The sequence below is a fragment of the Pyrus communis genome, chromosome 9 (genome assembly GCF_041283825.1).
Source record: "Pyrus communis isolate YQ-2024b chromosome 9, ASM4128382v1, whole genome shotgun sequence".
Lineage (NCBI taxonomy): Eukaryota > Viridiplantae > Streptophyta > Magnoliopsida > Rosales > Rosaceae > Pyrus > Pyrus communis.
The window spans coordinates 3,751,535-3,892,621 of NC_142573.1; the positions used below are offsets into that span (position 1 = coordinate 3,751,535).

The 141,087-nt window shown below is 36.4% G+C and overlaps 15 protein-coding genes, 1 non-coding gene and 1 pseudogene across 29 annotated transcripts in view; 11 read left to right on the forward strand and 6 right to left on the reverse strand.

Moving 5' to 3' along the window:
* Positions 1–186: 186 nt before the first annotated feature.
* On the reverse strand, positions 187–3,275 carry LOC137739300 (uncharacterized). The gene is made up of 6 exons (XM_068478853.2): positions 2,896–3,275; positions 2,139–2,520; positions 1,850–2,046; positions 1,038–1,182; positions 765–918; positions 187–521 (listed from the first exon to the last, which is right to left on the reverse strand). The coding sequence occupies exons 1-6, from the start codon at positions 2,934–2,936 to the stop codon at positions 496–498; spliced, it is 945 nt and encodes a 314-aa protein (XP_068334954.2). The 5' UTR covers positions 2,937–3,275; the 3' UTR covers positions 187–495.
* Positions 3,276–6,080: 2,805 nt separating this feature from the next.
* On the forward strand, positions 6,081–9,245 carry LOC137739298 (COBRA-like protein 1). Its single transcript, XM_068478851.2, has 6 exons — positions 6,081–6,384; positions 6,807–6,886; positions 7,430–7,886; positions 7,967–8,126; positions 8,223–8,500; positions 8,664–9,245. The coding sequence occupies exons 1-6, from the start codon at positions 6,279–6,281 to the stop codon at positions 8,951–8,953; spliced, it is 1,371 nt and encodes a 456-aa protein (XP_068334952.2). The 5' UTR covers positions 6,081–6,278; the 3' UTR covers positions 8,954–9,245.
* A 94-nt stretch (positions 9,246–9,339) lies between these two features.
* LOC137739299 (COBRA-like protein 4) lies at positions 9,340–12,374 on the reverse strand. 2 transcript variants are annotated; one of them, XM_088700349.1, is made up of 5 exons: positions 12,300–12,374; positions 11,656–12,112; positions 11,040–11,187; positions 10,669–10,949; positions 9,341–9,812 (listed from the first exon to the last, which is right to left on the reverse strand). In XM_088700349.1, exons 2-5 carry the CDS (start codon positions 12,098–12,100, stop codon positions 9,529–9,531), a joined length of 1,158 nt encoding a protein of 385 aa, XP_088556475.1. In that variant the 5' UTR covers positions 12,101–12,112; positions 12,300–12,374; the 3' UTR covers positions 9,341–9,528. The 2 variants fall into 2 exon arrangements, with proteins under 2 accessions (XP_088556474.1, XP_088556475.1); XM_088700348.1 differs by lacking the exon at positions 12,300–12,374 and having other exon boundaries at positions 9,340–9,812; positions 11,656–12,147.
* Positions 12,375–26,943: 14,569 nt separating this feature from the next.
* On the forward strand, positions 26,944–27,933 carry LOC137738833 (uncharacterized). Of its 2 annotated transcripts, none has more exons than XM_068478306.2 (3): positions 26,944–27,100; positions 27,383–27,471; positions 27,587–27,933. In XM_068478306.2, exons 1-3 carry the CDS (start codon positions 27,077–27,079, stop codon positions 27,732–27,734), a joined length of 261 nt encoding a protein of 86 aa, XP_068334407.1. In that variant the 5' UTR covers positions 26,944–27,076; the 3' UTR covers positions 27,735–27,933. The 2 variants fall into 2 exon arrangements, with proteins under 2 accessions (XP_068334407.1, XP_088556609.1); XM_088700483.1 differs by having other exon boundaries at positions 27,087–27,220.
* Positions 27,934–28,978: 1,045 nt separating this feature from the next.
* On the forward strand, positions 28,979–39,489 carry LOC137740938 (PI-PLC X domain-containing protein At5g67130). The gene is made up of 13 exons (XM_068480743.2): positions 28,979–29,224; positions 29,326–29,393; positions 29,531–29,585; positions 30,194–30,252; positions 31,050–31,120; positions 35,580–36,022; positions 36,120–36,242; positions 37,686–37,823; positions 38,017–38,115; positions 38,228–38,531; positions 38,801–39,021; positions 39,129–39,215; positions 39,332–39,489. The coding sequence occupies exons 6-13, from the start codon at positions 35,891–35,893 to the stop codon at positions 39,362–39,364; spliced, it is 1,137 nt and encodes a 378-aa protein (XP_068336844.2). The 5' UTR covers positions 28,979–29,224; positions 29,326–29,393; positions 29,531–29,585; positions 30,194–30,252; positions 31,050–31,120; positions 35,580–35,890; the 3' UTR covers positions 39,365–39,489.
* An 11,940-nt stretch (positions 39,490–51,429) lies between these two features.
* LOC137739718 (cytochrome P450 85A) lies at positions 51,430–55,330 on the forward strand. Its single transcript, XM_068479399.2, has 9 exons — positions 51,430–52,717; positions 53,046–53,367; positions 53,635–53,784; positions 53,881–54,126; positions 54,224–54,310; positions 54,410–54,488; positions 54,592–54,698; positions 54,813–54,937; positions 55,124–55,330. The coding sequence occupies exons 1-9, from the start codon at positions 52,527–52,529 to the stop codon at positions 55,209–55,211; spliced, it is 1,395 nt and encodes a 464-aa protein (XP_068335500.2). The 5' UTR covers positions 51,430–52,526; the 3' UTR covers positions 55,212–55,330.
* A 3,432-nt stretch (positions 55,331–58,762) lies between these two features.
* Positions 58,763–61,394, forward strand: LOC137741141 (UDP-arabinopyranose mutase 3). Its single transcript, XM_068480945.2, has 4 exons — positions 58,763–59,127; positions 60,111–60,361; positions 60,449–60,617; positions 60,800–61,394. Exons 1-4 carry the CDS (start codon positions 58,816–58,818, stop codon positions 61,136–61,138), a joined length of 1,071 nt encoding a protein of 356 aa, XP_068337046.1. The 5' UTR covers positions 58,763–58,815; the 3' UTR covers positions 61,139–61,394.
* Positions 61,395–61,777: 383 nt separating this feature from the next.
* Positions 61,778–67,239, reverse strand: LOC137739796 (tRNA (guanine(26)-N(2))-dimethyltransferase 2). The gene is made up of 12 exons (XM_068479508.2): positions 66,736–67,239; positions 65,755–66,057; positions 65,557–65,644; positions 65,179–65,300; positions 64,778–64,917; positions 64,614–64,686; positions 64,149–64,237; positions 63,954–64,059; positions 63,123–63,335; positions 62,842–63,036; positions 62,515–62,592; positions 61,778–62,327 (listed from the first exon to the last, which is right to left on the reverse strand). The coding sequence occupies exons 1-12, from the start codon at positions 66,829–66,831 to the stop codon at positions 62,091–62,093; spliced, it is 1,740 nt and encodes a 579-aa protein (XP_068335609.2). The 5' UTR covers positions 66,832–67,239; the 3' UTR covers positions 61,778–62,090.
* Positions 67,240–70,199: 2,960 nt separating this feature from the next.
* LOC137739385 (transcription factor MYB59-like) lies at positions 70,200–70,875 on the forward strand (annotated as a pseudogene).
* Positions 70,876–72,435: 1,560 nt separating this feature from the next.
* On the reverse strand, positions 72,436–72,509 carry TRNAI-AAU (transfer RNA isoleucine (anticodon AAU)). The gene has a single exon. It is a non-coding gene; the product is annotated as a tRNA-Ile (tRNA).
* Positions 72,510–72,594: 85 nt separating this feature from the next.
* On the forward strand, positions 72,595–73,560 carry LOC137740972 (chaperone). The gene is made up of 2 exons (XM_068480777.2): positions 72,595–72,756; positions 73,127–73,560. Exons 1-2 carry the CDS (start codon positions 72,644–72,646, stop codon positions 73,353–73,355), a joined length of 342 nt encoding a protein of 113 aa, XP_068336878.1. The 5' UTR covers positions 72,595–72,643; the 3' UTR covers positions 73,356–73,560.
* Positions 73,561–83,757: 10,197 nt separating this feature from the next.
* LOC137741191 (agamous-like MADS-box protein MADS2) lies at positions 83,758–89,368 on the forward strand. The gene is made up of 8 exons (XM_068481001.2): positions 83,758–84,512; positions 87,605–87,686; positions 87,789–87,850; positions 87,978–88,077; positions 88,444–88,485; positions 88,573–88,614; positions 88,783–88,925; positions 89,028–89,368. Exons 1-8 carry the CDS (start codon positions 84,328–84,330, stop codon positions 89,110–89,112), a joined length of 741 nt encoding a protein of 246 aa, XP_068337102.2. The 5' UTR covers positions 83,758–84,327; the 3' UTR covers positions 89,113–89,368.
* Positions 89,369–99,900: 10,532 nt separating this feature from the next.
* Positions 99,901–107,888, forward strand: LOC137741190 (agamous-like MADS-box protein FUL-L). 5 transcript variants are annotated; one of them, XM_068480999.2, is made up of 8 exons: positions 99,901–100,420; positions 105,402–105,480; positions 106,021–106,085; positions 106,431–106,530; positions 106,672–106,713; positions 106,962–107,003; positions 107,146–107,318; positions 107,438–107,888. In XM_068480999.2, the coding sequence occupies exons 1-8, from the start codon at positions 100,236–100,238 to the stop codon at positions 107,574–107,576; spliced, it is 825 nt and encodes a 274-aa protein (XP_068337100.2). In that variant the 5' UTR covers positions 99,901–100,235; the 3' UTR covers positions 107,577–107,888. The 5 variants fall into 5 exon arrangements, with proteins under 5 accessions (XP_068337100.2, XP_088555896.1, XP_088555897.1 ...); XM_088699770.1 differs by having other exon boundaries at positions 107,152–107,318; positions 107,438–107,806; XM_088699771.1 differs by having other exon boundaries at positions 107,152–107,318; positions 107,450–107,806.
* A 1,370-nt stretch (positions 107,889–109,258) lies between these two features.
* Positions 109,259–113,299, reverse strand: LOC137740975 (ultraviolet-B receptor UVR8). The gene is made up of 9 exons (XM_068480782.2): positions 113,148–113,299; positions 112,781–113,046; positions 112,135–112,328; positions 111,994–112,041; positions 111,523–111,595; positions 111,197–111,368; positions 110,234–110,665; positions 109,960–110,151; positions 109,259–109,566 (listed from the first exon to the last, which is right to left on the reverse strand). Exons 2-9 carry the CDS (start codon positions 113,037–113,039, stop codon positions 109,521–109,523), a joined length of 1,416 nt encoding a protein of 471 aa, XP_068336883.2. The 5' UTR covers positions 113,040–113,046; positions 113,148–113,299; the 3' UTR covers positions 109,259–109,520.
* A 2,960-nt stretch (positions 113,300–116,259) lies between these two features.
* LOC137739687 (oxidoreductase bty37) lies at positions 116,260–118,483 on the forward strand. 5 transcript variants are annotated; one of them, XM_068479347.2, is made up of 8 exons: positions 116,260–116,396; positions 116,577–116,712; positions 117,015–117,137; positions 117,242–117,285; positions 117,449–117,574; positions 117,787–117,871; positions 118,061–118,117; positions 118,195–118,483. In XM_068479347.2, exons 2-8 carry the CDS (start codon positions 116,587–116,589, stop codon positions 118,273–118,275), a joined length of 642 nt encoding a protein of 213 aa, XP_068335448.1. In that variant the 5' UTR covers positions 116,260–116,396; positions 116,577–116,586; the 3' UTR covers positions 118,276–118,483. The 5 variants fall into 5 exon arrangements, with proteins under 5 accessions (XP_068335448.1, XP_068335450.1, XP_068335449.1 ...); XM_068479349.2 differs by having other exon boundaries at positions 116,583–116,712; XM_068479348.2 differs by having other exon boundaries at positions 116,263–116,396; positions 116,580–116,712.
* A 2,054-nt stretch (positions 118,484–120,537) lies between these two features.
* Positions 120,538–123,811, reverse strand: LOC137740803 (E3 ubiquitin-protein ligase At3g02290). 2 transcript variants are annotated; one of them, XM_068480605.2, is made up of 5 exons: positions 123,675–123,811; positions 122,530–122,893; positions 121,776–122,202; positions 121,187–121,296; positions 120,538–120,746 (listed from the first exon to the last, which is right to left on the reverse strand). In XM_068480605.2, the coding sequence occupies exons 2-5, from the start codon at positions 122,647–122,649 to the stop codon at positions 120,720–120,722; spliced, it is 684 nt and encodes a 227-aa protein (XP_068336706.2). In that variant the 5' UTR covers positions 122,650–122,893; positions 123,675–123,811; the 3' UTR covers positions 120,538–120,719. The 2 variants fall into 2 exon arrangements, with proteins under 2 accessions (XP_068336706.2, XP_068336705.2); XM_068480604.2 differs by lacking the exon at positions 120,538–120,746 and having other exon boundaries at positions 121,042–121,296.
* Positions 123,812–126,275: 2,464 nt separating this feature from the next.
* Positions 126,276–141,087, forward strand: part of LOC137738875 (AUGMIN subunit 5) — a 23,245-nt gene continuing 8,433 nt past the window's right edge. For all 3 annotated transcript variants that reach the window (XR_015966251.1, XM_088699550.1, XM_088699551.1), the window contains exons 1-3: positions 126,276–127,110; positions 127,473–128,015; positions 128,326–128,415. Coding sequence is in view for 2 of the 3 variants with exons in the window: in XM_088699550.1 (XP_088555676.1) it covers positions 126,584–127,110; positions 127,473–128,015; positions 128,326–128,415 (1,160 nt within the window). In the remaining variant the exon portion in view is untranslated. The remainder of the gene's footprint in view (positions 127,111–127,472; positions 128,016–128,325; positions 128,416–141,087) is intronic.

Genomic DNA, 141,087 nt, shown 5'->3' on the forward strand with positions numbered 1-141,087 from the left:
AAGACTGCTAAGCTTGGAGATGAGCTTTTCTTCTCAGCTGTTTTGGAGAAGCCAATCAGAGGTTAATTATTGTCGTTAACGAGTAAATTTCTCAATATCTTCATGTTTAAACGAGTAATAATTGTCGTTAGTTCAATCGGGCGAATGAATTTGATGTTCTAAAGAGAAGAATATAGAAGAACGAAATTATTAAATGAACTTTTGTATTAATAAGTTGAAATTCCCTGCTCAGGGTAAAGGTACACTTGCTACAATTCAAAGGAATTCAATTCAATTTTTATAGAAACGATATCACAACTATCTATCAGAAAAATTCTTGAAAGAATTCTGAGGACCTTTCCAAAGGTTAGTAACTAATGCATTTTAAGATGTCTCGGGATCAAATTTCCCAATCGAAAATGTCCGGTACCAGTTTGTTTCATAACCAAATTTTCCGTCTTTGCACAGTCGCTCCACGGCAAGAAGAAAAGGTTTTGGCTGCACAAGGAATGGCACCTATTCATCTTTTGCACACAAGCGCTCTGAAAGTACAAGGAAACAACAAAATAGAAATCAGTTATTAATTTCGGGTATTCGCAAGTCCGATGATTATTGCTTGAGAAGTTGAACAGCAGGAATTTATTATTTCTGTATCTATGGATTTTGAGATAGGACTTTAAAAGTAGATTGAACCTCGAAGTTGGGTAAACATGAGGCGACAGAAATATCAAGAGAAGAGGACCCAAAATATATAACAAAGAAGCGTAATGGGTAAGAGTTCGTACTCAGATATTCATAAGCCAATATCATCGAAGTTCCCCAGGCAGACATGCTGAAGAATCTTGGACCCAGCCCTCTGTAGAAACCTTGCCAGCCATCATCTCTAATCAAGTTCTTAACAACTTCTCTTGCAGTAGGTCTCTTGTCATGTCCCATCGTCTACATTGCAGCGACAAAGTTTTATTAAAAACACGGATTATCAATAACTTGGTCAAATGAAGATGAGCAAGCTGCAAGCCAGCAAAGTAACCAGGTACATGAACTGGTTATATGAATACCTGCAGTCGTGTCTTGATGGTATCCAATGGGGTTGTTATGCAGGATGCTGTTGCACCGGCAATAATTCCTCCAGCAGCTTGAACCAACACTATATTCCCCACACTTGGAACAGCTTCTTCAGAGCCAATTCCATGGCCTAAGAAACTGCTTAATAAACAAACATAATATAAGAGAGAGAGAGAGAGAGAGAGAGAGAGAGAGAGAGATATTGTCACGCAATAAAGATAAACTGTTGACAAAAGGGTATTTTAATCACCTAAACTCCTTCACCTTATAACTTTATCTAAGCGGAACAAAGTTCATTAACCTAATTATAGATATTCATTGGCTTGATGGACTTTAGAATTGCTAAACAACCTAACAATTGACAAAGTCGCAGTATTGTTATTACATCCAACAACTCATTACTTCTTTTTGACAGAAGTGATAAGGGTTTTCATTACCAAGAACAACAAGTACAACAGGTACCAGATGGGTACCTATTCTCCAATAACCAATTTCTTGATCTGGAGATAATTCGCACAAAACAAAAATGAATCTAAACCATTACTTCTTAACATAACTAATATGTTCCACTAACACACTCAAACCAGAGACCATCTAAAATCAATATTAAACTGATACACCTCCCAACTTTTCATGCCCATGTAAAAAGAAAAATCGAATGTTCAACCAAAAATCTTAAAGTTATGTATTGCTGACATTCATTTGAAAGATATAAAATTTACTGATTAAAGAATTATCAGTTAGGTGACCTAGTTTAAGAATAAGCACAACCAGAGTTAATAGACAACAAATTACCATTTCTCACCTCCAGATTAAGCGCTGGCTTGAACCATAACTAGCCCACCATACAGCGCTAGATGGAGAGTAAGTCATAACAGAAAGTCCCAACCCTCTATAAAGTCCGCGTATGCCATCCGACTTGATCACCTTACGAGCAACATCCAGCCCTCCGGTGTACTTTGAATGGCCCGAATAACCTTGCACCATCAGCCTTTGACTAATCTAAAGAAAATCCATTACTCAAAATTACCATCTCAAACCCCTAACTACAAAAGTACTCAAATGAAACTGATAGATCCTATAAAATAATTTACCACGTCAATGGGCACAAAGACAGACTGAGCGAAAAGCGAGGCAGTCATTCCGGCTACTCCATTAGCAAAAGCTGCCTCTGTAGCCTCAGATAACTTTAAGGGTTGAACCATCTTGAAAGCAGCCACCTTGGTGGCCTCTAAAGCACTGAGAAATATAATCCGGGCAGGAACTGCGCCGGTAATCATGGTGCCAAACCCTCTGTACAAACCAGGAATACCATCTGCTTTCCAAATGCCTTTGGCCACAGACAATGCATCTCTCTCTAGAGCATCTATGGAAGCAACTTGTAGGCGGGTTTTCACCACGGAAACTGGGTACAGTGCCACTGTGACCCCTGTAAACAAGCCAGCTCCAACCACATAAAATTTAGTCTTATCAAGCCTGCATAAAATCCAATAAACCACAAAATTCACTCATTTGAGCACTCAACCAACACACACACACACACACACACATATATATATATAAATTACGGGTTTCGGATTTGGTTTCGAATTCTTTAACTAATTGAAGACTTCATGGCATTATTGTCAAAATTCAATGAAGCACAAAAATTCAATAGTTTGAGCACTCAACCATTACATATAAATTATGGGTTTCGGATTGGGTTTCGAATTCTTTAACTAATTGAATTTCATAGCATTATTAAAGGAAGCATAAAATTCAATAATTTGCGTTCATAAACGAAACGATAACAAATGGGATATTTCTCAACTAATGAACAAAAATTGAAATTGATCGAAGTAAATAACATACTTGTCCCAATTAATCTCGGTGTTGCCAATGGAAACGGCCATGGACGTCGCTCAAAATCGAAGAGAGAAAGGAGGAAGGCGGCGACTGGCGAATCAAGAACGCATCTTGTTTCCGAATCCGAAAAGGGCCCCAAAATTCTGGGAAGCGGGATGCGTTTTGCAAAACGGGTACCGAGTTTTGTTGGAGCGATTAGCGCGTGGAAATGGAAGGAGTTTTCTTCTCGAATTTGGAATTTGGATTTGGGAGAATTTGAATGCTTGGAGTTGCAGGAGGAGGAATTGGAGCAAAGTCAACCGGCTTACTCTTCTTCTGTTTACGTCGGCTCAACGCGGGTCAGGAGCTTGTTTTTGACCAAAATCAAAATGAAAGGTTAAGAAGACTCTTCTTTTTTCGGCCCTTCGGATACTTAAGAGTGGTAATATTCGCATTCATATTTGATTTTTAATTTAATTTAAACTGTCGGATCGAATGAATGGAAAATATAAATACACAATTATAGAAAAAAAGTATGTAAATATCATTACTCTTTAATTATTCCAACTAACAATTAACTATAGGATCTTCATCTAGACCTGTAAATGGGTCGATTTAGATTTAGGTCAATTTGAACCGATCTATCAAGTAAACAAATCATTTAAACTCGATTGTTAATTTAAGGATCATTAAATCTAGCCTCATAGGTCATCCGTTTTAATCGTATGCAACGGATTTATAATTTCGGATTTTATAATTTCATGAATTGCAATCTAGAATTCAAAGACTAAATCTTTTTAAGAATTAAAGACCAATTCATCTCCACAATTTGTGCACAAAATCATTGCATGCAACCAATTGAGGGTCAATAACAATAACCGGAGGTCTCAGGTTCAAAACCCGATGCTGGTGTGAAAATCAGATTTGTGATCAGGAGATCCTAAAATGCTTCTATAAATTTTTAGCCCTTGGAAATGATGGATAATCGTGTGGAAACCAGTTGTTCTCCTTAAAAAAAAAAAAAAAAAAATTCCTTTAAATTTGTTGGCTCAAAAATTTGAGATGTCTTGTCAGCATTGATCAGCCTTACTAATTCAAGTGCGGCGCGTAACAATGACTCCGCGTGCACCCGTTGGATCAGAATGGATCCTTCATCGTGACCGTTTGTTTGTGAGAGTGCATATTTCTTCATGTACCGCGTGGCGCTGGACCAGCTCTCGTCAATGGGCTGCATGTAAATAGGGCCGGCAATAATTTGGTCCGGGCTTGGTTTGCTACAATTGAACAGCCAGATAACCCAGTTGGGTTGATTCCATTGGGCCTTAACATAATAAGCGAGCCCATGCATGCATGCAGCGGAAGCCAACTGCGTTTTGGATATGAAGTCTCGTACGAAGCTTTAGACAAAGGTGCTTTTGAGATATTGAGCCCTTACGACATCTCGTGCGCATTCCGACAATTGATCGAGCGAATAAGCCAACTTCAAAGTAGATTTGTTTTGTGACGAGTGCATTATGACTCGTGAAATTTCAATTAGGTTTGATTGCAACCTTCATATTTTATCTTTTAATCTATTTGTTTGATCATTAAGTGATGATCTCACTAGCTTGGAACCCACATTAATGTTGACGGGGATGTCAGAACTTTTCCACATAAGGAAAAAAAAAAAAAGTAGAATTCAGTTCTCACTAGTGTAATTTTATGACAAACAGAATATATGGGGCTGGAGACGAGGACGGTGGCAGGGTTGGGAGTGGGCTGGCGGCGGTTGGTTGCGGGGGAGGTTAGGCTGGGAAAGGAGGTGCCAGCGAGGCCATGGTTATGGGCGTGTGGTGGGACTGAGGGGGGTGGGGCCTAATTTTTATATTTTTATTTTAAAATTAGTTTTAAGAACTCGGGTAGGTTGGGCAGTAGAGAGAAAATATGTAGCCGAACTATATTGGTTGACTACGACCACGTCAATAAATTACAAATATATACGTTGAAAACTGGATTTTAGGAATGTCTATTGGCATCTACGCGTGGCATATGAGCTGGTTGTTTCCTGTATTTTATTCTCGATAATGTTAGGTAGACCATAATTTTAAATTAAATTTGTAAATTAAATGATGTTTTACTGCTAAGAATAAACAAATTAATCGACACTTAAGTAACAATTTAATCATCAACAATCACATTATTTAATTTCCAAAGTTCAATTTAAAAATTTAGCTGCCTTAGCATTACCCTTCTTCTAATACCATACACAAATAAAAAGAAAAATGGTGCTATTTGGACAAGGTGTTTGTAAATGTTGGAATAAAAATAATAAACCTTGGGACTTGACTTTATCCCCCTAACTTATTACCCACAGAAATATTTTATTAAAACCATAAAATAAGAATGCATGAATCCAACCTTTTGCCCTTAATATTTCAATAAGGTCTATTACTATCATACAATTTTTTTCAAAGATGACCAATTAGTGGCTTCATTATGACAGTTCATTTTTATGGGTCGAGAAGATTTGCAGAGATGTTTTAGCTTTTTCTGGTCATTATTGTGTGATGCACCAGTGCTATGAATTAAATTTAAGACGCGTCATTTAAAATAAGGTCCTGAAATTCGTTCCAAATCATAGTAACCACTAGAAGTCTACTAAAATCTGACAAAACAAAATTGTACAAAATACTAAGTTCCAAACCAAGTAACTACTAGAAGTCTAAGAAGCTGCCGATTTCATATTTTTTGCTGGAGAAGATGCCAAATACGAATAGCCAGACCTTTGATTTTGATTTGTGATCATCACAACTGTCAACCACTTAATTTACTTTGAAACAGTCAATTAATCTTTTTTAACCCATTCTATAAAATAATTATTAGCATAAAACAACCCACAAATTAATAATTATTGTAAAATGAATTCTTAGGCTCTCAGCATAACACATAGTTTTTGAAATTTTTTATCATGTCTAGTATGTGATATATGCTGAATAAATGAGGATAACGATTCGACAATAAGAATTTAATCGTTGAAATTTTGTATTTATTTTACACTGATAGATACTAAATTATCAAATAAGCTGAGTTAATTTATATATTGAATTAACTATGATAATTTAATTAGGAACCCATCATACACCAGAATAAAACTAGTTAGTTAAGAAACCGAAGACTTCCAAATTAGAATAAAATTAGTTAATTAAAAATTTACTCTTTTAAACTGTCTTAGCAGACTTGCAAAGTGGTCAGTATCGCACACGCTACCGCGTTCTCCCCCCTCTCTCTCTCTCCCTCCTCACTCCTTATTTTCTCTGCTTCGAAAACGAAACCTGTGCCACCACCTCTGACCAAACCGCAAGAAACTTTGCGGCACCCAAGACAAATTAGAACGCAAACATTCTGATCAGAACAAAATCTAATTGCCGGAAATGGGGTTTCTCTTCCTGCCCATGATTCGATCAGTCCCGAAATTCGTCAGTTTCGCCACCTTGCTCGTCTTTGTGCTTTCTTGCACAAGCACCTTCATTGCTACAGGTATATATATGCTCGGACTCGGTCTTTTTTTTTTTTTTTTCGAAGTTTGAATTTTTTAAGCTGGTGATTTGTGATTTCTTCAAAGTTTGAATCTTTAATTTGCTTGGTGGGTTTTCTTGGCCTAATGTGTCTTATTTCTTCATTTTTTGTGAGGTTTTGGCAGCTTTGGGGTTTTGGGTTTTCACTGTTACATACGAGGATGATTTTTTATTTATTTTTAATTTAATTTGTTTTATCAGATGGGTTTTTTTATGGAAAAATTGTATTTCGTTATGAAGTTCTTGTGTTTCGGGATGAATTCGAACTTTTTGAATTTTAACAGAAGAAACTGTGGCAAACAAGGCTCTGAAATTATTGTTTTACATGGTTTTTTATTGATTCGAATCATCACATTGTTCATTGTTTTGCTTGTGTATTGCCAGAAGCGTATGATCCACTCGACCCGAACGGAAATATCACCATCAAATGGGATATCTTAAGCTGGACTACTGATGGCTATGTTGTAAGTATTATCTGAGAAGTGTTTGTTTTTTACATTAGTTGCACGGAATGTGTAAAATCATTGCGTACGAAGAAATATACGTGCAATGAATTTCTGAGGAATAACAAGAGCTGCTTGTCGAAGTTCTTTAAGCATCGATCAGTAGCCTGACACTGAACATCATCTTTACTTCATGCTTCCATTTGGATTTTTGATTGCACAAACTACATAGTCTGTATAGTGACTCTAGTTCAGTTATTTTTCGTAGTCTGGTATTGAGGTCCTTTGGTACTTTCTGTCACTCGCAATGTCATTCCTACTCCGAGATCTTCAGGAATGAAACTATGGAACTTAGTCACTAGTATGAGTATCAAGTCTTGGTCCCCTCAAGATTAAAAACTGAATCACAAGTTGCACTCAAATTTAGACGTTCCACTTTTGCTTTAGTGAAACAAATCTCGATTAGCTGTTGACAGCAGCATATAACATGGGTTTGTTTTACCTTTCCCCAACAGTTGAATTGAGTGAATATCTAATCAGTGTTCTCTTTGAATGAATACACAGGCCTCTGTTACACTTTTTAACTTCCAAAAGTATCGGCACATTCAGGCACCAGGATGGTTGCTAGGGTGGACATGGGCAAAGAAGGAGATTATATGGAACATGGTGGGAGGAGAAGCCACAGATCAAGGGGATTGTTCAAAATTCAGAACAACAATTCCCTACTGTTGTGAGAAGACTCCTACTATTGTTGATCTATTGCCCGGAACTCCTTACAATCAACAATACACAAATTGTTGCAAAGGAGGAGTACTTAGTTCATGGGTGCAAGATCCAGTAAATGCTGCAGCTTCTTTTCAAATAAGTGTTGGTCAAGCAGGAACCACGAACAAGACCATCAGACTTCCTAAAAACTTCACCCTTAACACACCCGGTCCTGGGTATACTTGTGGTCCGGCCAATGTTGTCAAACCAACTCAATTTATCAGTCCAGACAAAAGGAGAGTCACTCAAGCTATGAGTAAGTGTTATGAATCCTTTCAAACATAAATGTTTGCGCTAATAAATTTGTCAGTCGTTCTTACCCTTTGTTCGTGACAGTGACATGGAATGTGACGTGCATATATTCGCAATTCCTGGCTCAGGCAGCTCCTACATGTTGTGTCTCTCTTTCATCCTTCTACAATGAAAACGTAGTGCCCTGCACAACATGCTCATGTGGCTGCCAAAGTAACGCAACTCATCCAGGAAGCTGTGTAGAGTGAGCTCTCTTCCGGAATCAGTTTCTTTTAACTTCTTTTAGCTTTTACTTTTAATTTTTTTCATTAAGACATTTATGTTCTCTGTGAATTTGCAGATCAGATTCGCCCCATTTGGCTTCAGCTGTCTCAGCCTCCAACAAGAATAGCTACACGCCTCTAGTTAGATGCACTAATCACATGTGCCCAATCCGAGTTCATTGGCATGTCAAGGAAAACTACGTACAATACTGGCGAGTGAAGATTACAGTTACAAACTTCAATTACAGGATGAATTATTCGGATTGGAACCTGGTTGTCCAACACCCAAACCTTGACAATCTGACCCAGATTTTCAGCTACAACTACAAGTCGATGACTCCTTATGGAAGAATTAGTATGTTAAACCTTACTTCTTATTACTTTTCATATGTTCTTTGCTCACATGATTTGACTAGAACTTGAAGTTTTGTATGGTTTTCTAAAATACATGCGTATGTTATTTATCCTTTATAACATTGAAAAGTTACGAATCTCTGATCTGGATTTCTTTCAAACAGATGATACTGCCATGTTATGGGGAATTACGTTCTACAATGATATTCTGATGCAATCTGGGCCTCTTGGTAATGTACAGTCAGAACTGCTTTTCCAAAAGGGTGAAGCATTCACATTTGATAAGGGTTGGGCGTTCCCTCGAAGGGTCTATTTCAATGGTGATAACTGTGTGATGCCACCTCCGGATGCCTATCCACGGTTGCCAAATTCTGGTTTCCAGCAGCATGTCTCTCTACTTACTCTAATCATGACATTTCTATCGACCATTGCAGTCATGTATGCTTATGCTTAACCTGAGCTCGAAAATGTTCCAATCTATGATTTTCAAAGGGTATAGTACTATAGTTTAGAAGGGAATTTTTGGAAGCCACTCGATGTTCTGATGCGTATTGGTGAAGTGCTTCTGACGCAAAATTTGATGTCGTCAAATGTGCTGTTGATGTCGTCAAATGGGCTGCTTCTGGCTGTTGTGTTGTATGAATATTCATGTAGCCAGACCCTCTTGGTTGTAGAGTTTACCAGATGATGTAGTCATGATTGTAAATCCGAAACGAGCAATTGAATCTGATCAGAGTATTGTTATCTGTTGTTACTGTTTACCTAATCTGTCGTATGATCGCATAGATTTAACCAAATCATGGCATTTCTGCGTTAACTTAAAGATTTCATTTGCCAATCATGTACTTATCATTTATATGGACAGAGAAATTCATATACCAGACTCATTCAGTCTCTCTGTTCACAGGATACACATACAAGTAAGTTAAGTTTGCTTCTTCAAAGAATGCTTCAAATTTAAGTACCCGTGCTCCAATTCTCTCTGCAAAATATCATTCGTACCACGATTCTGGAATCTACGGAACCAAATCACCAAAGAGCTGTGAACACGAAAGTGAATGACGAAATCAACGTTGAGAAGGAAAGTAGAATTTCATGGGCAGAATTGGGAAGAAACGGGTAGACATCAGGTGGAGGCAACTGGCACTCATCGCCATTGAAGTAAACTTTGCGAGGAAATGCCCACCCCTCCCTCAAAGTGAAGGTGCTCTTGTCCTTTTTAAGCAGCATCTCCGACTGAACGTGCCCAAATTTCCCGGCTTCCATTAAGTGGTCATTGAAGAACTTCAAGCCATAAAACATGCCAGTGTCATCTGCATATAACATGACAGCTACGTTAGGTTGTGACTACAATATGTTGAATAGTGGCCAAATTAATGGCCAACTTGGCATCCACTCTCGGTTAGTAAACAAAGGAAAAGAAAAAAGGTGGACATCATTCCTTGTTTTGGGGAAGAAAAAAGGGAAAAGGAAACTTTAGTTTTGGTCCCTTATGTTTTGGTGGTTGCTTTTATGATTATGGCAGCAATTATGATGTTGGGGAAGAAAAGGTGAGTGGCCTTGGGTTGATGTGTTCGGCCGAAAGAAAGGAGAGTTGAGAGAGCAGAATAAAGGGAGCTCATTTTATGTTTTGAGTGGAATACAGAGAGCAAAGAGAGGAGAGAAAGAAGGCGGGGCCTTTTGTTTATATTAAGGCATTTGGTTATGCCTTTGGTTGTGGGGGAGCGGCAGATGAGAGAAACCAGGGAGAGCATTCGGCTCTCCCATTTGAATATGAGCTGCTCCTTCCCACCATTTGTAATAATCTCATTTTGTTAGTAATCACTCAATCAAAGATGTTGGTGCTACTTGTGTAGCTTTTGGGAGAGAAGGATTTTGATATGTGTTTCTTCTTCTCCATTTGTTTCTTAGTTTGAGCGAGAGCTATTGGTTGTTTGTGGGATTTGGGTTTGAGAGTTAAAACTCTATTTGTAATCTCCTTTTGATATTAGTGGAATTTCCTCGCCGTCTCGAAACTGGATGTAGGCTTACGCCGAACCAGTATAAATCCTTGTGTCTTTTGGATTATTTGTCTTGTAATATTTTGCCGTATTAGCTTTGGTTTCATATTTGAAGCTTCCGCTCAACAGAATAATTATAATGTGGAGGAGGAAATCGATTGGAACTCACTTATGGAGTCGTAAGCAATGAGAGGCTTGTAATCGAAGCTGAAAACTTGTGTGACATTGTTGAAGTTAGGATGCTGAATAACCAGAGTCCAAAGCGTGTAGTTCATCCGATAGTTGAAGTTTGTAATCGACACCTTCACACGCCAATAGTCCTTGTAATTCAGCATCACTTGCCAGTGCACTCTCACCGGACACATGTGGCGAGTGCACTGCAGTAGTGGCTGCACATTGCCTTTCTTCGTAGCGTCATCTTCCACCATGCTAAGAATTTTGGAACCACTTCTGCAACACAATCAACATTTTTGACATGTGATTTATGTATATATCTTTGCACAGATTATGCAATATATCATCACTTGTTCAAGGACTTACTGGACGCAATTGCTCTTGTCGTGGCAACCACAAGTGCAAGAAGGGCAAGGAACGGCTGTGGAATTGTAAAAAGACGAGAGAGACACACAACAGCTTGGGTACTTTTTGGCCAGAAGTTGTGAATATGTGCAAGTCACGTTCCATGTCACTGCATAAAATATGATAGCCGATATGCATTTGACATGTCACATACTAATCAAAATGAACCAATAATCTAAAATGTGTTGCAAAATTATGAGAATGAATGCCCAGTAGTGTAATTATTGTTATGTGATGTTTTCAAAAGGGCAACAGTAGTATAATTGTTGTTATGTGAAGCTTTCAAAAAGAGCAATTTTTTCACTTTTTGGTTTGTCACAGATGTGGCTCTATATAAAAAGCATTCTGTGTGTGATTACAATACACAGCAAAGAAAAGAAATGAAAGCAATAATATCAGTATCCCTCCCTCCTCGCTTTCTTGCAATTTTTTGTGTTATAGTTACTAAACTAAACAATGTGATATTTTACACTCATTTCTCTTCTGTCCCTAGCAAAAGATTATCTCTCTAACTTTTGCCTATTTATAACAAAATGTTGCGCAAAGTAATTGAGTCATGTGACACAGAGGAACTTACTCAAAGCTTGAGTCCTGCGGCGTCGGTCAGGTGACAAAAATATTGTGGAAGGCACAACTCTTGCCCTGCCACAGGTGTACCCTGGTCCGGGGCCTAGCAGCGTGAAGTTCTTAGGAAGTCTGACTGTCCGGTTTGTAGTGCCGGCTGATCCAACACTGAGCTGGAAGGATGAGACCGCGGTCGATGGATCTTGGCCCCACGCAGACACCACGCCACCTTTGCAGCAATTTGTGAATTGCTGGTTGTAAGGAGCACCAGGAAGCAAGCCCACAATGGTGGGGGTTTTCTTGCAACAATGAGGTATGTTCCCCTTGAACCAGGAGCAGTCACCTTGCTCCGTGGCTTCAGCTCCCACCGCCGCCCATATCACTTCTTTTCTAGCCCACATCCATCCTAACGTCCACCCTGGGCTCATGATGTGGCGGTACATTTGGAAATTGTTCATGGTAACAACCGCCTGTAACAAATTCATTAGAGGCGTAATCGATCATTGTTGATGCATTTTGTATGCACCCTCTAAATCTTCTTAGAACAATTTTCTTAGACAACTGATGAAGGTAAAATTCGTTCAACTAATGAGATCGAGTAAGGGATATCGAGTACGTGAGAAATCAAGTTAATTATAGGAAAAAAGTGATACTCACCACATAACCATCTGGTGTCCAAGACAAGATATCCCATTTTACTGTTATGTTTCCTTTCGGATCCAACGGATCATATGCAGCTTCATCAAATCAGAAAACATCAAATAAGTGATTATTTTTCTTTCTTCAATCCAATGTGTAGTAGTCTAAGGAGTTAGAGTTTTACCAGCACATGAAACATGGCAAGAAAGAAGAGAACTGATACCAAACTTCTCATCTTCACGGTCCGAAACCCTAATTATCAACTTTGCGGTGATTGAGTTTGGATTGTAAGCTTAAGCCATGAGCAGGAGCATTTAGTGGGAAATGGAAGTGTATGCATTTAAGGAAGACAGAGATTGTGCAAAGGAAAATTTTGTTAGCTTTGTGAACAGATGGATTACCTAATGGTTGTTGCATACTTAGAACTACATGTTCAATTCTCTCAGTCTCTCTCATCTCTCGAGACTTCTGTTTGGCTTTCCAAGTCCTAAAAGCAACTGCTTTAGCTCGCTAGGCATTCCAAATATATTTGCAGTGAGCACATCATTTCAACGGTCCCTGATTTACAGCTGAAGTTGACAGGTAATGAGAGTAGAAGTTCAAGCTAAGAGAAATTCTATAAAGTCTTTAAGGAAAGAGATCCCTATTTCTTGAAAAAAATCGAAATTAGTCACATAGGACTCGTAGGCTTGTAACTCAAGTGATTATGAGTCACAACTAAATTCCTAGTGGCCATGGCCACCACCCCAACTTTTTTCTAACCTTTTGACATGCAAAGTTATTTACAATATGGTAGGAGATTTTTAGTGAAAGAGTAGATGGTGGCTCTGATGCGAAATATATTAAGCACACAAATTAAACCCTCTTCTGACAATTGTAGCAAAGTATGTAAGTAGGGATCGTTCAAAACCGGGGATTAGGAGGGATTGCTAAACTCTTGAAAACTGACCTAAGAACTCCAAAACAAAGTTAAAAACACTAATTTGGACTCAAAGAATGAAAAACCAAAGTTAAAACACTAAAACAAAACAAAAACTCAAAACAGCAACTAGAAGACTCAAAACTGCCTAAAAAAACACTTTCTGGGCAGTTTTGAGCACCTACACTAATTTGGACGAAATTGGTTGAAAACTTGACTCAAAACACTTAAAAACATGAACCAAAACAATTTCTAACTAAATTGAGACTTCAAAGTAAAGGGGGATTTGATTTGGACGAAATTAAAGTTGAGAAAACAGATTGCAAAGTAAAACTGATTTTGAAACGTTTTTGGGGTTTTTAATGGATGATGAACTAGTTAGGGGTTCTTTCTCCACACATGACAAGTATGCAAATGACTCGATTTCCAGTTATTCCTTCATAGAATTATGAATGACAATGCCCCAAATTAACTGTGACATCACTAGTTAATTCTCAAGTTTTCCTTGTGTTATTGAATTGGATGACATCATACGACAACCCAAAGCATTCTTCAAAAGTTCCTTACATGACATCATAATAAAGATACAATCAAAGATCATTACGTTCAATGAAAACTATAAGCATTGACAAAGCACTTGTGACTATGACATCATGACACTTATGCTAGGAATTGAACTTAACGCGATTGTGACTAGCAACCTTCACTACTTGTGAATATAAGTGTGTGACAATTATGTGAAACAAACTTATATTCTAGCATCATATTCATGCAAGCCAATTAAGTGTCGACCCCTAATTAACAAACACAAATACGTTATTACTCGCACAGTTAAGCCAATTGCATTCACGATTCAAGAACTCATAACTGGAATTTATCAAATCAACTTGCACACATAGTTATGGCTTCGAAATCACCCCTAACCAATAAGGGTTTAGCCACTCATGTTCATAGCAAAATGAAAGGAAAATAAATTAAACATTGAAATCATAAAACGAATTACACCTAGAATGCACCAACGACGAAGCTTGAGCATCCAAGAGTCTTTCCTTCTTTCTCCTTGCTACGGCATAAAGGTGGATGGGATGGTTGGGATGTGTTTTAGGATCAGGGATTATGGAATTGGATGGAGGATAGATGAATGGACGAAAATTGAATGAATGAGTGATCCCCTTAGTGCCTTGTTGCAAAGCCTTATTTATAGGGCTAGGAAATGTTTAGAACTTAGTTGAAACCAAAAGGTTTTGTACCAGAAATTCTATACATGAAACACTTAAAGGATATATGTGTGTAGCTTGGACAAGGTAGGAGACAAGATAGGACGGCTAGGAGACAAGGTAGGACGGCTAGTGACAAGCTAGGAGACAAGGTAGGACGGCTAGTGACAAGCTAGGACGGCTAGTGACAAGCTAGGAGACAAGGTAGGACGGCTAGGAGATAAGGTAGGACGGCTAGTGACAAGCTAGGACGACTAGTGACAAGCTAGGACGGCTAGGAGACAAGCTAGGACGGCTAGTGACAAGCTAGGACGGCTAGTTCTTCCAATACAGAAATTAGGCACCATGTGTGAATAGATAAAGCCTTCTAGAAATAAGGTTTTTAGGCCCCCTTGCAGCTCCCTAACTGAATTCAAGCCTTCAAATTCGTCCATCCTCATGCCTCCATACTTGCACTATCCAATCTTGGCCCAAAAATGCTCTAGAATGCTCCAAATTGCTTCTTTTTGCATAGTTTGACACTAAAACCTGAAATTGCACGAAAATGACTTTAAACACTAAACTAACTAAGGAAAAACAACATAAATGCATGAGAACAAGCCAATTAAGTCGCATAAAAATGCTCCTATCAAATTCCCCCACACTTAGCTTTTGCTAGTCCTCGAGCAAAACAAAGAAATAAAACAAGACAAAACAAACAAACATAATCTAAACCTTCCAACGTTTGCCTCAGGGATTTCCAATGCACATGACATGTTAAAGATTATCATTCCCACAGATTTGAGTCAATTTAACACTTAAGCACATGCTTAATCATAGTCACTACTTACTAGTTCACAATTAACCAATTAAAACAATGTTTTGAATGTAGTAACATGCCTTAGAGAATTCCCTCAATCCTTAATAGATTTGCACTCTATTTTCACTCAGATTTTCTAACTACACACCCTATACTAGCTATATGTGAGAGAATTGATGTAGATATAAAACGAATGCTCACATATATGTATCACAAAGAACGCAATTTCCGGAGTTAATAGGCATGTTTAGATATGATCTCATGAATGGAATGCTACTACTTAGATGCGAGAACCAGTGACACCATATGCTCATACCAAATTCAAACTCAACAAATTGAAACACATAACACTCAAGATAGAAGTTTAAGGGTTGCAACGGGGCTTGGGGTATTGGTTAACAAAGAAAGGATAGGGAAAACAAACGTTACTTCAAGCATTAGTAAGCAAAGTAATGAAATTAAGACTTAGAATTCACTTAGTTTGCAGAAATTAACTTAAAAACACAAGGGGAAGACTTTAAACAACTTCTTGGGGCCGAATTCAACTTTTTGGACCCTTTCTTCAACAAACAACACCTTGGAACTCTTTTTCTCATGTTGTTCAACTCTTTTCATACTTTTTTTTTTTTTTTTTTTTTTTTTTTTTTTTTTTTTACGAATTTTTCTTTTCTTTTCTTTCTACTTCCCCCACACTTGGTTTCTGCCACAAAGGAATTCCATTTGAATCATGCTTACTATACTTTAAGAACGAGGGTATGGATAGTCCTAATCTAGGCTAGGTGAGGGTAATGTGGGTTAACAAAGAAAAGGCTAAACAAGGCTCAATGGGGTTAACACCTAAACATATAATGGAGTAGGGCACACGGCTTTTTGGCTAAAGTGGTGGTCACTACACAACTTCATCTTGAATATGTGTTATGCTAATCAATACCATGCTTTGAATGAAATGGGCATGACTTCTAGTGTTTGGAACTAAATGATGAAACGCCTTCTAAGTAGCAACCAAGCAAAGAATAATGAGATCATGCAACGATTTTAGAAAACAAAGAATGCACAGATTTTAACTCTCCAAATAAACGTTTAGGTTCAAGTCTCACAAGGTTGTAGCGTTAATTTGAGTTCCTTCCTTCAAGCATGTTACAAAAACTGATTTTTTTCTTTTATGATTGCATGTGAATTCATAAGTTATAACCACAACCAAGCATAAACATAGAGTAAATCAAACTTTCATCCATGTTAATCACTCTCTTTAACAACCATGTATTTAAAAACCAAATCCTCATCATTGTGTTGGAAGGTACCCTAGGACACAAACAAACACACAAAAACAACTCTTTTTTGGGTTTTTTTAAAACAAATTTTTCAAATTTTTCTTTGATTTTCGGATTTTTACTTCAAAACATACTAAAACACACCAAAACTGCTTAAAAACACTTAAAAACAGCAAGGAACAAGTTTTGAAATAATGGGTGATAAAATCCCACGAATTTGCATGAAAAACACTTAGTTACCCCCCCCACACTTAAATCAAACATTGTCCTCAATGTTTTAAGCATAGAATCACACAAACAGCAAGTAAAACAACTAAATAGGCAGATTAGAAAGAATCAACAAAGAGAAGGGTTCAGGAACGCAAATCTGGAATTGGAGTGCTTTCTAGGTCTTCCTTTGTTGAATGGCATGGGTTGCCTCCCAAGTAGCGCTTTCTTTAACGTCTTGCAGCCGGACGAAGAACACGTTTAGGCACCATTGGTGCCCACGGCATGGAGTGAGATCTCCTCCACAACCTGCCCCACGACATTCTCATAGTATGGCTTCAATCTATGTCCGTTGACCTTGAATTCCACCCCATTCCTTAAGCTTTGGACTTGAACTGCACCATGTGGAAAAACATTAGTAACAACAAAAGGTCCAATCCATTTAGAACGTAACTTTCCGGGAAATAAACGTAGACGAGAATTAAAAAGTAAAACTTTCTGCCCAATTGTGAAGGTTTTGCCCCTAATCATCTTGTCATGAAACGCCTTCGTCTTTTCCTTGTAAATGCGGGCATTCTCGTAGGCTTCATTCCTTAGTTCCTCAAGCTCATTCAATTGGAGCTTCCGATGCATTCCAGCAGCATCTAAGTCCAAATTGAACGTTTTGATGGCCCAATGTGCCTTATGCTCTAGCTCCACGGGTAAGTGACAAGGTTTTCCATAAACTAGCCGAAATGGAGACATCCCTAGGGGTGTTTTGTAGGCAGTGCGATATGCCCATAGTGCATCGTCTAAACGCATGCTCCAATCCTTCCGGTTAGGCCCCACGGTCTTCTCCAAGATTTGCTTGACCTCTCTATTTGATACTTCGGCTTGGCCACTTGTTTGTGGGTGATAAGGTGTTGAAACCTTATGCTTGACATTGTACTTCTTGAAGAGTGCCTCAATGGTCCTATTGCAGAAATGTGAACCTCCATCACTTATAAATACCCGCGGCATCCCAAATCTAGAGAAAATGTTAGTCTTGATGAAATCTGAAACCACTCTAGAATCGTTAGTACGGGTAGCTTTTGCTTCTACCCATTTAGAAACATAATCAACCGCAAGCAAAATATAAGTGAAACCAAATGAAGAAGGAAAAGGACCCATGAAATCAATACCCCAAACATCAAAGATTTCAACATTGAAGATGGGTGTTTGCGGCATTTGGTCTTTTGCACCAATAGAACCTGTTCTTTGACATCTATCACATGTTAAGCAAAACGTTCTAGCATCTTTGAACAATGTAGGCCAATAAAAACCAGATTCTAACACTTTACGAGCTGTCCTTTGGGTACCAAAATGGCCTCCACATGCATAAGAATGACAAAATGCTAGAATTGAGTTAAAATCAGAAGTTGGCACACATCTTCTAATAATCTGATCTGGGCAATATTTCCATAGATATGGATCATCCCACACATAAAATCTTGCATCATGTATCAGTTTATCACGTTGGACCTTGCTTAGGGTGTTAGGAACTTGCTTAGTCACCAAGAAATTGACCAAATCGGCATACCAAGGGGTACGTACCTCAATGGACAGAAGTTGTTCATCCGGAAACGTCTCAGAAATGGGGAGGGATTCTTCTTCACGCACCAATCTACTCAAGTGGTCAGCCACCACGTTTTCACAACCTTTCTTGTCCCTAATTTCAATATCGAACTCTTGAAGTAGGAGCATCCAACGAATGAGCCTTGGTTTGGCCTCCTTTTTGGTGAAAAGATACTTCAAGGCTGCATGGTCAGTGAAAACAATTACTTTAGTGCCAATAAGATATGATCTAAACTTATCTAAAGCAAATACAACCGCCAAGAGTTCTTTTTCGGTTGTAGAATAATTCAATTGAGCATCATTTAAAGTGCGGGAAGCATAATAAATTACATGTGACTGTTTATTTTTCCTTTGACCCAAAACAGCCCCAAGTGCATAATCCGAGGCATCACACATCAATTCAAATGGAATGGACCAATCCGGGGGAGTTATGATGGGTGCCGTGGTTAGGAGCTCTTTGAGATGCTTGAATGACTTCTCGCATGCCTCGTTGAACTCAAAAGACACATCTTTTTGGAGGAGGCGGCATAGGGGTTGTGCAATCTTGGAAAAGTCCTTGATAAATCGTCTATAGAATCCTGCATGACCAAGAAAAGAACGAACCTCTCTAACCGAAGTAGGAGAGGGTAAGTAGCGTACAAGATCTACTTTAGACTTATCAACTTCAATTCCTTTTTCAGAGATTATATGACCCAAAACAATACCTTGTTTAACCATAAAATGGCATTTTTCCCAATTTAAAACAAGGTTTGTTTCAACACAACGTTTCAAGATTAAAGTGAGATTATCCAAGCATTTATCAAAAGAATCACCAAAAACACTAAAGTCATCCATGAATATCTCAATAATCCTTTCAACATAATCAGAAAATATGCTTACCATACACCTTTGAAACGTGGCAGGGGCATTGCACAAACCAAATGGCATGCGTCGATATGCAAATGTTCCAAAGGGACAAGTAAAAGTGGTCTTTTCTTGATCATCCGGGGCAATGACAATTTGATTATAACCTGAATATCCATCAAGAAAGCAATAAAAAGAATGACCCGCTAACCTTTCCAACATTTGATCTAGGAACGGCAATGGGAAGTGGTCCTTCCTTGTGGTGGCATTTATCTTCCTATAATCGATGCATACACGCCAACCGGTTTGGATTCTCATGGGTACAAGCTCATTCTCGGCATTCTCCACAACCGTCACTCTGGATTTCTTAGGCACACATTGGATAGGTGAAACCCAACGACTATCGGAGATAGGATAAATGACTCCACAATCAAGAAGTTTGATTATCTCCTTTTTCACAACTTCCATCATTGGAGGGTTAAGACGGCGTTGAGCCTCTCTAGTTGGTTTGGTCCCCTCCTCAAGAAATATGTGATGCATACAAGTTGTGGGGCTTATACCTTTGATATCGGCCAATGTCCATCCTAGGGCAGATTTGTACTCCTTCAACACATGCATGAGTTTTTCCTCCTCTTGTGTCGTGAGGGATGATGATATGATGGCAGGCAGTGTCTCATTTTTTCCCAAGAAAATGTACTTCAAATGGCTTGGCAAAGGTTTGAGTTCAAGGATAGGTGCCTGAATTATGGATGGAAGCAACTTGTTAGTCGAAATGGGAATTGACTCTTTGTTAGGAAGCTTACCATCATGTATTGGTGATGACTCAAGGGCAGTAACTACTTCAAGAAAATCCTCACTAGGAGGCACGGCATAGGATAGTGTATTTGTGCCGTGGGGTTGCATGGATGTTGCTCCCTTGGTTTTGACTTCTACACCACTTGTAATGACTTTTTCAAGCATATCATCATTCAAATCTTCAAGGTATCCCTGCACCAAAGAGTCAACAGTATCAATAGAGAAACATGAATGATCTTCACTAGGATACTTAATAGAATCGGAAAGATTGAAATTAACAACTTCCCCATCAAATTCCATGGACAAAGTTCCATTAAACACGTCAATCTTAGTCCGGGCCGTTTTCATGAATGGCCTTCCAAGTAGAATGGGCAGCGAGGGTGCATGATCCGATTCATCCATCTCAAGGACATAGAAATCCGCCGGAAAGATCAAATGATTAACCTGCACCAAAACATCTTCCAAAACTCCCTTTGGATAGGCATTAGATCTATCGGCCAATTGTATGATAACACCATCCTTTTTCAATGCTCCTAGGTTCATAGATGCATATATGGAATATGGCATAACATTTATAGAGGCACCTAAGTCAAGCATGGCAGATTCAAATCTAGTGTTACCTATGACACAAGGAATGGTGAAACTACCTGGATCTTTGCATTTGGGAGGTAGTTTGCGTTGCAAGATGGCGGACACATTCTCACCTACTTTTACCACTTCCTTGGTCGACATCCTCTTCCTAGTGGTGCACAACTCCTTCAAAAACTTGGCGTATCTAGGGACTTGCTTGATTGCATCCAACAAGGGTATGTTCACTTGAACTTTCCTAAATGTCTCAAGGATGTCCTTTTCAGCTTCTTCCTTCCTTGTTTGCATAAACCTACTAGGAAAAGGAGCATTCGAAGGAAAAGCATTAGTAGAAACCGAATTTGACACATTCTTACCCTTTTTGGCCGAATTAGACAGTTTTGGGGCACTAGGAACTTGCGGCAAAGACTCTCCCACCTTTGCAGTGGATTTGCTTGATTCTTCCTTTTCAATTTGCAAGTTTTCATCACCTTTGGGACCTAATTGTGATGGTGTAGGATCTGCCCCAATCTCTTCTCCACTTCTCAAGGTTATGGCCTTTGCACTTTCGAAGCTTCCCTTTGGATTTGGAACGGTGGAACTAGGGAGCTTTCCTTGTTCACGAAACTGCCCCATAAACTCGGCAATTTGCCCCATTTGTTTCTCCAATTGATCCACCCTTTTGTCTTGGTTTTGCATAGCCTTAGCTTGATCGTCCTGCCCATTAGACAACTTAGTTAGTATCTTAAGAAGTGCATCATTGTCAAGAGACGTACCTGAGGCACTTGGGCCGGATTGGGCTTGATTTTGGGGTGGGCCGTAGGTTTTGGGAAAGAACCCAGGGGGTTGTTGCCTAAAGCCTCCTTGGTTTTGAGATTGTTGGGGCTCCCTCCATTTGAAATTTGGGTGGTCTCTCCAACCGGGATTATATGTGTTGGAATAAGGATCGTTCCTTGGTTGGTTTTGGCCTTGAAACCCAATTGCATTGGCGCTTTCCCATCCACCATTTTCAATCAACTGTGGACATTTTTCAGAGGCATGTCCATGCATAGAACATACGCCACATACAATTGGTCCTTGCATCTTCATGCCCTCGGCCAACTGAGACACAATAGAAGTAAGATTAGCCAATTGTGAATTAATGTCGGAAGTAGAACTTACCTCATGAACATGTTGCCGTGGGGGTCCTCTTTGGCCTACTCCTTCGTATTGTTGATCGTTCAACGCTCGATTAGAAATCAAGGTCTTGGCAGCCATAGGTGTTTTGTCCACTAATGCTCCACCTGCCGAGGCATCGAGCATTTGACGTTCTAATGGTAGGAGGCCCTCGTAGAAGTATTGCAAAAGTAGCTCCTCCTTCATCTGATGTTGTGGACAAGAAGCAACAAGTGATTTAAAACGTTCATAGTATGCAGGAAAAGACTCACCTTCATCTTGTTGAATTCCACTTATTTTTTTACGAAGAAGAATGATGCGAGAAGTTAGGAAAAACTTCTCCAAAAACGCTCTTTTCATACTCTCCCATGAAGTGACAGTGCCAGGAGCCAACTCGTATAACCAATCCTTAGCTTTATCCATTAAAGAGAACGGAAAAGCTTTCATCTTCAAAATACTTCCGTCAACATTGACGGGAGTCATGCTTGAACAAACTACTTCAAACTCTTTAAGATGCTTGTTTGGATCTTCCATGGAAAGCCCATGGTATTTAGGAATGTGGTGCAACAAGCTTGACTTCAACTCGAATTCATCGGTCTTGCCTTGGGCAGCCGCGGGGTATTGAATGCATAATGGTGCGGCATTGGCCAACCCTGAGGCCGAAAGCTCTTTAATGGTCCGATTGTCCGCTGCCATAACTTCTTCTTCCACTTCTTCAAACTCAGATTCGGCCTCTGAACTTGAACTAGGTTCACTACGTTCGGGATGCCTCCTCTTTCTTCTCAAATCACGTTCAAAATTGTCGTTAAAGTCTAAGATATGTGCATGCACAGTTTGAGAACTCCGCGTCATGCACTAGTACCTAAAAAAACAAGAAACAAAAATAGGTCAGAAACTAAAACAAAATCAGAAACAAAGTGAAATAAATGAAACAAAAACAATCCAAGGGATTTAGCAAAGTTGCTAATCCCCGGCAACGGCGCCAAAACTTTGATGCGAAATATATTAAGCACACAAATTAAACCCTCTTCTGACAATTGTAGCAAAGTATGTAAGTAGGGATCGTTCAAAACCGGGGATTAGGAGGGATTGCTAAACTCTTGAAAACTGACCTAAGAACTCCAAAACAAAGTTAAAAACACTAATTTGGACTCAAATAATGAAAAACCAAAGTTAAAACACTAAAACAAAACAAAAACTCAAAACAGCAACTAGAAGACTCAAAACTGCCTAAAAAAAACACTTTCTGGGCAGTTTTGAGCACCTACACTAATTTGGACGAAATTGGTTGAAAACTTGACTCAAAACACTTAAAAACATGAACCAAAACAATTTCTAACTAAATTGAGACTTCAAAGTAAAGGGGGATTTGATTTGGACGAAATTAAAGTTGAGAAAACAGATTGCAAAGTAAAACTGATTTTGAAACGTTTTTGGGGTTTTTAATGGATGATGAACTAGTTAGGGGTTCTTTCTCCACACATGACAAGTATGCAAATGACTCGATTTCCAGTTATTCCTTCATAGAATTATGAATGACAATGCCCCAAATTAACTGTGACATCACTAGTTAATTCTCAAGTTTTCCTTGTGTTATTGAATTGGATGACATCATACGACAACCCAAAGCATTCTTCAAAAGTTCCTTACATGACATCATAATAAAGATACAATCAAAGATCATTACGTTCAATGAAAACTATAAGCATTGACAAAGCACTTGTGACTATGACATCATGACACTTATGCTAGGAATTGAACTTAACGCGATTGTGACTAGCAACCTTCACTACTTGTGAATATAAGTGTGTGACAATTATGTGAAACAAACTTATATTCTAGCATCATATTCATGCAAGCCAATTAAGTGTCGACCCCTAATTAACAAACACAAATACGTTATTACTCGCACAGTTAAGCCAATTGCATTCACGATTCAAGAACTCATAACTGGAATTTATCAAATCAACTTGCACACATAGTTATGGCTTCGAAATCACCCCTAACCAATAAGGGTTTAGCCACTCATGTTCATAGCAAAATGAAAGGAAAATAAATTAAACATTGAAATCATAAAACGAATTACACCTAGAATGCACCAACGACGAAGCTTGAGCATCCAAGAGTCTTTCCTTCTTTCTCCTTGCTACGGCACAAAGGTGGATGGGATGGTTGGGATGTGTTTTAGGATCAGGGATTATGGAATTGGATGGAGGATAGATGAATGGACGAAAATTGAATGAATGAGTGATCCCCTTAGTGCCTTGTTGCAAAGCCTTATTTATAGGGCTAGGAAATGTTTAGAACTTAGTTGAAACCAAAAGGTTTTGTACCAGAAATTCTATACATGAAACACTTAAAGGATATATGTGTGTAGCTTGGACAAGGTAGGAGACAAGATAGGACGGCTAGGAGACAAGGTAGGACGGCTAGTGACAAGCTAGGAGACAAGGTAGGACGGCTAGTGACAAGCTAGGACGGCTAGTGACAAGCTAGGAGACAAGGTAGGACGGCTAGGAGACAAGGTAGGACGGCTAGTGACAAGCTAGGACGGCTAGTGACAAGCTAGGACGGCTAGGAGACAAGCTAGGACGGCTAGTGACAAGCTAGGACGACTAGTTCTTCCAATACAGAAATTAGGCACCATGTGTGAATAGATAAAGCCTTCTAGAAATAAGGTTTTTAGGCCCCCTTGCAGCTCCCTAACTGAATTCAAGCCTTCAAATTCGTCCATCCTCATGCCTCCATACTTGCACTATCCAATCTTGACCCAAAAATGCTCTAGAATGCTCCAAATTGCTTCTTTTTGCATAGTTTGACACTAAAACCTGAAATTGCACGAAAATGACTTTAAACACTAAACTAACTAAGGAAAAACAACATAAATGCATGAGAACAAGCCAATTAAGTCGCATAAAAATGCTCCTATCAGGCTCCCAATCCAAGTTAATGCACATGTGTGAATATTATTGGTTATGGATTTTGCCAGCCCCCCAACCCAAATTTTGGCTCTTCTCTTGATTAAAAGTACTAAGTATTAACTTTTGATGATGCATATAAGGTTTTGTGTTCAATTTTTTTTCTTTTTCTATCATCGTTTGTATCAACAAAAATGAAATTTTGGTCGAATCAAAATGTGTTCGTTGTGATTTTTATAAAAAAAAGTCCACAATATTTTCTTACAAAACAAGTTACTTCTGCATGGGAAGATATCTTGCGCTTGTTGTTGGTATATTTCATTAATATATATATATATATGGTGTTGCGTGCATAATGGGATAAAGGCTGCAGTGCCTTGTGTGAAGAAACACAACCGAAGGCTGCAGTGTCGTGTCTTTTGGCAAAAGGAGCATGGCTGCAGTTCCATGTTTCTGGTGCAATAACGTGTCTTTTGGTAAAAGGAGCATGGCTGCAGTTCCATGTCTCTTGGATGAAGAAGCACAACTAAGGGATATGTCGCTTGCTATGAAATTAAAAAGTGATGACTTCTTGCAGTTCCGTGTCACTAACAATGGGATTGCATCTTTTCAGAAAATGAAAGATGCAGCAGGGTGCGACTTTGATTAAAAGATACATTCATTCGGTGGTAATGATGCAGGAAAGAACATGACTTTTTTTATGCACACTTTGATCCATCTTCAAAGGGTTTCATAGTATCTATATCTAGCTTATGTTGGCTGCATATTTGGATATATATACAATTCTTTAAACAACAGTTTCTTATCCTCTTTCTCTCCATCAAAATTATACAGTTTCCCTTTAGAAGATTTCAAGGGAATTTCAGTTCTTACTAAACTAATATTCCAAACTTTGTTGTATCCTGAAAGTAATTTGTTTTAGACCCGTTAGCAAACTCATATTGGAGTGGGGGCAAATATCACTTTAAGGAAAACGTATTAACGTGTCTCAAAGTCAGTTTTCTGTTAAATTCTCAACCTTATTCTAACACTAGTGTAGATACAAAGAGTCCCTTTCTGATAGAAAGACTGCTCAACTCAACTGCTTGCAATTTAAAGGCTTGAATTGAGTTCTCTTCAACAGCAAAATATCTGTCTTTTTGGCCTCAATTTGCAGTTCCTCTCCACTCGCTTTGATGAATATATGGGAGGTCCCGCCACCGAAACCATGAAACTATGGATAGTATAACGACAAATCAACATAGTTATTGGCTTGGAAAATAATTGATAGCTAGCCCATTAGTTGTGAATTAGTTCTTCAAAAGGTTGGATGTAAACCTCAACCGGTTATTATGTGTGAAGCGTAATTCTATTTGTATTATTCACGTGTTAGGCTTGATAATTCTCTATATGTGAGGGGGTGTGTGAGAGTGTAAGGATAAAGTCCCACATCAATGAGGGACCAAACCATATAGGGACTTATAAGAGGTTAGACTACTTCCCATATAGCTAATGAGTTTTATGTTGGAATCTTAACTTTCTTCATAGTATTGGAGTAGATGGTCTTATTTGTGAAGCTCAATGGCTACACTACTACACGTTACCAAATTTGTGTTGTTCACGTGTAAGACTTAAAAATTTGTCATATGTGCGGGGCGAGAGTGTGTTGAGAGTAAATCTCACATCGAAGAAAGAAGGAACATTGCATGTACTTATAAGTAATTGAGTTATTGTCTATATTGCCAATTAATTTTATGATTGAATCCCAACATTTTTACTGTTACGTGTCAAAACATGGTTATTTATTGCATTGGGTCATAAAGCTTAATTGCTAATTTATAAGTTCAAACAAAAGCGGCAAAGTTTCAAGCAAATGTGATTACACTAGAGTTTCACAAAATAACTTAAAAGTAATTGCCAATTACAAAAACAAAACAAAAATCAGCGACTTATGAAGAAACAACAAGAACATTTCTAACATGCTTCTAATGAAAACGTTTATAAACAAAAATGTACCCGTTATATTTTTTTTTTGTAAATGTATTCTTTCGTGAACCAATACATCTATTTCTACGCTAATCAATTTTTAATATAGGTTTTGCCATATTTTTAAGAGAAGTATTGAATTTTTTTTATAAGGGTTTTTCCTCGAAAGAACATGCTAGAATTCACAAGGAGTCTATTTCATGCTTTGGATTTGTTATAGGAAGTAGTTTGATTGCCAACGCAAATGGAACATTCTGGTGATAAGGTCTAAGTCTAAAATTGTCAACCCACAAGGCAAAACGCTCTTTCCTATTGGGTCGTTTAAGAAAATCCAGAGGCTAAGCCGCTGGTTTTAGCCGTAGATGGTCAAAAGTATATTGCTGCCCACAGTAAGTAGCTCCTAATTTTCCAAATACCATATTTTCCAATCCACGTAACACTATATATATAAATACATGGCACATAGAAATACAAACGCAACAGGAAAAAGCAGGAAGCAGAAAGAAAAAAAGCAAATTACTTTCTTCTCACATATCTCGAATTCAGATGGGGCGTTGGGTGAGGCCTGAGGTGAGAAAGCTTTCGGCTTTTAGTTTAATTACTTTTTTTAAATATGTTAGCAGTTAGGGTACTCCTTGCATTCGAATTAGAATCTCTCTTGTAAGATAAAATAATTTAGAATAAATCCAGGTTAGTGATTTTCACAAACTTAGTTTTATTTTATATACTCATCTCGTTGTTTTTGTCTTTTAATAAAGGAGAAAATCAATTTCTCAAGACTAATTAGTTTTGTGAATAAAAATATCCAATAAAGCTAATTAATCCGAATTTTTGGGTGACATATATATTTAGGTGTACCCGTTAATGGCTGCGATGACATTTGTTACAAGCTTGTGCGCATTTCAGCTTACAAGGAACATGTTCCTCAACCCTGAAGTCAGGTACAGATTCATATACACACACAGATATATATATATATATATATATATATATATTTTTTTTTTTTCCTTAAAGATCTTAATTTATAAACGTGCTAATTGGTTAATTAATTTGCAGAATCAACAAAGCTCACCGTCGAATGGCGGTACTTGAAAACGAAGAAGAGGGAGAGAAGTACGCCGAGCACGGCCTACGGAAGTTCCTCCGCACACGGCCACCGGAGATCATGCCTACCATCAACCACTTCTTCTCTCAAGAAAAATGATTTCAGACGCGTTCGTGAAAAGTTTACTTGTGAAGGGGGGTTTATTTTTTAAGAGTTTTATAGCAACTTGTTCATCTCGGTTTATACTATTTTGCTTTGGGCCGTTTAATCGTGTATTGTGAAATTCCACAGAAGTCATTCATGTTTCCCCATTTTGTATAAAAAATAAATTATTAATAATGAGCCTGCCGTTTTGATACTTTGGAAAGAATCCTATTAAAAAGAAAACAATCCGTAGCAAAAAAAAAAAAAAAAAAAAAAAAGGAAATCAATCTTTTTTTTGTTGTTCTGATAATTCAGTACATTATTAGAAAAAGTTAAGGTTTCATCATAAAACTAATTGGTAATATAGGGATTAGCCCAACCTCTTATAAGCCCATGCAAGGTCCCTCATCTCATCAATGTATGACTCATTCTCAACACGCCTTCTTATGTGTAGCAAATTTTCGAGCCTAACACGTGGACAACATAAGGCCGTTTGGCTTCACATGTGGGACAACCTGCTCTGATACTTGAAGAAAGTTGAGGTTCCATCATAAAACCAATTGGCAATTTGGAGAGTAACCCAACCTCTTATAAGCTCATGCAAGATCCCTCATCCCATAAATGTGGGACTCATTCTCAACACATTATACTGAACTAATTTTTTTTTTTTTTTCCGGTAACAATGCAGAAGTAGTTTAACACCAGGCAATCAACTCCAAACATTTCCAAACTGTGAAATTCCGTCCACGGACTTCACTATTTCAAATTACATATTTTGTGTTCTTAAGTTCGACCCGTTTATATTTGCAGCGCATAATTTTTTTTAGTAAAAGAACGAAAAAGCCCTTAATGGACTAAACGGAATTTTCGAGGACATATTTGATGTGTGTATATATGTAACGACCCGTCCCTAAAAATTATGATTTTTATAATTTTTAAATGTGAATTTACGAAAATGCCCTTCGAGGTAAAGTGTTGACTCTTGTTGACTGCTGTGTCGTGTCATTCAAGACTCGTTTTCTTGGAGTATTCTCGTAGTACTCGCCCTACGAACGTGTGGGCGCAAACAGAATGTAATTTGAAGTTATAACGAAGATTCTACGAACCTTTAAACGTCGAGGATATTTTAGTAAATTAATAATTAATTAAATATATGGTATTTTGTTGGATCGCTAGATGAGTGTTACGTGGGGCCACCCCCACTTTTCTGGAACATTCTCTCTCTTTTTTTTTCTTCTTTCTTCCGTAGCTCTTCTCTTACTCTCTTAACTCTCTCTCTCTCGGCTCTTCCTTTCTCTCGTGAAACAAACCACCATCATCACCAAATCCTTCGACTTGTTGAATATCAAAACCGCTATCTGCATGTCTTCATCACCATAAACCCAGTTTTGAGTTTTGTTTCATTGAAAACGAACCCGAAACACAAGTTCGAAGAACAAGGTTTTGGGTTGAGACTTCTAGGCGTGATTCAGATAATTTCCAGCCATATTTTGAACTCTAAACAGGTATAAATCTACTCCTGTCGTCGATTAGATAAATTTTCATGTTCGGATCGTTTAATTTGGTGAAGAAATGAGAAAGTTATAACGATTTAAAGTTTGCCCAGTTTCCAGCGACCTCCGCCACTTTAGAGTCATTTTCGGTCAAATAACGGCGATATAGTCATTTTACAAGGTACCAATCTCTTCCTCTCATCGAGAACTATGATTTTCGGTTTTGAATCACTTGATTTCGTTCAGTATTGACAAAGTTATGGACGTTGAAAGGTTGCCCAGAAATTCTGACGAATTTCCCTGTTTTCCTGCGGACAGCCGTCTTTCAGGCCATTTTCTGGCCATCTCCGGCGATCATTTGGAATCCAAGCAAGTATAATTTTGTTCTATACTTTTGTAGCTTCGATTTGGTATATTATGAGTCAAATTTGGTTGAGAAACAAGTGAGATATGGAGTTCTAAAGATTGCCCTGGAAATCTGCAAAATCTGCAGAATCCAGCGAAGTTCTATTAAGCTCTGCCACTTAATTAGAATAGTAATCGACGATCCAACCATTGGATTGTCACCAAACTTTAATACGTTATAGTACGTAATATTTGAGGACCAAAGGAACTTACGGATCGGGAATCTGACGTAGGGATCTTTCCGAATTAGACTTGTAAGTTCGTAAAATAAAACATTGACCGTCACTTGAATTTGTAATTGGCGGAGATCCAACCCTTTGGATCATAATGAAATTTTAGTATGTTATTCTAGAAGTATAATGTGGATCTTTGGAAGTTATAGATCATAAATCCGAGGAGAGAATCTTCCAGATCGAGTTACGTAGGGTTGTGGACTCTATCGTCGACCATTGACCGACGGTTGACTTTTGGTCAATGGGTCTCAAATCATTCTAGAACGTTCTTGGGGATTTTTTTAATGTAATTTACGTGTTCTATAGATAAGGAATCTGAGATGTGGTTTGATAATTGTTCTAGGCGCCGATCGTTCATGATGCCTCGATGTTTGTGCTAGGGGGTTGTAGCACGGACTCCAGGTGAGTGGGCCTTTGGTTTTCTATATATACGTATATATGTTTTACATTTTCCCAGAAACTATTTTAATGTGCGTATATTTTTAAGTGTCATGTCATACTTGCATTTCATTTTAGTGTATGCATTAGTATAGATATGCATATTATTGCATGAAGTTGTGGACGCCCAGGTAAATTTCAGGTGAGTACATATTGATGATAGCGATTGCAGTGTGTATGGCTATGTTTAGATGCATTTAGTGCTCATTATCCTACACCCTGGTGTTAGTGCTCCACCCGAGGCCAGGGCCTAGCCTTCACGTGATCGTTCACCTCCCACACCACCTACTCACCTTGGATCCAAGGCAGGTGCCAGCTTGTTGTACAAACCACATTAGGTCGTTCCGACTTGTAGGTGACTTGTGATTTGTCGCATAACCTTCACGTGATTGTAGCACTTGAGTATACTTATTTACACCCAGTCTGCCGTACAAACCACATTAGGTGATTCCGACTCATGTGCAGGAATTGGTAGATGAGCTATAGGCTCAGCCGTACAAGTCACATTAGGTGACTCCAGCTGACATAACCTTTTATATTGATTCATAACACCTGGCTTACATATTTATTACTGAGATACTTGACATGGCACATACTTTGGTTTTCATTGCTCTCAAACCTGATTTCTTTATACGTATGTAGTATTATTTTCTGGGAAATTATACGAGTTTTACGGTGAAGGTTATTATTTTTGGAAAGAGAAATGGTTTCAAAAAGCTTTGTTTTTGTCCACTCACGTTTTCTGTTTCTCGCCCCTCCAGGTTTTAGCTGCTGAAAATTCGTATTGACGAGGATTCTTGACAAATCTCAGTATAGGTGGCTACCTCTAAGGGTATGATTCTTACCCACACTACTGTACTTTACTCATGCTCTGACGTCACGTGTGAAATGGGTTCATTCCCGTTCACAGCGCACTCTTGTCTTTAGGCACTTTTAGGTTTAAATTTATTCCATTTTCCACATCACTATACTTATGGCTTCGTCACCTTCTAGGTGTCGGCCAACACAGCTTGATTCGGAGTCCTAGTGGACATTTTGAGTCGGGGTGTGTCAATATATTTTTCCACTTTTCTTTACGTATTTGGATATTACTTGTTGATACGTACGCATGAGCGCAAACGGAATGTGATTTGGAGTTATAATGAATGAAATATAAACGGGCAAAGACTAGGAGTAAAATGGTAAATTTGGCCCATTTTGCTGGAAGGCTCCAGAAAATTTGGGAGCCTTCCCGTCAATTTTTAGCCAGGCGGATGGCTGTGTCTGGGGAGAGAGGAGCTGCGCAATCAGAATGAGGGAAAAGAAAGGAGACCAATCGGAGAAGGGAGTGGACGAGTGCAGGGGGCCTGCGGTCTTCTACTCTCTTCCTATTTTCCTACCTAAACTCAACTTCTCCACCCGTTATCATTTTTGATCTGCTTTGTTTTGTTCACTGATAAGGTGATAGTGATACCCCTATCATTTATCAAAGTCTCAGCCTTGGGTTTTTGGTTTCAAAGAGAAATGAAACAAGTTCTTGATCCAGCTTCAGCAGCATGGTATCTAAAGTTTCTAGCTTTCCAAGTTCAAATTATTGGGATAAGGTATTCCACTCTGGTTTCTTGTCATCTGTTGGATTTGGATTGCTTTGGTTCTGTTATTTTGATTTTTTTTTCCAATGAGTTTTGTTATTTCAAATTGGCATGCTTCAGTATGTATGAGAAGTAGTTTTTGAATTAAAGAATTAGAATTCCAATAATTAAGTAGAGATTGGAGTGCGTATTTCTTGAGATACTATATATCTGCAGAATTGGGATTATTAATTTACTGTGAGAACATACATTTGGTTGAAATGTTTTGGCTAATTATCGTGTTGTCTTGGGGAGATAAGTGAAGCAATAAGGGAGGTGCTCTCTATTTAGTTGTCACCAGATCACAATGTTTGTATAGATTATAGAATTTGTGAGACATGAGCTGCAGTCTTTGCACCATGATGATGCACATATCGTAGTATTGAATTAACTCTGTTACACTATTGGGAAGTGGTTATTGATATTAGTTGGAGTTAGACGAGCCCTATTGGCTGTAAATACTTGTGTTATGTGGTAATCTAATAGTACAATAGTGCATGCTGGAAAGTCCCTTATAGCTTTAGTTTAATCATACTTCTACATTCCCAACCCTCATAGATGTATATTGGTCTTGATTATGTTTTCCGGATGACTTCAATTGTGGTACGTTAGCTAGCTATTCTATAAGTCATGTGGGATTAAAAGTGGGATCAAGTTTTATTCTCATGCTTCTTCCAAGGTGGTCTTGCTTTCCTGTAATTGCTAGACAGGAATGTGCTACAAATAATATGGATTTTTTTTTTATGATCTAGTTTGCTATTAATGAAGTCCCAACATTTATGTTTAAGAAAAATGTTGTGTAGTTGGCATGGTTTCACATCTCAGTGATAACTCTGATGGATCATTACTCATATCATGATAAATATTGTTCCACAAAGGAACAAGATGTGTGATCACCAATAGGTGGCATTTTACCATTTATGAAGACAAACTCTGTGCACAACATTTGGTTATTTCTAGTTTGGCAATGTTACAGAGTAGATGGTTTGACTTGATGCGGGTTTATCATTTCTCTGAACGACTTTAATGTATGTGATACTGGTGATTACCCTGTTTTTGTAATTATTATTCTGTGTGGATATTATTTATAATTATGGTTTCTATTGGATTGTTATTTTTAATATTTAGCCATCGATTTATTTTTATGGAATGTGATTTGACGTGCATAATTGAATTGTGGTTTGATTTGCCTGATTGGTATGATGTGATGAAATGTGAGGGCTAGTAGTGGACCGATAACCCATTGTCATGGGGTTTGTCGTTTTGAAACTTGTTTCATACCTAGTTTCATTGTTCATTTCCTGTTTCTTTGAGCCATTTTAATATGTGTAACTTGTGCTTTGTTCCATTTCTTGTTTCATTGAGCTTTTGTAATTCGAGTACTTAATTCTTGTCTTGTTCTTCGAGCGTTGTTATATTTCTTGGACATCCGCTCGGTTCTGTTGAGTGATCCAGAACTGGGTTCTGCTGGGGTTCCATTGAGTGGTCCGGTTCCTTGCTCCGTCTGGATTTTGTTGAGTGGTCTAGAATCCCTTTACTCTGCGATTCCATTGAGTGGTCCATAATTTTATCTAGCTTGGATTTCATTAAGTGGTCCAATATGCATCGTACTCCACGATCCTGTTGAGAGGTCCGAAATCCCTTCTTCTCCACAATTTTGTTGAGTGGCCCGGAATCGTATCCTGGTTTGAATTTCGTTGAGTAGTCCAAAATCCCGTTTGGTGTTATGGTTCTGTTGAGTGGTCTAGAACCCGATTATTTGCTTCGTTGATTCCTTGGATTGAGATTGGATTAAGATAGCTTATGAGATGTAGGCTTCGGCCGAACTGTGTCACTTTAGCCTTGCATTTCGGTGTTTTATATGTGTTATTGATTGGTTTGATTATTGGATGATGTTGGAAAGCATGTGTGTGTGAATGGCTAGATGACAGTTCTTGTTTGGCTTATAGTTCATGTGTAATGTGGTACTCTATGTTGTCTGCTAGGAAGTGTATTACGAACAGTTCAAAGTCTTAACAAACGGTAGACTACGAATGGCTTGATCCCTGCTTGGTGTACGTAAGCAGTCTAACAACGAGGTTAGATGCAGCCATAAAGTATGCGAAAAATTACTACGCAGTTGGATCGTTAGTTATGTTTGGCCCATATCCCGGAGGCGAGGTATGTTAGATGTACGGGTTTTTTGTGACGTCATGTGTCGATCCTGGACGTATGTCGGGATCGGGACGTGACATAAACAAAAGTTGTTCAAAACAACAACTTACCCAACTGAGTGAGGTCGAGCTATGAATTGTTGAATGTCAATGAACTCTGTTTTGTCAAACACCTCTAATTTACTTTCTATTACACTCCTTTTAATTTTCTATTCGTTAAATTAAAGAGTGTAAAGGACAAAATTAACAGAAAGAGTGTGTACGTTTAAAAGAGAAAAAATGCATGCCAAACTGTATGGAGCCTGGGCTTGTTTTGGGCTCCCCCTACCTACTATTGTAGTCTGTTAACTATTTGTTGGATCAGATTACCATAAAGGAAAACAATTTGTTTGGATAAAAAACAGGGCCATTGCTATAGGTTTATTGTTGTTTAAGTTCGGCCCATGTGAGACAATGAACGTGTGATTCTATTTTGGTAATTGCATTTACAGCATAAAGTTTGAAGAGTCATTTGCAAAGTGAGTTATGAGGTTTCAATTTTTGTATATGACATTAAGTGGTTTCTAAAGTACATTAATTTAACAATTTCGTTGTCTAATTAGATGTTAAGTATTGACAGAGTATAGACTGAGCCAACATTTGCATATTAGTAGTTTACTATTTTACTCTTTTAACCATTTTATAAAATTGACAATCAACGTGTGTCTCTTAAGTGGACCTAATTTATATTATATCAACATTTAATGTCTAATTAGGTAGTAAAATCGACAAAAGTATTAAATTGGTTCACTTCAAAAGCAACGTGTAATATGCGAAAGTTAAAAATCTCATGATTCATTTTGAAAATAACCTCCAAACCTTATGATGTAAAATTGCAGTTTTCTTTCCTTAAACTTTGACCAATGACTAACACAAAAAAATAAGAAGGTCAAGACCATCACCATCACCATCACCTACCCCTTTATTTGAATGTGTTAATTTTACACATTTTGATACCTTGAACACATTCAATGTAGCATCCTATATTCTTTCTACATACATATTAGCCATTGGTATTCGTTTATGAATAATACTAGGCGCATCAAATAGTTACATATAAATTTTGCAACTACGTGATGTGGAAACAATCAAATTTATATTTTAATTCAAGTTAAAATTTGATTAATAATTGTAATAAAAATGTATACAATGTAGAATGTGCCACAATATTTGGTGCATGAATTTGATATACATAGCACCACCCCTTATTTATTGTCTATATTCAACTGAATTGAATAACTTACCATCGTCAAGTCTCAAGGTATGTCAAAAACAAAAAAAGAATGAAAATACTATGCTAATATGATAAGGTTAGAAAAGATAAATTTCATTCGCATCTTATAAATTAAATAAAAAATCATTCCTTCTTAGCCAAACGGCCAAGAAAGGTAGACACTTGCATACTATACATAGTTGAACACATATGGTGGATAAACAAAACATATATGGAATATGGAAATTATGCCATTTTAATTTTGTTTCTCCTTAGTCCTTAGCCACAAGTCAATATTTTCACATGGGAGTGAAGGTCCAAGGTTAAGGATGTTCCGTTACGGCTCGAGTGATTCAAACATTTCCTCTTCTTCTCCATCCCAACGTGTTTGTTGTGAATGGATGTGATTGGTTTTGTTTGGGATGAACATTTATATCCGTACCCGTAAGAACTCCCAGACAGTTTAATCTACATTCAGAAGTTCTGCGGACTTCGTTTTCTCAGCCAAAACTGAGAAACCTAAGTTCGGTCACCAAAACCCAACGACCACAGTTTCCCTTCATCACTTTTGGGTTGCAACTTCCAATATGAAGACTCTGCGTCACTTTTGGGTTGCAACTTGCAACATGAAGACTCTGCAGAACTTAGGGTTTACTCAGCAGAACCTCGTTTTGTTAGTCACGGTTTTCGCGGCGGTTTTAAGCATTGGACAGTGCAAGGTTTGTGCCTCTCCTTTTCATATCTATGCATCTGAATTATGTAATTTTTGTGACAGAAAAAAGAAAGAGTGATGATATTTTGCTTTCAAATGTGTAGCTTTTGGACGAATGCTCGACGGACGCCGATTGTGAGGCCGGACTTCTCTGCGGGTCTTGCCCACAAGGTTTCTCAGGCACTAGATGTATAAGATCAGCCATTACAGATCAGTTCAAACTATTGGTATGTGACCTACCTACCCCCACTCTCTCTAGAAAATTTGGACACTTAACCTACCTACCCCCCTCTCTCTAGAAAATTTGGACACTTACGTTTCCTGTAATATATTCAAGATTTTTGTTTTATTTTTTAAAGATATAGAAATACAACCACTCGAAACTGCTTGAGCAGCTCTTGAGGCCTTTCGAGCAATACTCAAAACCCCGTTGAGTATGATCAATGCCCTCGAGTGGTTAAATTTCTAAAAGACGAGAAAAATTGAGATAAACATGACCATATCATGAAGAGGAAAAACAGGAGATTTTGAGTAGGGATGGGGTGGGGTCCACTACGTCACATTGACTCCATGGAATCTGAGCATGACTGCCGGCTCCTTCGGATGTCTTTTTTATTTTTTATTTTTTTGGGTCGAGTCTTTGGATGTCACAACCATTGAAAAGAATTTTACAATTTTCTATGCCCACAATTCACTGGCCTTAAGGAGTTTGGTTTGGGCCTGGAAATTGGGCCCGTTTAGGCCCAATAAGGGCAAAGGATACTGCGCACTCATGCATGTCAATTTGGGGTTTTCACACTTTGACCTAAGGCCATCTCCAACCGAAGGATCTATAGGGCCAGCGGGCTAAAAAACGTCCGAAAATTATTTCCAACAGAGGGTTAGGCCAGAGGGCTCGTGGGTCTCACGAAATCTAAAAGGGCCAATTGGTTGGCCACTTTTAGCCAGCCAGCTTGTTAGCTAGCCTAATTTCAATTTTTTATTTTTTATTTTTTTATTTTTTTATTTTTTGTTCTTTTCCATTGCCCAGCCCACTTTAGGGTTTAGGGCTTAGTCTTTTTTTATGGTCCCAGCCCACCTTTTGTTTTTATGCCCAACAGCTTTTTTTTTTTTTTTTTTTTTTTTTTTTATTTCTAATTTTTTCCTACACCATTTCTCACATATTTTTCACCATTCCATACTATCTTACTTCATTTTATTTCAATTCTTCACATTCCATACTATAGCCCTTTGGCTTTCGGTTGGAGATGGTTTTTTGTGACAGGGCTAAAACAAGCCCTATGACCCTTGGTTGGAGATGGTAAGAAATATGGTCCTGCACTGTTCATTAAAATATTAATTTCTTGGAGGGCCAAAGGGTTAAAACAAGCCGGCCATAGGCTTGGCAATTAGCTAGGGTTGAATGATGAGAGGTGAATTTTACACACATTTTTAAGTTCTAACACACTTTTCTTTATTTTTTTATATATTTGATTGAATAATCAAACGGAAACACCAAGCATGATTAAACTTTAAAAGAAATTAACATGATGTATATTTATCATTTTCCTTGAATTATATCTTCTCTTAACTCGGATTCTCGTGGAGTTGAGCTTTATTCAATTAGCACCGAATCTGCCTCGAAAGGTTAATAGTATATTTGATTAGTTGTGTTTTTTCATTTGACATAGAACAATTCTCTGCCGTTTAACAAGTATGCGTTTTTGACAACCCACAATGCCTTTGCAATTGACGGAGAGCCATCTCATACTGGAATTCCTCGCGTTACCTTCAACGATCAAGAAGAAACTGTCACTCAACAGCTCAGTGTATTGCGTCCTTCATTCATATACGTGCAGGCCTTGTGCCTTTTCAATTTTGTTCAGAAGTTGTTATTAGCACTCTCGAAAAGGTCATCATGCACAAAGTGCAGTTCTGCCTTGTATGCATGATGACTTGTTAAGAGTGTTAATGGCAGCTCTCTTTTAGTCGTGTATCTCATTACTCATTGACTTCTTACAGGGTGGAGTTCGAGCCTTGATGCTGGATACGTATGATTTTAAGGATGATGTGTGGTTGTGCCATTCTTTTAAAGGAGAATGCCATGACTTTACTGCATTTGTAAGCAATACCATCTGCCATACTTCATTTTCTTCTTGTATATATATTCTTTGAGATTAAGAAACTTGCACACAAAATGTATTTGCCTCAACCTTGCTTCCCAAATATGTAGGGACCAGCTATAGATACACTGAAGGAAGTTGAAGCATTTTTATCAGCCAACCCATCAGAAATTGTGACATTGATATTAGAGGACTACGTGGAAGCTCCAAATGGATTGACAAAGGTCTTCGAAGCTTCCGGGTTGAAGAAATATTGGTTTCCGGTGTCAAGCATGCCCAAAAATGGCCAGGACTGGCCACTAGTTAGTGACATGGTTGCCAAGAACCAAAGGCTACTTGTGTTGACTTCAAAAAAAGCCAAGGAACAATCTGAAGGAATCGCTTACCAGTGGAACTACATGGTTGAAAACCAATGTAAGAAGCAAACATACCAACTTCATTCTTTTAAAATATTATCAAATGATTTTCCATCTGTTATTAAGTTACCTGGAGCTGGATCCATATCGACAAGCATATTGCATGATCTAGTATTGGTAATGTTGCCTGCATTGTTGATATACTATCGATACTTTGAGTACATAATTGTTGATATGGATCCCGCTACATCTACCGTGGTCAGCATGCCTCTTAAGGAAGGGGAATGTATGAATGAATGTCTTACTTTACAACACCAAACTTTGCAGATGGGGATGATGGAATGAAGGAAGCTTGTTCAAATAGAGGAGAATCATCACCTCTTGATGACAAGACCAAATCTTTGGTTTTGGTGAATTATTTTGCTTCTGTTCCCATTAAGAAAGGCAGTTGCGTAGATAACTCTGGGAATCTGATTAACATGCTTTACACTTGTCATGGAGCTGCTGGCAACCGATGGGCTAACTTTGTTTCTGTTGATTTTTACAAGGCATGCCTTTTTTTCTCCCCTGTTTAATAACCTCTGATTTAAATTTAGGTCTGAAATTTAAATTAGGGAAACTTTACTCATTTATACATGTATGGTTCTTGATGCAGAGGAGTGATGGAGGAGGATCGTTTCAAGCTTTAGACAATCTCAATGGGGAGCTCTTGTGTGGATGTAACGATATACATGCATGTGTGGTAAGCTAAGAAACTTTGGATCTTGTTCACCAAAATAATTTTTTGTATTGTAGCAAAGTTTCTTCACAAAAATATATCTTCTCTTTTTTTTTAATAATTTATGTTCTCGATTGCAGCCAGGATCACCTCCAGGGTCTTGCAAGCCATAGGAGTGACAATACAAATTCATTTAATAAAGCTTAAATCTGTAAGAGAACTGTAGGAATATTGCAAGGAATCAGCATGGTTTGTAATTGCTCTTTGGAAAAAAAATATATATTGAAATTCCTTGTCACTTCCTTCTTAGTAGATGAAAGATGTTGTCACTCGAAAACTACCAGTTTACTCTTCAATCCTGTAAGGCTCATATAACTCGATTTTTTCACACGAACTATTTGTGTTAATGATAATTAGTTAGATGGATAAAATACAAAATGGATTCAATATCGAATTTGAGCACCTCTACGATATAGACTTCAACATTAAATGATGTCATCTAAAACATCGTCACAAACAGTGTATGTCATAACTAAGTAGCTCCAAGGGGGATCGGATGGCTAATGTTAGCAACAACATTACTCATTTTTTAACGATATATAGTTATACTAAATCCAGATTTGTTTTTTTTATACAATATGACATTTAGGGGTTTGTAAGAAACAATATGGAAGTCCACGAACAACAGTATTACATAAGAAAAATGGTTTATAAATTAACCAACAAGTGTCCTTCCAAGTGAATAAAAACTCCATTAGTATTACATGAAATATTTTTCCAGAACGTACATGATTAACTTGAGAGAATTTATGGAAGTGCATGAACAATTAGTTCATACACGTTTAATATGTGGAAACTTGTAATGATTTCCAGCTGTCTATTGAAGGCAAAACATCCTGTGATGGAATCCTATGCTATATATTTTCAAAGTACTTATCAGAATCATTTTATTTTAATTTTGTTTTCTTAATTTGTTTATGCTGCATGAAACTAAAAGCTTAGAACTTTGGCTTTAATTATTGGGTATATTATCAATTTCCCCCCTGAACTTGTGACCATTAGCCAATTTCCCCCCTCAACTTTAATTTTGGCCAATTTCCCTCCTGAACTCTCATGATTAGTCAATTTCCCCCCTCAACTTTAATTTAGTCAATTTCCCCCCTCAACTCTTATAATTAGTCAATTTGCACCCTACTGTTAAATTTTTAATTTGATCATAATTAAACAAGTGTGTGTAAGAAACTAAATAAGATGTATGTTAATCATGTTCCTATATCTTTATCCTATTACAAATAGATTAAAATTTAGAATTTTACAATTTATCATAGATAGTATTATTAGTCATAATAAATCAGTATGGAGTAATTTTATTTGATTTTTGACTATACAAAATTGATAACAAAAAGGATTGATGTGTAAATGTTTGTATGTGAATACAATTTTCTTTGTAAAAGTGAAAGCTAAGTTCAAGTAAATTGCGAAGAATCGAGCTTTAGTAAAAAAATGGCTAGTCTATTCATAATTTTCGACTCCTTATTAAGAATAACCCATTTTATTGAAATAGGTTTGATCCATGAGTTTAGGATTATTATTTCTTTTTGTTATTATTTCTTCTTCTACATGCTTTAAACCCGATTCATAATTTTTTCTTATAATCAACCCATGTCACATACTAACTGTATTATGTTTTTGTACATTTTACCCTATATTATGCAGGTGAGTTTATGTTAATTTTAGGTATTTGTTGGAAGCTATTAGAAAGATTGAAAATTAAGAAAAGAATAGATGGAAAATTAAAAAAAAAAAAAAATTAACAGTAGGGTGCAAATTGACTAATTTTGAGAGTTGAGGGGGGAAATTGGCCAAATTAAAGTTCAGGGGGGGAATTGACTAATTATGAGAGTTGAGGGGGAAAATTGGCCAAAATTAAAGTTCAGGGGGGAAATTGGCCAATGGTCACAAGTTCAGGGGGGAAATTGATAATATACCCTTAATTATTTTGTATTTGTATAGGTAACCAAAAACAAAGTATAATGTATTCCATGCTGTCTTGTGCAAACAATGGGCTACATTGATGGAAAGTGAGTATTAGATAACACAAGGAAAACCCCTTAATTATCCTCTCATGCATTGTCATGGGAACCAACCAACCACTGATAGTACTAAAATGATCGCACCTTGTTTAGTTAGGTTTAGTCTGTACCAATAATTGAGCTGTACTACATCTGTATCCAAAATCTATAATTGTTTTAGTTTTCATTTGTTCCCCTTAGTTCATTAATTCTCTCTCTCTCGGTTGATTTTGGAGAAGAAGAATCGAACATCTTAGTGAGTACATACTATAACAAACTTGAGACTATAAGCCTCTTGCAATCCTTATTTTTTCTAACCTAGTTTTGTGTTTTTTTTCCCTTTTTTTCTTGTTTAATTTGTTTTTTTTAACACAATCCATATTACACAACTAGGAGGAGAGAGAGTTTAATTTCGTATGGCAATGAGTTGACGAGAAAAACCCTAACTACCATAACAATTTACCACTTGCATTGCAATGCATTATTTCTTTGTTTTGTTCGACCTATATTAGGAGTAGATTGATGGATTTAATTGATGTCTCATCGATGCTAATTACAAGCAAATTAAAAAACTAAAATTGAAGTAAAGTTTTATTTTATTTTATTTTATTATGGTGAATAAAACCAAAGTAAACGTACATATTGAAGTGGATGTCACGTTCACTTAATCACTAGGGACCTGCAGGGGCAATATTTCCACGCATAGCAACAAACTGGATAATCTAACCTTAACCTTAGTAGGCTAATGTCTGGTTGAATTTTATGATCTTTGACCTACTACCCAAACGAAGAAAAGGAAAGAAAAGAACGTGAATAAAGTTTGATTAAAGGATATAGGTCTATACCAATAAAACAAGTGCACTTGACTATAAGTAATCAAATTATCAGCTCAATTTGGTGATTTCTAAGATTTGATTCGGTCAAATTCATGACTCGTGAGTGTGACCAAGTTTAATTTTTCTTATTACACTGTATTGTTATAGACTTGAAGCTTCCCCAAAAAACTGAAATTCTTGCTGATCACTAGTCAGTGACTCAGTGGTCAAATTTAACTTATTAGAAATCAGGGCTAAATTCTAAAGAACTTATATTTGTTCAGAATTTTAGCCATCCAAGATCTAACATTTCTGGCATCACCGACTGGATGGGTAGTCGTGAAACTAGCTAACTAAGAGATTCGAAGTTAAAGAGGTCATAATCTGATGAATCCAGAGTCAAACAATGCATGCATTCCCAGTAGTTTAGTTAGAGTCAAGTAGCTAATTAAATCTTATATTATGTTCCCAATTAATCTTAAGGATTTTAATTGGTGTGGAGCATGTGAGTTGGTAGGTTAGGAGGCATCCAAACACATGCTAGCAATCTTGAGCGAAGGAATAAAAATATTTATATTATTTGTAAAATCAATGTCCTTAGGTTCAATTATACAGTGGATAGGAATAATATAGGATATCAGATCAACTTGTGATTACCTAATTAATATTACTTTAACCAGTAACATGCTTCGAATTCGATGTTGCTTTTGTGCCAGAATAATGGGTTTCATGTTATTGGTGTATCATGAATGAAACATTAGAAAAATGTTTTTTTTTTCTTTTTAATTTTACATATTCATGGGTATTTTGTGATACAATGTCCACTGCATGTATTTTATATCATTTGGACTATAAATGTGTTCGTGGAGTACTCCTGTCGTCAACGCACTACTCAATAGCTACGGATTGATTGAAGAATTCCCTATACACATTATATTATTTCGCTCAAAAGGGCGGAATAATGCACGATCTGTTGAGAAATCTTTTATTGGCACACAACACATTCTCTAATTTGTTATACTGCAAAAACGTACAGATTAGTTGAAAATATAATCATGTCTGAATCTAGATCATGTAGGGGTTATTACTAATACGTTCCTTAAGTATATTTCTTTCCACCTTTTTCTTTGGTTTGGATTTCTGAAAACGAGCCCTCATCATGACCTAACTTAATTCTCTTCATATTTTTTCATTTCATGTTCACGGCATAGGCATGTGTAGCACTTGTGTGCATTAACAAGACTAACTAACATGTCGCATCCTATATATTAACACATGAATGCGTAAGTGTATAAATTAAAGATGTTTGTTTTTATGAATGAAATGAAAATTAAATTTCTTGTGACAAACATTGAAATGATCAATCAATGGTTGGATATTGTGGGTAGGGGGGGTTGGGATGATGGATATCGATCGATCGATCACTAGGAGCTGAGTGTCTGGTACTTGTCAATATTATATATTCCACAAAGGTACCAAGGACGATTACGAAACACCCACGAGGGGGTAACATGCAAATGAAATTGGGCATATCGTTTGATCCATAATTGATAATTCCATTGTTGTTTGTTAATGCACACAACTAAACCACAGGACTAGACCAGCCCCTGTCTGTGTGTGGAGAGCCCCACCACAAGCTTCATCCTTGCTCACTCGTTGTGTCCAAGCAGCCACCCGATCACGTGGGTTTTGGCACCCATGCCCATATGTAACCATTAGCTTACCTAATCTGGATTCCTGGACTCAACTCACCCAAGCAGCTCAAGCTCAATGCATGCATGGCGAGCGAGTCTGCTCGTAATCTGTTGTATATTTTCTTCATGAGCATCACTCATCAAGTTCCTCACTCGTGGTAAATAATTAGTGTTGCAGACACAAAAAGACTATCTCCAATTTAAGAGAGTATGTACAGTATTACTCTAGATGGAGATGAGAATGTATACACAAACACACATTCAAGCAACATAAATAATATAATTTTAAAAATACAATAGTCGGAAGGAATGAAAGAAACAACAGCAAAGACAAGCAATTATGCATCACTACAAATTGCAATTGGGGACCCTTTCACACATGGGAGTGGGGGTGCTCACCCTTCTGCTGTGGAGCCAACCAAGGTACCTAAAGTTTTATCAGAATCTTTTCCAAAATTGTTGCTTGGAACCACATACGTACTTATTGCCTCCCCAAGCTTTTCATCATAATCTCTCCAACTTACATAATTATAAACACTAATTATATGTATATCAATTGTTAGTTTCTGGTTATTATATATATACCCAAACTAGCTGGTACCTAGATATGTAATATATTTATAAATTGGAAGATTTGTCTGTCTAGGGCAGAGAGAGCACGTACAAATTAAAGAGAAGGGACGCATCGCATGCACGAGTTTGCATGGAGTACAATAATATTGGGATTAGGTTTTTTATTTTTTTATTTTTGTATTTTATCTGAAAGAGTGTAGTAGGCCTTTATTATGGGCATCAAGTAGCTGAAAGTTTACTGGAGTATAAGATAGAAAAGGAAACCCTAGTTATGCAAACGGAAGTACGTATGTATGTCAATGCCCATGGCCCTGGCCAATTGGCCACATACCAGCACGCGTGACCTGACCTCTTCTCTGCAGGACTGCCACGAGCAAAAACTAGCTAGCTAGGAATTGGCAAAGCCAGAGGACTTGTGGTACTTTAGTGGTCCTTCTACAACTAGCAACTACCAACGTAAGTAACTATCTGGATATATGGTTGATTTTTATCAAGAAGTTCCCTCGATCGACATAATTACGTTCAACCGTAATTGCAGCTTTGGTTTTGTTAGTTTAAATCTTCCAATTTAGAAGCTGCGACACATGACAAAGGACACATGCAAGTTAGCCTCGGTCATATAATAAAACAAGCTAGGGATGGGTTGATCTTCGAGAAAGGAAAATTATACAGTGGTGCCCTATGCGCAGCCCGTTTGACATGAATAAATACAGAATTGGGAGTTCGGTGCAATGCGTCAAGCGTACAAAATTGTAATTTGAAAAGAATAGTAATGAGAAAGCACAATTGTTTAATAAAAAATCTTAGACGATGTTAAAATATGAAACAAAAAATGTATACCCCTTGATTTTTGAATTAACACATAGTAATTACCAGTGGAAATTATTAAGTAATTGTTCATGCAATTAATATTACGAAGAATCCATGACCAAACAATAGTGGGTTCCAAATATTCCTAGGAACAATTAAATCTGTTTGTGAATGAAGAGAGACTTTTCAATGTGGCTGAAACGGAACAGTATGTTATATGTCATTATACAAATAAGAAGATTTTTTTTCTTTCTATTATCATTCTATTTCTATAATCACACATTGCGTACGTACTCGTGTTTTAGGTATATTGAAAGTTCTCTTAGTGAATGAGAAAGGATCAATTCTGCTTAGGTGATATTGTTCGTAGGGGAAACACACGTGTTGTAATACCAATAGGACGTAGTTTGCTTTTTGTCTAATCACTCATTCAGCATAAAAGGGCAAAGAAACAATAATGAAATTCAAGTAGTCACTTCTGTTCTGTATTATGTGTGTGTGTGTGTGTGTTTATATATATATATATATATATATATATAAGTGCGTGTTTGTATATGCTAATATTTCTAACCTAAGCCATATTAATTACAGGATTTATTCATTTGATTTGTTATTTCTCTAACTGAAAAATAAAGGAACTAAAAGTAGTTTAAGAGGTACTATTCTCTTAAGTAGAGATAAAATAACAATTCATCTTATAACGTTTTTGTATAACTTATACGACTTAATGAATGAATGAACAATAAAGGTTGTACATACTAAGGTATACTATGGCTATGATAATTTCTCAAACAAACAAAAAGGTGCAACTTGTACAGAGGGATTTGGCGAGCTATGAGTTGACCAAAAAAAATAATGAGCCATGACTATGAGCACTTAACTACATATGGCTTCTGGTCGCCCATCTTTACCGACAGTACGACTTCGCCGGAGTAACAGTACAAGGTTAAAACAGAATATTGTTATTAACCCCAGGTAAGAAGTAAAGACAAGCGTGGGTGAAAGAGGTGACAGATAGCAAAGAGACAGAAGCAAAGGGGTAAAATTTATCAGAGAGCCAGGGCAAGAAGAAGAAGAAGGGTTGAGAGAGAAAGAGAAGCAAAGAACAAATCAATCAATTCAGCGAATAAAACAGGTGCACGTGGATAGACCTACCACACGTGCACACAATCATCATATGGGAATGGGGAGTGGGTTTGTGGTTTGGATAAAGATGTCAAGAAACTACAAAACAAACAAAGAAACAGCGAAAAATCTTTACCATGCATCTTTCTGTCAAGGGATCCTTTGGATTTTAGGGCACCCGTTTACCACTTCTGCACAAATATTTTTAATTATTTCATTTTATAAAATTAGTTTTTGTTTAATATTTGTTTTGTCTATTTATTTTCCAAGTTCAGAGCTTGGGAACTGAGATTTGTGAGTCTCAAGACGTTTCTCAGTGGCACTGGCATGTAGTTGATACTTGACATATTTTACACCGACTGCTTCAATTTACTGTCGTAAAAAGAGAGTTCTGATTATTCTTTGCCCTTTTTTGGCCGGCCAAAATATTGACTTTTAGGGTTTCCACTTTTTGTTTTCCTCACTTTAGGGTTTCACTTTCTGTTTTCCATGTTTTATTTCACTTAATCTTTTCTCATTATGCATCATGCATGTCACATATATAATGGAGAAATCATGTTGTGTAACAGGAAAACAATCTTTCAACATAATGGTGAGCAACCTAAAGTTTCGAACATTATAGAGCTAATGTTACATCCCACATCGTCCAGGAAAGTAGATCATGTAAGCCTTATATGTATATTCTCATCTCTACTTAGCACGAGGCTTTTTGAGAGTTCACTGGCTTCGGGTTCTATCGGAACTCCGAAGTTAAGCGAGTTCGCCCTCCTTAGGGGCCCGACGTCCTCGTCGGCACACCACGGCTAGGGATTGGTTCTGATACCAAATTGTCACATCACGGCCTGAGTCCCCACCACATCCTAGGCTCGACTCCACCGTAACACGATATTGTCCGCTTTGGGCCCCGACCACACCCTCACGGTTTTGTTTCTGGGAACTCACATGAGAACTTCCCAATGGGTCACCCATCATGGGAATGCTCTCGCCCGAACACCATGGCCAGGGATTGGCTCTGATACCAAATTGTCACATCCTGGCCCGGGTCCCCAACCGTAGCACGATATTGTCCGCTTTGGGCCCTGACCACACCCTCACGGTTTTGTTTCTGGGAACTCACATGAGAACTTCCTAGTGGGTCATCCATCATGGAAATGCTCTCGCACGAACACCACGGCCAGGGATTGGCTCTGATACCAAATTGTCACATCCTGGCCCGAGTCCCCATCACATCCTAGGCTTGACTTCACCGTAGCACAATATTGTCCGCTTTGGGCCCCGACCACGCCCTCACGATTTTGTTTCTGGGAACTCACATGAGAACTTCCCAGTGGGTTATCTAAAATTTTATATGCTTGAAAGTTGAAATGGCCTATCTACTATAAATTTGGTTAGCTGTTATATCCCACATCGCCTAGGGGAGTGGATTGTGGAAGCCTTATATGTATATTCTCATCTTTACCTAGTGCGAGGCATTTTGGGAGCTCACTGGCTTCGGGTTCCATGGGAACTCCGAAGTTAAGCGAGTTTGCACAAGAGCAATCCCATGATGGGTGACCCACTGGGAAGTTCTCGTGTGAGTTCCCAGAAACAAAACCGTGAGGGTGTGGTAGGGGCCAAAGCGGACAATATCGTGCTACAGCAGAACCGAGCCCAGGTTGTGGTAGAGAGATTACAAGGACTAACACACAACCAACACTCCTCCAAAATTCTATAAATACCCATCCATTTGTTCACTAATCCATAAAAAATAAAAAGTCAATTTTCTCATATTTCACTTCCTTTTTTTTTTAATTTAAATTTTTTTACAACAAAATGTTCATACTAATAAAACAAGATAGATTATGCAAAACTATTTCCAAAATTATTAGCCAAAAAAAAAAAAAAAAACAAACAATGAAATACAAAAGTTTAATAAATTATTAGCATTTGCCTACACACTTTGTGTGTATGAACACATTTTTTTAGAAAATGAGAAGGAGAGAGGGAGAGAGGGAGAGAGGGAGAGAGAGAAAACGTGGGGGGGAGTGGGAGGTTTTTGTTATTGGTTTTTTTTTTTTTTAATATTGGAGGTATTTTAACATCACCTGTAAGTAAGGTTTCAATAAAAAAACAATAAAATTTGGACCTGTGAAATTACATTATTGCCCATCATTTTTTTTTGTGTGATAGAAGACTAATTTGTCTTTTCACCCTCTTTTAGTTGACAAAGAGGGTTTTATTAATTAGTAGAGATAAAGTTGTAGGTGAGAGTTACAGGTCCCTTATTGTTTGAGGAAAATTTTGACTAACCTTACATATAGATAAATAATTAAAAATACAGACCTAAATTTTAGATCCTTAGATTGGAGATAGCCTTAAGAATTTTTCTTTAAAAAAAACGATAATCTAAACTATTTGATAAGAGAGATTACGAGGACTAACACCCTATCATGGCCATCCAAATCCCACATCTGCATAATGTTCATGCTTTTGAATTAATAAAACAAATTAAGTTATCAATTACAACTTAATGTGCCTTGATGAATTGCGTACGCACACACACATCCCCATCCACCCGTGTTGTATAAGAGATCAATAATTTAGAGGAAATAATTGGTTGGGTACCCATCTCTGCCGCTCTGGCCTGAAAAAGTAGAAGAGAACAAAATAGAGGCCCTCGTGCAACTGGATGTGTCAATGTACATCACAACTTTATATCGCATAATTATTCATTCATATTCATATAAATATTAATTTCATCAAAAAAGCAAAGAGCTTTTGCATGAAGTGCATGTGTGCGTTTGTGTGGGTAGACATTCTTCCATTTCTCTCTTCTGCCCCTCTGCAGCAGCCAGCCATATGGCCCCTTACCACCCCCCCCCCCTCTCTTCTCTCTCTCTCTCTCTCTCTCTCTCTCTCTCTCTCTCTCTCTCTCATAATAACCTTTTGCAGCCTACCAGTATCGTATGTATTCCATCTGCAAATTCCGTTCCGTGCAATTTTTTTTTTATTCACATAAGTAGTCCCCCTACTCCTTATCATTCACATATCGCTTTCTCTTATTCTCTCCTTAGTTTCCTCTCTTATTATTATTTTCTTCATAATTAAGTTGCTTTGGCCCCCATTTTTCCTGAATTTTAGCATGTTCAATCAATCTATTTATGCATTTCATGTCGGCATGCAATCTTCTTCCTAATCATGCCATGGTAATTCTAGCAAACTATTTTGGAATTGGATAACAACTTGGAGAATTAAGGGGTGTCTATGTGCCATTTGTCACCTGCTAAAAAAGACACCCGTGTGCACTGGAAAACTCCAAGGAGTTTCGATATACATCCCATCCCTATAGGCTTTGTTGGGACATATCTTTCTTCAATTTTTGAAATCTAGCTACTCTCTATTTGGAACAAGTACATTAAAAGATAAAAGGTACCATATTCAACGAAATACAAGAGAAAATTATACTATAGATTTTGGATCATACGATACGTTGAAATTCTGTATTCGATTATGAAACGTACATAAAATGACGAACTACAAAATATCTCTTCTGTTTTTTTACGAGTGTACAAGTGCATGAGGATCACACATAACATTATCATCACCGTAATAACTCTCATTATCCTAGTACAATTACCGACTGTTTAATTTGATAACCAAGTTCGATTGGTAAATGCACCCTTTTTGTCAAATCTCTATCTAAGGATCTCTTTATGGATCCACACCTTTCTTCAAGTCACCATCCGATCCACCTTCTGTGCCACTCAAAGACAAGCCATCAGCTTCAAACCAATGTCAAGAAACAAAATGAGAGTAGAAGAGATAAACGGGAAATTACAGGACGAGCCATGTCTCATCAAAATAATATAACATGTTGATTAGACTGACGATCATCGATACCTACTGTACGGAGCCGCCCGAAGATAATGTGTGGTGCATGTTAATTATGAATCATGATCCTGATCATCACGATGAACCCTAGCACATTGATTGAGCTCCCTCACTTTATCAAACGAGAGAGAATAGATAATCAGTATTGAAACACAACAATTATGTTCTCTTTACACCCTTAATATCATAAGCAACAAGTGACCATAGATTTCTTCTGTTGAAACAAATTATTCAATAAAAACAAGTAGACAGAAGTTAATGGAAAATTTCTATAACTAGCTAGGTCTAGTTAGCACTCTAGGGTTTTTGGCTTTATTTGTGACCAAAATTTTCATTCATATATTTGGCATTTGAAGTTTAAGTTTCAACATATTGACCTATTGAGGATTGCTTCTAGTAAGAACAAGTAGAGATATATACTTCCTCATGGGTAATGCTAGGGAGACCAAAATTTTAAATTAAATTGTGTAAACCAAATGATGTGGTTATTGATTATTGGATAATTAATAAAGTGTCGATTAATACCGATTTCTTATTTGTGTCACATCATTTGGTTTAAAATTTTAATCTTCCTAACATTACTCTTTCCTCGTACTTCAAAGTCGCAAAAGACAGCATCTTCTTCACACCAACCAATGTAACATTTATGGTACTTGATCTTGCACAGATGATCAATGGCTACCATTAAAGCTTTTAAAGAACACTGGCATATCGTTATCCGTCGACCAAATGATAAGTAAAAAGGAGTACTCGCGATGCATATAATCAGCAGATTATGTTTTGTAAAATATGATCGTAAACTATGTTACAATGTAAGGATGTTCCTGTGTTCAGCCTGCGTATGCTGCTTAACTTGATTGTTAATGGTAAAGATGCCCTACTAATGACGGGATTTAGACGTAAATTGCTAACTATGGTGGGCGGGATGATAAATGTTTGTGGCCCTTTTTTCATCAATCATTGAAAAAGAAGGTTGAGGCCTTCAGTATATGATAATGGTAATTCAAACACGATAAATACTTATCTTATCATTTTATGAATTCATCATAGAATCACATATTCGAATAAGAATTAATTCAACTAATGACTCAAATTTATAATCTGAGTCGAAGTTAGTTAGGGGATATGTTATTCCATACTCATACATGAGGCATGATTTATGGTATTGTGAGATTATTTTTGGAAGTATGTATATATATATATGTATATGTACGTGTATATATATATATATATAGAGAGAGAGAGAGAGAGAGAGAGAGAGAGAGACAGAGAGAGACAGAGACAGAGAGATCCAAAACTACAACAAGGGGTTTAGGAAAGTGTTTGAGATTAAAAGTCCAAAAGTCAATAGTGGGGTTTAGGAATTTACTGTCCACAGCTTCAAACTAGAACAAGGGGCATTCCAGTTTCAAACATTGGAATGGAACCAAAAATACGTCTCTCTCTCTCTCTCTCTCTCTCTCTCCTCTCACTTATTCACATGGTAAACAAGCTCCTGTGTCTTCTTCTGGTTTTCGTAATTCCATTTGCCAGATCTTGTTGACGAACATGTGAAGGATTCACTTTTCTATTAGGCCCTATAGGGTGGTCTGCATGTGCCTTTCAAATTCACCACTTAAGGTTATAGCATTTCTTGGAATCTCGTACCCTCGAACTTAAATATTACAGCAGTAAATTTTCCGCAGCATCCTTCCCCCAAAGTCCAAACTAGTTTATGAATACGATAGTTAAAACCTTTTTAATTTTTCACTTTTGGAAAAACATTGTTAATTCAATTGCTTTGGCTTTGGAACTTCAAATCTTTGTTGGGTCGTGCGGTAAGTTAAAAGTTTTGGAAAGATTGCTTTCTTCTTTAGTTTTTATAAAACATGGGGTTTTAATTAAACCGTTCTAATTTGTAAAGAGTGAGTTTGTATTTGACTGTAAATAGGCGGACACACAACCTTAGTCAACTTTAAATTTATTTAAGTTCTGTTGTCAAATAATTTTACGATGAAATCTCAACTTTTTTTCACAATATTCTAGTCCAGTTGTACACGTATTGTGCTCTAGTTTTCTATGTAACTAAACACTTTTTAGTCATCAGTGAGCTTTTACTACTCGAGGTCAGAGATTAGGGTCCCTCACTTTGTATAGGGTGCATGGATTGGCATATAATATGCTCCCTCTCTCTCTCTCTCTCTCTCTCTCTCTCTCTCTCTCTCTCTCTCTCTCTCTCTCTCTCATATGGTGGTTGAGAATTGGGAGAGGTCTACTCCTATATGTATATATGTGTGCAACACTTTTGGCTACATCACAAAACTAGAGCATGCCCATAACATTGATTGCTCCCTGTGTCTAGGGTTTCCTTGCAGCTTCTAGGTGAGCAAAGCATCAATGGCTGTCTTCATGGTAGTGGTTCTCTGTTTCCTCTGTTTGCTCTGCATCTGCTCTGCTCTTCTCAGATGGAACGAAGTTAGATACAGAAAGAAAGGCCTCCCTCCAGGCACAATGGGCTGGCCAGTCTTTGGTGAAACCACTGAATTTCTCAAGCAAGGTCCAAACTTCATGAAAAACCAAAGAGCAAGGTGATTATAGTTTTCACTTTCCTCTGTTTTCCATACAAGTTTTGTTCTGCTTTTCTCTGGGTTTGTTTTTTTTTTTCAAAAATGGGTGGATTTTTCGAGTCTCATTCTCTCAATCACCTGGTGACTAAGAATTTGTGGTCACCTACCATTGTATTTGATATTAACGGTCAAAATTAAACCGTTAATGATTATCTATTTATTCTTCACTATTGATATCAAATCAACAGTCAGTGACCGTGCTTTTCTTGGTCACCAATTGACAAAGAGAATATTTCTATGGGTTAGTTTCAGTAAACTTCTTTTGATTAATTTGCTGATTTTTGGTTAGGTATGGGAGTTTTTTCAAATCCCACATATTGGGGTGCCCTACAGTGGTGTCCATGGATCCAGAGGTGAACAGATACATCCTAATGAATGAAGCCAAAGGGCTGGTTCCTGGCTACCCACAATCCATGTTGGATATTTTGGGAAAATGCAACATTGCAGCAGTCCATGGCTCCACTCACAAGTACATGAGAGGGGCATTGCTTGCCCTCATCAACCCTACCATGATCAGAGACCAGATTTTGCCCAAAATTGATGAGTTCATGAGATCCCACCTCACTGGCTGGGACAACCAAGTTATCAACATTCAAGAAAAAACCAAAGAGGTTTGTGTAACAACATCCCATGTTTTCCTTTAACCCGTATTCAGAGTCGAACTGTAGTTAGTTTGACTCTAATTACGAATTACTTGTGTGTTTACTAACTATGTGGAGTTAAAATATAAGTTGGGCCCACAAAATATCATTATGGTGGAGTTGAACTCCTTCTCAGTTCAATTCCTCGTTGCTGATTACAGATTAGTAAACATATTATGGTAATATTCCTTCAATATTCACTTTTGTAATCGATTTTTTTTCAACTGTTTTATACAGATGGCACTTTTATCATCTCTGAAGCAGATTGCAGGCATTGAATCAAGCTCAATCACTCCAGCATTCAAGACAGAGTTCTTCAAGCTTGTGCTAGGCACCATTTCATTACCTATTGATCTTCCTGGCACGAATTATTGCCGCGGTTTTCAGGTATACATCCGATTTATTTTCTCATCACTAAAATCTCTGATGGAAGTTGTTGTGGAAGGTCCAGCAACTGAGATTGGTGAACCATTTTCTATGCAGGCAAGGAAGAATATTGTAAGCATGTTGGAAAAGCTTATAGAGGAGAGAAGAGGTTCCAAAGAAGTCCATCAGGACATGCTTGGCTGCTTACTGAGAAGTGATGAAAACAAAAACAAACTAAGTGACGAAGAAATAATCGATATGGTCGTCACGATTTTGTACTCGGGTTATGAGACCGTTTCGACTACTTCCATGATGGCTGTCAAGTACCTCCATGATCATCCCAAAGTGCTTGAAGAACTCAGAGTAAGTTTATGATATGCTTTTCTCTTGTTACTAGTCTCGTCCAAAATTGCTTAACTTCGGAGTTTTGGTTCTGACTTTTTAACTGCACATTTTGTAGAAAGAGCATTTGGCAATTAGAGAAAAGAAAAATCCAGAGGACCCAATTGACTGGAACGACTTGAAATCTATGAAGTTTACTCGTGCGGTAAGAAATTTCTCACCCTTGATAAATTTGGATTTACCATTTGCTCTGGTTATGATAGCTGGTTTGCTAATATCTTTCATGCTGTTTTTTACCCTGCAGGTAATATTTGAGACCTCAAGATTGGCCACCATTGTGAATGGGGTATTAAGAAAAACCACTCAAGATATGGAACTAAATGGTAAGAAAATATATATGTTACATATTTAAGATTATTTTTAATGATTAATATATATATATATATATTTTTTAATTGTAACAATTGTTTTTGTATGTTTAAACAGGATATTTGATTCCGAAAGGATGGAGAATCTATGTGTATACAAGAGAGATTAATTATGACTCCTTTCTGTATCCGGAACCTTTAACCTTCAACCCATGGAGATGGCTGGTTAGTGAAACTATTTGTATTTTTCTCTGACCCCCTCGGCTTTGAAGAGGGAAATAAACTCGGAATTTGAACAAAAGTCGGAATTTCTAAACTAGGTTTGAATGCAAAATGCAGGACAAGGGCTTGGAGTCTTCAAACTTCTTCTTTATATTTGGAGGTGGCACCAGGCTCTGTCCAGGAAGGGAGTTGGGGATAGCAGAAATTTCAACTTTCCTGCACTACTTTGTAACTAGATACAGGTAAATTTTGATCTGATTTTTACCAAAAGAAAAATAAAGTATAATAAGTGTTTCTTTCATAGGACCGCCCACAAATCTGATCAATTATTCTTCTGGGTGTAACTTAAGCATTCAGCTTCATCACATAGCTTTAGCTCGTTGATTGATTGTTAAATTATTAAAGATAAAGTTCTAATATCCTTGCAGGTGGGAAGAAGTTGGGGGAGACAAACTGATGAAATTTCCAAGAGTAGAGGCCCCGAATGGACTGCACCTTAGGGTTTCATCTTACTGACTAATTTATGTACATGGGAAAAAGGGAGAACACAATATATAGGGCATGGGAGAGAAATATGATGTATGATAAGGTGCTAACACATTAGAAAAATTAATGGAATTTGAGCATTTTCCTTTTGTCGGATATTCTTATTGAAAATATTTGCTTAACTTACCCTAAACCTAAAGTGATGGTGATATTTATTATCTAATTGAATATCGTTAGATGAATTTGATTTAATTTATCAATTATACCAATTTTGAAATTTAAACTAATTTAACAGTAATTAATAAGGTGGTAAGGAAAGATTTTCAATGTGTCCAGCTATATGTTGTTATACAAGGGAAGGAAAGTTTTTTTTTTTTTTTTTTTCAAGTGTCTCTTTACTTGTATAAGGACATATGGCGTATGTATCCGTGTTCCGGGCACCTTTAAAAATCTTTTGGTGATGAGCATCACCATCACTTGGAGATGGTAAGAGATTTTTCAATGTGTCAAGACACGGCACGATACAAGTGTAATAATACAATTAGTTGGAAATTTGAAGAAAAAAAAAATACAACCAATTATACAATGACATTTGATGTATTATATCATCTTTTTAATACACTAAAAATTTCTCGAAAATAGTGAGCAAAAATGCAACCTATTTTATTTTTGCAGTTGAGATGCACAGAAAAACTGTCAACTGACAAATAATTATAATGACAAAATGTTTTTCCCTAGGTCCTTGTATAGCAGGCTCCAACCTATATTTTACAGACTTGCGGTTAATATAAGGTATCTTCAAATGAATTCTAGAATATTTCTACAAAAAGAATAATATGCACAAAAAGAATTTTATTTGGGTTCTATAAAATGGTTTCCTTTTTCCATAGTGTCCATGTAGCAGTATACCTGAAAAGACGAAAGAAGGTTGTATACCTGAAAAGACGAAAGAAGGTTGTGGTATTTGGCAGTATGGAAGTGTGTTGAGATTCAAATTTTACTAAATATAGAGTACGATCCCACCAACTAAATCTTAGTCTAATAATGTTTTTCTTCTAAGTTGCTTCAAGTTCAAGTTCTCATTTCTCCATTAATTAGAAACACTCTCGCAATCATGGTGGTTGAGAGCAAGGATCCCACTTTTGGATTGGAATAAGAGAGAATCTTGGTTCAGGCCGTCTAGTCATGTGTATTGTCCAACCACCTTTTCGTTGTTTTGATATGCTTGTCAATAAAAGTTTAAGTAAAAATTAAAAGACGATGTAATATTGTTGTATTAATGTTGAACAAAATACGTGATCAGGTCGTCTAAATTCAAAATCCAAACATTCTCCTTTGGGCTGATCCAGATGTCCTTAGTTTAGTGGGCTAAGTTGTACCCAAGTGAAATTGTAGACCATATGGGTTTTTGTTCCGAGTCATTGAAAATTCTATCCACTAATGGAGGAAGGAAACGTAAATAAGGTCTCATACATGAACTTACTAGGTTGCTTAATATGAAGATTAAGCCTCCCAAAATAAATGTGTCGGAATCAAGGTGAGTCCAGAGTCCGGTCCAGACTCCCATATACACTGTAACTGAAAGTGTGAATTGGACGCAAAGAAAAACTCGAGCCCCTACGCTATTACATGTGTAACTTTCTAATCCTACACGTTTTTCGATATCATACTCAAGTGTACGATATGCACTATTTGTATGGAGAGCTGGATGTGCAGTAAGAAATTCAACAACACTTACAAATTTTGGTGTAAACTACACCGGTCCATACTAGAAGTATTTGGACAAAGATTGTCTGCTCTTTCATTTCTGATGTCCTTCCGTGCTCTACTGTTTGTATGATTACGGTTAAGTCACGTCAACATTTTATATTACTATTCATTTTTGTCTTATTATCTTTTAAAAAAAATAATATAAAATGTTAACGTGATTTAACCGTGACCACACAAAATAGGAGAGCATCGAAAGTGGGAGGACAGACAATCCTTATCCAAAGTATTTTTCTCCTCTCTCCATGTCTAATGTTTATTTGTTATTTTTTAAGCGTACAGATTGTCCATACTCAACAATTCCTCCTCCTTGCGTACAATGTGTTGGTTTAACACTTGTAGTAAATTTGGCTTCTTTTACTTTGCAATCTACGTTACAAGTTGGTCAACTTGTAATCGTGTTTCACTTTGGTCTTCTAACTTAGTCCGATTGCCCTCCATTTGCATCAAGTGTCCCAATTACTATCTTGAATGTAACATTTAACCTCAAATATTAACAGACGAAAGTTACATAACTGTTACATGCGAACAATTTAAGTGGGAAGTTACATATTTGAATGACTAAACTAAAGTGAAAAACTAGTATAAGTTCAAAAACCGCTGCCATAATTTAGCCGTAACTTATACATCCTCAGTTAACTTGTGGTAAATTCGTACGTACTGTTGTAAATTAGCTCCTCCCAAATTGTTAAAAAAAAAGCTATGTGGTGTCTCACATTTCGCACATAATTTAAAATTTGTAAGTCACATGTGGCCGCGTGTGTGGAGAGACTAGTCATATCTTAAGTCTTTAACCTTCTCAAATAACAAGGTATGATTAGTTTGAGATACTGCTAATGTTTTGTTCTTCTTTTTTTATGAAAACTTCGATGGTACTAGGGAAATTTTATTGATATAAAAAAAAAATGTACACCTAGTCAGGAGGACAACCTAACCTCTCATAATACAAGAAAAAGGATTAAAAAAAAATACATGAAAAAAGGAAGGACATAAATCTTATCCTTGTAGAAACAAAATCAACAAGAAAAGAGGGGGACATGAAACCTAACTCCTCTAAAGCCGAACCTAAAGGTCTAATCGAGGTACTGCTAATGCAATATCTCAGGTATATACATGAAAGTTTTTATAGCGTGACAAGCATAAATAATTTTTTTAATATGACAGTCACACCGTTATGCGTTGCTGCTAATTTGCATATTATAATATATGTGGATGATAAAGTATACTTTCCAAACTAAGAGACAATCTTCCATAGATGTCTCGTGAACGGTCATGTATACTAAGCCAATAAAGTGTTACCAAGTTGACACAAATGGTGTCTGATTAACTGAAAAACAGATGTGTGTTTGCGTGAGAGAGAATATGAAGGTCAAAGACGTGACTCATTGCTACATTGAAGTTTTTCTTATGCTCCCAACCTAAAGTATACCAATAGTAGATAAAAATATATGTTATGACAGTGTGACGATCACACTAAAAATTTATTGTAACGAATGCCATAAACTTTTCATAAACAACACGTGGGACGTTAACAATGGATGACTAGAATTAGAATCTAAAAAGCTAAAGTCAAAGTCCTTTTTAAACCTCATAAAATCAAAATCTGGTCTTTTTACAGTTGCAAATCTCAATCTCAGCTTGCTTTTGGGAGGGTTTGAACCATTCTCTTTCACCTGTAAACCTCGGACACGTTTCCTCCCTAACTCCCCACACTTGTGCCGCTTCCTCCTCCTCCTCACGTGCCACCACGTCCCCCTCCATTTATATTCCTATACAAACTCGCTCGCCTCCTTCCAACGCCTCTCACTCCCCCCCCCCCCCCCCCCTCTCTCTCTCTCTCTCTCACTTTGCACCTTTCGATACTCCAATGGCTTCAGCGACACCCCTTTTGACGGATGAGCTCGACATTGTGATCCCGACCATCAGAAACCTCGACTTCCTCGAGATGTGGCGGCCGTTCCTGCAGCCCTACCACCTCATCATCGTCCAGGACGGTGATCCGACGAAGACCATCAAGGTCCCCGACGGCTTCGACTACGAGCTCTACAACCGCAACGACATTAACAGGATTCTGGGTCCGAGGTCGTCCTGCATTTCGTTCAAAGACTCTGCCTGCCGATGCTTCGGTTACATGGTGTCCAAGAAGAAGTACATCTTCACCATCGACGATGACTGCTTTGTATATCCTCTCCTCTTCTTATTTTTCTAGGTTTTCCAATCTTGTTTTTGTTTTTAAATTCTCTTTTTTTTTTTTTCGAGTTTTTAAACTCTGGATCTTGGTATTATTCGATCTTCTATTTCATACTTTTGCGTGAAATATAGATGATTGCATCATACATGGGGCACGTTCTTCTGTCACTATCGTTTTTTTTTTTCTTCCTTTAATTATGTGTTTGATCTCTAGGAGTCTATGTTTAAATTGTTGTTTTTATATATTTTAATTATTTGAATATTAACGGCATTGTTGACACATCATCTAATACTGTAACATATAAAGTAGTATAAGCTTCCTCAATTTGTAGAGATTGTACGTCTAAAAGCACTGTTAATGGCATCTAGTTTGATCTGAATTGACAACAATTTTTCAATAGTGATCGAGTTTATTTGGATTGAATAACGTTTGTTAGTGTAAAATTAAACACATGAAACTGCGATATTTGACTTGTGATATCACTACAAACAGTAGCATTTGCGTGCAGGTAAATCCCTATATTAAATCAGTTTAGATAATAATCCCCTTCTCCTTAAATAGAGAAAATTGCATGCACTAACTGTAACGACAATGACGGTATCTCAAATCAATCACACATGTCTTACTTTTTAACTATCTCACATATCAATGTGTGATTAGCATCCAAGTCAATCACATACTGTAATGCCCTTTAACTTTTCTTCATGTTAATATGTAATTGTTTTAGAATGTTGTTGCTATAGTGACATTCTTGTTGAATGAAAATTATTCTCCTCTCCATCCCCACTATTTTAGATTTGGAATGGGCTCTAGATAAAGATATAGCGTATGCATTTGTTTTATATGCAACTTGCTTCTGTCCTTTCCTCCCAATTCTGAAGTACTTAATTTCAATTTGTTTGTACTACAACTGTGAAATTGTTAGCATATATTTTAAGTGATCATGATTTTCTGTGTGTATATGCTTATAGGTTGCAACAGACCCATCTGGCAAACCAGTAAATGCACTGGAGCAACACATCAAGAACATCCTTTCACCATCCACCCCATTTTTCTTCAACACCCTGTATGATCCCTTCAGAGACGGTGCGGATTTTGTTCGTGGATACCCTTTCAGTCTCCGTGAGGGTGTTCCGACTGCTGTCTCTCACGGTCTCTGGCTCAACATCCCGGATTATGATGCACCAACACAGCTTGTGAAACCACTTGAGAGAAACACCAGGTACACACGCCCTAAAACCCTACCTTTTGCATTGTACGCATTCTGCAATATATGTTTCCTAAAATGATATGCTTATGCTTCCACTAGATTTGTGGATGCGGTTCTGACAATCCCAAAGGGCACATTGTTCCCAATGTGTGGGATGAACTTGGCTTTTGACCGCGACCTCATCGGCCCTGCAATGTACTTTGGACTCATGGGTGACGGTCAACCAATTGGACGCTACGACGATATGTGGGCTGGCTGGTGCACCAAGGTTCCCTTTCTTCTCTTGTTTTAACCATACAATATGCCCTGTCTTCTAATTCTTCCATTATTATTATTTATTTATTTTTCTTCATTTGAATAATATATTATGTTGCATATATCGGTTAGGTCAGTTGGTCAGAACAATGTGTCATCCCAGATACTAACAATGTATGGTCATGAATATATCAGGTGATAACAGATCATTTGGGGCTTGGAGTGAAGACAGGGCTGCCATATATCTACCACAGCAAAGCCAGCAATCCATTTGTGAACCTGAGGAAGGAGTACAAGGGCATCTTCTGGCAGGAAGAGATCATCCCATTCTTCCAATCTGCTGTCCTTCCCAAAGACTGCACCACCGTGCAAGCATGCTACATTGAGCTCTCCAAGCAGGTCAAGGAGAAGCTCAGCAAGGTCGATCCCTACTTCGACAAGCTGGCCGACGCCATGGTCACATGGATTGAAGCTTGGGATGAGCTCAACCCTAATGGTCCTGGAGCTAAACTGGCCAACGGCAAGGCCAAGTGAAAAAAATGATAAAAAAAAGTTGATTCAACTGCATTTTGCTCTATATTTTTACTGTAATTTCTGGGATTATATCTTATCGTTAGTTTAGTGATTGTAATCTTTGTTTTTAACCCTCCTCCTGAGCCATTTTGGTCATCGCTTTGAGTTGCATATCGGCAGATGTAATTTTTATTTAACTTTGTCCAATGAGCTTAGTGCAATAAAAGTATGTAGTTCATATAGAATTCAAATCCAGAGAAAAAATGTCTTCCTAGTATTTGGGCATATTTTGTCAAGCTTTCTACTATCTTGATCGGAAATGTCAGTTTTATGCGTCCAAATATAATTTCTATTTTTGATTCAAGTCTTTTTACATAACGAGGTCTATTTTTGATTCAAGTCTTTTTACATAACGAGGTCGATGACCATGTAATGTATACCCAAGAGCCCAAAGTGAAAACTCAAGTCAATCTACAGTTTGGCATCATTACACCATCCCGTTGCATCTAAGTTTCTCTCATTTGCGGAGCTCCTCTTCTTTCGCTAATAAATATGATTAACAAGAAGAGAGCTCCAAGAGCCCATATGCTCAAGTTTGAATTGTTTGATGTGAGACAACTCAAACATAGGAGATAAGTAACTGGAACTTAAACTGCACTGTTTAATATCAGACAGAATTTAATCAAAATTGAAGTCAATGTGACCAAGATAAATTGCTTACAAACTCAAAAGTACGCAAACATAACAAAAATCGTCTATCAAACTCAAAATTGCTGAAAATGGGCTTCTAATTAAATATAAAGTTGCCGCTCCAGTTGCTCGTCGCTTCATTAATGGTTGCGAGAAGCCTCACTCCCTCCTCCCGCTGTCTCCGAATAAAAAGGAATAGGAAGAAGGATTATGTATGTTGTTTCGGTAATGGGAGGATGGAGCTCTGGGCCAACTTGGTCAACAAACTTAAAACCGTTCATCTTCAATTTGGGGTGGGTTGATCTTCAACCTTTTGACGTTTGGCATCATGTTCCTCGCCATCTTCATGGTTAAGATGTTCATTGACAGCCTCCGGACCCAAGAGAGAGATGTGTTTGCTGGTGATTGTACGACCTGCCCTAAGCTTTGGCCCCCAGTGCCTCTCTGGATTTGGCAGGAAGCGTGCTACCTTCTTGGTTTGTGCCTTGCTCAGAGACGCAACAGCTCGAGCAAAGTTAGCCTGCAAAAGAGAAAATGTCAAAAAGAGTGGTTAGCTAGATATCTCTCTCTGCCCCTCTCAAACGTGCACATACACACGGGGTGATTTGTTCCATGAAATTAAATGCACATAGCAAAAGAAGAAAAGGCATATATAATCAGAAGAAAAAAGAAATCATAATTAATATTCAAAAATGGGAGAAACATACTTGAAGAACAGGTTCCTTGGCAAGTATCACGGTTCCTGACTGATCCGCAGGCTGAGGTTTCACCGGGTGATTCTTCACCTACACAAAATGAAGGCACAATAAGATACCACCGCACGCCCAATGCAAGAACTAGTAAATAGCACTAATCTCATAGAAAGTCTACATAATTTAGAGAGTAGAGACAGGGAAAGCAACAACACAACCACACTGTTAATTGGGGAGTGGGAAGGAATCTATGTGCAGGGATCTTAGAAGATTGTGAACTAGTTGAAAAATTTATAAACGCATCACGCAAGAATCAAATAAGAGCTGAAAGTGACAGCTCACCCAACAGCGCATTATGTCCCAAATGACATCCATGGGAGCATCTGATTTCAACCCCAATGGGTTTACATGAGTTCCAGATATACGATATCCTGCATTGATCACAGCAGAACGGAAAATCACAGCAGATGGGGAAGTGCACTTAAGTGTGGCACAGAGGTTGTGCAGACTCAAGAACAAAGGAACATCGGGCAGTTCCTGCAAACAAACACAGACATCAGTGGAACTGCTTTAGCACATCTAATTTGTGTCTAAAAGGATCAGTATTAAGAAAAAGGGAACACCTCTGAAATTGTTGTTAGTACAGCAGAGATGCGATCATAAGCAGGATACCGCTCCTTCATAGACTTCACATCAGATAGTATGGAAGTCACCCATTCTTGATCATGAATAGGAGCAGACCATATAGGCCCACCCATATTGAATTTCTTTCCACAATCACTGCATTCTTGAGGAACAATGGGACCAAAACCTGGTAAATATCTCACACTGGTGTTCTGAAAGAGAAAAGAAATCCCTTATCAGAAAATTATTGACATAAATAAGGGAGTTTTAAAAAACACTCCCGGTACTGTTCACTTTTAATGAAAAACCACATTTATACATTTCCCTGGTACTATTCACTATACCTTTAAAAAGGGCTTTTCATTAAAAGAGAAGTTTTTTTGGACTTTTCGTTAGTTGTCTTTATAAATAAAGGAAATAAAATAAATCCATTTATCCGAAGCATCAAGCCTGCTACAGACACAAATCTTTGTAAAAATCAGAGCAGTCAAACATGTCTAATACACACACAGGGAGAAATATAAGAAGATATTCCGCAAGGGGACAAAGCTTACTAATAAATCAAATTAATAACTATGAGAGATCAACGTCCTATAATTGAAGTTAACTGTCCTATAATTGAAATGTACCTGTCCTAAAAGGTAGTGTCAAACAATCAACACTCATAACGGTCAATTTAACTTTTTAAAGTCATTGTTACAACTATAATTTAGACGAGGGGTTTACATATAGTTCAGGAAAAGCACGAAAATCAACTTTTTTAACATGATTTTTTTCAAGAATAGATGAGCACAACCTAACTCTCAAGGTATATTATATCATCACCATACCTTTGTGACAGTCCTTCCAATGGGCTGAAGATGAAAAGAATCGCAACCAATGCACTGATACACATAGGAGAGCTTAAGGGGAGTGTTCTTCATTGCACTTGCAGAACTGCAACCAATCGTTTGAACTATCATACAACAGCAAAAGGAAGAAGCCTAAAAGCTAACATTGAATGATATAGAAAATAGTTCACATACGAGTAGATACGGACGAAAACTCGGACATAAAAGTCCATCTGAACAGATAGCACAGGAACAATGTATCGTTTGTATCGATTTGCATGACTCTGCATTGTACAAAGAAGAAATTAGCCATGCACCCAAAAACTTTTTTTAAAGATATATATATACACACACACATCCAATTTAAATGAGTTGAAATATAACTTATGGTCCATTAGGGGCACTCTTCATGTTTATAAAGTCATTTTCCTATCGAGTTAACTAACTTCAAGCTAAACTTAATTGAAAACCTATAATCACCATCATTACGCCAAAAAAAATACAGTAAATATTTGCTATAGAAAGATATTTGTCAGCAACTATATTACCAATACAAATGCAATATCAATTCTGCTACCTTTCAGGCTATATTGTTAAATAACAGGTTTCAAGTAGTTTGTATGTTCAACGTAAAATCTCTAATCAAGGACATGATGATACCTCAATGCAAGCTAGGAGGATCCTCAAAGCCATCTCATGACAATATTTCCCTCTCAATGGATAGGAACCATATCTAATCAACAGAACAGTTTGAGATAGCTCAGTCCAAGAATCAGAATATATGCTTAATCAAAATCGATCAGCAAAAAGGTATGAGTGCTTACTTTGAATAGCAAACCTCCCCATTACCACCACATAGCACAGCCATATCAGTTGCCGTACACATTAGCAATCCTCCATCAACAACAGATTGAACCGCAGAGTCCAAGAAGACAGAGGGAGAACCATAAGGATCAAGATCGACCTGAAACACCAATAACCAGCAAAGAGTATGTTACTCTTTATGCTAAAAAGTATTAAATGATAGGAATCCGCACAAAAGAATTATCTCCAGGGAAGAAAGGAATAAGGGTAATCATTGGGAAGTGTGTGGGCCCGTTAATGAAACCAATTCCAGTCCCTTCTTTATTCAAATAATTTCAGAATATTATATTTTATTCTGATAAATATTCTAAATGAGAATTCCTTCAGAAATAGCATAAACTAAAAAACAGCATAGGCATACCACATCAAATTCTTTTGGATGGGTGAGCATATGCACACGGGCATCAGCAAGATGTGATTCCACCTTTGAACATGCAACCGAACCATTGAACTTGATATTTCTCCTACAAGCTTCAACAGCATCTGCAGGAAGACGAATAATAGTGATATCTGTTCTGATGTTTACAAGTAATAAGAAAAGCTGATATGGATCTACAACTTGGGTATATCAATATGTATTTAAATAGAAACTAGAAGTCCATAATCTCATCTAATTTGGTCTATATGTCCATTAATTATTCCTTTTCTTTTGAACAAACAAAGTAACCTTCTAAAAGGTTAACAAAAAAACTGGCCACATACATTTAAGTGCAGTAGTTAGAGAAAACCTAAAATCTACCTTTATCATTGTCTAGAGCAACAACTTGACCAATTCCTTCCACTTCACGAGCATACCTAAGAGCTCTTAAACCAGAAGCTGACAAGGCCTGTGAACGCAAATGATACAAAACAGAAATGTGAATTTGCATCTTCCAGATTAAAGAATAAAGATGAAAGAAACTAATTAATTGATTCTGATCAAAATTCATAAAAAAACCTCAAGAACTCTTGGTGGCTTCAGTTCCCCACACCATTTTCCCTCAGTGACCTTCTCTGGTTCTTCTGAAACGCTACATGGTTCATCTTGAGATACATCTGCTGCCATTTCACAATCTCCATTGGTTTTTTCTTCATGATTAGCGGGCTCAATAGGTACTTCTTCTACGACACAGTTTGAAGCATCGTTGTCAGACTCCTTCACCGCAGTTTTTGTTTTCTTGGACAATCTTGCTTCATGCTCCTCCTTGCGTTTGGTTATGAATGTCCTCAGAACCGCAATGGATACGTCTCTATTGTTAACCTAATTATTACACAATGAAACAATCAAGCCTCCTGAATTACTAAATCTAAAAGTCAGCCAGCAAACTTAAGCGATTGAATGTATCCAATAAATAGTGATCAATAATGCTGAAAATTCAACAGTCACGCATCGCAAATCACCCCCTACATAATATTTACCATACTAAAAAAAACTGCTAATAACATAATCAAAACGGGATGTTAAGTATTCGAAAGCAAAGAACTTTGGGCGACGACTAGGTTAACTTGTCCATATTGAATTTGCACTGCATATATAAACCGTAAGCAGAAATACTTAATCTAAATGATGAGCCAATTGAGCAACACAAAATTCAATATATGAATTGGGTTTCCTTCACTTACATGCTCCCAAATGCGAGACACAATTAACATTTCCAATCCAAGGCTTCATCACACACATTCCTCAACGATTACTAATCACAAAAATAAAACCGTTCGCATATCGAAATTCTTCGATTCTAAACATTAATCCTTCCTATTCCTACAATACTTCCCCAGCAACCAAACCCAACTTTTCACTAACTAACACTGACCCAAAAAACTTCCAATTCAGAACAACTCAAAAACACAAAAAAAACCGTCAAACATTTCATCTCAAAAATACCACCAAACCCAACAAACCCAATTCAAAAATCACAAAAAGAGAAGATTTTGGCACCTGGGTTTTGTTGTAAAACACTTGGTTCTTAGCATGCATGAGAATCTCAGCCTCTCCTTCCTTGATGATGGCGTAATCACTGAGATCGGTCGCCATTGTTCCTCCACTTCCAAGCAATAAAAAAAACAACCCCAAATCTCTTCCTTCCGAGAACAAACTCAAAACTCTAAAAAGCAGGAGCCTCTCTTCCCTTCTTATTCTTCGTCTTCTTCTATGGAACCCCTGGCTGGAGTTTGCGAATTTGTGCAAGGAGCCTCAAACTGAAGACCTTTTATAGGTAGACTGTAGACAGCAAAAATATGCTTATTAATTAACCCTATCTTTTGCTGCTAATCGCGATTTAAGTTTTGATGTTTTGATTTTTCGGATAATTTGACGTTTATTTTTCTTCCTTTTTCTGCTTAAACCCTAACATGAACGGGAAGTTGTAAAAGTGGTGCGCGGAGTGGGCGGGGATGTCGGGTCACCCCCAATCCGGGGCTCCAAATAAGAAAAGTTGTAAACAAATTTTTTTTTTTTTTTAAATTATTAATATCACTAAGCCAAATAGCCAAATACAAACATATTTTGTTATAAAACTGAGTCGTTTCATATAAATGTAAGTCTTTCATAATAGTTTGAGTGAGTGTGATATTTTTATATAGTATTTCATAATAGTTTGAGTGAGTGTGATACTTATATATAGTATTAGGCAGTTTAAGTTTGATACATATAAGTTATATAACACTAATAATGCACAAGTGTGAGTTCAATATGTTTGGTATCACACTCAAATCTTCTGACCATTGCAAGAGCGTGATTCATTTCAGACTCACTTTTCTTGGCTTATTGTGGGAGGCCTGAGTTAACAAATTTATGGGACAAACCCCAATAATGTCTTGAAAAATAAATGTTATAGTGCATGAAATAAATCATTTCATGTATTAATGGTGTTTTTTTTTTTTTTTTTTTTTTAACAAACTATTATTTACATTAAAAGGGTAGGAGAATAGATTAAACCTCACAATAAGTCAATAATAAACAAAATGGAAAGTTATAAATTGACGTTTCTTTTTAGTCACTCACTCACAGTCTTGTAACATAATCTTTCCTCACTTGGAGATTAGTGCAAGTCCTCAATAAACTTGTCCACTAAATGGCTCAAATTCTGGTGAGCTTATTGTTCTAGCAACAACAGTTTTCGTGGCATTGACCTCACCGTGCCTAAAAATTCACCCATTGGCTTACACTCCTTGGCTTCGCCGCTTGTGTTATGTCCAAGATGACCGTCAATTTGGGCATGACGGTCATCCTGGGCTAGACAGAATGTAAATTGAGAATTGAGACAAACGATTTCGTGGGTTGTCTTGTAAGGGAATGTGTAGGGACTCTGTCTCCTTCGCAAGTTTTGGGCTCAACTTATCCAAAAGAGCTTTGTTGCTATGTACCCAAGTGATTTTCAGACGAGGAGGCCCATTTGGCAAACATGCATAGCCTTGCAAAAGTGGATACAATATCGTCATTCACGTTATTGCCAGTACTTTTAATGGGTCATTTTGACCCGTTTGTACCATAACACCGAATTTGGACATCAATCGGCGGATATTATTGGACGGCTCCTAACATCCCCCACATGTAATCCCCTTATTGACAACAGTAGACGCTTCCCAAACATTTAATCATACAACTCTTAACAATCTCTCTTACATAACCCCTTTGTTGATGTCACTAGTACTCATCTTCACTTGTAAGTAAGATGTCTTAAGTTCAATTTTCACTAAAGGCGAATTTAAATTATATTATTGTTATCCTATTGTGAGGCTTATGAAGATCATCTTCAATAGGAGAGATGTATTCCATTTACTTTTTTCTCTTTGACTGACGACGCCGACCTACAAAGGATGTAAAGTTACATCTTTATCTACATTTTTCGATCAAAATAGTTTTTTATATCTCGTCTATTGGAGAACTTTTCAGCAAACCAAAAATACAAAATACCTTAACTTAATGCATTTTGCATCTCCAATTGAAGATACTTTAACAATTTCCTTATAAGTCTTCTTCTCATATCTACATTTATAATTAGCCCAACCTATTTGTTCAACATAAAGTAGGGTTTCGTCATTGATGAAGTAATATTACTCAAAGGGTTTGGAGGAGCAAAAGCTTTTGTAAAATATTTTCTTTTCTTCGGCCCCATCGGATCGTGCATTTCACACTGTAAATCTTGAAGCTTGACAAGATCTTCTGTAACCTTTTCAAATATTAGCATTAATATATTTCTATAACCATCAATACCTATATATAGGCATATAATGCATAAACAAATGAGTTAAGCCAATGAAGCACTTCTCAACTTTCCAAATTAGGTAAGTAGATGAAGCCCAAAGGCCAGGTGTAGGATAGGTGAATCGTCTCCCCTCTCCTTTCAAAACTTTTTGCCCCCCATTACCCTAAACAATGGTGATTAAGCACGCAAATAGTTTTACACAGATGTTAAGCCCTAGTTGGATAAGAGCTACTTTCCAAGGAGACCCACTAAATCATTTCGGCTTAGTTAAGAATTTTATGCTTCATTCCTTTATTAAGAAACTTCTTTATTAATCTTAAATAACAATGACATATTAGTTATACAACGTGGCTTTGTGTGTGTGTGTGTGTGTTTTTTTTTTTTTTGTAGTGTTATTCACATACTCATTTTTATTTCTCACACATCCTTCTTAATTTTAATTTGGTTGCCGAATCGAATGAAGATGAATGTGTAATAAGTAAAAATAAGTGTGTGAATACTACTATTTTTTTTATCGATAAGTGGCTTTTTTTTTTTTTTTTTTTTTTTTTTATCGATATGTGGCTTTTTGTTATGTAGAAGGTATGATCTAGTGGTGATGCCAGAATTTGGATCCTCGTCGGATCCTCTTTGTGAGGATTCCAGAGATCTGTGAATTATGTTCGTTCATCGTACATCGTGCAGTTAGAAATCATTTAAAGTATTTTTATTTAAAATTAAACGCAAACAATACCTGATAAAAACTAACCGCACGATGTACGATGAACAGACACGATTCATGAATTCCTAAGATCCTTACCAAAATGATATCCTGTTGGGTGATGTCATATGGTAAAAGGACTAGGGCTCGATGAGCCAGCTGTTGTACTGGGATTGGTTGGAAGTGTTGAGATGATTGAGACCCATGTCTCAACACGTGTACTCAGGTTCGTAGTGGGAAGGGTCAATTCGATTTCATGACATGATGAGAGACAGAAGCAGAGATTCGATTCAAAGATCTTGATTGAGATCATCAATGTATTAAACAAAGCAAAATATATTCAAGCCACTGATTCAGAGGGAAGATACTTACCATGTGTTATGTGTGTATATAAAGGGAACGAAGTTAACCTAACCACGCATTGTACAATATAACCAGCGTCCCATAGAATACAAAGAAAACAAGCAAGTACTACTTATTGAGTTGAGCTGAAAGATGGTAGCCATGATGGGTTGGGGTGGTGTTGTAGAACAAGGATGGAGGAAAGGTTCTTGGACTCGTGAGGAGGATAAGCTGCTCAGTGAATATGTCAGCTTACATGGAGAGGGAAGATGGAGTTCTGTGGCTAGGTGTACAGGTAATAATTAGCCAAGTTAATTAGTCTAATTGTTTAGCTTTAATTTTGGATTAATTGATAGTCTTAGACATGCATGCTCAATTAGGGTTTTCTTTTTATTTTAAGGTTTGAACAGGAGCGGGAAAAGTTGCAGACTCAGATGGGTAAATTATCTGAGGCCAGGACTAAAGAGAGGGCATATAACACTTCAGGAGGAAGACATCATCGTTGAATTGCATGCTTTATGGGGTAACAAGTAAGTAATAAGAACAATACCCTTGCTAGCTAACACACACACACACACACACTCTCTCTCTCTCTCTCTCTCTCTCTCTCTCTCGATTAAATATTTATCAAGTACACTCAAAAAAAAATTTCTGTTGTGAATTATTATATGAATTTACAGATGGTCTACCATTGCAAGATACCTTCCAGGGAGAACAGACAATGAGGTAAAGAACTTCTGGAGAACCCATTTCAGAAGGAAAGAGAAATGCACTCAGAAGCAAGAGAAAAGAAAAGCTCAGATTCTTGAAGCAAAACAACAACAATTAGAGGAAGATCAAAACATGAAAACAAGAGCCACACCGCCACCACATCAAGATTTGGAAGCCTGCAGCCAAAGAATAGTAAACAATATGAATAATACTGATATCCATAAAACACAAGCAACAAGGCCAGAAAATATGGAGGAAGACAAATATTGCTTGCCTAAGTTGATGCACCAAGCAAGTGTGGAATTTTGGTCAGATTTATTAGGAGAAGAAGGGTTTTACATGGGCAAGCTCTGGAACTTAGACGACGTAAGTGGTCGAATGGATCCGCAGCAACACACAAGCTTAAACCAGTGCAACAGAGTAGCCATGCAGATCAACAATCAAGGAAATACTGCAGCAGCTTTATCTTCTGGAGGGGAATTGAGCAGTATATCAATGCAGAATTGAAGTGAAACCAAATCACCTGCTTTAGTTGGGGGAGGAGGACATTCCAACACATTCTATAACGGAGGAGGCTACATCTTCTAATTAGAAATGCTGATCATTCATTAGATTGGTACTATCTTTATTTTTATGTCGCCAACTGACACAATCGATGATGAACCTCGATCTGATCCAGCTAGCTAGCTATCATAAGCATATCCATAAAATTCTATATATATATAAGAGGTAGTGTGATCTTTTGTATCCGTTAAACTTGTTTTAGATGAGTGATCAGTGAGGAAGAAAACAAAGTATATATATGAACTTTAAATTAGCCTGAAAGAAAACACAGTTTTATGCAGTGATCAACGAAAGACACTAATCTGTAACCAAACAATAGAAACAATTTGTTTTGCAACAATTTAACCAATTATTTTTAAATGGAAAATTATTGGAGATTGATAGAGAAAAAGTATCGATTTTATCACTAGTAACCCCAACCAAGGGGACTGAGAACGCACCAATAGCTGAACTGATCAAAACCTCATCAAGTACTAAGTCAGTTGTCTATCTACACAATCGAAGCTGATCACTACCACTTATAAGTATATATCTTTTGAAAGCTAATTGACTGTTGACATGAGGTAGGCAGACATGCGAACAACCGACTGATCGGTGAAACCAAAAGATCAAAGGTCAGATCAGCCTGCCCATATACTACTATGTAATTACTGTAATTAATCAGTTAATTAAGAGCTTAGATACATGCATGCAGGTACGTCGTTGGTACCTCTGTTTCACCGTGATACAAATCTGACCGCTTCTTAATTAAGTTTACCTTATCACAACGTTGGTAAAGAGGTAAACGATGATAACATTGAATCGTATGCACTAATCAATAATATATATATATATATATATATAAGAAATTGAGTCCTTTTCAGCAAAGAAAAGAAACCGAGGGGGAAATCAATAGTAAAACTACAGATGCAGAGGTAAATAATCTTAATTGTTCGAATCAACCGATATTCTAACAAAGAATCAAACTATTATTAGTTATGGGCTCGTAGAATTCTATTATCTAGCAAGAGAAGAACACAGACTGCTTAACACAACTGTTAAGATGTACTTGGGCTGGATAGATTAAACCCGTAATTCTAAAGCCCAGAAGCCAAAAAAAGAAACTTAAAAAAAATGGCCCATGCAGGTCTCGAACCTGCGACCTTCGCGTTATTAGCACGACGCTCTAACCAGCTGAGCTAATAGGCCATTGTTGTCCAATAGCTCCAAATTATATATTATGTTGGAAACTTAAGTTTCGGATAAGGAGCTTTTTCACTGATCACTTATCAGCATGTTCTGGTCGACCGGAGAGGAAAGCAGAGAGACAGAGAGCAAAGCAAATGGATAACATAACGGCGAGCGAGCTGGCTGGATTTGGTGTCGGAACTCTGCTCCTCTGCGCCACCATTGCCGCCCCGAAGATCGACGCTTTCATCTCCGCCTCTCAGCGCAGGTAACACTTACTAATACCCCATTTCATACTGTTCATTAAACGCTAGTCTTCCTAATGATTTTACTTATTAATCTTCAACTTCTGATTAGTTTCCAAGATTTGTAGAAATACCCCATGTACTAATGAAAATTTCCTATCTGCCTCCATATAATTAGACGTTTTTGGTGATTTGAGTAAATATTTACCAAATTTATTCACCAAATAACGTGACAGTGTTTGATTGATTTAAATTGATGTTCGCTTTAGACCTTATTTGTTTCGAACAAGTAAGGAGCTCGACGCATGCGCAGACACGTTTAAACAAATTTGGTGACTCGAGGATTATTGTTCTAATTTATGTTTTGTGTACGTCAAACCTTTGAATGTTCAGTTCTTTGGGAATGTGCAAGAGATGTGGCAATCTGAGGTTGATAGCTTGCTCAAGATGCAAAGGAATTGGATTGATCAAAGAAGGTCAAATGCTCGGATCAAATCTCATCGACGACATGTATGAATCGCTTGGTGGTGAAGGATCGAAAGTAAGATCCATCTCTTGCACCAATTGTCAAGCTAGAGGTCATTTTTCGTGCCCCGATTGCTCTAAACCAACATCTGTTTGAGCTTGCTTGGTTGTGTAAACTAAAACTTGATCAGGCTATTTGTGTTATCTTAGAAAGATTAATCAATGTCAAAGCTTTCTTCGCCCTCAGTCACCATACTTGTTTGGTACCAGTGATGTAGGCCAATGAAATTTATGAACCCAAATTAGACAGTAGAGATATAGCGGTGCATAATCCATATATATACATTCTGAATCTTTCTGCACTTTCCCTTTTCGTCGAATATTCATCCTTGATAATATGCTTGAATTTGTTTGATGTCCTTATGGTCCTATGTTGTTCTTGCTTTTCGTGGAATGTTCATCTTTGATAAGCCTGATATAATGTATGTGCTTGAATTTGATTGATGCCCTTATGCTCCCGGTTGAATGGTGGAGCCTGAGAATTTAGTAGGGGGCATATATTATATACAAGAAATTAGCGGGCTATAATATGACCATTCATCTGACCTTCAGATGAACGGTTTCCCTCCTCTCCCTCCATCTGCTCCTGCTAATGATCTGATATTTGGTCTCAGTAGGCCCATACAGTGCCTCAACTCTCAAGGGGTGCCCGATGCACGTCTTTGATAACACCGTCATAAACTTGGTTTTGATTAGAAGTGATATCGTACGGCTTTTTCTTCATTCCCACCACCCTCACACCACAGTTATTTTCTTTGATCTAGGAATTTAAGATATCCGGAGTGTGTTGTTGTAAGACCAAATGGTAGATTGGACACTGATGCAAAACTATTAGGAAGTGCCTTGCTAGCTGGAAAGAGAAGGTTTTTGCCAAAGATAGCAGCTCACAAGGAAAGTATATATACCCTTTGAAATTGGTAGGAAGGCTGGTTTAGGGGAGGGGCCGAAGGGGTGATATTTACTGTACGTGGTTGTGCTTTGGCAATTTGCCTTTATGATTCTAAAATTTGCAGATTTCGTAAACACTCGCACTGATACATTGAAATTATGCTTAGATATATTGACGGGGTATTGTAAGTGATAGAATGGCCTTGCATTTAGCATGTGTCACTTTGATTCCCAGACATGCTCACATGTGTTACGGGCGAAGCTTAAAGCACGGCACTATTGTGTTTGTGGGAGCAATCATATCGCATTTGTGCTACGCATATTTCCATGTTTGCTTATAAATGTTGCGAAGTGACAAGGCACCTGGAACCTGCAGTTGCCTATTGGTGCACTGAGCAGCAACTCAGGGCCCAACTTGACTAAGTTCACTAAGATGATAATTCTGCTATGGTGGATTTGATATGTGCCACTGTGGGTATCCTATATTAGCCCTCACTATTTTTAGGACCACTCGAGATCTTATCCGGATCTTTGCAGTCTGGAGCCGATGGATCGAGAAATCCGGAAAACTCATTTTAAATCTTACAGCCTCATACCCAATTCTATTGGTCCACCTTATACAAATCAAGAGTCCTGATCTCTCTCCCCTTCTCTTAAACTGTTCAAATTACTCGATCCGTCAGATCCGTATTGCGAAATTCGGAAGAAATCTAAATTACAGCATTGCGATTAATAAGAACTGTGCTTTCTCTTTCGGAGAATAACTTGCATCACATGAACCTGAATGAACACAACGAAATAATACGGTATAAGAATGTCGTTGTGTTCATTCGGGGACAATAAAAGTTAATCTTTGTTTCCGAATTGTGAATACTCAACTTGTATTGGATATTGGAGCTCTCATTCTTCCCTAACATAGCAAGGTAATATGCCTTTCTTATATTGGTAACCTAAGCTAAGAAGATACTTGCACACTTGATGGGAGAAGGATAAGAGAACCAGAATTCAAATGTATTTGGGTATTTGGACAAGATTTGTAATGCTATTTCAGAAAATTCGGATGACTTTGCAATGAGAAATAAACAGAAATTGTGGTCCATCATAAATTTGGAATTAAAAGAAGAAAAATGGCATGGCCTCGATTAAGAACATTCATCTATGCATCTGAGATCATGAGTTTAATTCTTCACTTTCTTGACTATCGCTTTAATTAAAAGATGTGAAATGCCACATCGGGCCTCATTTGGTGGCTCGACCTAGTCAATACTAGACTAAGCTTCGAGTTTGAGCAAGGATGACTAGGGTACTAGGATTGAGTTTTGATTCAGGTTCATTTGTGACACACATTTGAGCTTGGATCAAAGAATCCATGTCCTTCCTATGTTGGATTTCTTTTTAAGATTATTATTACAGTTCGAAATGCATTTAAGTCTACCAAACACTAAATTCTCATTGATACAAACCAATTTTATCAACAAAAATGATGTGACATAGAGTAACTACTTGAAATTACATTCAAGTTCAAATCAACTTCTGCACAAATTAGAATAATTTAAAATTGACTTTCTCCAATGAAAAATAAAATTACAATATTTCCCTTCAAATAAGGAGAACTATTTGACTTTAATATCTTACAAGGTACAGTGTTACTACAATATTTCCCTTCAAATAATGAGAACCATTTGACTTTTAACATCTTACAAGGTACAGTGCTACTACTAGTCTACTATGGAAAAGGATTCTCATCGGATCTTTTTTTTTGGGATTTTAAGAATTCTGTGATCGTAATCGTGACCGTTCATCTTATATTGTATGATCAAATTTTATTAGGTATTATTTATATTTAATTTTAAATTTTAAAATAATATATAATTGTACGATGTACGATAAATGATCACAATCACGAAATCTCTAAGATTCCAGAAAATCCTTTTCCTCTACTACGGCCATTTTTACCGTTAACCTTTTACCATTTACTGTTTACGACCACGTGAATTCCATAATCAAACGGGCAAAAGGCTCCTTTCAAGTTTTCAAGCTTTTTCCCAGCACGCGTCCGACGAGACGTTGACAGCCCCAATTAAACACCAAGTAACTCTGTTTTTATCCCTGTCGTTTAGCGACACGCGTCCGAACAGAGCATTTTACTGTTCGAGGGGCAGACGCCGTTTGAGAGCGTACGGAGGTTCCGCATCAATCTTGTCCGTCACCTGGTACTGTTCTGACCCCCAATGGGCGGTCGACACGTAGTCGGTGGAGTCTGCTTTGACACTCAGCGGTCACCTTGGGCCTTGGAAACTGGCGCTTCTCTGAGGTCGGAACATAAGACGGACTCTTCCTATGGAAACGCGTGTTTAACTGGTTTATCTCCGTTTTCGATTTTGCTTGCCTTGGTTCCAGCATTGTCTTTTTATTTAGAGATTTTTAACGAAAAGTTAACAGTACTGTTAATTTTAACGAAAAATTATATTTTTATACTAAAAAGTCAATCATGTACTATTCACTTTACCTTTTATTTTGTTCTTATCATTAAAACTCAAAGTTTTCAAGCATTTTTCATTAATTTTCCTTTTTATTTATGATTTAATCTCATAACGAGCTAGTAATAACGTCGTTAAAATTTGTATTTGTTGAAAATCGAATCTAAAACATTTCACTTGTAAGTAAATATGATTATCATTTGACTGTAGTACTAAGTTTGTTCAATGATTTTTTTTTTTTCTTTAATGATAATGTTCATTGTTGGTTGGCCTTAAATACGATTAAGCATGGATCAAATGTGAGGGTGAACTTTAGTTTTTTAAGCATTTAACTTGCAAGGAAAATAAAAACCATGTGAATTTTCTATCCTAATAACCCATTAGATTAATTTTTTTTTGTTAAACATTGGGGCTAGTAGCCCATCAAAACAGAGAATTACAAAATAATATCTCGAGCTCGAGAAATCCGACAATATTTGCCATTACGAATTGCTTACAAGTGGGGGATTGCTCAAAGTTGACAAGTCCTAGAGTGTAAGTGAATCTCAAGCTGGCCAATTTATAGGCAACAAAAAATTCATCTTGCGATAAATATGTCGAATACATTTTCTATAAGATATATTGAACGAGAGGGCATTTAAACATGACGAATGCACGAAAAACACTATTAAAGTCTTAACACCTCGAGTACAATTCATTCCTAACTTGTTATATTTTAAATCAAGACAATTAATATGTATATATATCATTCCGGCTAAACAATAGTTATACTTCGTAGTCCAATAACTTAAAAACTCGTTTGATAACAATTTTGATTTTAATTTGTTTGAGATACGATAAAAGTACACGGGGAATGAAGAAAGGTTGAATGAGGGAGAAGAAAAAATAAATAATGAAGAACGAGAACAAAATATTGAAATGTATTTGGTATACCTTTCTTTACATCTCTTTCACCATTCTTTCACCACTCTTCTCTATATTTATATAGCCCTTATTCTATCATACATTTCATCTATATACATGCTCCTTAAGGAAAGAGATTTCTATTTTTTTTAAATGGAGATTAGTTGTGGGACTCATTCCACATCGAATTTTAACGATCCGAACTGTTTATTTTATAAATCTCGATTCATAGGTCATCAATGAAAAAATTCAATTCAATCTGAAACCATTTGCCCATTTAATTGTTATGATGAAATTTCAATGTTTCTTGGAACATAGTGTTCGTCAAATTTTTTTGAACTTAATTAAATGCCTCAAATATTTCCAATTTGACTAATATTCTGCAAGGATAATCTATGAGGCGCAACTTAAAAAATAGACGTTCGGATCGTTAAAATTTGATTTGTGGCCCCCACAACTAATCTCCATTTAAAAAAAAATGGAGATCCCTTCCTTTAAAAAATCTTCATCTACACACACACACACACACATGCACATATATATATATATATATATAATTAGGTTGTTCATTGTGTTTCATTACCAATATTTTATTATGACCGGCTTATTTTCTAGGGTAAGTTTTGAGTTTAGTTGGACGAAAATATCGGCTTATCTTTAATGTGTACATAAAACACAAGGTGATATATATACTCAAAAATCTCTCCTACGTGTACAATTCTTTAGATATACAATTCAAAACTGAAGAGGAATAATTTAGATGGGGTTCCACATACTGAATAATTGTACTCATTCATCTTTAAGTACATGCCCATGCATGATTGTGGTTTACAACTTTGAAAATCTGTCGTACGTACCAAATATTTTACTTTAACTCTAGGATTCTTATATTCCCATAAATGAAACGCCATCCAGTCACTTCTCATGTCACCGAAAAAAAATATATATATATATATTGATTTTTTTATTGATTTTTCTCTAAATGAAACGCTTTCTTATTTTGTGCAGTCACGGTTAAGCTACGTCAACATTTTATATTAATTTTTTTTATAAAGATAATAAGACAAAAAGTAATAGGAATATAAAATGTTGATATGGCTTAACCGTGACCGCACAAATAGGAGGACATGAAGAGGACACCATAACAGGAGGGCAGACAATCTGCCTCCAAAATATTGAGAAGGGCTTGAAGAATTTTGGGATACAATTTCTCATGCCTAGTGTCATTACTTATAGGCCACCTAAATTTAGAGAGAAAAATAGAGAGTGCGGCAAAAAAAATGGAGAAAGGTTTGAGAATTCTAGGATATGATTTTTATGACTAGTGTCATTATTTATAGTAAAAAGATAAAATAACTTCTTTTTCCGTAATACAAAGTCTAATAAGAAAGATTTTCTAGATTCCAAAAAGATTTATAATTTATCTCTACTTAGGATTTACACAATCACACTATTTTTAATATTAATTACAATAATATAACTAATTCTATTGTTGATATTTATTATTTTAGCAGACTAATTTTCGTCATTTTCTTCTTAATTATTATATTTTGACCTAAGCTAAACCCTAAACCACGAAAATACATTACGTGAAAGATCACGCATGTCAAGAACGATCGCATGCAAATCGCAATATGTAGTATCGTAAATCCACATTTTAAAGATAATATATGAAGAAACCCTAATTATTTTGTCAAGGGAAAAGAATGAGGATAATACATGTGTTTTCTTATGGAGAACCTACTTGTCCCTCCACATACGATTAATGAATCTTTACCGTCCCAACACCATAATCAAAATTATTTATTGTTTTTATCATCATTTAATGATTATATATGCAAAAGATCATTCAATTTGAAGATCGTTTAGTCATCCATACATATCAAATCAATCAACAATTTTGGTAACAAGTAGCATCATCTTGATGAACCGTCTATTTGTTATATGCATATGAATAGCTAAAAGATCTCCAAATTGAATATTTTGCATACTTTGATCCTTAGATGATGATCACGAGAATGAATTGTTTCAATTATGATATTCGTACAGTAAAAATTCGTTAGTTGTAAATAAGGGGACAATTATGTAAGTCCCTATAACACAAGCATTGTCCAAAAGAAAAATATCTTTCCAATGACATTATTAGCCCTTTTGTAGCAATTGAGTGATAGCGAGTTGTGGGGACGCATGGACCTCAAAACGTGAGGACGTTGGTAATATTCTTTTATTCCAGAAACTGACCTAATCTAATTTCTGAAACCCTCCATTTTTTGTTCAATAATTTCTTTAGAAACCTACCCAGGTTCCGTCAGTTGTTGCAATGCTTCATCAAAGAAAATCACACATCCTTTTATATTTTTGGTATGGATTATTTGTCACATCCTAGTCTCTGCTCCGTCGTAGCACAATATTGTCCGTTTTGGGTCTCGACCACACCATCACGATTTTGTTTCTGGAACTCACATGAGAACTTCTCAGTGCGTCACCTGTCCTGGGAATGCTCTCGCCCGAACTCGCTTAACTTCGGAGTTCCGATGGAATCCAAAGCCAGTGAGTTTCCAAAAAGGCCTCGTGCTATATGGAGGTGGGCATGTACATATAAGGCGTATCACTCCCTCTCTGTTGGTTGATGTGGGATGTTACATTATTCCACTCCCATATGGGTGGCATTCATTTGGCAATTAGGTTGTGAATTGACTGAACTACCCATTCTGGAGAAATTTTTAGTGGGTTAGGAACAAAGCTCGGTATACCTAGTGTCACAGTACAAGTGATTGATATTTTTTTTTTTTCAAGTATCCAACCACTTGTATTATGACACGTGATGTAACGGGTCGTGTTCTCGGCACACTGAAAAAATATCTCCCCATTCTTGAGTATAATATGAATGCCCTTTGTGTATCAGCAAATCTGGTTTAACCTATGGTCTAAGCAATGTAGCATTTCTGGCTTTGTAGAACGAAGTAAAACCAATCCTTGGCATTCTATTTATGCATCTCGTTTGACTTTGTACTTTGGTTTTACACGTACGACCTCGTTCTAATGTCATAACTGAATGATCGATCTAATAACAAGCATGAAACTTTCTATATTTTGATCTCTCACAACTTCACGACGGTCCTCACTCTGTGTCAAAATTGCCGTAATTATACAACCCTATTAAATTTTCTGTTCTATCCTTTTGTTCTTGAAATGCATCTTTCATTCTAAAATGGTTGTTCATTGGTTATTGTCTCTTACATTTTTGTGGTCATACATTATTTGGGGTATTTAGATTCTCATAAAAACAAGGCATTAAAGAAAAAGAAGTTTGAAATTGAGATTTCTTTCAACAATGTGCTGGAGGAAAAATACAACTAGACTAATAACTTGTATGCACATTGATCTTTAGACTTCCAACCAAACAAAATCGACTACTACAAAGTCTTTAAGCCACACTCGTATTTCTTACAATGTAATCAATAAATGTAACACTTGTAACATTGTTTCTTCTTGCGGCTATAAATTTACATTTAGGAGTTGAAATGTCTCAAATTCTTCGTCACATTTCTGATTTAAACAACCTATGGATAAGTTCTTAGATTATGGACATTGCATATATAGTTTATAGATCATACTATACACATCGTTTGGGAAATTTTATCATACGAACTTATACATTTTTTTTCAATTTGTTATATGAAATAAAATTTTAAGGGATTTGTCATTTCAACTTTTCGAAATTATTAATTTGTCATCTTATATCCTAACATAATTAAGTTTTTCATCCAAAATACTTGCACATGACTTGTATTAGGGTTATTTTGGACATTTGACTGACGGAAAAAAGAAATCAAGAGAAGAGAAAGGAAAGGTAGAGAGAGGGGTTAATAATAATCAAATGACAAAAACATATTTGGATCTAAAAAATAATGTAGTCTGCAACTTAGTTCGACACTGCACTAGATGCTTCATTATTCTTATACTACTCAGTCCATGTCAAGTCCAATCCAACTTAGTCCCTGAATCTAATCCAGTCTGAAATAGCCCCGTGCACCACAACACCCTAAGGCCATCTCCAACCGAAGGAGGCCAAAGGGCTCCCTTTAGCCCTATAGTCCTGCAAGAAATTATATTTTAATGAACATTGCTAGGCCATATTTTATACCATCTCCAACTGAGGAGGCCAAAGGGCTATAGGCCAAACATAATTTATTATTTTAATTAAATTAATATAGTTAATTAAATTAAATTACCATATTAAAATAAGATCTTCGGACATATTTTGAGTGCCACTTGTTGCCAAATGAATAAGCCTCTGGATTTCTTATCTTTATATAATCTCAATAATTTTTTGGATATTTTGAGTATATAATCTCAATAATTTTTGGATAGGATTTTGAGTGACACATGTCTCTAACATGAGTAACTCTCTAGATTTCTTATCTTTATGTAATCTCAATAATTTTTCGGATAGGATTTCGAGTGACACATGTCGCTAAAGTGAATAACTTTCCAAATTTCTTATCTTTATGTAATCTTAATAATTTTGCAGATAAGATTTCAAGTGCCACGTGTCGAGATATAATTGATTGTGCAAATTTTAGTTTGGATTCTTATATACGTAACATTTCTTATCTTCAGCTTTTAATGTTGTAGGAATGATGTAGGTATTTATAGGAAAAAAAAATTAGATTTTTTTTTTTAATTCGTCCAAAAAAAAATTCAAATTCCAACGATAACCTGACGGCAACATGACATTAGCTAGCCGTTGCAAGCTGGCATTATGCTGACGCCAGGTAGCCGTTGGCATTCAAATAAGCTGAGCTGGAGGGCTGGCAAAATGTCAAGCTTGACATTTTGGAGCTGGAGGGTTGGTTGGCTGGCTGGAAACGGCCAGCCCGCTGGCTTAATTTGGGAGTTTGGGCCCAGTGGGGCCTACAAGCCTTTTGCCCTAACTCTCGGTTGGAGACGATTTTCATGTCATTCCGAGCTGTTTTTAGCCCTATTTGACTGGATCGATTAGAAATGACGTAATGTTTTAGAGGCATTTTGGTCTAAGAAACCATTTTATTTTTAATTTCTAATTTTCAAAAGAAAGACCAAGCCAGTGAGACACAAACACGTGAGATCTGTTTTAAGGTAGGTGACGACGATCTGCTACTTGTGAGAACAGTACATACCATGAAATCCATTTTTACTCCAACAGATTCAAATTACCACGCGCCCTACTGCGTGTGTAATACCTCCCAAACTCATTTGTGAAAAATGATCTTCTTTTTCTTTTTTTAATCCTTATTTTTATACAAGCAATTTTTGGAATAGGAGAGATTCGAATTCAGTATATTGAAAGCAAGATAATGCTCTTGATCAACTAAGCGAAATGTTCTTTGTTAATGCCATTTAGAAATGTTTTTTCAAAAAGAACGTTTGTTCGCAAATTCCCTGATGTGATTAGGATGGTATTTTAAAATGAGCCACAAAGTTACCGTTTTTAAGTTGATGTAGACGTCACACCATACACTACAATCTATATGGACCTAAAATAGTCATCACGAAGCTTCAACTTCTTAATTCATGCTAAATTTGTATCCCAAAACGACAACTAGTTACAGAGTTTGTCATAATATTGCAAGTATGGCTTTTACACTCCCTTACATCATCTGTCCAGTCATCAAATTAACAAAGATTCAAGCATCCAAACAGTTAAAATATAGATTGAATACAATTTCAAAACCTCATAATGTAAGGAGAAAGCGAAAGCCACAATTTTGTAATCACCCTAAACATGAAAAGTAATATATATATATATATATATATATATATATATATGTATATATATGTATATATGTATATATGTAACTATAATAAAGGGTAAAAGTTAGGTTAAGACGTACAATAATCAATCATAATAATTTAGTTTTAACTCGTCATTCACGGAAAACCACAATGGACAACCAAAATAATGATTTCATGTTGCAAAATTGTTAATTAGTAAGTCATATAAGAGAAATGCTAACAATACTCTTTCAAAAGTGGGACTCTTCATGAAGTTTCCGTCACCTTATTTTTTTTACACAATTCTCATGCCAACATCATAATATATTATGCTAAAAAAATGAAGTGACGGAGAGTCTATATATAACCCCAATTTAAGAGAATCACCTTAGCGTTTCTCATCATATAATTTCACAATAGTACATGTGAGTTTTCATTGTCACAAAAGTCTTTTCCTACAAAAATGACACTGCCAAACGCGCTCAATTGGTTGTAGAATTCTCTCACACAAAAGAAATAGTACAAAACAAAACAAAAAATTAATAAAAAATAAGATTTTATATGAAACTGGAAAGAACACCAACCCTAAATTTCATTTCAGAGTTTCTGGGTGTAGATCGGAACCTGAGGTTAAAAGATAAGCCAAGACTCAAGAGATAGAACTACAAGACAACAAGCTCTGATCTTTCTCTCTTCTCTCTCTCTCTCTCTCTCTCTCTCTCTCTCTCTCTCTCTCTCTCCTCCATATCTCTTTAGGGTTTTCCAACTGAGCGAGTATCTAACTTTCTCTTGTTTTTTCACATATTTGGTTACAGTTTGGTACTGACCTAGAAAAGGAGGATTATTTGTACCAAAGATAGAGAGAGAAGAACAAGAAAGGGAAAGAAAATATTGCCAAGATCAAAACTTTTGGTGATTAGATACACAAAATTAAGAAATATATACATTAAAAAAAAGGAAAGAAAAATAATTAAGGGGTTTGTGGGTGTTTGGTGTGAGGGGTTGGTTTTTGGGTCGATAATATTTTTAGTAATTAAGGACATGGGGAGAGGAAGAGTGGAGCTGAAGAGGATAGAGAACAAGATAAACAGGCAAGTCACATTTGCAAAAAGAAGAAATGGGCTTCTGAAGAAAGCTTATGAGCTCTCCGTTCTCTGTGATGCTGAGGTTGCTCTCATCGTCTTTTCCAACCGTGGCAAGCTCTATGAGTTTTGTAGCAGCCCTAGGTAATTCCTTATATGTATATGGTCTGATCAAAATTTTCCTTCTGTAATTTCTGGATTTGAGTTGGGATCTGTTAATTGTTCTCTCTATAGTTTCTTTGATCTCTTCATGGGTTTCATTGGGCTCAATTTAATATGATTTAATGGCCCCTACAAATGTAATCCTTTCACAAAGTTTCTCTCTTTTTAATTGTTTAATTTTCATTCGGCTGATGATACAAATTATAATTTCTTTCATTAGGATCCACATTTATGATTTTAGTTGCTTCTACGAATGAAAGCCTCTTCCATAAATTCTCTCTTTTTTGTTTAATTAATTAATTTCATAAGGCTGATGATACAAATTTAGATTTCATCATGGGCTGCACTGGGATCCATATATATGATATTTGCTTCTACTATTGCAAAAGCATCTATTTGTAAATTTTCTACTTTTTCTTGAAATTAATTTTTAGTGCTATATATATTGGAAACATTAATTATAATAGTCTCACAAGGCTGATGATATAAATTTTAAGTTCCATTACCTGAAAAGATTCATTTTCTTATCCGTTATTTAAAATTAATTTTTGTGATAAATATGTGTATATGTTGTTTAGCTAATTAAGGTGTTAAGTTTTTGTTCAAAAAAAATTAGGGTGTTAAGTTTTCATATAATTTAGTATCTGATTTTACAAAGTGATATTTTGTTCAATTTTTGGGTACTAATTCTTGCATTAGCTATTTAAGATGTTGGATTTTCATATAATTCCATGTATTTGATTGCACCAAATGATATTTTGTTCATTTTTTGGGCTAATTTTTGCATTTTTTGGGACACTATAATTGTTGCATTAGCTGAATAAGGTTCTGGGTTTTCATCTAATTTCATGTACCTGATTGCACAAACTGATATTTTGTCAGTTTTTTGGGTATTAATTCTTGCATTACTGGATCTGAAGCACAAATGTTCCTATTTTACTTACCCTTTGGAGTTCTTTCTTCTAATTTGATTTCTTCTTTGCAAGAAAGGATTGACTCTTTTTTTTTTTTTTTTTGGTTAAATGAAAAAAGATTGCCTTTACTTCTTTGTGCTTAATTTCTTCCCCTTGAATGTATAGTCGTGAAATATAATTAAAAAGTGATATTCGCACTCTCATTTTCTCTCCCTTCAATCCTTCCTCATTTTCTATCCTTAGGATTAGTTGAACAAATATTAAAGGGATTTAAAGAACAAAACCCTGAGGGAGAAGTGCAAAAGAAGGAAACGAGAAAGTAAAACATTATTAGTCTATAATTAAATTTCATATAAACTTTTCTAATTATTTAATTAAATAAAATTTAAGTAATTCATCTTTTGCTTTGACAAAAAAAAAAAAAGTAATTCATCTTTTGCACTATCTTGTTCAAGCTAGTCCCCTTGTGTGAATTGATTGAGTTAAAGAGAGTATGGCCGATCGGCTCCAGAGGTGTGAGCATCAAAAGCCTGAGATCATAATGATCCTATATTGCTTTTTCCATAGAATTTGAAACTCAAGAGTTCTCTGGCATGCATGTATTTGAGAAAGTTACTTCTTGTGATTATTTTTGCTCTGAAACCCGTATATTTGACACATCTATCAAAGAACTATATCTATTGTACAGTGGATTATAAGCTGTGTGACATCTTTCAAATCATGAATTACTTAAAAGAAAAATTAAAGTTTTTTCCTTTTTGCTTCACCACTTCTTAATTAAAGACAGTTTTTTTCTCTGTTCAGCATTAATCTTTGTGATTATATGTGTATGTCTGTTGTGCAAGCAAATCATGTTTGTTAAGTTTTAACAGTGCAGATTATAGTTTTTCATTGTGTTCAGGAGACAATTAATATTCTAGGGTTTTTACATATGGGCCGGGGGTTCATTAATAATTTTTAGGTATGTGTAAGATATTCATAAACCAAATATATTTAACCAGTAAATGAAAGAGGCTCAGTAGTTAGAGATGAATTCCAAGTTTGTAGTCCATACGGTCCCCAAAAGAGTGAACTATGATGGTGAAGCCACCCGCTAGTCTCCTTTAAAAAAAAAAATGGATTGGACATGTTCATAAATCCAATGTAAGTAATGAGAGGCAAGTTTTTGAACTAAAGCTTGGTACCTTCTAATATGAAAAGATGTCCAATCAGAACCATAAATTTGGTTTACGTAAAGAGATTCAACAATATATTTGAGTGCTGACAAGCTATTTTTGTTATCTTTACGAAGATATTTGATGAATTTGTTTGTTTCATTATCTTTTTCTTTTAATATAATTTATCTATTTGGTGTAACCTGAAATGACTATTAACAGGAAGTCCTTTACTTCCATACTTGTGAAATGAGATTCTTGGGTTTAGATATGTTTCATGTGTGAAAAAAAAAAATGCATTTATATATTTGTTGTTAATGCTAACTATAAGGATTTAGGAAAAACATTTGTATTAGGTTGTCAATTTCGAACGTTAATCATGTACTTTCTTGTGTGGATTCGTTGTTAATTTAAATGTCTGACTTCATAATATGTAAATCGGGATGATAATGTTACTTAACCATTCTTGAGTATAATGGGCGAACTCCTTGCTTTGATGAAATGTAGTTAAACTAGGACAATTAAGTTGCTCGCATGAAAGAATACATGGCGTATTTATATGCTGAATCGAGTGATTATGATAACTATTGTGTCTTGGATGCTTCGATTTATAATTGGTGAAAATACTATGCTGCATTGAAATTATGCAAAGAAATCAACAAGCTCTTGTTCTCATAATATCATATATATACATAACACCACATATTATTATACAATCGGAGAACCTCCAATTGTATTATGACATATGGTATTCCGTCCTGTATTTCGGGCACAAAATCATATGTACAATAATTGGCTATATATGTGCAATCATTTGAGACATGAGAAGTTCATATCAAATGATAGCAGTGAGTTTTGGCTTGCTGTCTTTCGCTGGGAAAATAGTTCTACAACATGGATTGGCATGCATGTTATGGTTTCTTCTCATATACAAAAAATTTCATCTTTTATTATCCTAATTAATTGTTTTTCTTCTCCCTTCCTTTTCTCCTCCCTTCTTCTTTAGCATTCTCAAAACCCTAGACAGGTACCAAAAGTGCAGTTATGGTGCGGTGGATCAAGTCAACATACCTGCAAAGGAACTTGAGGTAACACCTAATAAATTGCTAGTTTTCTATATCGTGTATAAATTTTAAAACGTTTTACTTCGCTAATACATTTTTGCTACTTTGCATGTATATATATATCAGAGCAGTTATCGTGAGTACATGAAACTCAAAGGTAGATGTGAGTCCCTACAACGAACTCAGAGGTAATTAATCATCTGTGAATTATAATTAAGCCAATGGATTAACTGTGGTCTTCATGGAATTGTTTATCGCTTATAAATTTGCATTTTTGATGAATAATTTCAATTTATGTTGTACCCATGCATGTAGAAATCTTCTTGGTGAGGACTTGGGTCCATTAAACACAAAGGAGCTTGAGCAGCTTGAGCGCCAACTTGAGGCCTCCTTGAAGCAAGTTAGGTCCACTAAGGTAACTGCAGTTTAATATCAAATTATGAGTTATACATTGACCATATGGCAGAATTCATATCCATTTTCAGGGCCCGTTTGAGATTGCTTATGTAGAAAATATTTTTTCTTATTAGTACTTCTGCTCGAAGTGATTTAATGGAAACACAACAAATCTTTTGGTAAAAGTGCTTTTAGGAATCAAAACAACTTTTAGTTATGCCTAGCATAGCCATAACCAATTTTCGTTATTTGGAAGTGCATTTAGCCATTCAGAAAGCATTCTCGCGCAAACCCTTAGATTTTAATGAAGTATTGGCTTGAACTACCCCCTTTCAGCTCTTTTAGGAGATGTTGCTTTAATTGTTCATCTCATCTTGCTTTGCAGACCCAGGATCTGCTGGACCAACTTTCTGACCTTCAGAACAAGGTATGTGCCTTCCAGTTTTGCTGAGAAATGAAAGCATTGCAGTTTCATGTGCTTAAAAGTGAATTATCTACCTTGTTCTAATTACAGGAACAACTGTTAATCGAAGCCAACAGGGATTTGACAATGAAGGTAAATTTCTGTCTCAAGGCTCACTGCGGTTAAATTTTTAATGTGCTCTTTTGATTGTGACACCGTCATCAGTAAGAAAAAACTAACGAGTCTCACAACGGTCCAATGTGCTCTCTTGATTAATTCTGAATATTTATATTCAATAATATTAGCATATGAATATTGCAGTTGGATGAAATTGGTTCAAGAAATCAACTTAGACAGTCATGGGAAGGAGGTGACCAGGGTATGGCATATGGAACCCAGCATCACCATGCTCAATCCCAAGGGTTCTTCCAGCCTTTAGATTGCAATCCCACTTTGCAAATAGGGTAATTATACAAGTATTTAATTTTTAATTATTCATCTGAATAAGTTATGTTAAACTTCACTAATAGCTTAATTAGAAGCTAATTACTTTAACTAATTTACAGGTATCCCGCAGAGGGGTCAGAGCAGATGGGTGCCACAACTCATGCCCAACAAGTGAACTGTTTCATCCCTGGATGGATGCTTTGAGATTATGCTGCTGATGAATCTGATCAGTGCCCCTAATCAGTCATAAAAAAGCATATACCCAAGTTTGTGCTTTTTTCTTTTTTCTTTTTTCTTTTTTTTTCTTTTTTTCTGGCAATATATAAACTGCATGTAACTTAATTTCACATAAAATCAGCAGTGACTGAATTTCAAGGGGACCTTGCAAAGGCCTAAAGTCCTTTTAACTTTTGTTAGAGGGCTTAAGTTTACAATATTGCGAACGTATTTCTTGCTTTGAGACTATGGTTATATAATGTTTTCTTTTTTAAAAAAAAGAAGACTGGTTGCAGATGACACTTTATCGCAGTGGCAGAAAACAATGATTTCTATGCATATTGGTGCGGGTTTGATGCCCATCAATCCCCTTTCCCTAACATTTAACTATCTAACTCACAAACGCTATCGTTTGTTTAAAAAAAAAAAAAAAAAAAGATTGGATATATGTATAGGGGTTAGGATCCTGCTTTGACACCCAATTTATAGGGCTCATTTTGTAATGTATTCATAGATCATCCTTGCAAAAAAATTAGACAAATCCAAAACCATTAAGATATTTATTTGTAGTGAAAAAAATGGACAAATACGGTTCTACAAAGAAATAATAAATTTTATTCAACGGTCATATGGTTTCGGATTTGGGTAATTTTTGGTAGACATGAAATTTGAGTATGACATAGAAAATAGATGGTTGGATCATGAAATACATAACGGAGTGGTTCCCACAAAAATGTGTACAAACGTATGTTAGAAACGTGTGTCCCCAAGACCTTAACCTATATAGATAAATAGATAGATAGATAATTCTTATTCTCATGCACATTAAATTTGTGCATAAAGATATAAGGCTGAAGACCGAAAAATGAAGGGGAAAATATTGAGTTATTGGGGTCAAGTGCATCCAATGATAAACCTTGTAGCGAAGAATTCAAAATTGGGACCTCTTTCGCCATTGAGAAGAAAAATATCTCTAAACAAATACCTTGCTTGTGCAAAAAATTGGGACCTTAGTTGAATCAAAGGTCTCTTAATTATGTCAAGCCAGGTCTGTTTGTACAAAACAAAAGTTGGGCCTATGTGTTTGTATTGTCCTTGGGTTTACAACATTTTCTCTCCTCTATAAGCCCAATATAAGTTGGTTATAACTTAAGCCCATAATAAGTGGCAGTACAATCACGTATAAAGCACAATTAAATTTTTATAAATTTAGTATTTTGAAGAAGCATGTGAATATAGAGAAAGGAGAGAGGGGTTGGGGGGTGGTTTTAAGATCATGGAGTCTATTGAGAAATTCTTTCAATCACCTTATCTGACAGAGATATATTGTTGGGCTTGCTGCGAATTTTATTTCAATGAATCGAATCGCTTTTTTTTTAATCTGGATCAAAGTGTTGTAGTCTTAATGTTTATGAATGTGATCGTGTAAATTCTATTATATCTTAAAATATCCTTGTGGAATTCTACCATATCTTGTAGATTAGATATTATCTTATTAGAGTTGTAATCCTAAAAAATTTACCGTCCCTACTACTATAAATAAGGGCACCATTAAGATAACATACACCTCAAAATCACATATCTATCTTCTCTCTCTTGCCGTGCCACACCCCCTCCCTTTGTCCTTTAGTTGTTCAGTCAAATAGGCTTACATCACAACAAAAAGATCATTCTTATAAAACTTAGACGAACGCAATATCTTAAGGAAGCACAATATCATTTAGACACAAAATACAGATAACATTGTTGATCACCTTTCTTATATAGGTGGGCATATGAATCAATAAAATGACCACCATTTAGTTGGAAGATTAAATGGCTTTAAATTTAGGTAATATTTTGCTACAATAATTTTTGAAAGAAGACCCTAGTGAATCACAGAAATTTAAAAAATTGGATTTAGATTACGGAATACTTTTTTGTTTACTTAACTTTGGTATAATCAAAATGTATGTGGTGTCCACACGAATTTAGAAATCCAACTCCTCTTTTGAAGGAATTGGACTCCTAGACAAGGAAGGTATTTGAATTCCTTGGCATGTGGGGGAATCGGAATGAATTCCTTTAACCAATTATGCCCTTACTTGGTTCTTTTTATTCCAACACTGCCCTCACTTGATTTTCTATTAATTAAACCAAAAATGATTTGTTAACCAAAAAAGTTATAAATAATTTATTAACCATAGAAAGAGACCATAATTATTTTATTTGAAATATATGGGTAAAAATGAATAAAACTAATCGAATTTCTATTATATATGGATAATAATTAATTAGTATATAAATGATTAGAAAACAATATGAACATACAAATAATTTATAAAAAGGACATTTTAATAATCATATTGATTTTTATTCTGATTCAGCTAAATGGTAAATCATTTATATGGAATTAGTACCATTCCTATCCTTATTGCAGAAATTTTTTAGTAAATAATTTCAAGGGGAATCTGATTTTGACTCTTTTCTATTTCAACTCCTCCTTAATTCAATTCATCTTTAATTTAATTCCTCTCATTAGAGTGTATCTCAAAATAAAGTTACCTGAGGATCCTTCATTGAAGCTCCCACCCTATACATTGATACATAAACCCAACATATGTATGTATGTATGTATGTATGTATGTATATCTATACATACATATACATATATATATATATATATCTATATATATCTATATAATAGAAAGCGAAAGCCCCAATTTGGGGTCACGCATGCTGACAAAAACTTTGGGGTCACGCACTTGACAAAAATATTAGGACAAAATTACCCCTCAACCAAAAAAAAGCCAAAAGCAGCTCAATATAATATATCAAATAATGCAGGGGTAATTTGGTCATCATAAAATATAATATAAATATAAGTGGGAAGAGAAAAAAGAATAAAAAAATGAAAGGATAAGTGAAAGTTGATGGTGCCCACGTGAAGGGGAAAGAAAAATATAATAAAAAAAATAAGGAAAATGATGAATATTGTGTTCAAAATATCTTAAGAGGCGCGTATTGCTAGTAATAAATTACTAAAAAAAATTTATTTTATTTTTATTTTTATAATTTGTACCTTACATATATAGGTGCATATTCCAAAGCAATAAGGGCCACATTTTAATTTAATTGTCCTTATATTTGAGATAGTGTGAAGGGTTGAATTATATACGCGTGAAGAGAATCAGATGGTCCCATATATGCATGTGCTAGACCAAAGAGATACATGTATATAGATTTACGAGGTTTGATTTAACAACGTTTGATTCATTGGGACCGTTTAGTTTGCATGTGTACTATTCTAATCCCAACTCAATTTTTACCATTCGGGTCCGGATTCGAGTGGAGTTTCATTCGGGTTCATTTGGGTTCGGGTTTAATTGGTTTAAGGTTTACTTGGGTTGGATTTGGGTTGCCCAACTTTTTGTAGTTTAATCTTGTAACAACATAGTTTTCAAGAATTTCTAAAGCCAAGTAACATCAAAGCTAGCAAACTTTAATTTCATAAATCCATCTACTATAAAGCTTTAGGATTTAGAAACTGCAAATATGAGCTGACTAATCAAAGCCTTTTGTTCCCTAAAAGCTTAAGTAATTATAAAGCGTAATTTATTAAAAAAATATTAGAAATCGCGTTGGTTTTTGGACTTGGCTCATTTGAGTGTAGTATGAGCATTAATTGATGTGGATTACAATCTAGTTAGATTGAGTTTGGTTAGTCGGGGTGAGTTGAGTTGGGTTGGGGGGATGGACGGGCAATTGATCAACCTAACTCAACCCAATCAATGAACATGTTAAAATTGGGTTGGATTCGGACGGGTTATAACTTAAAAAATACCCACTTGTTCGGATTGAACATGAAATTATTCGGATTGGTCCAACTCAAGTTGCACCCCTATTCTCATCATTACTTTAAGGTTTCTAAGTACTAAATATGCAGCTTAATTGCATGATGTTTTGGGCCCCCGTCTCTCAGCTTAATTTACTCATAATATGCAACATTTTCCCCACATCCTTGAGTATTATCCACTATTAATTGCATAATTCAATCATATTAATCTTTTGATATGTATATAAAGAAAATATAAGGCAATAAACAACAACAAACAATGACATGGCCAACAACTTAGTCATTCTCAAACATCATGGGTGGTCAAGTAATTGTGAACGAATTACATGTTCGTATTCAACACGGTACGTTTTGAGTTCGATTTCTAGATTTAGTGAATCACTAGATGATGGCAAGAGGGGACTGAAATGCCCATGTAAGGCTTTCCGACCTTCATAAAGATGATTTGCAATGGTGAAGCCACCCAACGGTGCCTTTTTTAAAAACAAAAAAAAAAAGAAAAAAATAATAACTTGGTCATTCTCTTTTTGTTTGGAAAACTTCGTTTAATTAGAAATTTAGAAGGGAAAAAAAGGAGAAAAACTTTATACTCCTATCTAGCTAGGAGTAAGTCTATAAATAATGGACTCGTTTGGAAAATATTTTTAAATGATTAAAAGTATTTTTAGAGAAAATATTTTTTTATACCAAAAACACGTGAAGTGCTTCCCGAAAGAAACACTAATTATGTGCTTCCTGGAAGCACTTCAAGTGCTTTTCCAAAGTTAACTTTACATTTCTACTAAAGATTGGTTTTAAAAATATTTTCTCTAAAAATGTTTTCAGCCATTTAAAAGCATTTTCTGAAAAAAATTCAATGATCTCGGCACACACATGCTATAAAAATTCAATGATCTCCCCTCCTATTTGAACGGTCACGGTTAAACCACGTTAACATCTTATATTAATTTTTTTATAGAAAGAGAGAGATAAAATAAAGAATGTGAGAAGAAAAGATGGAACGAGATGGAAAAAGAAGAGAAAATCCTAATCCTATATAAAATAAGTTCACCGGGTGAATGCATCCTCTTATCTATCTCACTCCCCAAGTACATCAAAGTTCACTGGCACTTTGCGTCAGTAACACGAAAGTTTCCCCTTCATAAGAGAAATTGCCATACATATCTGTGCAACCACACACGTCACATGTGAATGTAATTTGGTTGTACTGTAGCTATATATGCTTCACTCGATAGTGCGAAAAGTTTGTTTGTGATAACAGGTATTTTTTCCTCCACTGAAAGTACAGATCGGTTAAAAAAAGTGAGCATGGCAGCAACAATCATGTCTTTCAATTATTCTGGAAAAATAAAGTGTTACGGGGAAAGGGATGACCCGGCTCAAACCAACACCGAAACTCAAATTCCGAAGATGGGAAATCCATTAAAAACAGCTCCTAAAAGAAGTGGAAGTTCGAAAGCCTTGAAAAATCATGAACAAAGGTTGCATCATCACACCAAGGATAAGAATTTCACAAATGAGCCCCAATATGGCCATCACCGAAGTTTGCTTAAACAATTAACCATTTGACTACCTTCACGGTGTATATGTGGAGACAGACATTCATGGAGCAACTTGATAAGCGTAAATTCAAGAATACTCGGTCTTGACGAGTCTTCTATAATTTTCTGCCGCTGATTTCAATTAAAAGTTGATTTCATGTGTTTTATTTAATTTTCTGCTTTTATTAATTTTCATTCACAATTTCAAACTCTTTTCCAAAATCTGTATTAAATAGTTAACTAAGAATTGGCTTTAAATACAAGTTATTCATATCAATCTCTGTGGAAAATGACTTTACTTGAACCGTTTATACTACAATTACGATGTTCTCTTGCAAGTATTTTTATCTTATTTTTACAAAAATCCTATCACCCAACCTAGTCCGAAGAGCCACAAGCCGCACCATCAGTATTAAGCTTGGCTTCAAATTTACAGAGAAAGCCAAAGAATCTCATAGATTTTGGGCGCTCTTGAAGGCCTACCACGCACTTCAAGTAATCGAATGCGAAACTCATCAACAGAATTTAACATCAAACCCAAACCCCGTTAGTTCACTTTAAAAATTTGCAAGCGAATATCACTAACCAAACAATATAAAAATAAATAAATGTGCACAACCACACAAAAAAAAGTGAGAAATCTTCCCTTTTTTATCACACTCATTCTCCACCATACTAATTTGAAATTTTAGGACTTCATAGTTTGTGGTAAATGGTCCCCTCTCTTATGCATATAGCCGTATTATTAAAAGGTATGGAATACGATGCTTTTGGAAATGTAGTCAGATAATAATTTCAAGTTCAAGAGTAGGGTGGTCACGGTCGCAGATGCCATGACTATGCATTGGTAGCTGTAAAAGATTTTAAATTTGATTAGTTTTGTTGACAGTGGCGGAACCAAGATTTTACGTGAGGAGGAGCCTCACTTTTTTTTTAGTACATCGATATTTTTACACTAAGGGGGAAGGGGGGTTCAGCTAAGCCACATAATGAGCAGCTTAATTTGGTATCAAATTCATCATCCACGAGATTTGAACCTAAGACCTCCCACTTCCAAGTGAAGAGGAATACCACCAGACCGTCGTATTCAATGACTAAATGTTAAAAATACATATATATATATATATATAATGTTTACAAGAGGGTATAATACATGCTTGGAGTTGTAAGCTAATTAAATTTTTCCTTCCAATATCTAGTCAATATAGAGAGTAGTTAATCAAAATTAAAGAGGAGTAAAAGAAATTAACCTTCCAATATCAAGTCAATGAAAAATGCTAGGGAGATCATGCTTTTAGACAATATTGTTAATAAAAAGTTAAAGAGAACAAAGAGATTTACAATTTGACAAAAAAAAAAAAAAAAGATTTACAAACCTGAATATTGTTTTTGGGTTGGAAATTTGGAGGACAAAATATATGAAATTCAACAAGGAAAGAAGGAAAAGCTCAAAGTTTATTATTCTTTCGGTTGGCAGTGTAAAATAATTTTTTTGATAAAACTAAAGTAGACTTCAAATTTTAAATTTAAGAGTTATTGACTTGTTTACAAAATAAGAGTTAAATTCAGTTTTAGGATTAGTGTCGTTGGGTTAAAAGAAAAAAAGACCTCTTGTTTTAACCATTGGTGAATAGAATTTAAGAGTTTTGTGCAAACTAAAAAACATATAATACTAAGTTTATAAGAAATAAATAAATATATAATACTGAATAATTAGGAAGGCTTAAAGAGTGAGAGTAGGCCTAGGCCTATGCTAGGCATATAGTGCTTCCGCCCCTGTTTGTCGATCTTCTCTTGATCAATATTATACACTAGTAGTAAAGGATTAGGTAGTTGTCAACTGAGCTCGTATTTAGTTTGCAAAAAATTTCGATATATAGAATACATAGAAGCATAATACAGAAATCCCGAGTTAATTTACAAACCAGCTCAAAGGAGTGCATAAAAGTAAACAAATTAAGAGCTAACAGCTATTTGATATAAACTTAAACATGCACAAGACGACATTACCATAACGTCTGCCTTCTTAAACACAAGAAACGTCAAAACCTAAAGAGTGCAGGTAAGTCATTCCTCTTTCGAAGGGCCCAGCCCCATGTACAAACACAAGAAGCCACCTCACGAACGAAAAACAAAACCAATTTAATTAATTTGACAAAAGAGAGAGACCCAACCACCAGCAGCAGCAGCAGGAGGTAACAATTGGAAAAGAGAAACTATGCAGCAATTGTTAAAGGGAGTTTTAACGAAACACTTCCGGTGCTGTTTACTATTAGCGAAAATGATATTTTTACTCTAAAAAGTCACTCATGGTACCATTCACTTACAACACATTTTCATCATTTTGATTAAAATTCAAAACTTTCAAGTCATTTTCATTAGTTTTCCTTTAATAAAATAAACAACGTTTCAATAGTTAATATACAGTTGTTGATGTTAAGTGATGAAATATGCCACGCGATCAAAGAGCTCATCCAAAGATCCTCCCTTTATTGTGATGTCCATATTTGTTTATGGATTTTGTGCATAAAACTAGTAAAGAAAGTAACTATATTTATGGGCATAAATTGAAGATGGCTTTATTGCGGCTACTAGCTAGTAGTCTCTTCCTATGTAGTTACTTTGGACGAGGGAAGTCATGAAATGAGAATTGTAGTACTATTCAAACATTTATTTTTATTTTTTATTTTCGTTCATCGGATATAATAAATTGAAGAAAATTAATGGTAAAATGTTAACAAATGTGTGTCGAAAATAAAAATGAATGTGTGAATAATAATATCCAACGAGAAAGTTAAGAATGTGAGAGAAAGTAAATAAGTGTGAGATCAACTACCTCACAATCTATTCATTCTTGTTACTTCAAACATTGGATTACGAATTCTAATTTGAAGTCTAATTGTATACGTCTTGGTTTCGTAATTGCCCATAAACACAATAGAAGTCTTGAGTATATCAGCCTCTAGTAAACACTAAAAAAAAATCAAAATAATTCAAATGCTTTCGTGTAAACAAACATGCCAATAAGTGTTGGCTAATTATCCATAAAAGTAGTTGACTAGAAGACTTGATAAATGAAGTCTTCCCTATTGCCTTTTCCCCTTACAGTGTGGGTGTGGCCAGGAGACCGCCATCGTGGTGCTAGACAGGCGCCACAAGTTATCGGCATTTCGTCTCATTTATTTTTTATTTTTAAAAAATAATATAAAATAAAATATTTTCGTATAAAAGATTGAGATAAAAGATGAAGAAAAAATGAGGGGTAGAATATTTTAATTAATGACGTATAAATCTTCTTTTCTTTTTTTTTTTAACAAATAATAGTATAGTTACTAAATTCATTTAAAATATATAAAAAAAAATGAAAACTTGAATGCAAAAAGTAAAACATATTGTTATCGCTAACTTAGCTACACCGCAATTTACACGTATAAATTCAAGTTGAAGATGCATGTGTTTTATCCCTCTTTACCACGAAGAAATAAAGTTGAGCCTCGTCATATAACTGCTGGGGAAGTTGATGTAATTGGATCGTGTTAATTGCCCTTTTATGGTATGAAACTGAATTGCTTGATCTGGGCTGCTGTTTGACTTTTAGGTATCCAGCTAGATTATAATTTCGACCTTTTCTTAATTTGTCCAACTTTATCTCATGTTAAGAAAGCTACAAAATTGATATCTAAAAATAATATAGATTTTATTTTCCAAATAAATAATGCTGGGTGAAGGTTGGAAAACCCATCATGATTTGAATTTAACAAAACAAAAAAAACCTATCCTATGATTTAATTAGATACAAATTGGTCTTGTGCACTTTCAACGCAACAACGCAGAAGTATTAGTGTTACAAATTTATTACCTCATGAATCTACCCAATTATATTAGGTGTAATACTAGAGAGATTAAAATTTTAAGTTAAATTTGGTAAATTAAATGATGTGGTTGTTGATGATTAGATTATTATTTAAATTTTGATTAATGTACTTACTTTTTGTTGGTGACACATCATTTAATTTTCAAATTTAGTTTAAAATTTTAATTTCTATAGCATTACCCATTATATTAATATATAATCTTGAATTAATTACAAACTTCTCCCTAATTCTAGTGGTTTTTCCATTTTTGTTCTCAAACATTTTTTTTGTCCTAGGTAAGTTAAAGATGTGTTAAATAAATGCAGATGATGTTTTACTGTAGTGGCAGAAAACTATAATATTTATGCACCATGATGCAAGTTTAATCTCCACTTATTCTCATTTCCCATAACATTGAACAATTTAATTTATAATGTTATTATTTGTAAAAAAAAATTAAAAAAAAAACTTCGTTAAATAAAAACAACAATGACTTCATTTACAAAATTAACAGACCACAATATCAACTATGTTAGCTTGAAAACTTTTTGCATCGATACCAAGTCAAGTTGATATAAGATTTTTTGTTAGCAAATGTAACACTGAACGACTACTTGCAATAAAAGACAATAACTAAAACGTATTATTCGGTTATTCTACTAAAATATTTTTTAGGGTAAAAAATTTCTTCATTCAGTTTTAATGGCGATTTTGAAAATCCAAATTAAATTGACAATTTGGGCTGGTACTTTCATTCATTTTTTTTATCACAAATGCTGCATACTCCTAAATTGTTAATAAACACACCTTAAATAATAAAGGACAACTTGGAGACAAAAATAAATAAAGTTGAAGGACGAAAGTGAAAAAGCTCCAAGAGTTAGGGCAGTGCTGATAAACAATATACCACCTTATATTTTCCATTAAAAGATATAAATTTGATGTTATGCCTAGAATTATGGCTAGAGGATCCTAGAGATTTTTCAATCACATTGATTTATCGTACATTATGTGATAAAAAATTATTATAAATTTTTTTATTTAAAATTGAATATAAACAGTACTTAGCAAAAATTAATCGCACAATATATAATGAACGAATATAATTAAAAGATTTCTAAAATTGTCACAAAGAGGATCTCTCGAATTATGGGATTAGTTACAATATTTAAAAATAATTTATATACTTAATTTGTTTTTGTTTTTTGGAAAAATTAAGCGCCGTCAGCAACGGCAAATGCTTACCGCGCTGCGATGACGCCTCTGTTTGGCCCCGCAGAGCTTAATCTGACATGACATTTGTACGGACAGTCTGCAAATGTGACTAAGCTGATAGACCAAACAGCTGATTGGTCTTTTGGACCACTCCCATCTCGACAACGCATTCCCCAAAACCACCATATTTATCTCTTTCTCTTTTTTTTTCCATATTCATATTCTAACAGATTAAATGCTAGCAAATCATGAATGAACACGTGTTAAAAATTTATTTATTTAATCATAAATTGAACATGTATCTATTCGTGATTTGTTGATAGCAGTAGAAGCTGCAGCTGATTTTTTCAGCAGCCGAGCTCTGTCCTTTATACTCAGTGCCTTTGCTTCCACAAAACAATTAAAACCAAGGCACTCCCAATACAAAAATAGAAAGATACTACAAAAAAGAAAAAAAAAAAAAAACCATCTGTCTTCCTCATCCTGCTTTTTGCTTTTCCTCATCATCCAGCTCGCTTTCCTTTCTTGTATCAACCAAATTAGGGTTTTCTCTCAAATTTGGTATATTTTCCATCTCTTGGGGTTTCTAAGCACTAAAAAAGAAAGTGCTGTTTCTGGCGCTTCTCCCCTTTCTAGTTTTAGCAACACATAAGAAAAGAAGAAGAAATGGGAAGAGGTAAGGTGCAGATGAAGCGGATCGAGAACAAGATAAGCAGGCAAGTAACGTTTTCAAAGAGAAGGAGTGGATTGCTCAAAAAAGCTCATGAGATCTCTGTTCTGTGTGATGCTGAGGTGGCAGTTATTGTCTTCTCCACCGTAGGGAAGCTCTTTGAGTATTCTACTGATTTCAGGTCTGAACGTTACTCAAGCTTATTGAGCATATATTTTATCTGGGTATATACATCTCTTTTCTTATTCTTGTTTGTTGTTAGTATTTTTTGCTTGTGTTTCGCCAGTCATCTTAAACATAAAATAAACTTAAACTTAATTAAACAACTTATACACTTAAGCTCCATCTCTCCCTCTACTTTTTTCTGGATCTGCCCTTTTTATCGATTTTTTTGTACCATATTTAAAAGGTCGACATATTTACATGACAAAGATATACACAAAATATAAGTACTTCAGTTTTTTTATTGTCAGAAGAAGTACATGGCCCTTGTTCATTTCACCATTCGCAGACGTGACAAGGGACTACTTACTGGTCAAATCATGAGAGTGAATTAGTTAATTAAATTTTAAATGCTAATTTTATATAAATATCTATATTGGTAATGTTCTTTCATAATCTCGTTAGATTAAATGAATTCAAGAGATTAATAGATGAAAATTAATAAAGTTGTGTGAGAGATAAAAATGAGTGCAAATATCATTATCCTATCCATATACTTAAAAAAGGAATAATTAATTTCTGTAATCCACTTGCGTAATGTCTGAGATAAGGGTTATTGTCTCATATAAAACCAAACTAAGACGCAGTACCATGGGGGTTGCTCTTACTTGTACTTTTAAAATTAGCAATTAATTTTTAAAATAATTTGTTCACAGGTGTTGGACCCGGGTGAGGGTTATTGAGCAATGAGTCATGATGGGCTTGGTGTTTTCCTAGGTTTTGTTACCTAGGATATATGTTTGAGCATCCTGTAAATGTAGCATATCCAATATGATTCTGGTTGCGCACCTAGGACTTAGGAGAAAGCACTCCTCCAATCATCCAGTAAGTTCTGGAACAGTTGCATAAGAAAAAGAGGGAAACGTATGTTGGTTCGTTACCAAATATAATATTTCAAAGATTGGTGAATTGTCCTAGTGATTAGAGTTTTCATGTCCAGTTTATTATGTTTCGAAGTAAAACTTTCTTTTTTTTTTTAGTACATATAGTGTAGAAATATTGATCATTTTTAATTAAAAAATTACGATTCTCAAAAGGATTTTTCATTTTGGTGTGATTAACCATTTAGACAAGACAACAAGAATTAGGGACATCTGTAGCTAACAGGAATCCAAGTATTACTTTATATTGATGGTTAGCTAGGTCAATTTCCTAAACTTGTGTCTGTTTTAAATCATACACTTACCCAATGGTGGATGAGAACTTACAAAATTTTGGAAAACATTTTAAACTAGTATGAAATTACTTAAGAGATTTCATAAATGAATATTTGCTCACATCTATCACTAAGTTCTCTTTCTTTCACCACTTAATACTATGAGCTAGTGATATTTCTTTTTACTTGTAAGTGAGAGACCTCATGTTCGAATCTTGTAAATGGTAAGTTTGATACCAATTTATTTCTCCACCCCTTATTATAAATATTTTGTTCAACAGTTCTCTCTTTGCAATTTAGATTGAGATAGAAAGTTTTATAAAATGCATGATACCATTGGACATAACAGAATGTAAGTGTGGATATTAGGAAACTTATATCTATGAGATTATGTGAATCTAAGGGCTTGTTCTGTAACATATTCCTTCTATTGGTTTTAGATTTCTCTTATTGTTTAAGACGGAGAGGAGGTATACAAAAGAAAAGAGTGACAAATAATGGTCGGAGGAAGGGGGTAGAAATGTTTGAAGAATACTATATAAAATGAAAACTAATTAAAAACTAAAAACTCACTAATTTTAAGTTTTTGTTTCGTTAATTATCCTTCATTAGTAGCACTCCATTCTCCTCAATTCTTCTTCACCCTTTAGCTAAAAAAGTTACTAAATATAGGTTGTAAGGAAATAAGTTATTCGATTTCACGAGTAATGTATATTGTCATCAAGTATAACTTTTGCAATTTTCCCAAAGAGTAAAATCATGTATGTTGTGTTTGGACGAGTGATGACCAAGTACTAAGGGATTTAAGCTATATTAGCCAGAAAGTACTACAAAATATAAGATATGTAGATTCTGAAGTCTAAAAGCAGTGCATTTGCTGAAATTTGTTAGTACCAAGGGATTTGAAATTACTACTTAAAATGAGTTATTTGAAACTATTGTTTAAGATGAAGGCGTAGACCAGGCGTTTCATGGATAATCCTACCTAAACAAAACCTTGAGGCATGAGGCGAAGCCTCAGGACCTAAATTTTTTAATATATATATATAATTATATTATACAAAATATAATACTTTGTAAAAAAAATCCTTTGTCATGAAGTGCACAAGTCATTAGTAAATTTAACTCAAACATTCAAACAAAGAAAAGAAATCATTCATCCAAATATGGTCCACATAGATCGAAATATAAACAAAAAACAAAAAAAAATGGTAACAAACAGTCTTTTTTCCTCATTAATATCTCACTCATTTACAACAGTAATATGACCCATATACATCCCACACTCACTCTATTTCTCTTGGTACACTCTCCCTCACTCTCACTTTCTCTCCTCTCATTTGTTAATATCCACTCATTTTACAACATTAATATAGTCCACACACACCCCCAACTCACTCTTTCCCTCGGTACTCTCCCTTACTCTCACTTTCCCTCTTGTTTCTTTGTGTCTCTCTCTCGTTAATGTCCACTCATTTACAACATTTAAATGGTCCGTATACATCCCCCACCACTCTTTCCCTCGGTACTCTCCCTAACTCTCACTTTCCCTCTTCGCTGGGTGGTAGCGGTGTTGCTCAGTTGGTAGTATCACTCGAAGAAGAGAAGGGAGAGTTTTAGTGTTTCACAAAGAAGAAAAAGAATGCGAGGTTGCCGAGGACTCGAGTGTCGAATGAAGAAGACTAAGAAGAAGTTTTATTAAAAAAAAAAAAAGCTTATTTTTAGCTATGCCCTCTGGAACTTCATTTTGATCTCACCGTACCCCCTATAACTCAAAAGTCACAACTTTTTTCCCTAAAACTAAAAATTCATTTCATTTTTACTTGAAGAATCTCTCATCTCTGAAACTTATAGGTCGCATTCTGAAACACATGTGGGACCCAAGACTCTATATGACTATGCCACATACAATAAATTTGATTATAAATCTCCATTATGCGTTAACATTCGACAATTAGAGAATATTAAGGTTAAAGAGATTGAAGAGATGAAAAAAATAAAAAAGAAATTGATTAGCCTAGCGCACCCCAATTAAACCCACATAAGAAATTAACATATCTAAGGCTATGTGGAGCGAATTTTGAGTTTTATATAGACAACTTTCAAGTTTTAAGGGCCAAAATGGTGTTAAAATCGAGTTCCAGGGGGCAAAGTGGAGCAACCTATGAGTTTCAGGAAGTAAAGTTGTGACATATAAGTTAGAAGGAGTAAAGTGAGATCAAAATGAAGTTTTAAGGGGCATAGCTAAATATAAGCCTAAAAAAAATTGCCCAAGACGCCCTATGGCGTACCTCGGCCACATCTAGGCAAGTTTTTGCCTACTCCCACTCGGGTGTGTCTGTAACTAATTAGACTAAACTCATTGGTACATGGAAATCACTCATCGAAACACAACATAAATGATTTCACTTGCATGGAACAATGTAATAAGCTAAACGTGTTTACAAGAAAGCATTACTCATAAAATTGAGGTTAATGGCCCGTTCATAAATGCTTCTCTCAAAATCACTTTTACTCATAAACGTGTTTTTTTGTTGGAAATACTTTTCATTAGAAGGACTCTAAAAAAGAACTTGGAAGTAAAGCACCAGCAAAGCATTTAGTGTTTTTAAACACTTAACTTTTTTTAGCAAATTATTGTCCTTTTGGATCCCAACAAGTTGATATATTTTCTATACTTGTATTTACTCGGCCCCCAACCTTACAATTCTAGCTCCTGAGTCCATGGTTTTGCAAACTAAAGAGATATAGCCACTCTTTCGCTTTACTGTCACCAAGATAAAAGGACTCATCAGTTTAACCGTCAAACTAAGTGTGTTAGAATCTATGCCTAATTTCAGTTCAAGCTATCAAGATGTGAGCTGAGTCAACAATTACATTATGCTCTAATATTTTTCTAACCTATATACCTACCTCTCTCCTCCTCATTGGGGACGGTCAAATATATAAGGAGAAATTAAGCAGGGAGGTGTCTATATGACAGATTTTATTTGGTCTACTACACATTATTCTTTAAAGCTTAAAAGTTTGTGCTGAATATATGCCAACAATTATCTTAAATTTTACATTTTAAATGTTTAGTCTCGAAAAATAGTTCATTCTATTGTCCAAAATACCGCTTGTAAATTGTCTTAATTGGAATAGTTCATTCTATTGTCGTTTCCTGTCAAAATATATTATTAGAAGACTCTCAACCTAATGTATACATGCCTTGTGTTTCCTATGCTTATCAAGTTGTAGGGTATGAAACCAAATTGTAAACAACAATTGTATACGTTCATGACTGGCATGGTGAACTCTTCTATTTCCAGTATTAGAAATAACACATACTATTAACGTGCACAGTACTGTAATGTAACGAATGTAATCCCCCTAATGAAGCCTTAGCGATTGCACTAGATTACAACTGAAAACGTTGAACTGGATATGTGGGTTTTCGTAGTGAGTGGTGCTGGCAGAGAAAGAAATATGTAGGCTGCTGCATAGTTGGAGAACTCTGCGAGTCTATCTCGTTTCCAACATATGAAAGGTTGTTCTCCAGAGCAAGTTTATATTGGCCGATTGTTCAAGCTAGGGGCTTCTTTCTTAAATCCCGACGATATGTATCAAAAGCTATATATAACAAAAGTTTGGGCTTTCGTGATCATTCTTGATTTCGCTTTTCAACAATTCATCTACTTTTATGATTCTGATGTATTCTTGGACAACTATGTATGATGTGCGCTTATTTTATATTTATAAGCTTCATTGGCTTGTCATTCTGAAAGATTTCATTTTTGTGAAGCATGATGAGGATTCTGGATCGATACGACCAATATTCCTATGCAGAACGGCAACGCACCGGAGCTGATTCTGAATCACCGGTATTTAATATTCTAGACCTAGTACTAATAATATGTAGTAAAAAATGAAAAGTTGCATCAATTAGGTTTCTTTCTTGTATATATGTTTTTAGACTCGGGAATTGGTTACAAATTGAGGTCATTTTTCTCCTCTCAAGAATTGGTTACAAATTGAGGTCCTTCAATACAATACTGATCCGCAAGAGATTGATTTAGGGTTGTTAACTGATTGCAAAACCTGCCTTTCTAATAAGGTTGGATTAGGTTAAGCCATTAAAGATCCTGCAGAATCCCTAGTTTTCTGGTAATTATATTTTTCATTTTATATGCACCTCATTATTTTTTAGATAGTACCGTACAAAAGTAACTTTGCACGCAAATGTAGCCTTGTTAAAACCTTGTCGGGGATTTGAACCCTGTCAAAGAAATAATGTCAGGAGCCTCCTAAGTCCTAACCAATATTTGTAATACTTACCCATGGAGATGTTCTTGCATTTGAAAATCCTTGTAATAATTTCTGAATCTTAGATTGCGTTGATAAAGCTTGTATGCTTCTTACAGGAAAACTGGCTGGTGGAATACCCCAAGCTTGCGGCAAGGATTGAAGTCTTACAAAGGAAACTAAGGCAAATTATTTAAGCTATTGTTATTTAATTCAGAATTTTATTGAGACAGGAAAACGCTCTTGAGAAAATCTAATCAAATAAATATTGTTCGAGTGAGAGTGATATATAGTAATTCCTAGATGCATGTAGTCTAATATCCTAGTGGATAGGGTGTTGGGTTCCTACACATGCATCCGAAGTTCGAAACTTCCCTCCCCCCTAAACTATTGTAATAGTATCCCTAGCCTTCATAATAGTAATTTAAAAAAAAAAAAAAATATATATATATATATAGCATTGATATATTTATGAAGAAATTGTTATGAGAAAATGTTCGTAAGTTGTATTTAACGTCTATTTCTCTAGGAATTTGGTGGGAGAAGATTTAGACCCCTTGAGCTTGAAAGAGCTTCAAGATTTGGAGCAACAGCTTGATACAGCCCTTAAGCGCATACGAACAAGAAAGGTAATGAAGTTACTTAACTCAATTAATATAAATCTCGAATTAATCATATCTGTCATGGATTATATATAGGTAAGCTACCTTGGCATCTAATTAATATAAATTAATTTATACTTATTCCATGTATAATTCTGACATTTGCAGAACCAAGTCGTGCATGAATCCATTTCAGAGATGGACAAGAAGGTAGAATGTTGTTCCAATATGCATGTGTTTGTACGTGTGCGAGGACATTAACTAATCGTTGTATGTTTCTGGGTTAATTAGCTTAATTGTTACCTTAACTATATATATACCTTCACTCAGGTGGGCTTAGCATCACACTTTAGGTATGTTTAATGGGATTAACATCATATTCAAAGATGAAATGAAACTGGTGTTTATGCATGCGCATATATGCGTGTCTGTATATCTCACATTGTGACTTGTTCCAGCAAAAGGCTCTACGGGAACTAAACAAGTCGCTAGCAGAGAAGGTAATTAAAAATTTAAAGCCGTTCTTATATATATATATATATATATATATATATATATATATGTTTTATTTATGAGAAATATTTTTTCAGAATATTAATAAAATTAAATCTTGGATATAACAACAAATATAATTGATCCAAGGTGAAGGAGAATAAAACGATGCTTGAGGAAGAACATGACCAGGTGCAGGTAGTAGGGCAGCAGCAAACTAACCAAGGCCGCCACAACTCAACCACCCTCATGCTCATGCCACCGCCGCCGCCGCCGCCCCAACCCCCATCAACACCAACACTACCTACTTTTCGAACGACCAGGTACGATCTCTCTCTCTCTCAGCAATGTTTCCAATGATCATATTATTTTAGGACTATATAAAGTACAAGAACCGGAAACACATTAGGGTTGCGTGGAAAAGCTAATTATATGTATGTAGAAAATCATGCAGTGGGGGAGTCCAGGCAAGAGGAGCAGTGGATGACAATGATTCTGATAAAGGCGGAAGACCTCCACCTCGACCGGCTGCTGCTACAAACACACGCATGCCACTGTGGATGCTTTCGTCATTTGAATGAAATATATGCTTCGCCGGAAGACCTCCACCTCGACCGGCGGTAAATTCTAATGCATTCGCCGTTTGAATGAAATATGAGCTTTCGCCATTTGAATAAAATATAAGCTTTGCTATTGTAATTAAAGAATAATATTAAAAACAATGTTTCTTCAAACTTGTAATTAATATTCTAATCGTCTTGAAAGAAATTTTGGGGATCACTTAAGTGATCAATGGCGGATCCAAGAAAAATATTTCAGGGGATCACATGTAAAAGTTTACAAACATCTTTTAGACATATAATAACCTTAAGAAATAAATCATAGTTCCAGCATTCATAACTTATAGAACAAATAATAATACAAGTTACAATAGTCTCCGATACGTTTTCATATTCTGAAAATGTTGCATTATAGCTTCATTGTCAATGAAATAAAACATTGCTCTCAATATAAACCATCATGCTATCACTCAACCATTGATCTTCCATTCAGTTACGCAATAGAATCTTCATAATATTCATAGCAGAAAAAACTCTCTCGACTGAAGCAGTAACAACTGGTGGAACCAAAGCCAATGTAATTAGTAAATACACATGATTATATACTTTATTCCTCCTCTTCTCCACCATTTTTTTTTTTTTTTTTGCAAGGCTACCAATTTCTTTCAATTGAGAAAATTCACTATTTGAATGCATATCAAGTATATAATGCCCAAGTTGATCTTCAAGTTCCAAGAGTTGACAAGTATTCATTCGGATAAAATGAGCAAAACAAATTAGCTTTTTTTCATCAAAAGCCAAGAATGAATCATCCGGGCTCAAACTTGCTAAACAAAGAAGCAACTCTATATTTACCTCATCGAGCAACTATTTAATTTCACAAGTTGCTTATCAACAATAGCAACAAAGAGCTCCATATGATAATGATGGAAGTTTGCGATTCTTTGAGCTCTACGCCATGATCTCCCTCGAGTAACATATCCATCATCCATGTGTTTATTTTTTTGGCCCTTGGTGTTTTTTTTTTAAATTAAACTAAGGGTCCGAAACTATACGTTTTGACAAAGTAATATTTATTTAAAAAAATAATAAGAAGAAGAGCCACTCGTACATTTGGAGGACATGTATGAAGCCAACTTCAATCTTTAAAGAGGCACCACCCAAGTTATATATGGACATTCATCGAAGTTCAGAAGGTCAGCACTCAAGTTATCCTTGGACATTCACTGAAGTTCGGGGGGTCAACTGACCCCTTGCCTCTCAATGCATCCACCTCTGTAAGTGATGAATTATGTAAAGTCCCACGTCGAAAACCTAACAATTATTTCTGACCTGAGCATAACTGCTGTTTGTCTTTTTGCATGATTACTCCAGTTGTAAGTAAACTCGAACTATTTTTTTGGTAAATTAATCTCTAGGACTTTTTGAAATCAAGCAATTAACCCCACTGTTAAATTCGATGAAATTTTGTCTACTTCGTTGTCAAATATTAGCACAACTTGACCCTCAAGAGTGAATCACATGCTAGTATTTGACAGCAAAGTATATGAAATTTCATCAAAATTGACTGGGTTAATTGGCTAATTTCAAATAGATCAGGAGGTTAATTTACCAAAATAATAGTTTAGGAAATCAATTTCAACTGGAGTAAATAGTTTCAGGTTCGAACGACAGTATAGCTTATATTGAGAAGTCATCAGATATGGTCGAGAATCAAGTCTTTCATTTTTATACACATATTGAATAATTACATAAACAAGTCCGACATCTCAATGTGATTGTTTTCAATACAACTGTGTACTTGACTTAATTGTGGTTACAAATGATATTAGTTTGACATATATACATGGGTTTAACCCCTTCATAATCTGATTACAACTTCTTCCATAAAGTGAATAAATTGAAATAATGGATGTCAATTTTAAATCTAATCCAATTGTTTCTTCACATCGAATAACTGCTGGTCTAATCGTCTTCATATTCACAGTCGCCACTCTCATACACATGCTGCCTGCACGAAATAGAAACTCACATTGGTATCCTCAGCAAAGATGCACATAACGAATAAGTGAAAAGAAGCACATCGCAACCAACGGTGCAAAGCTCCGACAGCATTACCAGTTCATGGAATATTATGTGATCAACAAAGAGAACACTCCGAGGAGGAAATGCGCTCCTCTATGAACTAGTGAACTCTTTCAGGGTAGTTCAGTCATCAAAAGGAACTTTGTATATAAAAGAAGCTAAGGCTACATTTCTTTTGTTTGTGATTCATATTTATTTTCTATGAGATTTATCCTAATTTTACCAAGGCGGATAAATGATCATCATGTAATTGTGGAATAAGAGCATGGACGAAGCGCAAATTTGTTCACCTTTTGACCTAGTGAAAAGAAATCCATACCTCAATCTTTCACAAAGCCGTGCTAAAGCATCTGAACCTGTTCTAGACGCAATGTCCTCAATCGTAGAAGCATTCTTTAGATTAACACTATCTGCAAGCCTAAATTCACACAATTCCTTCAAGGTACATGCATCAGTCAACACGGCTGAATGGCCACCACCAGCTGCAAGTTTTCGCACTTCCCCAACGCACCTGTGCGATGCAAACTTCAATCAATGTGCCAATCAAGATAGCCACAAAAAAACCGATCGTGAACAATTTATCTGTACCGTACCAATCAACTGGAGATGGATACCAAGCGTAAGTTAGTTTCTCATTAGATGCTTGACCATAGCTATTGTAGCCCCATCCATGAATTCTTCCATCCCTTGTAGAGATAAGTGTGTGGGAGTGTCCACACGCAATGAGTTGCACACTAGTTGGAATAACCAACGCAGGAATATTCCGGAAAAATGACTGAGATTCATTAGGGTTGCATGAAAATAATCCCGTTTCAGGGCCAAGGCCTAACTGCCCTGCACGACCACCACCCCAAGCATAAAGAGCTCCCTTCTGAGTCACAGCACATGTATGTACGCCACCGCATGCAACATCCTTTACGACTATTCCATCAAGTGCGACCACTCTCCTAGGCAATAACTCTTTCTCCCCAGATTGAAGGGAACAATGCCCAAGTTGACCCATGTTTCCTAGCCCCCAAGTATACCTATGAGGGCCAAATAAAATTATTGTGAGGAAGAATTCCGAGAAGAAACCACAGTTAAACAAACAAATGAATAAACATTGTAGTCAAATTACAATAATAACCGACTCGTTGGGAAGACTACATAACAGATCAAGAGTATACAAGTATAACTGGCATGTAACTTCCTAACACATCAATATCAGATAACCTCTTTATCTAGAACCTTGGTTAGTAAAATAACTGTGACCAAAGCATTTCTCATAAAAAATGGCTGGCCCGTCATAATCCCAGTTCCTTCACGAACAAAGTTCAGAATCAACAAGGGTTCGATATGAATAAAAAATCACAGATTAAAAACAAATATAAATTCCGAGAATGCATAGTCGCATAATGTGTCCAGTATTCTAGCCATCCTGTCTCCTTTTAAATGTGAGATTCCCATACGAAGATTTTCGCAAACCTTCTGAACTAAATGTGCCATGGGGATAACCACAATACTTAAGCTTAGATGTATAACCTAATCTCCATCTAAGAATTCCTCAAATCACTTACACCTCGCCTTTTTCAGATATAGCTGCTGTGTGGTACTCCCCGCATGACACTTGGGTAATCTTCACAAGCTCAGGGGCTTCATCTAGGAACTTCGCATATGCATTTATTATACGAGCCCCCTGTAATCCTTCACATGTAAATCCTCTGCCAAGCTGACCGTATTCATTATATCCTGGTGTATCAACAGGATTAAAATTTGATTAACTAGAGGTGGGAGAAGATGAATTTCAGGTTTCTTTCATTTTCTCTACGGGATATGTCTCTCTAGCAAAATTTCGCAAAAATAACGACATCATCAGAAAATAAGAAATGGAATATGCATTTACCCCAAGCTTGTAGCAAGCCATCCTCTGATAACGCCATCGCATGAACTGCCCCACAAGACACTTGACGAATAATCTGTGAGAAACCTTCTAGTAAGTAGGAGGTATTAAGTTTGATAACCATTCACTCTACCCAAATAAAAGCATTTCACTATATAGTGTTCCTTTTCTGAAGCATTCAATACGACAGGTGTTCCTCTCTATCTTCTTGCAGGTTTTGAAGTTGTGACCTAAGACTAGTTTTCGAACTTTTTTATGCATCGCCTGCAGTGACAGCAAACCCTAGCAATCGTTCATCAACCAACCCGGGTGATGACAATAATCAAGGTTATTAAAATTACCACCCCAACTTTTTCTTAACAGAACCAATTTACCTGATAAAAGAAAATGATTTTATCCAAAAAAATCGTAATTCTGAGACCGAACAATTCCAACCTATAAGGAAAAGCAGAATGAATAGGAAGGGTAGCATACCGTGTTTGGAGTAAAGGCTCCCCAAAACAAACGTGGAAGATTCGATCCCTGTCATGAGAAGTAGGGGTAAAGGTAAACAAATCATTATCTGCCAAAAAGGAATGAAAGCAGGAATGACGCTAAAGAAAATCATAGTAGGACCTGATTCTGCCCCCACACCCAAAGCCTTCTTGTTGAGACGGTTCCATCATTTTCACGAGGTTCTGCAATAGCAGCGGTACAACGTGCTCCACAAGACACAGATTTCACAAACTCTGCCTGTAACTGCCTCACTTTCTTCGGATTTTTTCTTCGCTCCTCCGTTCCATCTCCCAATTGACCAAAGTCATTAGCTCCTGATCAATTGCAAACACAATATACATTTACTCCATTAACTACCACAAACATATGACTTGTCTTCATCATTGTAATCGTCTCCATTATTGTAATCAACCATTTCCAAACCGAGAAATGGCGATTTAAGACGGGAAATCGTTCGTTCCCACAATGCCATTGATTGAACTCATAACTGAAAGATTATCATCACAGAGCCATACAGATGAATCATAACCCGGGTAAAAAAACAACCGTCTGATTTTATCCACAAAAAGTCATCAAATTTACTTTCATTTTTTTTAGAAAGATCAATTTTACTTCATCAACTACCACAAACGAACCATTTATCATTACTCATAAATTGCAATTTGATTAAATTCAAAAATGGAAGAATTGAAATTTATAAAAATTAACACAATAAAATAAAATAAAATAAAATAAAAAAGAAGAAAGAAGATGAAAGCTTAATTACCCCAAGTGAAAAGCGACCCGTCTGAGGTAACAGCGGCGGTGTGCTCGCGGCCGCAAGTAATGTCCAGCCACCGCGAATTAGCCCCCGCCGTACACCCAAAAAGCTCCGGCGAGAGCTGCTTCGGGATCCTCAGCTGCTGCTCCTTCCCGTTCCGACCCGTCTGCCCGGACTGGTTATATCCCCACACGTATATCGCACTCTTGGTCGGAATGTTCACCGGCTGGTTGCGACCCAGAAGCTCATCAATGTCCATTTTCATAAATGTCCTTCACAAATTGAACGACAAAGTTGCAAACTTGCAAGTCAACGAATTTGAAAAAAGTTAACAAATTTGAATCCAATTAAAAGAGAAAGTTGGGAGCTTTACAAAATGGGTGCTCTGTTTGGTTGGATTTTCTCGGCAGCCAAGCAGAGGAGAGAGAGAGAGAGAGAGAGAGAGAGAGAGAGAGGGCGAGTGGTGGAGATACCTGAGGTGAGGAGTCAAAGTGGAAGAGGAAGAAAGAAGGGAGAAACTGAAAAATGGTTGCCGTTAGTCATCTGTGAAATATAAAGAGTTACATGTTGTGTTCCGAGAATCTGGGAGGTGAACGCGGAGTCGGGTCGGGTTCAGTGGTTGAGGCCCGCATGCAGCTGCGTAGAACCAATGAAATTTTCTCACCACAAAAATATATTTCAATAAATTTACACATGTCTAGGTGACAAAATTTAAGATTTCTAAGAAATTTTAAAAGGATTAATTACATTAACATCCTATAAAGTTTATCGAGTTTTCATAAAACCCTCTCATGTATGAGATGTTACACTAACACCCCTTCACGTTTTAATTCGCTTTCACATAACTCCTTCAGTCAACATTCTGCTAATAAATTGACAACTTTACCTTTATAGCTAATTAATTAAATAATAAAAAACATATTAGAAAAAAAATATTAAAAATAAATAAATTCAACATTAAAAAAAAAAATTAAAAACTTAAAAAAATTGAAGGAAAAAGGAGAGAGAACTCTAAATCCTCCCCAGCTCCACGACCCACACTTTTTCCTCCCCTCGTCCCACCATCGCCTTCATCCCTAAACCCTCCCCGGCTCCTTCAGTGCCTTTTCCTCATCTTTTTCCTTCTAAAGATTGGCCAAATCGGACTCGTCGTACTCCTTCTCGGCCTCGGCTGCCTCCAAGGGCTTTGCTATTCCACCTTGCTTGGAAGACATGGCTGCTGTAACATCCCACATCGCCCAGGGGGTGATCCTTAAATGTATATTCTCATCCCTACCTAGCACGAGGCCTTTTGGGAGCTCACTGGCTTCGGGTTCCATGGGAACTCCGAAGTTAAGCGAGTAGCGCGCGAGAGCAATCCCAGGATGGGTGACCCATCGGGAAGTTCTCGTGTGAGTTCCCAGAAACAAAATCGTGAGGGCGTGGTCGGGGCCCAAAGCAGACAATATCGTGCTACGGTGGTGGAGCGGGCCCGGAATGTGGTGGGGGCCCGGGCCGGGATGTGACAGCTGCGATCTAAGGCAAAAGGCTTGCTCGATTGGTAGATGCAGCAGCCCTAGTTTAGAAGTTTTAACTTATTTTTTTATGTTTAATTTATTTATTTTTAATATTTTGTTTTTCTAATATATTTCGTTATTATTTAATTAATTAGTTATAAGGGTAAAGTTGTCAATTTATTAGCAAAATATTGACTGAATGGGTTACATGAAAGTGAATTGAAACATGAGGGTGTGTTAGTGTAATGTCTCATACGTGAGGGGGTTTTGTGAAAATTTGATAAACTTCAGGGGGTGTTAGTGTAATTAATCCAATTTTATAATGATAAAGATATCAATGTTGAAATTTTATTTTCTAGGATTTATGAATTTTCTTGTTTGGTTAATCTAAGAATAATGGAATTTGAATACTTAATTCTTATTTTTAAACTCTTACTCATAGAAACTTAGAAATAACACATATTTACATGAAATTTAAACTTGAGAATTGAAGGTCCCAAATTTCAAATTTTTTCCCATGCAAAAATTATGTATTTCTATGTTTATAAATACAAACAAAGAAATTGATGCATGTCAATTTATAAATTTTGACTTTTAGCAAAATTTCAAGTTTATTTTCTTAATCCAAGCATAGTGTTAGTGAAGGTTATGTATTTTTTATTGCAACTCTAAAAATTTAATTACACTCAAGATTTTTTAAGTTGAGAAATAATACGGACCAATGCACAATGATTTTTTTTATTGCTAATAACAACACACATTTTTTTTTTTGTTAATACTTTGTTTTACTGGTATTCTTCTTTGTTTATGAGTGAGAGATCCTAAATTCGAATTTCAAAATTCACAACTAATCTATTCTCTCCCACTTTAGTCTAAATAAATATGTCTTTGTTTCAATTTTTTTATATAATTTAAGAACTATTCGTCAATTTGTCTCTGACCTTATGAGACACTGCTAATTACTCTCATGAATTTTTATAACTAGACCATTTTTTTTTCTACTATTAGATTTTCAAATTTTAGTCTAACATGTCGTCCCTTCTTGTCATGTGTAGTCCACCTAAGATGAACAATTTACATGACACAAATACATCGTCACATAATATCTCATGCCAATAAGAAAAATGATACTTTTTTTTTTTTAATAAACGATTATCTACACTAACGGAAAGAGGGTGGGTTTAGCCTCACAATGGGCAAGCAATCATATGTTCAAATTCGCCTTTAGTGAGAATCGAACCTAAGACCTCTCGCTTACAAGTGAAGATAAATATCACTAGACCGTAATACTAAGAGGCAAGAAAAAACAACACTTAAACAAACAAATTACATATGTTTTTATTTGGAATAGGATCCTCTTTGTGGGGATCCAGATGATCAATCAATCAAGTCCGTTCATCGTACATCGTGCGGTTAGAAATCATTTTGAATTTTGAATTTAAAGAGGATTTGAAATCAATAAATCGTGTCCGTTTATCGTGCATCGTATGACCATAAATTATTTTAAATAATTTTATTTAAAATTAAATATAAGTAATACATGACGAAAACTGACCACACGATATACGATGAACGATCACGATTTGAGGATCCCCAAGATCCTCATAAAAAGAATCCGAAGCTAATCCTCCTGGTTTCATTAGGACGGCATACCACCGTGTCATATAGTCCATCCACTTGGGAAACTTTTGACTTTTGAGGGTAAAATGTCATTACGTTTTATGCATCGCTGATGCATTGGATCGCGTCAAAATGCCATGCAAGTTCTCCCACGGGAGACTTTTTTTTTGGGGTGTGATATCCACACATCCTTTTTTATTTCTCCTACACCTTCCTAGTTTTTGATTATCGGATTAAATGAATTGAAGAAAATCAATAGACATAAATTAATAAGGGATGTGTAAGAACTTTTTTATTTTTTTTTATTTTATTTTTTTTTATCAAATATGCCACTCAGGATTATCTCTCGTTGACCTTTGAGTTGCGTGGGTTATTAATAGCCTGAAAATAAAAAGATGGAAAAGTCCGCAGAGCATCTATAAAGCCAGTACGTGGGAGTGCGATTGCCTTCTCTTTCTCCAAAGACGCAAGCTTTCGATAAAATTACCGTCTTTACAGACAGACAGGTAACATAAGTGCTTAGCAACTTTTAATGAAGGCATCAAAGCTTTCTACTTGACTAGATTCATTTGTTTCATCAATCGTTGTGTTCGAATTTGTATGGATATGTTGGTCGATGTTGGTTGGCTTTTGATGTCAAAATTGCCCCAAGGGAATTGTTCTAATTGCAGTTAATTTTGTGGCAGAAGTAGATACATGGCTGGTGTGAAAAAGCTCATCCAAATCGACATCGTTTCGGATACGGTATGCCCATGGTGCTTTGTGGGCAAGAGAAATCTTGAAAAAGCTTTCGAGGCATCTCGTGATCGATTCAACTTTGAGGTTCTCTCTTTTTCCCTTTTGTTGGTTGTTGTTGCTGATGTTGATGTTGTTGTTGTTGTTGATGGTGTTGTTTAAAAGCGGTTTTTGACAACAAAAAACGCTTCTGAATAGGTTTGGTAGGAAAAATTAAAACTATTTCGACTGTGTTTTTAATAAAACCACTTATAGTAAAAGCGGTTATGAGCATCAGTGCTTCCTACAAAAGCAGTACCAAACCGACCCTTAAGTGTATATAAGTTGTTGGTTTTGTGTTGTGCCGTGATTCCATCCTAAATTGTTGTCACTATATATGAACTTTTCAGGTTAGATGGCATCCATTCCAACTTAATCCCAATGCGCCTAAAGAAGGCGTTGATAAGAGAAGTTATTACGAGGAAAAATTCGGGTCTAGTAGGTCGAAACAAATGGAGGCTCGGATGCAAGAGGTATCGCTGCAATTCTATGACTCACCTGTACAAATCGAACACATAAAATACATGTTTCCTCTCATCTCTCCGGTCACTCACTGTGTCCCCTTTGACAAGTGCAGATTTTCAGAAGCCACGGCCTCGAATATAACCTGTCCGGACTCACGTAAGTGTAAAGGATACTTATTTCTTCCTTTTCCATTGTTACGCTGAATGTATAAACTGTAAACAGCCAATTCGTGATGGAAGGAAAGCCCGGAAAAGGTTTTGTTAGAACTTGGATTGCAGTTTATGTATTTAGTTATTAGCGTTGTGTCGAAATTGTACAGGGGAAGTACTCTAGATAGCCACAGGCTTATCTATTTTGCTGGGACTCAAGGGCATGATAAGCAACACGATCTTGTGGGTGAACTGTTTCTAGGATACTTCACACAGGCAAAATACATCGGGGACAGGTAATTACGCACAGTTTCAGGCCAGTTTTCAATGACTTTACATCTGTATGCCTTAAGGTTGTATCTAGTTGTGATTTCTTTGTTTGTATAGTTATGTGTCAAACGTTGTGAACCGCTTCCATGGGAGAACAAATGAAAGTAGGAGTAAATGCTTTTGCATCCTTAAATCTGAATTAAGAGGCACAACACAAATATTTGCAATTTGGATGCAGGGAATATCTTCTGCAAAGTGCTCGAAAGGTCGGAGTAGAAGGGGCGGCAGAGTTTCTTGAAGACCCCAACAATGGGCTCAATGAGGTTTGTTTGCTGATTCCTTCGCGTTGCTATTATTTGCCAAGTTAACAAACGAGAACAGAACGTAGATTTGAAGATCGACTGATTCAACTTATAAGATTCTGTTTTAATGTGCTTGGGAAGTAAATCTGGCTAGAATCAACCTTCTGTATTTTCAATAGATCTGACGTTGCTTGTTATGATAAAATGAAGGTCAATGAAGAACTCAAGAAGTACTCAAGAAATATCAATGGAGTTCCACATTTTCTGGTGAGTGATGAGAATGTGAATATTGAACTTTTGTTTAACATATCCTCTACTTATGAATTCCTTGGTTCTTTCGGCAGATTAACAACGGAAAGCACGCGTTAAGTGGCGGTCAGCCACCTGAGGTGTTCTTGAGAGCTTTTGAAGCAGCTACAAAGTGATGCAACTGCAACCTCATGTATACGAGCTTTCGCTCTCCATCTCCAATAAGAATCCAACCCTGGAAATATATTTTCAATACATACGAGTAATTTTCATGTTGTTTGAGTGTGAATCATGAAACTTTTTTTTATTCGCGTGATGTAAGAATGCTAATGGTTCTGAGTGTAATGTGATCAATGGTTTGTTTATATATGTCTATCCATGTGACACCGGGTTTTCTCTTGTTCCTTTATTTTGTTCGTGGTTTCAAATCGCTTTGTTTTCACGAATCACGTTGCTAGTAAGATTAAAATGCTTGAACTTCGACATGTTTCTGCAACGCCCACAACTACATCGATTGGCAAACTCTGAAAGTCGTTTGAAAATATTATTCTGTTCCTTTTTTTCTTCATACAAATGATATCAAGGAAGAGGAATAGAACACAGATGCTCGGGCAGAAGACTAAAAGCTTTTAACCACTGAAGGCAAATAGTTATATTGGTTCATTTAGATGAGAAATATTCATCATGCCAAAATATACTAGCCAGGTCAAAATTTTGTTAGCATGAAAACTCAGACTGAAAGCACAAGAGCTTCGTGGTAGGCTGTAAAACTTTCAAACGTTTACAGTCCACAAGGTTGTCCGAAACCCACTACGCCAATTCATGAACAACTTTAAATCAAAAACATCATCAGATCCTCGTACGTTTAAGCTCCATTTGTTTGATCCATCACATTTCAATCGATATGGCTGGAAGGAAAAAACCTGTTGGAAGTTGATATAGTTGAGACATTGTGTCCGTGGTGCTTTGTGGCGAAAAGAAATCTCGACTAAGCTCTGGTGGTAGGTAACGATCGATACGAGTTCGAGCTCCGATGGCGTCCGTATCAACTCGACCCCCGATGCCCCTGAAATAGGCATCCACAGGAAAGAGTATAACGACGAAAAAGCTCGGCGAAGATGTGTCCGAGGAACGTATGTCAGATGTAAGACGTCATGCACCAACTCTCAACGTATAAATCCATATAAAGAGGGAGGAGGGATACTGAGTTTATTGTCATGCACCAAGAATCTCAACGTATAAATCCATATAAAGAGGGAGGAGGGATCCTTAGTTTATTTGAGGGACACCTTCGAAAGGCATGGTTCAAATTGTATTTCAGTGATCTCAATCGTTTATTTTCTTCTGTAATATGCTGAAAAGGTTGACGTAGAAGGGGCCCTAACAATTGGCTCAATGAGGAATGTTCTTCGATAGATTCTAGCATACAACTGGAGATATATTTCTCATCTTTATGTAGCTCTCATCACGTAACCATCGTGTAATAAGACATACGATGAAGGTGATACATCCCGGAACAACCAAGACTTAAACACGAGCAAAAACAAAAACAGCGCATTGTGGTTTTCTTATTTATGATTCTTTTTTAAGGAACCGAGAAGGTCATGGAAGAGCTCAAGAAGTACTCGGGAGTAAAAAGGAGTCCCATATTTTGTAGTGGATGATGAAAACTTCACATCCCGTAAAAATTGTGACCCGTTTGATAACTATTTTGTTTTACTTATGTTTGATTGGCTAATGCATTGATCCGGATCCACATTATTTTGGTTAATTTTTTCGGGCAGATTACTGGAAAGGAAGAGTTTAGTGGTGCTCAGCCAACTGAGGTCCTTCTGCCTTCGAATCAGCCACAAAATGATACAACTTCCCATCTCAAAGCATTCTCTCTATGTAGCTCTAACAAGAATATGCAACCTTGGAAACATGTTTTAAATGCTGAGCAATTTCCTTTTGTTCAAAAATTTTGTATGTTGTATTAGTATTGTTAATGACAATCGTTAATCGAGTAAAATCATACTTGAATGTGCAATCTTGATCTACAGTCTAATAAAATATCAAATATCCGACAAATGAACGCTCGACATTCGTCTGCATATATGAATTCTTATTTATCCTGCTTTTAGTTTTACCTGATAAAAAAACATTCCTCTGCATTCAATATTTTAGCGCGTTGATAACAATTCCCAATAAACAATACGGACAACTTTGTTCAGTCTTTCTAATCTGATGTGAGATTTAAGAGACACAAAGAAGGGGGAAAGAAGTGAAAAATTAATCATAATTTAACCTTCTACTCCACAGAAGACAATTACTACTCAATGACCACAGCAATTCAAGAACACAACAACTACCGAGCCTTATCCCACTAAGTGGAGCCTATATGATCCTAAAACGCCACAACGCTCGATTTTGCGCCAATGCAAGAAGTACCAGATAAATTTCTTTTTGCTGAAAACTTATATAGAATGAAAATTTAATTACAAGTTATCAGAAATCAAGTTTATATGTACTATCAAATGACACTTTTTGACATGTGGTATTAACAATGAAATCACTTCTTTAGTGTTCTCTCTTCCGAAGTTGTTGGATTCATCAACGACGCAAACCTTTTCGATCGCGATCAAGTCGTTTCATCGAATACCATCACCTAGAAGGCCAAACATACAAATCCAGAGTAAAAAAAATACAGGTTGCAGGAGAAAAGCAATTTGCTGTATTACAATTTGTCAAATCAGATAAAAATAACTTTTGGATGGACTGTCTTATTTTTTATAATCGACAGTACAAAACCAAATTGCTTGATCAAGCAGCTCGAGTCTGTGCATGTTTGTGAAGGAAAAAGAAATTCGAGTACTTCAGGAACAAAAATAAATCGTTAAAACGTCTAAAGCTAACCTTCATGTGACTGCAGTAGACTAGAACAGTTATCTTTCCACTAGTCATAAAATACGAAAGATGCATAGCAATATATCGGCAATGGTGGAATTTGCCTATAACGTAACAAAGTAACACAAATATTTGACTGTAGTTGAAAACTAAAAGCCATTACCACCTACAGATTATCATCATTATGAAAGAAAATGTTACCTTGCCACAAACAGGGCAGCTTTCACTTCTCTCCATCCATTCATATATACAACCAAGGTGAAAATGATGAGAGCATTTTGTCATTATTTTGGGGTTTTCTGGTGTGTATTCTGCATACGACAGCGGAAAAAAAATGAGAATTTATACATCAGAAGTTATATGTACCATAAGGGTACACTTTCCAGAACCATAAACCAATCAAAATTGCAACAAATATTGCAAATCCGCTTAAGTGCGTTTAACACTATATCCTAGCAAAGCTAGAATTTGACGTGAATGGTGGTGAATATCACTACCCAGACCCTTCCCTCCTAGCTTCGGGCCCAACTTAATGGAGCGGAATTTCTAGGGAAGCAAAGCAAAGGCACCATGAAAATGCACCCTTTGCATATGTATTTGAGTTTATTCGATCGGTAAACAAACATTCGCAATTACCAGAGACTAAACAGGGCGGGGTCATCATTCATGTCGAGTCTTTTAAAGTGGAAACAACCATCAGACGCACAAAATGTAAATATGAAGAAACTTTGGTACTAGAGATTGAGGAAGAAGGAGAAACACCAGTCAAAGAAACCCAAATAAAAATTACCTTCAAGACATGTTGGGCAAACATCCTCATCCTCCGATGATGTATAGAAGTTCCCAACTCCAGTTGTGGCTTTGGCTGATGATAACTTCATTGAGGACTTGGAACGATGTTCTATTGACCCATCTCCACAAGCAGAGCCATTCCATTTTTCTCCTGTACTCAAACTTTCAGAATCTGCATCAGTATCACTTCTTAGAGGTTCAGCCTCCTCATGAGAGTGGCTTGAGCCCTTCTCCCGCCTAGAAATCAACCCATCCCGCTGTAACTGGATGTATCTAGGGTCAACATCATAAGGCAAGGGCCTTGGAGGCGAACTAAACATGTCAGATAAGGAGTTGTCAAGTGATGCCGAGGAATTCATTGATGCAGCCCCCTGAATGGATGAGGGGATTGAATGCACTTCCCCTCTTCTGAATAATGATGTATACTGCAAAATAAGAGAAGATAGCATGTTATACTTCCATCTTGAAGATTTAAGTTTTTATCATCATTATTAATATCTTAAGAAGCATCAGTTTCAGTTTTTATACTCTTCAAAACTTCTAAACAGTGAGCACCTGCCTAATTGAGCAATCAAAAGTAAACTAGAAGATAAGTGAGGGCACAAAAGCAGCACTGAGCATAACTACAAATAAACAAAAGACCTATGTCGAAACTTTTATGCATTCTAAATATGTGGAACTCAGAAAATAAAAAGGACAAGAAAAAAGAAGAACTAGTTCAGCAATGAGGATGACGAAGGCGGAAGGCATACCACATTTAGAAAGTTCTGAAGAAAGCAACGAAGACAGACACATTCCCTATATGCAGAACTGTTCGGATTCACATAATCTTCAAACTCCTCAGCATTCAAACAACAACAAACAGAACCCATTGTGCCAGCTTCAAAATAAATCTCCGCAACAATTCCACACTCTCATCGACCGAAACCAACCAAGCTCCACTTGTGTAATAACCAAAAGAGCGCTAGGAGCAACAACCGTACTTTGACAAGTACGAGAGAGGACACAAAGCTCGCAGAAGTCCCACTGCCTCTGCGGACTAGTACCCTCCCTCCTTTATTTAACAATGTTGAATGCCTCAGTGGTTTTGGTATAACTTAAGGTTATATTCTTCACCTGCAAAATAGAAGACAGTAATGTTCAAGTTTCAAACAAAACAACAACATCGACAAGGAAAGATCTAAGACTCAAGAGTGCTATCCTCTAACAAATTCACCAGTTGCTAAAGACCCAAAAAAATGCAATTCATGTTGATCAGTTTACTGATACAGAGAGTTCATACATTTGAAATAAATCAATCATGTCATTGTCATGTTTCCTGCGAAAGATCGAAAGCACCTAACCAATTGCAGCTACATAATACCATGACTTCAATAATATGTAAACATAGAAAATTGAGAAGGTCATTATGATTATAATGTTCCACCAAAGAGATATTTTTAGACACAAATTCCTCACATCTATTCAGAAAGCAACCATCTTTTGGTTCCTCACCCTTCCTCTAGTCTGGTGAGAAAGAAAGGCATATACCAACCAACACAAAAATTCAAAGAAATGTGAAGGTCAAGTCAATCTATCCAAAAACTTTAAAAAGTAAATTGTGAAAGGAAAACAAGCAGTTATTCCAATATTTCAAAGATGATTGAATTAAAAGAATCCAGAAAAACACATAAACCAATGTAATTAGACAGACCCTTTTGCAAAAATCAAATTTGCAGCAATCAGAATGTTCATGGAATAAAACCCACTACCAGAAAAAGAAAACAAATAAAAAAATCAATCCCTTCTGCAGATATCAATTCATTCCTGATGCATTCAGAATATTCAAAACACTGCAGAAAGCAAATAAATTTCAGAAAAAAAAAACAGATACACATATTTTTAAATTGAATAGTACCTGAAAGAGGTGGGAAGGAAGTGGAAGGAGAGAGATGGAGATTGATATTGGTGGATGGACAGAGACAAGTGCACCAAGGAATCGGAAATTCAGCAGAATTTGGAACTGGGTGTTTTGATAAATAGATGATTAAAAAATCGGGTGCTAAATTTGGGTGGGTGGGTTGAGTAATTTGGGTCTTCGAATTTGTAAAATTTGTGTTGGACTTTAGTTGTATTTTGGAAGAGATTTTTTAGTGTGATTGATACACCGTGTGGTACATTACGTGTCACTAAACAAATGGTGAGGTATATGTTCTAAAAAGTTAATAACTTAAAAAATAAAATTTCTCTCCATCCCTATTAAAACATGTAATCTACTATTTATGTTTCCGTTACAACTAAAAATTTCTCGTATTTTGGATTTTGGGAGATAGAAGCTATGAATGCGCTCCTTTGATCTTTGTCTCCTGACAGTGGGTGGGTGGAAGGAAGAATCTATATTTCCTTCGTATTTTATTTTGCATTAACAATGGAAATTAACTTTACTTTAATGATCCCAATCGCAATCCAAATATAAAATAAATAATTCTCCCAAAAAAAAAAAAAAAAAAAAATTTGTGTTTTTTATTTTTTTATGCCTTAAATGTCAAAATGATTTTTGTGTTTTTAATTTTGTCAAATTGGTCTATGTATTTACATCCATTAGCCAATTCAAGACAATTCGTTAGAGAAACGTTAAAATTAACATGTGTCAGACACGTGAAATGACAAAGAACGTAATCACCCACTAAATAAATACGAAGTCTAACTTTAGAAATTGACATTTCGTTTAATTCACTTGAGTGCTATGCGATTTAGGACATGTTAATTTTAATTGTCTTTTAACATATTGTTTTTAATTGGCTAAAGGATGTAAACATAAGGACCAGTTTAGCCAAATTAAAAACACAATGACTAAATTAGACGATAAAGTAAAACCACAGGGACCATTTTGATATTTAAGCCTATTTATTTGGTAGAACCTTAAAAAATTGGTGTCTATTTATTTATCCTTTCTATTGGTGAAGTATAAATTGTCATGACATGTTCACTTGAATTGGCTAGGAGTTGCAATTATTCTGTTCTTTAATTTTTCTCTGTATTTACCCATGGTATTTTTTTTATTGTTAATGATCTGTTTACTTATCAACAACAACCACTAATTTTATCCATTAAGTGAATCGGCGGTATAAATTCTAAATACCAGTGCGTTTGATTTCAGAAATTAAGGTAGGACCTACCTTTTTTTTTCATTTCTTATATGAGAAGTCAAAAAGTTAGAATCATTCTTTGTCCTCTCACACTCATTGTTTCTAATTTTTCATGTGTAATGAGACATATGAAATCATAAGACTTTTTAGACCACATTCGCAGATCAGGTGACGTGTCACTAATAAAAAATAAGCATGTAAATCAACACTTAAATAATAATCTAATTATCAATGATTACGTCATATTATTTACAAAGTATATTTTAAATAAATGGTCTCACTTGCATTACCCTTTTCCCACTTCTGGTAGGATGCATGAATTAGTGGTTGATGATCATATTGATGGTCTATAAAGAGATTAGCAATTTGTTTTGGCTTTTTGGCCAAAATGATCATTGAGATTGACATAACTTCTTAATTTGGTCCTTGATTTTTAAAATCAATAGAAGTGATCATTGAGTTTGTCTACTATCAATCATTTTGGTTATTTCGTGAAAAATCTTCATTGAGTAAGAATAAAATGACAAAACAATCCTCAAATTTTTGTTGAATCATTTTGTCCCATTATTTGTTAAGTTGAGAGTATTTTGTCAATTTGATCCTTATTTAACAAAAACTCTTACAAAAGAACAAAAATGATTGGTGTGGACAAATTTAACGATTACTTTTATCGATTTCAAGTCTTAAAAACCAAAATAAGGAATTTTATCGATCTCATAGACCATTTTAACTAAGAAAACTCATTTGTTTTTCATCAAAGCGTCGGCCTTGCCGGCCTTGCTATTACATGCAACAAACACCGGGCACCAAATAAATTTTACAGTTTGAGAAAGTAACAATAGAAATGGCGCATTATCTTGACAAACACCGCACGCCAAACTCTAATTTTTATTCAAAAAAATCGGTTTAGAAGTAAGGAGAAATTCCTCACTTTTCCACTTCAAGTTTTATGTTCAATTTCTCAATCGTATGAAAAGAAAAATAGATGATTTAAGAGAAGTGATTTTTACACGTTTTTTTTTTTATCTTCGTGCATACTCTTATTTATTTTTAGCCACTAAATTACTGTGATTTTCAATTTTTTTTTTTTGTTTTCATTTTAGTAGTACAAAACTTTTAGTTAAGAACAATTACTTATGCTGTTAAGGTTTCAAATTTAGTTTTCCTCACGTATAAAAATAAAGAAACTGATTATTACAAAAAAAAAAAAGAAAAAAAAAAAAGAAAAAAAAAGAAAAAGAAAAAAACAAATTCAAAACAAATGTCAAGTCAAGCATTAAATTTGATTAGTTAAATTTAAAAGGTTGACAAATTGGATTGATACCGTACGTCTTGTCGTAAATTTTAATTTGAATCAAACAAAATTACACGACTCGTTTCAGATGTTTAAAAACATCAAATTACCGTTGAACACATTATCCCCAACATTTTCCCCCAAATTCCAAACCCTAATTCTCACAAACTAGCGCAGACACCTCCATTGCCCCCAATCCGCACCCTTTCGCACTCTCCCGGCGCTGTTAGCAGTGTCAGTGTGAGGCGTTTGAAGTAATTTAGCTCCAATTTCAGTTTGCCAGTGCATGAATTAGGGGCTTGAATGTTCGCCGCGGATGGCGATTTAGTTCCTGAAGCTTTTGTTCTCTGAGGAGTTGTGAGAGTCTAGGTTGTATACGGAAGAATGCAGGGCTCGTCGCAGAGCTCTGCGGCGGCTCAGCCGGAGGCGATATTGCAATGGCTTCAGAAGGAAATGGGGTACCGGCCTTTGGGTCCGTACAGTGCTGCTTCTAGCAAATCGCAATTGCCCTCAATCGACTCGATGAGGAAGATTTGCCGTGGGAACATGATACCCATTTGGAATTTCTTGATTACCCGCGTGAAGTCGGAGAACACTGTGAAGAATATTCGGAGGAATATAACGGTTCACGGTGGTGGCGGTGGCGGGGATGGTGGCGCATTGGTAAAATCGGGGAAGGAGGAGGGTACCAGGAGTAAAGGAGGTAGGAGAAAGGAGAAGCTTGGGGAGGGTACGAGTGCGGCGGAGACTAGAGAGGCCGCGCTGCAAGAGAGGGACTTGGCGGCAAAGGAGGTGGAGAAGTTGAGGAACATTGTGAAGAGGCAGAGGAAGGATTTGAAGGCCAGAATGTTGGAGGTTTCAAGGGCCGAGGCCGAACGGAAGAGGATGCTTGATGAACGCTCTAAAAAAAGGTTTGCACTTTTCTGAAAGATTGGCAGTATCCTGTGTAAATGATTTGGTTCAGACTTCAGTTGAAAACTTGTCTTGTAAAATCTGTTGTGATATGTGATTATCATCATATACAAGATTGATATGAGCTACGTAGATTATTTAGGGAGGAAATGCTATGCTATTCCTCTTTGCAAGGTTTATTTGAGAATGATCTTATTATTTGAAAAATCGTGTTAGTTCAATGATCCACGCAACAAAAAGATAACACCTTTTTTTGGAAGGCTGTGTAAATGCAAATGATATTCACAGTATAGTATTTCAATTTTCTAGTTATTCAATGTGGATTGTGGGCTATGTTGTTATATCCTTGATCTTAATGCAGGCATAAGCAAGTAATGTTGGAGGCTTATTATCAACAGTGTGATGAAGCGGAAAAGATATTTGCAGAGTATCATAAACGTCTTCGTTATTATGTTAATCAAGCAAGAGATGCTCAAAGGTCTGGTGTTGATTCATCTCTTGAATTGGTTAACAGTTTTGGTTCAAATAGTGAAAAGGAAGCTGTTTATTCAACTCTTAAGGGCAGTAAAGCGGCAGAAGATGTACTTCTTATTGAAACCACTAAGGAAAGAAATATCCGAAATGCCTGTGAATCTCTTGCAGCACATATGATAGAAAAAATTCAATGTTCTTTTCCCGCATATGAAGGAAGTGGTATTCATTTGAATCCTCAGTTAGAAGCAGCCAGGTTAGGCTTTAATTTTGATGGGGAATTACCCGATGAGGTTAGAGCTGCAATTGTGAATGGGTTGAAGAATCCTCCTCAATTGCTTCAGGCAATTACTTCATACACATCACGGTTGAAATCTCTAATTTCCAGAGAGATAGAGAAAATTGATGTTAGAGCTGATGCAGAAACTTTGAGGTAAATACTTCCTTGTTAGTTCTGTTGGAGATTTGGAGTTTATTCAATTTTCTCTTTGCCTTAGCTTCTACAGACAAGGCTGTTCAACTACAATATACCTTCTTTGTTTTTTCTTTGAAGAGTAACTGAGCCAAAGATTGTTGATAATATGGTCTCCCCCTCCCTGCCCAATCCCCTCGTACCGTTAATACTTGCAGCTGCTTGATTTAAATAATAATAGCATACCTTTTTCAAACTCGATCATTTCGGTGTCCGAATTCTCATTCATTCTTCATATGCTTGACTATTGTTTCATAAATTCCTTAATCAGGTACAAGTATGAGAACAACCGAGTTATGGATGTTTCTTCTCCTGATGTGAGTTCACCATTACACTATCAACTATATGGTAATGGAAAGATAGGAGTGAAGGAAAAATTTTGTCCTAGCTAAGAACATGCATGAACATTTGAATACATAGGCATACTAATAACACTTTAAAGTAGGCATGCATTCAAAAACAATTCATAAAACCCATGACTTTCAAAGCCTAGTATATGGTGAACCATAAGACTCTTTAACAATATTAAAGAGAATAAGAATTTAGAGATTCTTTACCCTTGAAGCTCATCCTTGATTGCACAAGGGATTCACCCAAGTGGAGGGCCTTCAAGTCACCTCCTTGCTCCTTGGATCTTCCTTGTGTTTTCCTCCCTTTTAGTGCTCCTTTTTCTTCTTTGAGGATTTGAGGATTTGTTCTCCAAAACACCAAAAGTTTGGTGTCTCTAAGTCTCCACACCAAAGATGTTGTGTGAAGATGAAATGGATGACTTAGGGAAGAAAGATTGCTAGATGTTCTTCCCCTAAGGTGGCCGGCCTCTATGTAGAAAATGAGAGAATAGGTTTCACCCAAATTCTATTAGAAAACCCCTAATGTGAAAACCAAGCTATAATGTTGATTTTACACTTCATTTCATGTGAGTGGCAAACTTGTAATTAATACAAGTTTGCTACCCCTCACCCTTATGGCCATATGTTGTTATTGGGCTTAATTGCCCATTTTGTTTTAGTTGTCATACAACTTAAACATAATGGGCCTTGTGGACCAAAACGTTTTTGTGCCCCGAAGCCCAAAACTAACTTAAACGCCCAATACGAACGTTTCGTATAATTAATTAACTATTTAATTAATCTTGACCATTCTTCAATTAAACCATTTAATTGCTTATCCATTTCATATAATTTCTTCACTTATATCCTTACTCGGTGTACGATCCATTAGGTTCCAATTAGCGAGGTAGTGGGCGATGTTACTCTTAACGATCGATTGTGAATTGAAACCACATTTCAATTCTCCCTTAAAATTAGTATTTGCTAATCTTTAGGGCTTCCACAAACCATGGGTGACGCCTAGCAGCATGTCATGGTTACCCAAGCTAAGTAGAAGTGGTTGGAGAACCTATCCAGTTACAACTACAATGCAATACGGTCCTTCTCTAATACAATACTCTTAATCACATTGTTTAAGTGATAGTTTGTTTCATGTCTACTATCCAATGTGATATTTCTCTATATGATTCAATTGAATAAGATTTGGAACAACTTTCCTTAGTCATATTCATATGCTTTGGCCAAAGACTCTCGAATCATATCTTAGAGTATTCTCCTTCCACCATGGAAGGTTAGAGATCCCTTGTTGTGCATTCATATGCCTACATGACTAGATAGCTTGACCCCAACAATGCCGTGGACACTCCAATGGAATGCCGTTGACATAATAAAAGATCAAGGACCTAACCATTAGACATCAATGATGCCTCAGGTCAAAGGACTACTTTGCATATTGCAACTATTGAGTTCTCACATGACATGTATGTTCGAACTCTCGTTTGATCGTTGTTCAGTGTACTCGATTACTCTTTCGAGCACCTATGTGTTTGCCTTAGTGTCCAACACCAAATGACTTGAGACTAGTTCATACTCACGCTTGAGTCGACATAACACATACTAACCTTAGCGGATTGTCAATGCCCAATTGGCAATCCTATGGCTAGGAACGTTTTAGGAATGAACATAAGAGAAAGGTCTCGTTAATTTAACTAACTTAAATCACTTGTCTCTTAGATCAAATACATTCCTTGGATTCCCTTATTACTTAAACACAAGATACTATAAATAGTGATTAACAATAAGCTTTTGCCCTCTATTAAACATATAAAAGTTTAACACAATAAGTATTCCAAAAAGCTATTACATCAAATGAGTGGCTTTGTGGGCATACTTCCAACAATCTCCCACTTGCACTCAAAGCCATCTTCCCATGTATCTAATACCCATCTTTTCCATATGACGGTCAAGTTGGATTTGAGACATTGGCTTCGTTAGTGGATCTGCTACGTTATCGGCTGAAGCAACTTTGAGGATGTTAACTTTCCCCTCGGCAGCATATCTTCTAATGATATTAAAGCGCCTATCAAAATGCTTGTTCTTTTGATGTGCCCTGGGTTCCTTGGCTTGAGCTATCGCCCCACTATTATCACAGTACAAAGTTACTGGTGATGTAATGGTTGGAACCACTCCAAGTTCATTGATGAACTTCTTCATCCAGAACGCTTCTTTGCCGGCTTCAGCTGCAGCGACATATTCAGCCTCTGTCGTGGAATCAGCAATTACACTTTGTTTCTTGCTTTTCCAGCTGACAGCCCCACCATTCAGAGTGAATACATATCCGGAGTTGGAACTTCTATCATCGACGTCAGATTGGAAATCTGCGTCTGTATAGCCTTCCACTCGCAACTCTGTCGCTCCTCCATAAACGAGGAACATGTCCTTAGTTCTTCTTAAGTACTTAAGGACCGTCTTGACAGCTGCCCAGTGTTCTGATCCTGGGTTAGATTGATATCGACTAGTAATGCTCACAGCATATGCGATATCAGGCCTTGTGCATATCATGGCATACATAAGACTTCCTATGGCGGAAGCATAAGGAATCATATTCATATGCCGTATCTCTTCAGGAGTCTTAGGTCCCATGGACTTAGAAAGATGAATTCCATGTCCTACAGGAAGAATACCTTTCTTAGATTGCTCCATCTGGAACCTACTTAGCACCTTATCAATGTACATAGATTGGGATAATCCAATTAATTTTCTGGATCTATCACGATAGAGCTTTATCCCAAGTACATAAGATGCATCTCCTAAATCTTTCATGTGGAAGGTTTTGGACAACCACACTTTTACAGAAGAAAGTACTGCAGTGTCATTCCCGAATAGTAATATGTCGTCTACATATAACACTAGGAATACAACTGCTTCCCCAACGACTTTTTGATAAACACAATTATCGTCTTCGTTTTGAGTAAAACCAAACGATTTGATTTCAGTATCAAAACGAATGTTCCAGCTCCTGGAGGCTTGCTTAAGTCCATAAATGGACCTTTGAAGCTTGCATACCTTAGTCTTTTCAGACTTGGACACGAAACCTTCGGGTTGAGCCATATAAAGCTCTTCCTCTAGGTAGCCGTTCAGAAAGGCTGTCTTCACATCCATTTGCCAGATTTCATAATCATGGTACGCAGCTATAGCAAGCAAAATCCGAATGGACTTAATCATGGCTACAGGAGAAAAAGTTTCTTCATAGTCAATCCCTTCTCGTTGCCTGTAACCTTTGGCTACTAGTCTAGCCTTATAAGTCTCCACGTTCCCATCAACGCCTATTTTCCTCTTGAAGATCCATTTGTTTCCAACAGGTACTATACCTTCTGGAGGGTCTACAAGAGTCCAGACTTGATTTTGATACATGGAATCCATCTCGGATTTCATGGCCTCTTGCCATCTTTTTGAGTCAATGTCGGACATTGCCTCAATGTAGTCTCTAGGGTCTTCCTTTGTGTCATTGTCACCTAGAAGGTACAATTCCCCAAAGTCTTTGTCTAAGCCATACCTCCTAGGTGGCTTATTAACCCGTTCAGATCTACGTGGAGCTAGGGGTTCAGGAACAGGGTTGTCAACTTGTCGAGTGCTTGTTTGTGGTTCATCATTAATCTCATTAATTTCCTTCAATTCTATCTTGCTAGTTCCTTTAAGAACTAATTCATCCTCCATGAATATAGCAGTTCTGGCGACAAAGACTTTCTGGTCGTCAGGGTGATAGAATTCGTATCCATAGGTTTGTTTAGGATACCCCACAAAATAGCATTTAACGGATCTCGCTTCAAGCTTTCCAGCATCTTGTTTCTTAACGTATGCTGGACAACCCCAAATCTTAAGATGTTTAAGACTTGGCTTCTTTCCATACCATATCTCATATGGTGTTTGTGGAATAGATTTAGAAGGCACTGCATTCAGCAAATAAGCTGCTGTGTGTAGTGCATATCCCCAGAATGATATTGGTAGATCAGCGGAACTCATCATAGAACGAACCATGTTCATCAAGGTTCGGTTTCTCCTCTCAGAAACTCCGTTATGTTGAGGAGTTCCTGGTGGAGTCCACTGTGATACAATTCCACACTCTTTGAGATAATCTAGGAACTCATTACTCAGATATTCACCCCCTCGATCCGATCTTAGGGTCTTTATCTGTTTCCCAGTTTGCTTCTCAACTTCATTCTTGAATTCTTTGAACCTTTCAAAGGATTCTGACTTGTACTTCATAAGATACAAATAGCCAAACCGAGAGTGATCGTCGGTGAATGTGATATAGTAGGAGAAGTCTCCTCTCGACGTAGTAGACATAGGTCCACATACGTCAGTGTGGATTAACCCTAGAATTTCAGTGGCACGCTCTCCTTTCCCAGTGAATGGAGATTTGGTCATCTTCCCCAGTAGACAAGGTTCACAAGTTCCCATGAGGTCATTACCTAATGGGCCAAGATATCCATCTTTCGACATCTTGCGAATCTTATCCTGGTTTACATGTCCAAGTTTAAGATGCCAAAGTCTAACTTGGTTAACTTCTTCTCTAGCCCTTTTGGGTTTTGAGGTATTCCCGCTTTCAATACAGTGCATCCCACTATTTGTCTCTAGGTGAAAAAGTCCCTCTATCATATTACCATGAGAGATAATACGACCGTTCAAGTATAAAGTGCAACTCATTTTGTCAAACAATACTGAGTGCCCATCTCGTAAAAGCTTAGAGATAGAAATCAAATTCTTTATACATGAAGGAAAATATAAACAATTTTTAAGTTCCAGGACTTCCCCAGAGGGTAGGTTAAGCATATAGGTGCCTATTGCTTTTGCAGAGATTTTAGCGCCGTTCCCAACTCGCACAACCATCTCCCCATTGCGTAGTGTCTTGCTCCCTACTAGTCCCTGCATCGTATTACAGATATGTTGACTAGCGCCTGAATCAAATATCCAGGAATTGGAGCTCACTGTAAAAGCACTTTCTATGACCGAAATAGTCTCTTCAAAAGTTCGTGTCATAAGGCTCGCAATGCGCACCCTGTATTTCTTCTTCCAACGTTCATCCTTTCCACAATGAAAGCATGTTCCTTTGGATTTCTTTGCCTTCTTCTTATGTAACCTTTTCCTTGTTTTTGCATTCTCACTCCCACTGTCCTTTTTGAAACATTTTTCAAATTTACAGCACATGTCAATCATCTCGTTAAAAGTATGATCGAATCTATTCACTTTATAGTTTACAATAAACTTAGTGAAATCATCCGAGAGATATGCAAGGAAAAAGTCTTGGGCCATTTTGTCAAGTATAATGGTGGGTAGTATTTTAGGCATGTCGTTAACTACATAACATAACAGAAATCGTATTAGATTGTTGATTAACTACTTGATTGGGTCTTGAATCAAATAGTACCACCCACTATTTTTGGCAAATTCCATATCCCTCAATAGAATCCGAGAGTTATGTTGAACTCTTAGCGGGGTATGGGAGACTCACCATTACCAAGCCCACCTCAGAATTATATCATGTTGGTTAGCAAAAATAATGATGAGAGAATAACACTTTAGTCATTTACAACTCTTGTAATTACCCATCTAGTTTGGCCTCTAGAGAATGAATGCCTCAGAATTATATCATGTTGGCACCATTGCACTTAGTTAAGTTATTCCCACCATGCTTAGTTTATGTAGAGGTTCAAGCACAACCTCAGAATTATATCATGTTGGTCATACTCGTTGTCTACACTCACCTCATCATATGTTTATGGACTCCTCCTGGATGTAAGCCCATACTTTGTACTTCCCCATTATAGGGTGAAGCCGGTGCATGAGTCACAAACGATTGGAGCCCACCACGGTGGAAGGCCTACGAAGAAATGTTCAAAACATCTCTCGTTTATCAACTTAATATTCGTTTGTTGAGGGAGTAGTTTTGGGCTACATCAAAAACATTTTAATCATATTAAAAGAACATGGCCCTATCATAACTATTGGTCCAAGTTAATATGATTTAGTAGCATATAATACTCCCACTGTTTCGTTGAAACAAGCGAGACTATATGGAACTACTAACGAACGCATTGCATCCTCATATGGATTATATAGTCATATTAGGTTTTAGGATGATTATGAACCGTTTGATTTGATCCAACACGAGCCTTGTGTTGGACCTTGGGTTTAGGGTAGATAGTTGTTGATTTTAGTTACGCGTTTAATCCAATTAAACCGTTATTTCCTATTGGGCGTTGGACCCAACTATTCCAATTTGCATACATATAAACAAAGAGGAATACATGAAATAATAAGAAGGGCTTATGCCCTTTTACAAAACAAATAATGGGCTTATGCCCTTTACAACAACTTGAATTAATCAAATTACATTCAAATCTACATTACTTAAAACCCAATCATTCATAATGTAAATCGGCCAATCACATAGCTCAATTATCGAGGCCTTTGGTTCATAATCACCCTTTTTTTAATTAACTAAATTAACTAAGAAAGCAACTTTAAACAATTGGTTTTTGGATCCATAGAATTGATTTAAATGGAACTAAATATAATGAAAATCCAATTCTCATTAAAGAGACAAAACAATTTTTGTTCTCATTTTATTTGGGCCATTTTGCAAAAACACAAACTTTTGGGCCAAAATACAAATACACAAAAGTATCAAAACTTTATTTAATTGCACAAAAGCACCCCACTAGAGGGGTGGCCGGCCAAGGATAGTTGTTATAGAGATTTTTGATAAAAAGAATTTTGTAAGTGGATTTTGGTGGGTGAGATTAAAGATGGTGGGGATGGTTTGAAAAGAAAATATATCTTTGATATAATTAAAACCATTTAATCATTTCTTACCAACAATCATCATCCATCAACTAATATTCAAAAATATATCTTTGACATAATTAAAGCCATTTAATCATTTCTCACCAATAATCATCACCCATCAACTAATAATCAAAACTTTATGTAAAACATAAAACTTTTGAATCAAAACTTCAAAACTTTTTGTTCTTGATAAGAACTTCAAGAAATATGAAGAACATACATGAAAACTCATAATAGCTCCATGGATGTTTTCTTTCACCAAAAACTCAAATTTTCACAACTCAAAAGAGGGTTAATATCCTAGGGTACTTAGGGGTTCCAAAAAGCACTTTAAAACCATTTTAACAAGCCTAACATGAACCCAAAAAATCACCCTTTGGATTTGGCCGAAAATCCCAAAACACTTGGCACCAACTTTTAGTTCCATTATTCATGCTTTAATGAAATACATCTACAACATTTGAGATGCTAAATTTTCAAGTAAAATTTATATTCAAAGCAAGAACAAAGCTTGTAACATTTACAACACTTAAATCACAAAATATGAAAAATCACAAAACCCAAAAGGATCCACCATAAACTAGGCCTAGGCTCTGATACCACTTGAAGGAAAAATTTTGTCCTAGCTAAGAACATGCATGAACATTTGAATACATAAGCATACTAATAACACTTTAAAGTAGGCATGCATTCAAAAACAATTCATAAAACCCATGACTTTCAAAGCCTAGTATATGGTGAACCATAAGACTCTTTAACAATATTAAAGAGAATAAGAATTTAGAGATTCTTTACCCTTGAAGCTCATCCTTGATTGCACAAGGGATTCACCCAAGTGGAGGGCCTTCAAGTCACCTCCTTGCTCCTTGGATCTTCCTTGTGTTTTCCTCCCTTTTAGTGCTCCTTTTTCTTCTTTGAGGATTTGAGGATTTGTTCTCCAAAACACCAAAAGTTTGGTGTCTCTAAGTCTCCACACCAAAGATGTTGTGTGAAGATGAAATGGATGACTTAGGGAAGAAAGATTGCTAGATGTTCTTCCCCTAAGGTGGCCGGCCTCTATGTAGAAAATGAGAGAATAGGTTTCACCCAAATTCTATTAGAAAACCCCTAATGTGAAAACCAAGCTATAATGTTGATTTTACACTTCATTTCATGTGAGTGGCAAACTTGTAATTAATACAAGTTTGCTACCCCTCACCCTTATGGCCATATGTTGTTATTGGGCTTAATTGCCCATTTTGTTTTAGTTGTCATACAACTTAAACATAATGGGCCTTGTGGACCAAAACGTTTTTGTGCCCCGAAGCCCAAAACTAACTTAAACGCCCAATACGAACGTTTCGTATAATTAATTAACTATTTAATTAATCTTGACCATTCTTCAATTAAACCATTTAATTGCTTATCCATTTCATATAATTTCTTCACTTATATCCTTACTCGGTGTACGATCCATTAGGTTCCAATTAGCGAGGTAGTGGGCGATGTTACTCTTAACGATCGATTGTGAATTGAAACCACATTTCAATTCTCCCTTAAAATTAGTATTTGCTAATCTTTAGGGCTTCCACAAACCATGGGTGACGCCTAGCAGCATGTCATGGTTACCCAAGCTAAGTAGAAGTGGTTGGAGAACCTATCCAGTTACAACTACAATGCAATACGGTCCTTCTCTAATACAATACTCTTAATCACATTGTTTAAGTGATAGTTTGTTTCATGTCTACTATCCAATGTGATATTTCTCTATATGATTCAATTGAATAAGATTTGGAACAACTTTCCTTAGTCATATTCATATGCTTTGGCCAAAGACTCTCGAATCATATCTTAGAGTATTCTCCTTCCACCATGGAAGGTTAGAGATCCCTTGTTGTGCATTCATATGCCTACATGACTAGATAGCTTGACCCCAACAATGCCGTGGACACTCCAATGGAATGCCGTTGACATAATAAAAGATCAAGGACCTAACCATTAGACATCAATGATGCCTCAGGTCAAAGGACTACTTTGCATATTGCAACTATTGAGTTCTCACATGACATGTATGTTCGAACTCTCGTTTGATCGTTGTTCAGTGTACTCGATTACTCTTTCGAGCACCTATGTGTTTGCCTTAGTGTCCAACACCAAATGACTTGAGACTAGTTCATACTCACGCTTGAGTCGACATAACACATACTAACCTTAGCGGATTGTCAATGCCCAATTGGCAATCCTATGGCTAGGAACGTTTTAGGAATGAACATAAGAGAAAGGTCTCGTTAATTTAACTAACTTAAATCACTTGTCTCTTAGATCAAATACATTCCTTGGATTCCCTTATTACTTAAACACAAGATACTATAAATAGTGATTAACAATAAGCTTTTGCCCTCTATTAAACATATAAAAGTTTAACACAATAAGTATTCCAAAAAGCTATTACATCAAATGAGTGGCTTTGTGGGCATACTTCCAACAATCTCCCACTTGCACTCAAAGCCATCTTCCCATGTATCTAATACCCATCTTTTCCATATGACGGTCAAGTTGGATTTGAGACATTGGCTTCGTTAGTGGATCTGCTACGTTATCGGCTGAAGCAACTTTGAGGATGTTAACTTTCCCCTCGGCAGCATATCTTCTAATGATATTAAAGCGCCTATCAAAATGCTTGTTCTTTTGATGTGCCCTGGGTTCCTTGGCTTGAGCTATCGCCCCACTATTATCACAGTACAAAGTTACTGGTGATGTAATGGTTGGAACCACTCCAAGTTCATTGATGAACTTCTTCATCCAGAACGCTTCTTTGCCGGCTTCAGCTGCAGCGACATATTCAGCCTCTGTCGTGGAATCAGCAATTACACTTTGTTTCTTGCTTTTCCAGCTGACAGCCCCACCATTCAGAGTGAATACATATCCGGAGTTGGAACTTCTATCATCGACGTCAGATTGGAAATCTGCGTCTGTATAGCCTTCCACTCGCAACTCTGTCGCTCCTCCATAAACGAGGAACATGTCCTTAGTTCTTCTTAAGTACTTAAGGACCGTCTTGACAGCTGCCCAGTGTTCTGATCCTGGGTTAGATTGATATCGACTAGTAATGCTCACAGCATATGCGATATCAGGCCTTGTGCATATCATGGCATACATAAGACTTCCTATGGCGGAAGCATAAGGAATCATATTCATATGCCGTATCTCTTCAGGAGTCTTAGGTCCCATGGACTTAGAAAGATGAATTCCATGTCCTACAGGAAGAATACCTTTCTTAGATTGCTCCATCTGGAACCTACTTAGCACCTTATCAATGTACATAGATTGGGATAATCCAATTAATTTTCTGGATCTATCACGATAGAGCTTTATCCCAAGTACATAAGATGCATCTCCTAAATCTTTCATGTGGAAGGTTTTGGACAACCACACTTTTACAGAAGAAAGTACTGCAGTGTCATTCCCGAATAGTAATATGTCGTCTACATATAACACTAGGAATACAACTGCTTCCCCAACGACTTTTTGATAAACACAATTATCGTCTTCGTTTTGAGTAAAACCAAACGATTTGATTTCAGTATCAAAACGAATGTTCCAGCTCCTGGAGGCTTGCTTAAGTCCATAAATGGACCTTTGAAGCTTGCATACCTTAGTCTTTTCAGACTTGGACACGAAACCTTCGGGTTGAGCCATATAAAGCTCTTCCTCTAGGTAGCCGTTCAGAAAGGCTGTCTTCACATCCATTTGCCAGATTTCATAATCATGGTACGCAGCTATAGCAAGCAAAATCCGAATGGACTTAATCATGGCTACAGGAGAAAAAGTTTCTTCATAGTCAATCCCTTCTCGTTGCCTGTAACCTTTGGCTACTAGTCTAGCCTTATAAGTCTCCACGTTCCCATCAACGCCTATTTTCCTCTTGAAGATCCATTTGTTTCCAACAGGTACTATACCTTCTGGAGGGTCTACAAGAGTCCAGACTTGATTTTGATACATGGAATCCATCTCGGATTTCATGGCCTCTTGCCATCTTTTTGAGTCAATGTCGGACATTGCCTCAATGTAGTCTCTAGGGTCTTCCTTTGTGTCATTGTCACCTAGAAGGTACAATTCCCCAAAGTCTTTGTCTAAGCCATACCTCCTAGGTGGCTTATTAACCCGTTCAGATCTACGTGGAGCTAGGGGTTCAGGAACAGGGTTGTCAACTTGTCGAGTGCTTGTTTGTGGTTCATCATTAATCTCATTAATTTCCTTCAATTCTATCTTGCTAGTTCCTTTAAGAACTAATTCATCCTCCATGAATATAGCAGTTCTGGCGACAAAGACTTTCTGGTCGTCAGGGTGATAGAATTCGTATCCATAGGTTTGTTTAGGATACCCCACAAAATAGCATTTAACGGATCTCGCTTCAAGCTTTCCAGCATCTTGTTTCTTAACGTATGCTGGACAACCCCAAATCTTAAGATGTTTAAGACTTGGCTTCTTTCCATACCATATCTCATATGGTGTTTGTGGAATAGATTTAGAAGGCACTGCATTCAGCAAATAAGCTGCTGTGTGTAGTGCATATCCCCAGAATGATATTGGTAGATCAGCGGAACTCATCATAGAACGAACCATGTTCATCAAGGTTCGGTTTCTCCTCTCAGAAACTCCGTTATGTTGAGGAGTTCCTGGTGGAGTCCACTGTGATACAATTCCACACTCTTTGAGATAATCTAGGAACTCATTACTCAGATATTCACCCCCTCGATCCGATCTTAGGGTCTTTATCTGTTTCCCAGTTTGCTTCTCAACTTCATTCTTGAATTCTTTGAACCTTTCAAAGGATTCTGACTTGTACTTCATAAGATACAAATAGCCAAACCGAGAGTGATCGTCGGTGAATGTGATATAGTAGGAGAAGTCTCCTCTCGACGTAGTAGACATAGGTCCACATACGTCAGTGTGGATTAACCCTAGAATTTCAGTGGCACGCTCTCCTTTCCCAGTGAATGGAGATTTGGTCATCTTCCCCAGTAGACAAGGTTCACAAGTTCCCATGAGGTCATTACCTAATGGGCCAAGATATCCATCTTTCGACATCTTGCGAATCTTATCCTGGTTTACATGTCCAAGTTTAAGATGCCAAAGTCTAACTTGGTTAACTTCTTCTCTAGCCCTTTTGGGTTTTGAGGTATTCCCGCTTTCAATACAGTGCATCCCACTATTTGTCTCTAGGTGAAAAAGTCCCTCTATCATATTACCATGAGAGATAATACGACCGTTCAAGTATAAAGTGCAACTCATTTTGTCAAACAATACTGAGTGCCCATCTCGTAAAAGCTTAGAGATAGAAATCAAATTCTTTATACATGAAGGAAAATATAAACAATTTTTAAGTTCCAGGACTTCCCCAGAGGGTAGGTTAAGCATATAGGTGCCTATTGCTTTTGCAGAGATTTTAGCGCCGTTCCCAACTCGCACAACCATCTCCCCATTGCGTAGTGTCTTGCTCCCTACTAGTCCCTGCATCGTATTACAGATATGTTGACTAGCGCCTGAATCAAATATCCAGGAATTGGAGCTCACTGTAAAAGCACTTTCTATGACCGAAATAGTCTCTTCAAAAGTTCGTGTCATAAGGCTCGCAATGCGCACCCTGTATTTCTTCTTCCAACGTTCATCCTTTCCACAATGAAAGCATGTTCCTTTGGATTTCTTTGCCTTCTTCTTATGTAACCTTTTCCTTGTTTTTGCATTCTCACTCCCACTGTCCTTTTTGAAACATTTTTCAAATTTACAGCACATGTCAATCATCTCGTTAAAAGTATGATCGAATCTATTCACTTTATAGTTTACAATAAACTTAGTGAAATCATCCGAGAGAT

Coding starts and splice junctions, on each gene's coding strand:
- LOC137738833 (XM_068478306.2), top strand. CDS start 27,077: ATGGGGCGTTGGGTGAGGCCTGAG. Junction 27,101..27,382: donor GGCGTTGGGTGAGGCCTGAG/GTGAGAAAGCTT, acceptor ATATATATTTAG/GTGTACCCGTTAATGGCTGC. Junction 27,472..27,586: donor TTCCTCAACCCTGAAGTCAG/GTACAGATTCAT, acceptor ATTAATTTGCAG/AATCAACAAAGCTCACCGTC.
- LOC137740938 (XM_068480743.2), top strand. CDS start 35,891: ATGAAGACTCTGCGTCACTTTTGGGTTGCAACTTGCAACATGAAGACT. Junction 36,243..37,685: donor CAGATCAGTTCAAACTATTG/GTATGTGACCTA, acceptor CATTTGACATAG/AACAATTCTCTGCCGTTTAA. Junction 39,022..39,128: donor TTTCTGTTGATTTTTACAAG/GCATGCCTTTTT, acceptor TTCTTGATGCAG/AGGAGTGATGGAGGAGGATC.
- LOC137740972 (XM_068480777.2), top strand. CDS start 72,644: ATGGATAACATAACGGCGAGCGAGCTGGCTGGATTTGGTGTCGGAACT. Junction 72,757..73,126: donor ATCTCCGCCTCTCAGCGCAG/GTAACACTTACT, acceptor TTGAATGTTCAG/TTCTTTGGGAATGTGCAAGA.
- LOC137739718 (XM_068479399.2), top strand. CDS start 52,527: ATGGCTGTCTTCATGGTAGTGGTTCTCTGTTTCCTCTGTTTGCTCTGC. Junction 52,718..53,045: donor ATGAAAAACCAAAGAGCAAG/GTGATTATAGTT, acceptor ATTTTTGGTTAG/GTATGGGAGTTTTTTCAAAT. Junction 53,368..53,634: donor TTCAAGAAAAAACCAAAGAG/GTTTGTGTAACA, acceptor TGTTTTATACAG/ATGGCACTTTTATCATCTCT.
- LOC137740975 (XM_068480782.2), bottom strand. CDS start 113,039: ATGAAAATGGACATTGATGAGCTTCTGGGTCGCAACCAGCCGGTGAAC. Junction 112,329..112,780: donor CGGGTCGCTTTTCACTTGGG/GTAATTAAGCTT, acceptor GCAATTGATCAG/GAGCTAATGACTTTGGTCAA. Junction 109,567..109,959: donor CGGCTTTGTGAAAGATTGAG/GTATGGATTTCT, acceptor TATTTCGTGCAG/GCAGCATGTGTATGAGAGTG.
- LOC137739299 (XM_088700348.1), bottom strand. CDS start 12,127: ATGAATTTGTTACAGGCGGTTGTTACCATGAACAATTTCCAAATGTAC. Junction 11,188..11,655: donor CCGCAGGACTCAAGCTTTGA/GTAAGTTCCTCT, acceptor TATTTTATGCAG/TGACATGGAACGTGACTTGC. Junction 9,813..10,668: donor CATTGCTTACGACTCCATAA/GTGAGTTCCAAT, acceptor TGTTATATGCAG/ATGACACTGGCATGTTTTAT.
- LOC137741141 (XM_068480945.2), top strand. CDS start 58,816: ATGGCTTCAGCGACACCCCTTTTGACGGATGAGCTCGACATTGTGATC. Junction 60,362..60,448: donor CCACTTGAGAGAAACACCAG/GTACACACGCCC, acceptor TGCTTCCACTAG/ATTTGTGGATGCGGTTCTGA. Junction 60,618..60,799: donor GGGCTGGCTGGTGCACCAAG/GTTCCCTTTCTT, acceptor TGAATATATCAG/GTGATAACAGATCATTTGGG.
- LOC137739687 (XM_068479347.2), top strand. CDS start 116,587: ATGGCTGGTGTGAAAAAGCTCATCCAAATCGACATCGTTTCGGATACG. Junction 117,286..117,448: donor TATAACCTGTCCGGACTCAC/GTAAGTGTAAAG, acceptor GAAATTGTACAG/GGGAAGTACTCTAGATAGCC. Junction 118,118..118,194: donor ATGGAGTTCCACATTTTCTG/GTGAGTGATGAG, acceptor TTCTTTCGGCAG/ATTAACAACGGAAAGCACGC.
- LOC137741191 (XM_068481001.2), top strand. CDS start 84,328: ATGGGGAGAGGAAGAGTGGAGCTGAAGAGGATAGAGAACAAGATAAAC. Junction 84,513..87,604: donor GAGTTTTGTAGCAGCCCTAG/GTAATTCCTTAT, acceptor CTTCTTCTTTAG/CATTCTCAAAACCCTAGACA. Junction 87,851..87,977: donor TCCCTACAACGAACTCAGAG/GTAATTAATCAT, acceptor CCATGCATGTAG/AAATCTTCTTGGTGAGGACT.
- LOC137741190 (XM_068480999.2), top strand. CDS start 100,236: ATGGGAAGAGGTAAGGTGCAGATGAAGCGGATCGAGAACAAGATAAGC. Junction 100,421..105,401: donor GAGTATTCTACTGATTTCAG/GTCTGAACGTTA, acceptor ATTTTTGTGAAG/CATGATGAGGATTCTGGATC. Junction 106,714..106,961: donor TTTCAGAGATGGACAAGAAG/GTAGAATGTTGT, acceptor GACTTGTTCCAG/CAAAAGGCTCTACGGGAACT.
- LOC137739300 (XM_068478853.2), bottom strand. CDS start 2,936: ATGGCCGTTTCCATTGGCAACACCGAGATTAATTGGGACAA. Junction 2,047..2,138: donor TCTTTGTGCCCATTGACGTG/GTAAATTATTTT, acceptor GATTTTCTTTAG/ATTAGTCAAAGGCTGATGGT. Junction 1,183..1,849: donor AGCCAGCGCTTAATCTGGAG/GTGAGAAATGGT, acceptor TTTATTAAGCAG/TTTCTTAGGCCATGGAATTG.
- LOC137739298 (XM_068478851.2), top strand. CDS start 6,279: ATGGGGTTTCTCTTCCTGCCCATGATTCGATCAGTCCCGAAATTCGTC. Junction 6,887..7,429: donor GGACTACTGATGGCTATGTT/GTAAGTATTATC, acceptor ATGAATACACAG/GCCTCTGTTACACTTTTTAA. Junction 8,127..8,222: donor CATCCAGGAAGCTGTGTAGA/GTGAGCTCTCTT, acceptor GTGAATTTGCAG/ATCAGATTCGCCCCATTTGG.
- LOC137739796 (XM_068479508.2), bottom strand. CDS start 66,831: ATGGCGACCGATCTCAGTGATTACGCCATCATCAAGGAAGGAGAGGCT. Junction 64,687..64,777: donor GGGGAGGTTTGCTATTCAAA/GTAAGCACTCAT, acceptor TCTGTTGATTAG/ATATGGTTCCTATCCATTGA. Junction 63,037..63,122: donor TACTAACAACAATTTCAGAG/GTGTTCCCTTTT, acceptor GTTTGTTTGCAG/GAACTGCCCGATGTTCCTTT.
- LOC137740803 (XM_068480604.2), bottom strand. CDS start 122,649: ATGGGTTCTGTTTGTTGTTGTTTGAATGCTGAGGAGTTTGAAGATTAT. Junction 122,203..122,529: donor TTCAGAACTTTCTAAATGTG/GTATGCCTTCCG, acceptor CTTATTTTGCAG/TATACATCATTATTCAGAAG. Junction 121,297..121,775: donor TTGCCCAACATGTCTTGAAG/GTAATTTTTATT, acceptor TGTCGTATGCAG/AATACACACCAGAAAACCCC.